The sequence below is a fragment of the Mixophyes fleayi genome, chromosome 9 (genome assembly GCF_038048845.1).
Source record: "Mixophyes fleayi isolate aMixFle1 chromosome 9, aMixFle1.hap1, whole genome shotgun sequence".
NCBI classification, from domain to species: Eukaryota; Metazoa; Chordata; class Amphibia; order Anura; family Limnodynastidae; genus Mixophyes; species Mixophyes fleayi.
In genome coordinates this window covers 26,847,386-26,983,377 of record NC_134410.1, presented here as the reverse complement: position 1 = coordinate 26,983,377, position 135,992 = coordinate 26,847,386, and the positions used below count along the sequence as shown (strand labels likewise).

General features: G+C 42.5%; 3 protein-coding genes and 2 long non-coding RNA genes across 8 annotated transcripts; 1 reads left to right on the top strand and 4 right to left on the bottom strand.

The window, feature by feature from the left end:
* Nucleotides 1-8,701: 8,701 nt before the first annotated feature.
* On the bottom strand, nt 8,702-15,008 carry LOC142101531 (C5a anaphylatoxin chemotactic receptor 1-like). Its single transcript, XM_075185985.1, has 2 exons — nt 14,943-15,008; nt 8,702-9,910 (listed from the first exon to the last, which is right to left on the bottom strand). The coding sequence occupies exon 2, from the start codon at nt 9,863-9,865 to the stop codon at nt 8,810-8,812; it is 1,056 nt and encodes a 351-aa protein (XP_075042086.1). The 5' UTR covers nt 9,866-9,910; nt 14,943-15,008; the 3' UTR covers nt 8,702-8,809.
* Nucleotides 15,009-18,975: 3,967 nt separating this feature from the next.
* LOC142102319 (C5a anaphylatoxin chemotactic receptor 1-like) lies at nt 18,976-30,046 on the bottom strand. The gene is made up of 2 exons (XM_075187122.1): nt 29,920-30,046; nt 18,976-21,656 (listed from the first exon to the last, which is right to left on the bottom strand). Exon 2 carries the CDS (start codon nt 21,633-21,635, stop codon nt 20,556-20,558), a length of 1,080 nt encoding a protein of 359 aa, XP_075043223.1. The 5' UTR covers nt 21,636-21,656; nt 29,920-30,046; the 3' UTR covers nt 18,976-20,555.
* A 40,431-nt stretch (nt 30,047-70,477) lies between these two features.
* On the bottom strand, nt 70,478-110,680 carry CCDC9 (coiled-coil domain containing 9). Of its 4 annotated transcripts, none has more exons than XM_075187118.1 (15): nt 110,549-110,680; nt 107,635-107,680; nt 106,399-106,503; nt 105,718-105,861; nt 104,481-104,909; nt 104,313-104,396; nt 103,521-103,691; nt 103,079-103,260; nt 102,903-102,955; nt 102,523-102,643; nt 101,615-101,717; nt 100,035-100,536; nt 86,119-86,307; nt 83,943-84,085; nt 70,478-73,778 (listed from the first exon to the last, which is right to left on the bottom strand). In XM_075187118.1, the coding sequence occupies exons 2-15, from the start codon at nt 107,635-107,637 to the stop codon at nt 73,749-73,751; spliced, it is 2,259 nt and encodes a 752-aa protein (XP_075043219.1). In that variant the 5' UTR covers nt 107,638-107,680; nt 110,549-110,680; the 3' UTR covers nt 70,478-73,748. The 4 variants fall into 4 exon arrangements, with proteins under 4 accessions (XP_075043219.1, XP_075043222.1, XP_075043221.1 ...); XM_075187121.1 differs by having other exon boundaries at nt 70,478-73,775; XM_075187120.1 differs by having other exon boundaries at nt 83,943-84,082.
* LOC142102318 (uncharacterized) lies at nt 80,225-83,936 on the bottom strand. Its single transcript, XR_012679245.1, has 2 exons — nt 82,593-83,936; nt 80,225-82,243 (listed from the first exon to the last, which is right to left on the bottom strand). It is a non-coding gene; the product is annotated as an uncharacterized LOC142102318 (long non-coding RNA).
* Nucleotides 110,681-110,691: 11 nt separating the features above from the next.
* LOC142102317 (uncharacterized) lies at nt 110,692-122,811 on the top strand. Its single transcript, XR_012679244.1, has 4 exons — nt 110,692-110,835; nt 110,971-111,032; nt 120,953-121,072; nt 122,634-122,811. It is a non-coding gene; the product is annotated as an uncharacterized LOC142102317 (long non-coding RNA).
* The last annotated feature ends 13,181 nt before the right edge of the window (nt 122,812-135,992 follow it).

The window sequence follows — 135,992 nt, the reverse complement described above, 5'->3', positions numbered from 1 at the left end:
GTGAAGTCACTGAACTGTGAGGTAGAATGGGTCACCTGGAAGATAAATTTGAGGAAGTGGTGGCCTCCCACAATGAGCTAATCACAGAACACGAAAAACTGAGAGCGGAATTGAACGCCTCTCAAGAAAAAGCGGATATGGAAGATCGGTCGAGATGTAACAATATCAAAATAAGAGGGATTCCGGAGACAGTCTCCTCGTCTGAGCTTCTGCCTTTTGTTACCAACCTATTCCACCAACTTTTACCCGCAGCAACTGATCTCGATTTAACTATTGACCGCATTCATCGTCTTCCAAGGCCGAGGTTTGGTCCTGAGTCCCTCCCTCGTGATACCCTTCTTAGAGTCCATTTCTTTCAGGTCAAGGATCGTTTACTACAGGCGGCTAGGCTGGATGAAAGTTTGTCAATCCTTAAAGAACTCCAATTCTTTCCTGACTTCTCGGCTGCCACTATAGCTAAACGCAGATCCTTTCAAGCAGTAACCAGTGCCTTAAGGGAACAAGAGATCCAGTACCGATGGGGTTTCCCAGTAAAGCTGCTGGTTCGTCGCCAAAATGTCTCTCATGTGATCTCATCGGTGGAAGATGGCATTGCTCTACTGAAATCTTGGGGCATTCCAGTGCGTGAGATGGCCCCTGTCCCTAAATCGAGAGTGAGAGGTGATTGGTCCAAAAGTGCTCCTTGAGAGGCCCAGTACCCTTTTCCGTCATCGGAGATGTCCCCGACCGTTTGGTAGCCTGTTCATCTCCAAGCGTTTGGAACTAGAGTAAACACTCTACCTTGTAAGGACTACCCTGTACAGGGTGATCTTTTGGAAGCCACGGTCGGGATTATGTGTGTTCGGTTTTGTAAATGCCACTTACATGTTTTATTTTCCAGGTACTCCATTTCTTGAGTCGCAACAGTTCGTATGTTATTATGATAATACTGATATGTAGTGGCAGCTCTCGTTCTACCTCTTTAAGGTATTGTTTATTATACTAGGTTGATGGGTGTTATCAGGGTCTGCATTTGTTATTGGGTTTTAGTGAGTGGTCTGTATGTGGGTGGGGACCCCGTTAGTCCATGCTCCCCCCGTTACTTATTTTGCTGGTTTTCTTGGTTTTCCCCTCCAGCAAATACACTAACCCAATGGTTTGGGTTATTTCAGTTAGTTTGCCCTATTTTTTCTCTTTTTCTTTTTTTTCCCTTTATTACCTTACATATCTCTACATATCTTTGCTACCACTCAAGTTCACAACTTAGTTCAGGATCTATTGTGGTTTGCTCCCCTCTCCGGCTCTCAGATAGGGTATACTGTGGTCTCACCGCACTTTCCCACTAAATTTAGATGGTTAAGCTACTTTCTCTTAATGTCCGGGGCTTAAATTCACCAAATAAACCCTGTATGGCGCTGTCCTCCTTTTAAAACATCGGGCAGATATTGCTGCACTACAGGAGACTCATTTTTCAGCTTCTGCCCCCCCTCCACTTTTAGAGACAATCACTATCCCACAATCTATATGGCGAACGGTCCACTAAAGCGTAATGGCGTTGCCATACTGTTTACCTCAAATACCTCCTTCACCCTTAAAAAACGGGTTGCGGACAAATCAGGTAGATATCTGATTTTAGTTGGCCTATTGGAGGACACTTTAGTCACTCTCAACTCCCTATATGCCCTAAATTCTCGCCAGGTACCATTCTTAAGGCCTCTGACAATACAAGGCGAGTCCTTAACATCATTGAAAGTGTGGATGGGCCCCACCTAGAACTAGTAATTCTCTCCCTCGACGCAGAAAAGGCCTTTGATAGGTTACATTGGGGGTTTATGCAGCAGGTTCTTCTTCGCTTTGGTTTGAAAGATAGGTTTTTGAATGAGATCATGGCCCTCTATAGTGACCCCACAGCTAGAGTACTCTGCAACGGTTTTCTGTCCGATCATTTTAATTTTTCTAATGGCACCAGACAAGGGTGCCCCCTTTCTCCGCTAATTTTCATTCTAGCAATAGAATCTCTAGCTCAAGCTATTAGACAGGCCGAATCCTTTCCTGGGGTTACAGTCAACCAGACGGTTCACATGCTATGTCTTTTTGCAGACGACATTTTACTATTTGTAACTGACCCAGAGACCTCGCTGCCGCCCCTTCATGTTATACTCGATAAATTTAGTGGAGCGTCCTACTATAAATTGAATACCACTAAATCCGACGCGTTGCCTATTAACCTACCGCCAGCTAAAATGTCGAGCCTTGCGGCTCTTTTTCCCTTACTGTTAGAAGTCTGAGGCGCTCCAATATTTGGGTATTCAGGTTACTCCCTCGATTAACAACATTGTAGACCTTAATTTTGCAGCTTTGATTCCCCTAATTTTCACCTTGACCAAGTCATGGATGTGCAGCTAGGTAGGCTGGCAGCCTTTAAGATGATGATTTTGCCAAAACTAATGTATCTGTTCCGTACGTTGCCCTTGTATTTACCAAAACCTATAATGGACAAACTACACTCTATCATGTGCTCATACATTTGGAAGAATAAAACCCCACAAATAGCTAGTGCTCGTATGTCCTTAACCAGACAAAGAGGTGGTCTAGCTCTTCCAGACCTGGCTAAGTATCATATGGCTTGCCTCCTGGCACAACTTAGAGACTGCTCTCCTCCCCCCAATGCGAAACCTTGGGTAGATTTGGAACGGGCTCGCAATCCCCATTTCCCTTTGCAAGATCTACTCTGGGTGCCCAGACGGTGGCACCCTCCTTGTGGGTCCATGTCCCGGCTAGCCAGTGACTCGCTGAGAGCCTGGGATAAGTTGGTTGAGACTTCCCCTACCATATCTCTTCCCGCTAATAACCTGTCACTGTGAACTTTGGCTAAATTGATCCCAGACATGAATCTGTCCATGTGGATAACGAATGGCATAGTAGACCTAAGGTCTTTATTCGATGATCAGGGGTTGATGTCTTTCACACAAATTCAGCACCAATTCCATATACCTATGAGAGATTTTTACAAATATCTACAAATCAGGCACTGGATATCTTCTCTCCCGAGATATAACTTGACCCTGCAGGCCCCTCCGGCCCCACTTCTTACGAAAGGAGACAATAGAGCTGGGATCACCTTCTGAAATGTTTATCAAACTAGTTAATAGACTATACCTGACAACCTCCAGAATTCATAAAATGTGGCCCTCCCAGTCTAAGTTGTGCTGGAGACAATGCTCGATGGTTGGGGATTTGCTCCATATTTTTTGGACATGCCCGGTTTTACGCTCTTTTTGGGCTCAGGTATTTGACTTCGCTAAGAGGGTGATCGGATTAGATCTTTCTCAGGCCCCTGAAATTGCCTTCTTCAAGTATACCCACCTCATGTCCCAAGACAGACCTGTTATGTGTTTAACCATATACTCATTGCTGCCAGAGCTGCCATAGCCCAGGCATGGAGGGCACCGCTACCCCCCACCCTGTCAAAGGTAATAACCAAAGTCCAATATGCATTTGAGATGGAAACACTAGATGTCCCCTACTCTATGAGATCATCCTCCCCACTGATGAAATGGTTTGAATGGCATGTCTATGTGACTGAGGGGGGTGGTGCCCTACTAATGGGGATCCTTTGTCAATAGATGCGCCTTGATGGAGTATTTAAACTGGGCCCCCGAAGACCTAGACCAAGTCTGGTGGGTTAGGTTAAATTGCCACAGTAGAATGTAGACTGTATACTGTATAATGTCTGAAACCTGCATACGCTGTATTGGTGTGTTCATATCCCCCCCCCCCCCCCTCCCTCCCCCTTCCCTTTTTTTTTTCTTTCTGTATTCCCTGTTAACCTAACAAATCTCAATAAAAACGATTAATGATCAAAAAAAAAAGAAGTAGAAGCTTTCTTTAAGGAATTGAAAGCTTGCAAATCCTGAGGGCACTAAGAGGATCTGCACCATTCTTTATGAGTGATGTGATTGGTGTTACTATAGATGAAAAGGCTGGTATGAATCTTCTATAGTAGTTAGCGAACCTCAGGAATCTTTGGAAGGCCTTGAGTTTAACAGGCACTGCCTAATCCAATATGGCTTGGACCTTGAGGGGTTCCACAGAGAAGACTTCAGCAGATGATGATGTAGCCCAAGTTGCAGTCCTGAGGCACTTCGAATTTACATTTCTCCCTTTTGGCAAACAACTTGTTAAATCTTAGGCTTTCAAGCATTTGGCATACATGTTCTGAGACTAGAAGAATAAATCAAGATAAACCACAACCAAATATCCTAAGAGATCACAGAGAGTATGGTTGATGAGGTCTTGGAACACTGCAGGAGCGTGCAAAGGTCAAATGGCATTACCAGGTACTTGAAATGTCCTGAATTGGTATTAAAGCCTCTTTTCCATTCATCACCAGCATTTATTATAATCAGATTGTAGACCCCTTGAGGAGAATCTTAGTAAAATGGTAGCTTTCCTAAGCTGATCAAAAAGTTCAGAAATTAATGGAAGTGGATATTGATTCTTTAAAGTTGATGTGTAGAAAAGTGATCTGTTCTGATAGAAACATCCCACTGTTCATACTCACTGGTGGAATAGAAAACTTGATGGGACTGCCAGGAAGAGGTGAACCATCCACCTCATTGAAATAAATACTGTTCTGAAGAGGTATGAGTGGCAATTGCAGGGTCTTAGCCAAATTAGAGCCCAGGAAAATACCTGTGGATCCACTATCAAGGTTGAGGTGTGGATCACAGTGGTAATAGTTTGCAGTTTTGTAGGAAGTTTTAGGGAGTTGTATAAAGTGTCAGGTTTGAGACAGAGGAAAACCACTTTCTCATTTCTTAGGTCCTTTAGTTTTCCGATATTTTTTTATTTGGACAAGAAGTGGAGTAATAACCATTAAGACCACAGTACAAGAATAATCTTTGTGTCCTGCAGCGGTGCTTCTCTTCAAGAGGGGGATGAGATACTCCTAATTTTATGGGTTCAGAAGAATCCCTGATTGTGAAATGAGGAAAAGGTATAGGAGGCATTTGTTGCCTCCTCTCTATGTCTCTTCCTGTGTCTGCAATCAATCTTGATGCACATTTCATGAGTACGTCTAACGTCTTGCATGGATGGTATTACAGAAGGACGTCCTTTATTACCTCAGATGATCCAACATAGAATTCAATGCAAATGGCAGGATATTTCCAAGAGGTGTCCACTGCCCACCTATGTAATTCTGAACAGCATACTTCAATGGAACAATTGGCTTGTCTTAGAGCATGTGATGAAGATTTTACAGAAGATCTGAGATAATGAGGCCCGCTCGTGATTCAGTACCGGAGGACACTGGTCGGAAATGTTCACAAAGTCGGATGACCCCTGGTCTTAACTCTAAGTAGTAGGAGCTTATATTTGGAGACCTTAGAGCAGGTGGTAGGAGGAGTTCCAGAAAACAGGTAGAACCTTGAATGGTCCAAGATACAAGCCGAGGTCCGAGGCAACCAGTGAACAGATAAAGTCTGGTAATTAGGCAGAGTTCAGGACAACAAGTGTACATGCAAAGTCCAGTATTCAGGCAGAGGTCAGGGCAACAAACAAGCAGACAGGGTTCAGTAATTCAGGCAGAGGTCACAACGGGAGTCAGTCAATTAGAGTTGGAATACACAGGAACAACCTGGGGCAGGTGAGCAACTAGGAAAACAGAGCTATAACTGGCAGGGAGGCTAAGCCCTCCCTACCTTAAATAGTGCTGTCAGCCGAAAGGATGGAGCCCACGGAGCATCAGAGCTGGCAAATAATTCGTTAATTATGCCCCCACGCAATCGCCCAGCATTCTGCCCTGATGAAGGGACGTGGCAAACTGACAGGACCGTCCCTGGCCGGATGTGATGTCCCGGCTGTCTGACAGGCATTCGGTATACGAAGAGAGACAGCAGCTGAGCCGTCGCGAGTAGTGCGGTAACTCATGAAACTGAGTACAAGAACATTGGATGTTGCAGTAATTAACAGAAGATAGGTTAAAACACATACTCTTAGATAATGCAAGAATGAGTCACAGCCAGAAGACCATGCTTCGAATATAGCACAATCTTTGAGGTAATGCAGGATTATACCACATACATTGTGGCAATGCAGGAATATAACATTTACTACAAATGCCCCACTGGTTGAGCAATGATAATTACTGCAGTCCATGCCTGAGAATACTGTGTTGAGCTATATAAATAGCATATGGATTCAAAGCCAGATATCAGGAATCAGGAGACAATAAGTTGCAAAGCCAGGCATCAATAACCAGGATCTACTGAATGCAGATCACTGACAATGAGTACAGGACAGATGAGAGCTTATAAAGGGCAGCCTTCCAATTAGCACTCAGAGGGAGACACACCTGAAATCCATAACAGATCTGAGTAACCAGCAGAATGCAAAGCAGATAAAAACGTAACAATTTATACCTACCCCACATATTATTAATAACACCGTCAGCTTTAACAATAACACCCACTCCTAACAATAGTACCGACCCTACATATTATAGTAGGTAACTTTGTCGCTACAGAGGTCAAGGTATAATGGACAGGGATCCCTAAAAGCCATGTCTATTATACCAAAAGAGTAAGAAAATAACACACACAATTTTAACATTTTTAAAAATTTTATTCAATAAAAGACTCCCCAAAGACCTTGTTCACCACTATATTAAGTGTAAACAAATCTTCTTTCTTCTTGATCCGATGGAAGAATTAAAACAAAAACCAAAAGACAGAAAAATACTCATAAAAAATAACTACCTACACACTATAACTAACACACCGTCCAACACTAAATAATTGTAGCTAGCAATCACCGTCCAGCCAATCACAAGCAGACAATGGTAAAATGATTTGGCTGGTTGGTGAAGGCCATTATAGTGGGACCACAGGACTATCATTCCAGTGGTCCCAGTCTTGTTAATTGACAAAAGCCCAGGGGGGTGGGGAAGAGCTATTGATCTCACTGTTATAGTGGAACCCAGCTCAGGCTGTCTAGCTCTGGAACTGGTTGTAGATTTGGGGAGGGGGCATGCTACATATTATTCATTGTTTATTTATTCTACTTAAAACAGTGCAGTGTGCATAGGGAATTAATAACATATGGCAGTTTTAGGTGTAATGTGTGTTACTACATTCCTCGGAGTGAGATATATGCAGTAGCAAGTAAATACTAGTTTATTAAATAATAATGTGATAAAACAGAAATACAGCTTATTATCGAGAAAACATTGATTGCAGTTAAGTATGATCAGTTAACATGCCTCCAATTGCGCATAACAGGTAAATTATTTGCACTATATGCATACCCATGCAAAGATGTCATTATCTCACCATCTTTATCCATACAAGGAATGGTGCTGACACGTGTGACACTGTAACCCTTTTAAACTATGGAGAGTGACAGTGTTATGGCTCTTTTGAGCACGATACTTCACAGTATATCAGCCCTCATGAAAGCATACAGGTCTATTCTGTCCATTTCAACTTATTGAAAATAGTGTTGACTATTCATGTTGAACAAGTTATCTAATTAGGATCAATTGGCTACCAAAACTAGCTATAAGTGCAGTCGGACGATGAGTGTGAGCTCATTGATGAAAATGGTAAATATATGCACTTGGGACAAGCAGACAGGTCAGCCTGTGTATGGTCAACACCAGAATTGTGCATGTATGTGCCACAAATACAATATGAAAAGAAAACCTATATTACACTGCAGATATCTATAATGATATTAACATTTGTAAATATTATTCGATTAAGGATACATTGTTAATAGTGTATTTGCACTAACTGTGCGGCTCCTGGACCACATATAGCCACTAAGCTGTCTCATGCAGCCTGAGATGTTGGTCATCCCTGCTGTGAAGTGACCAAGCTCTCTCTACTCTCACAGCAGCAAGTGGCTTCATTAGTTGAACCAACCCTACGTTTTCAATAAGAAACTGTGGCACATGGAGGTTTCATTCTCCAAACTATGTATGATTTTAACTGATAGAAGCCCCACAAGTAAGAATGGGAAACGTGACAGTAATTTTGGGTATGAAACTTTGATGAGTGGTCATGGGATAGCGGTGGGCATGAGGTTGTTAATCTGGGCACAGGGAAGTATGTGTTGGGCAAGAGACTTCAAGAGGCAAAAAGTTCTTATACAGTAGAGGGCACTAGGCTGTAGTGGGGGCACATAGGGCTGTAGTGATCATGGGAATGTCACTTTGGGCACAAGGACGTATGTAGTAGGTATGATACTATTGGGCTGGGCTGCATACAGCGTGCAATGGACTATAATAAACATGTCATGGACTTAAAGCTGTTACATTGGCTATAGGGATGTTTATGGGATGTATGTGAACTGCATGTGGTGGGAATTATGCTGGAAATGGGCTTTGTGTGTTGGATATGGGTCTACAAACAATGTTAACCTTTGCTATAATGCACATGCTGTTTTGGAGGGTGGGATTTGCTGTGCTGTAAAATTAGATGTTTTTCACTTCACCAAACAGGTTGAATTATTTTTTATTTCTTCTAGCAGAAACACTTGTTATAGCCATTTTCAATATGCTTTACCTGCTTCCATACAGATCCCCCTTGCCACCCATATTTCCAGCCTTCTAACATGTAGCTGTCCATACTTAGGAGGGTGAACAGCGCCGAAATATATACCACATTCCATATATCAGTTTTTATTTTCACCTCACAATGTATAATACTGGGTCTGTTCTACCCCAAACTGGCTTTTTTTGCACAGATGATTAATATGCCTGAATGCAATCTATATCACTAGGTGTTATCTGCAATGTACATAATTACACCATTTCTATCATACACTACACAATAGCTTCTGTGTTCATCATTTTAGTTGCTGACTTTGACCGTTTGGGGTCAGACGACTGGGTCATTTCATCTGCCAGGACATTCTGTAGAATAAAGCGGATCGATCTTTTAAATTTGCTCTTGAACTCTTGACCCATTAGCACATAAATTATTGGATTCATACAGCTATTGATGAAGGCTATGGCAACTAAAATTGGGTCCACTGTTCGCGTTGATCTGAATATTGGTGATTCGATCGAATCCAGAGCCAGAATGAGTCCTGCCACATTGTAAGGTAACCAACACACAAAGAACCCGCTGATCACCACCAGGACTATCTTCATTTTCTTATTGGACTGAGTGAATCGTCCGCTCACCTTTCTCATCAATACACCGTAGCAAGCACTGATGACCAATAACGGGATGATAAAGCCCAACATTACACGAAGAATGGCAACGAATGTCTCTACCTTCTCCTTGTGGGATCCAAGCATATTATAGCTGAATAAACAAATTTCATACCCACTGCTAGTCTTCCGTGTATATCGAAAGATGAACGATGGGCTGCTTAGGATGAGTGCCAGGATCCAGATAACCAGACATGCCACATAAGCCTTTCTCACAGTCCTCTTGTTCTGACACCACACAGGCATCATAACTAAGGCACATCGGTCGATACTGATCATAGTGAGGAGGAGGACACTGGCATACATATTGACCAACAGAATGGAAGGGAAAAACTTACAGGCAAAGAGGCGTAGCGGCCAGTATCCCAGGGCCATAGCCATGATGCTGAATGGCAGAGAGAGACAGCACAGGAGGTCGGCCACTGCCAGATTTAGGAACCACACAGTGTTTACTGTGGTTTTCATTTCAAAGGAAGTTATCCACACAACCAATACGTTGCCAGGAACACCAAGCACAAAAACTATGATGTTCAGAAACATAGCAATCCATTGAACAGGGGAAAGCAGGGCCAGAGACGGTGGACTGGTTGTGTTTGCTGTTGGAATGGTGTCAGTGCTATAGTCATAGTTACCTTGAGTGATATTATCAATAGTAAAATTCATATCAAATTGTTCAGATAAGTAGATTGTGGTGGTTTTTTTGAGGACCTGTAAAACATAAAGACCACATTATTCTCCTCCTGCCAAACATTATGAAATATTTACAGAAATGCTGTGTAATATATGGAGCGATCAGAGTGATTACCTGTCCTACCAAATCCCATCAAAACTCTCAAAAGTTGTAAATTTCCTGTATGTCAATAATACATCATCACATGAAATATTTTACTCCACATTCCACTGCCAGTGATAGGACTGACCCATTACACTTAGGCATGCACAGGGGGAATTATAGGTGAGTGACTTGTTGCTCCAAATGCTACAGTGCTCATGCTGTTTTAATTACCAAATGATCCCACAAATAGCTTCATGAAAGTTAAGGAGTTATCAGTTTCCTTTCAAAAACAAATGCTTATCTCTTGTGGTTGTGAATAAGGAATGTTTGTATAATTTTATTGATGTTTATATACTTCTCTTTGATATTTTCCTTTCTCCCTGGAAATCTGTAATCTATAATGTTTAGAGATAATTTACAAAGAAAAAAACTTCCACTACACAATGCAAAATCAGCTTTGTGTGCCTACATTTTCACTAGCACACCTAGACACATGGTTTTACAGAGCAAGATCAGGGGCAAATGCAGGATTTGTAGAGGGGGTTTCCACACCACGCTACCAGTGAGCGTGACCAGCATGCATGGGGGCGTGGCTATATTTTTGGACAGTGCTTGGCTGCTCTCCAACTCTTCCTGTCCCTATAATTACATGGGCAATGCTGCGTGCACTACCGTTACCCAGTGGCGGATCCAGGGGGGGGGGGGGGGGGGGCGATCGCCCCCCCCCTAGCAAGGGATAGCTGCCGGCGGCTGCACACTGTGCAGGTCCGTTCAGCAGTGACAGTGTGCTGCCCGGCTGCTCTGATTGTGTTTTAAACACAATCAGAGCAGCGGGGCAGCACACTGTCACTGCCGTGCGGACCTGCACTTACTGTGCAGCCGCCGTCAGCCTTAGAAGTCGGAAAGGGGGTGGGGCCTAAATCGCCCCCCCCCCCCCCTACATTGCCCCGGGTATAGCAATTTCCTAGATCCGCCCCTGCCGTTACCCCCTCTCCCCCCTCCCGGTTTGCCTATGAAGATGGTGGCATTCATTGAGGAGCAGACGTTTGGACAGACAGAGGGCTGGAGTTGGAAGCGTTCCTAGAAAAGTGTGCTTCAATGCACCTTGTTTTGTGGGGCAGTGCAGGCATAAGATTTCCTTTTGCAGAACAAGATTACTTTAGCGACATAAAGGGGTGGAGAGGGTGTATATTTAGCTTTTCTGTGTACGTGACCTTTTCCAGTCCAGCTTGAAGTTTGCACCAGGTCAGAACTGGTAGTTGTTATATGCTTTAAATGGGACCTATGGTGAGTCACCATTTCCAGGCGCACGACAAGCAGTGTAATAAAAAGTATCACGCATGGTTATAAAGGTCCTGTTGTGCACTTACTCTACTGATTAATAGCATGGCTGCCCACCTCTATAAACAACTAGGGATCATGCTGCGCTGGACATAAGTGCAAAGCGGAAGAACAAAATGTGCTTCTCCGCACTTTGCATGCTCAGTAGAATGACGTACACCTCTATGCAGACTGAGACGTCTCTGGCCGCTGCACCTCTCTACCTGTAGAGAGACGCAACAGGGATGGGAAGGAGCAGGCTAGAGTAGCCCAAGTACAGTAAGGGCATGTTAACAATCTTACTACCTATGTAGAGGTGGCATTAGGGGCAGATACACCTCTTGTGTTGTGCCAGCTGCCCCCACTTGTGCAGTATCCATGCTGATTATGATGATCATCAGACCTATTAAAAACGTAAAAAAACATTACTGAATGTTAGGAACCCCTCCAGCCAGTACAACAAAACCCGGAGTCTGCTCCGAAAGTCTGGTGTTCACTGTTGCCCCTAGTGGTGGGGACAGACTTGGCTGCAGACAAACGGAGGGTTGTGAGATGTGTACCGGCAGCAGAGAACCCAGGAATAGTGAGTTATGGCAGACAGCAGAGTGAAGTCCAGGCAAGGGTCGAGGCCCGGCAGCAGAGAACGTATCCAGAGAACAAGCCGAGGTCAGGGATCTTTTGCTTGGTAGAATAGTCAGAAAACACGCCAAGGGTCGGGGGTCACGAGCAAATCAGCAGTATCCAAGTTTCAGGCCAAAAGGTCAGGGGCACAGGCAATAAGGCAAAATCCAGTAAACAGGCAAAAGGGTCAAAACAGGAGTCCAACAGAATATCAGAGCAGGTCAGCACAAGAACACACTAGGACGCTATAACCGGCAGGGAGGCTAAGCCCTCCCTGCCTTAAATACAAGAGAAAGCCAATCAGTGCCTGTTCTGAAAGAGTCACCGCCCCTGGAATTGACCCTCCAGAAATATACATTTAATTAGCCCATAGGCTGGTGTAGGTATTGCGCGGCTTCCTGCCTTGCCGGGACGCGGCGCTGAAGAGAACCCAGCGTCCGACCGTTGCCTTGGCATTGGTCTGGTCTTACCTGGAAATGACGTCCGGGTCGTCAAGGTGACGGCCGGGACGCTAGGGGAGCCTGGAAACGAGTCGTGGCGGTTGTGAGTACCGCCGCGGCTCGTGACACTGAAATGCACAAAATTTGCCTATTATGCAGAGTCGCTCATATGTTAAGATAATTGACCAGTTTCCCCTTCTAACTCCGGGTCTGCAGCCAAAAGGCAGCTAGTTCCTGGTGAGATTTCATAACTATTGGTTCAGCCCATATATATCTGTGTTCACAATGTGTATGAGGCGTTTCCACTTTAAACTTTTGCTTCATACTGTTTCATTTCACCATTTTGTAAGAACAGTTTTACATATTCACTTAACTTGTACAGTGCTGCAATATTAATCTCTCCTAAACTGATATTGTTATTAACCTGGCTAATGTCAGAAACTGTTTTGCCTGTTCTAGATGGCTACATATATGTAATGGTTCAATGCATGACTGATATCCAACATTTTTTGAAACCACAAACCATAAAGAAATGAGGAGTTATATTTATTTAATAGTGATCTCCACACTGTGATTGGAAATAAAAGTGAAAATAATCTATTTTTGCAGCAGCAAAGTAACTGTTTCACATTGATTCCTGTGTAGTAATGTATGATAACAGTCTGATTCACTGCAAACAGTTCTGTCCTTATCACCTGCGGGTATCTCCTCTGATTTTAAGCAAGTTATATAAAAGTTCAAACTGCACATATGATACCATAGTAGAGAGGGATATCATACAATCTAATTAGATCTAATATTTTTAATGAGGTTTATTATTATGATAATTCCCTTTTAAATGTATGTATGTAGTTAAAATTAGTGATACATTCCATTTCCGAGATAATTGTGTAAATTTATAACCTGTTGTTGTTCGTGATTGTCCTAGTTATTCACTACACTTTCATTCAAGTATTCATCATCAGCAGTTATTTATATGGCGCCACTAATTCCGCATCGCTGTACAGAGAACTCATTCACATCAGTCCCTGCCCCATTGGTGCTTACACCCTAAATTCCCTAACATATACACACACACACACACACACACACAGACTATGGTCAGTTTGATAGCAGCCAATTAACCTACTAGTATGTTTTTTGAGTGTAGGACGAAACTGGAGCACCTGGAGGAAACCCACGCAAACACAGGGAGAACATACAAACTCCAGACAGATAAAGCCATGGATGGGAATCGAACTCATGGCCCCAGTGCTGTGAGACAGAAGTGCTAACCACTGAGCCACCAAGCTGCCCATACATACTGATACTATACATTCAATAAAATACTACTACGCTTTTAGCAAAATAATATTACTACACTTTAAAAAAAATGAATACTGCAAACTTTCAGCAAAATAATACTTCTATACTTCAGTAAAATAATACTAATATACATTTAGTAGACAAATACTACCCTTCCCATCCCTTTGATCACCTACCTAATCACTCCTGTCCACCTGTCCCTCTCCACCCCCTCTAAAAAAAATCTAAAACCCTGGCTGGCAATTCTGATATGTCTACTATTTTTTAGTAGCTATTGCTGCAAACTTTGCTTGTGATTTTTGGGAAATGCATATTTATGTTTCAGACAATTCTCCTTTTTGTTTCTGTATTTCCACTTGTTTGGACATGATTATCTACATACTCCTATGTGAACAAAGAACTGAAGTTAAATCTTTTAAAACATGGATAGTGTATACGCATGAATCGGCAGGCTGATCAGGACTTTTTTTTCAGTAGTTGGTTCAATAGTTGTAGATAACATATTGGTTGGAAAATTCTGTAGTATGTACACAGACTAAAGCTGGGTACACACTACAGAAATTTCGACCAACTTTTTATGCCGAGCGATTTTACATGCGCCCGATGTTCCGATCGCTCGGTCCATGGACTGCATACACACTAGCCTTGTTTAGGACGAGAAAGGAAAGAGCGGACGTCCCGTTAGCGACTTTTTACAGCCATGTTGTCGTGAGCAATGACTGTAATTTCGTACTCACTGTTGTGGATCGGTCGGAAGTTTATACACACTACACAGCGGAAACGAGATTGGAACAAAAATATTAAACGGTACGACCAACCAAATGAGGCGATAATCGTCCATTTGGGCAGACTTTCCACCATCGTGTAACTGCACACACTGACCCGACTTTTGAACGAGCGGTCGTATGTCGGCTGTTGGAGCCGATTATTGGATGAAAACAGTGTAGTGTGTACCCAGCTTTACCGCCCAGAAACGTCCAGTTTGGTCATTTACCACTTTGTAACCCCTGCCCCTTTTACATCCTTCGAATCAGGAGAGTTGGGAAGTAGGTATCTATGTTATTATAGATTTTGTGATATTCTATTATAGTCAAAAACTGTATTACATAAAGTGTATATAAAACAGAAGATTAATACTACTATAGTATCAGTAAAATAATACTTCTATAGTTACAGTAAAGTAATACTGCTATACTTTTAGCAAATGAATGTTACTATACATCAGGGAATTGTCACAATTACACTTTCAGTAAATTCATTACTTCAATATAATGCTTACCAGGAGCCAGGCGTGCTGGTGTCCACTGTCAGCTCTCTATTAACGAAAGACATCACTTCTTTCTTTTATTAAGATTGTGTGATAAATGTCATCACTTCTACAGCAAAGTTGTACAATCTCCTGCGATGGAGATAACAGAACAGTTATTGCGATGGTACAAGCGTAGCCTTTGCTGGCACAAACCGTCAATACCACCAGTAGGGTTTATCACTGATGATCGCAGTATTACCGCCAGCGGTTACCCTCTCAAGTAATCTCCCTTTGATAAATCAGCCCTATAACTTTGGCTGTGACAACACGTTGAGGATCACGGACAATGTGCAAAAACCCAAGTTTTCTAATGTGCATTTGCTTTACAATGTAAATATGATTGTTTTGTGATGGCAAATAAGAGGTCATTAGCGCACCCATGGATTTGCGCCTTTGCAGCTTGATGGTTTGCCCAGCTCACATCCTGGAGCATGCTTCCTGTGCTCACCCGGCAGCCGCCTCCGCAAGATAAAATTGCGCTTTGTGCAGGGAGGCCGAAAAGTCCTTTAGAGGGTGCACTGTAATAAAGGGATGAACATTACATCAAGGTCCAGCCTCCTATCTCTATAGTACAACACCTTTCCACTAAATAAACTTTTCCATTTTTTTCTGCTACAATACTGCTCATTTTAACTTTATTTATGGTTTAGATGAATCATGAGAATTATGGTGCATTGAGATTTAATTACATGTCACTTTGTGTATCCCTATAAACCTGCTTCTCTGTTGAAGTGGAACATAAATGGGCAAAATGGCTGTCAATGATTTGACTTGAATAAAATACACCACAAGGTTGTCACTCATCACTAAATGTATACAATTAAATGTATACAATCTTCTTTCTTTTGATCCAATGGAGAATAAAAGCAGAAAATACCTATAAAGAAAAAAACCTACAGATGAAGAGCCTTACACTACGACAGCCTAACAATAAATGATTATAGCCGGGAATCACCAGCTAGCCAATCACAAGCAGCCAGTTGGAAAATGCTGTCTATCACTGGGGCTGGTTGTAAGTTTGGGGAGGAGGGGAATGCTACCCAATTTTTTCATTACTTATTTTTTAACTTAAAGCAGAGTCGTGCTTTGGGACCTTGTAACATATGGCAATTTCAGGTGTAAAGTGTGTTACTGCATTACTTGGAGTGTGTCTGCAAATGTGTTTGTAAGTGCAACATGGAGACATAAAAAATGTCACATTAAATTTAAAGGATAAGACCGGATTTCAGCCAGCTTGGAGCCGGTGCAGAACTCAAGATGTTTTGCATTGTGTAAATGGCCATACACGTGAAGGAACTCCCCTGCAAATGTGCTTTCTCCACCCCATTACAAATATCATGTTAAATAAAATGAAATCTCATTTCTGCACCTGCTCAAATCAGGTGCAACTGTGCACCTTCTTCAGTACTCATGCCTTCACTCTGCCCAACTACCCTCTGCTTGTGCAAACTTATGGTCATGTGCAAATAGGGCCATCTTGGCTTCACAAACCTAGGCATCCAGGCATAAATCTAGGTGCATTTGCACAAATCCAGGCACATAGCTCCATAGAGCAGACCACCCAACTGTCCCAATTTCAGCAGAACAGTTTCGATTTTAGGGATCTGTCCCACAGTCCTGCCCAGAGACATGTTTGTCCTGCGGGTGGAAATATTGGGGGAAGATAGATTTCTAATGGGCAGCCTAGTGCTTTACAGTGCTAGGCAGCCCACTGGGGGCATGGCCACGCCCCACTGTTACATGGACTCCCCCATTGTGCCGTGGCCATGCCATCTGTCCTGCTGCCAGGGACTTACACTTTGGGAGGTATGATAGAGCTCACCTGGTCATTGAATAGATCATATCAGATTGGAACCATCCCAGTAAAAAGCTTGTAAAATCAATCTGCACCTGTTTTAGCCTCATTTATGGCTTTCTAGCTGAAGTACCCGGCATTGCCCAGGTTTAAATCTTCCAGTTATTAAGTTATCAATGAATTGGATGTAACAGTCAACCTTCTAAAAATAAATAGCAGCTTAGCAGCTCTTCCAACACACCCATGAGGTGGCTGAGATAATGAGACCCGCTCGTGATTCAGTACCAGAGGACACTGGTCGGAAATGTTCACAAAGTCGGATAACCCTAGGTCTTAACCCTAAGTAGTAGGAGCTTATATTTGGAGACTGTAGCGCGGGTGGTAGGAGGAGTTCCAGGAGACAGTTCGAACCTTGAATGGTCCAAGATACAAGCCGAGGTCTGAGGCAAACCAGTGAACAGGCAAGGTCTGGTTATCAGGCAGATGTCAGGGCAACAAGCGTGCAAGCAAAGTCTAGAATACAGGCAGAGGTCAGGACAACAAGTGTATAAGCAAAGTCCAGTATTGAGGCAGAGGTCAGGGCTACAGACAAGCAGACAAGGTCTAGTATTCAGGTAGAGGTCACAACGAGAGTCAGTCAATTAGAGCTGAAATACACAGGAACAACCTGGAGCAGGTGAGCAACTAGGTAAACAGAGCTATAACTGGCAGGGAGGCTAAGCCCTCCCTACCTTAAATAGTGCTGTCAGCCAATAGAATGGGGCCCAGGGAGCATCAGAGGTGGCAAATAATTCATTATGCCCCCATGCAAGCGCCCAGCATTCTGCCCTGATGCTGGGACGTGGCAAACTGACAGGATCGTCCAAGCTTTTGCCCAGGCAACTGGGACGCCCTGGCCGGATGTGATGTCCCGCAGCAGCTGAGCCGTCGCGTGTAATGTGGTAGCACAAGAACACTGGATATTGCAGTAATTAACAGAAGATAGGTGAAAACACATAATCTGAGATAATGCAAGGATAAGTGACAGACAGAAGACCATGCTGGAATATAGCACAATCTTTGAGGTAATGCAGGATTATACCACATACATTGTGGCAATGCAGGAATATAACATTTACTACAAATGCCCCACTGGTTGAGCAATGATAATTACTGCAGTCCGTGCCTGAGAATACTGTGTTGAGCTATATAAATAGCATACGGATTCAAAGCCAGATATCAGGAATCAGGAGACAATAAGTTGCAAAGCCAGGCATCGATAACCAGGATCTACTGAATGCAGATCACTGACAATGAGTACAGGACAGATGAGAGCTTATAAAGGGCAGCCTTCCAATCAGCACTCAGAGGGAGACACACCTGAAATCCATAGCAGATCTGAGTAACAAGCAGAATGCAAAGCAGATAAAAACGTAACAATTTATACCTACCCACATATTATAAATAACACCGTCATCTTTAGCAATAACACCCACTCCTAACAATAATACTTACCCTACATATTATAGTAGGCAACTTTGTTGCCACAGAGGTCAAAGTATAATGGACAGGGATCCCTAAAGGCCATGTCTATTATACCAAAAGAGTAAGAAAATAACATACACAATTTTAACATTTTTTCAATTTTTATTCAATAAAAGACTCCCCAAAGACCTTGTTCACCACTATATTAAGTGTAAACATATCTTCTTTCTTCTTGATCCGATGGAAGAATTAAAACAAAAACCAAAAGGCAGAAAAATAATCATAAAAAATAACTACCTACACACTATAACTACCACACCATCCAACACTAAATAAGTATAGCCAGCAATCACCGGCCAGCCAATCACAAGCAAACAGTGATAAAATGGTTTGGCTGGTTGGTGAAGGCCATTATTGTGGGACCACAGGACCATCATTCCAGTGGTCCCAGTCTTTTTAATTGCCAAAAGCCCAGGGGGGTGGGGAAGAGCTATTAATCTCACTATTATAGTGGAACCCAGCTCAGGCTGTCTAGCTATGGAACTGGTTGTAGATTTGGGGAGGGGACATGTAACATATTATTCATTGTTTATTTATTCTACTTAAAACAGTGCAGTGTGCATAGGGAATTAATAACATATGGCAGTTTTAGGTGTAATGTGTGTTACTACATTCCTCGGAGTGAGATATATGCAGTAGCAAGTAAATACTAGTTTATTAAATAATAATGTGATAAAACAGAAATACAGCTTATTATTGAGAAAACATTTATTGCAGTTAAGTATGATCAGTTAACATGCCTCCAATTGCGCATAACAGGTAAATTATTTGCACTATATGCATACCCATGCAAAGATGTCATTATCTCACCATCTTTATCCATACAAGGAATGGTGCTGACACTTGTGACACTGTAACCCTTTTAAACTATGGAGAGTGACAGTGTTATGGCTCTTTTGAGCACGATACTTCACAGTATATCAGCCCTCATGAAAGCATACAGGTCTATTCTGTCCATTTCAACTTATTAAAAATAGTGTTGACTATTCATGTTGAACAAGTTATCTAATTAGGATCAATTGGCTACCAAAACTAACTATAAGTGCAGTCGGACGATGAGTGTGAGCTCATTGATGAAAATGGTAAATATATGCACTTGGGACAAGCAGACAGGTCAGCCTGTGTATGGTCAACACCAGAATTGTGCATGTATGTGCCACAAATACAATATGAAAAGAAAACCTATATTACACTGCAGATATCTATAATGATATTAACATTTGTAAATATTATTCAATTAAGGATACCTTGTTAATAGTGTATTTGCACTAACTGTGTGGCTCCTGGACCACATAAAGCCACTAAGCTGTCTCATGCAGCCTGAGATGTTGGTCATCCCTGCTGTGAAGTGACCAAGCTCTCTCTACTCTCACAGCAGCAAGTGGCTTCATTAGTTGAACCAACCCTACGTTTTCAATAAGAAACTGTGGCACATGGAGGTTTCATTCTCCAAACTATGTATGATTTTAACTGATAGAAGCCCCACAAGTAAGAATGGGAAACGTGACAGTAATTTTGGGTATGAAACTTTGATGAGTGGTTATGGGATAGCGGTGGGCATGAGGTTGTTAATCTGGGCACAGGGAAGTATGTGTTGGGCAAGAGACTTCAAGAGGCAAAAAGTTCTTATACAGTATAGGGCACCAGGCTGTAGTGGGGGCACATGGGGCTGTAGTGATCATGGGGATGTCACTTTGGGCACAAGGACGAATGTGGTAGGTATGATACTATTGGGCTGGGCTGCATACAGCGTGCAATGGACTATAATAAACATGTCATGGACTTAAAGCTGTTACATTGGCTATAGGGATGTTTATGGGGTGCATGTGAACTGCATGTGGTGGGAATTATGCTGGAAATGGGCTTTGTGTGTTGGACATTGGTCTCCTACAAACAATGTTAACCTTTGCTATAATGCGCATGCTGTTATGGAGGGTGGGATTTGCTGTGTTTTTTTTCTTCTAGCAGAAACACTTGTTATAGCCATTTTCAATATGCTTTACCTGCTTCCATACAGTTTCCCCTTGCCACCCATATTTCCAGCCTTCTACCATGTACGTGTCCATACTAAGGAGGGTGGACAGCGCCAAAATATATACCACATTCCATATATCAATTTTTATTTTTACCTCACAATGTTTAATACTGGGTCTGTTCTACCCCAAACTGGCTTTTTCTTGCACAGGTGATTAATATGCCTGAATGTATTCTATATCACTAGGTGTTATCTGCAATGTACATAATTACACCATTTCTATCATACACTACAGGATAGCTTCTGTGTTCTTGGTTTCAGTTGTTGACTTTGACCGTTTGGGGTCAGACGACTGGCTCATTTCATCTGCCAGGACATTCTGTAGAATAAAGTGGATCGATCTCTTAAATTTGCTCTTGAACTCTTGACCCATTAGCACATAAATTATTGGATTAATACAGCTGTTGATAAAGGCTATGGCAATTAATATTGGGTCCCCTGTTAGCGTTGATCTGAATATTGGGGATTTGCTCGAATTCAGAGCCAGAATGAGTCCTGCCACATGGTAAGGTAACCAACACACAAAGAACCCGATGATCACTACCAGGACTATCTTCATTGTCTTATTGGACTGAGTGAATCGTCCGCTCACCTTTCTCATCAATACACCGTAGCATGCACTGATGACCAATAATGGGATGATAAAGCCCAACATTAGACGAAAAATGGCAATGAATGTCTCTACCTTTTCCTGGTGGGATCCAACCATATTATAGTTGTATGAACAAACTTCTTTCCCACTCCTAGTCTCCCGTGTATATCGAAAGATGAACGACGGGCTGCTTAGCATGAATGCCAGGATCCAGCAAACCAGACATGCCAAATAAGCCTTTCTCACAGACCTCTTGTTCTGACACCACACAGGCATCATAACTAAGGCACATCGGTCGATACTGATCATAGTGAGGAGGAGGACACTGGCATACATATTGACCAACAGAATGGAAGGGAAAAACTTACAGGCAAAGAGGCGTAGCGGCCAGTATCCCAGGGCCATAGCCATGATGCTGAATGGCAGAGAGAGACAGCACAGGAGGTCGGCCACTGCCAGATTTAGGAACCACACAGTGTTTACTGTGGTTTTCATTTCAAAGGAAGTTATCCACACAACCAACACGTTGCCAGGAACACCAAGCACAAAAACTATGATGTTCAGGAACATAGCAACCCATTGAACAGGGGAAAGCAGGACCAGGGACGGTGGACTGATTGTGTCTGCTGTTGGAATGCTGTCAGTGCTATAGTCATAGTCTTCCTGAGTGATATTATCAATAGGAATATACATGTCAAATTGATCAGATAAGTTCATTGTGGTGGTTTCTTTGAGGACCTGTAAAACATAATGGCCACATTATTCTCTTCCTGCCAAACATTATGAAATATTTACAGAAATGATGTGTAATATATGGAGCGATCAGAGTGATTACCTGTCTTACCAAATCCCATCAATACTCTCAAAAGTTGTAAATTTCCTGTATGTCAATAATACATCATCACATGAAATATTTTACTCCACATTCCACTGCCAGTGATAGGACTGGCCCATTACACTTAGGCATGCACAGGGGGATTATAGGTGAGTGACTTGTTACTCCAAATGCTACAGTGCTTATGCTGTTTTAATTACCAAATGATCCCACAAATAGCTTCATGAAAGTTAAGGAGTTATCAGTTTCCTTTCAAAAACACACGCTTATCGCTTAATGATGTGAATAAGGAATGTTTGTATCATTATATTGATGTTTATATACTTCTCTTTAATATTTTCCTTTATCCCTGGAAATCTGTAATCTAGAATGTTTGGAGATAATTTAAAAAGAATAAAACTTCTACTACACAATGCAAAATCAGCTTTGGACCCCATGTGTGCCTACATTTGCACTAGCACACCTAGACATATGGTTTTACGGAGCAAGATCAGGGGCAAACGCAGGATTTGTAGAAGGGGGTTTCCTCACCACCCCGCCAGTGGGGCGTGGGGTGACTGCATGGTGTGGAAACCCCCCTCTACAAATCCTGTGTTTGCCCCTGCAAAGCTTACTACCTATGTAGAGGTGGAATTAGGGGCAGATACATCTCTTGTGTTGTGCCAGCTGCCCCCACTTGTGCAGTATTCATGCTGATTATGATGATCATCAGACCTGTCTATTAAAAACGTAAAAAAAAAATCTTACTGAAATGCACAACATTTGCCTACTATGCAGAGTTGCTCATATGTTAAAATAATTGACCAGTTTCCCCTTCTAACTCCGGATCTGCAGCCAAGAGGCAGCTATTTCCTGGGGAGATTTCATAACTATTGGTTCAGCCCATATATATCTGTGTTCACAATGTGTAAGAGGCGTTTCCACTTTAAACTTGTGCTTCATACTGTTTTATTTCACCATTTTGTAAGAACAGTTTTACATATTCCCTTAACTTGTACAGTGCTGCAATATTAATCTCTCCTAAACTGATATTGTTATTAACCTGGCTAATGTCAGAAACTGTTTTGCTTGTTCTAGATGGCTACATATATGTAATGGTTCAATGCATGACTGATATCCAACATTTTTTTGGAAACCTCAAACCATAAAGACTGAAAAAAAAATGAGGAGTTATATTTATTTAATAGTGATCTCTACACTGTGATTGGAAATAAAAGTGAAAATAATCTATTTTTGCAGCAGCAAAGTAACTGTTTCATATTGTTTCCTGTGTAGTAATGTATGATAACAGATTCTCTACAAACAGGTCTGTCCTTACCACTTGCAGGTATCTCTTCTGATTTTATTCTCTATGCCTACGCAAGTTATATAAAAGTACAAAGGAAAGACGGTTGCGCTGCGGACAGACTTATTAATTGATGTGTACAAAATATCTAACACGGATTCTGCCAGGAAATGGTGAGACAGTGGCTGATAGTAATCACAACGTTCTTTAATATAAAATCAGATTAGATGAAGTTCAAACACAGTGCCCACAGATGGGTTATTCACCCTAAAGGCACCAGCATATCTTACATAAATAACATGAAAAACGCACCCCGACCTTCAATGCTGAGGTATCAGAAAACAAATGCAGATCTGAATATATACATAAAAGGCCACATTACTAAATAGTCGAGTGAAATAAAAACATAAAATCTAAAATGTCCAGATTAAGGGTTAACCCGTCCAAACAAGATTTGGTATAGCAGCATGTATATAACAACTAGAGATGGGCGGGTCCGGTTGCCCGAGAACCGAACCCACCCGAACTTTGCCTATCTGAGCACCGAGCTGAGTAGCTCGGTACTCTCCCGCCCGCTCCAAATCCAAATCAAGGCCGAACGTCATTGTGACGTCGTCGGATCTCGGGGCTCGGTTCTCGCGATACTTCAACATTATAAATACACGCCTCCACAGCAATCCATCGCCATTTGACAGAGGGAGAGAGCAGGGTGTAGTCACAGGCTGATTTGAGCAGGGACAGAGAATCCAATATTCTTCTTGCAATTGCTCTAACAAAAATCGCTAGAGAAGAGAGGAGGATAGAGGTTTATTATTTTTTTTCAATATTTGGCACTCCCCAGTGCTTTTGGGATGTCCCCCATAATTGTGCATAAATATTTCTGGCTGTCAAAAGTCATATCTGTCAGCAGTATCTACCAACTAATTTTTAGCACTCCTCAGTGTTTTTGGGGTGTACCCCATAATTGTGCATACATATTTCTGGCTGTCAAAAGTCATATCTGTCAGCAGTATCTACCAAATAATTTTTAGCACTCCTCAGTGCTTTTGGGGTGTCCCCCATAATTGTGCATAAATATTTCTGGCTGTCAAAAGTCATATCTGTCAGCAGTATCTACCAAATAATTTTTAGCACTCCTCAGTGCTTTTGGGGTGTCCCCCATAATTGTGCATAAATATTTCTGGCTGTCAAAAGTCATATCTGTCAGCAGTATCTACCAAATAATTTTTACCACTACAAGTGCTTTGCGCTCAGAATGGATTCAAAGCAGTCCACATATGATCAGAATGAGCAACCAGGTTCTGTCACCAGTCCTGATGTTAGTGTTCTCAGTACGTCATCTGGCCAAGGTGATGTCAAACAACAGAGTGTTTCCAAATCAGTGCAAAAAACAAAAACCCCAAAAAATTTTACTGTATTGAAGTGTTACTGAGCAAAAGTTAAGTGCCGATAAAAAAAAATTGCAAACATGCCATTCTACACATGCAGTGGCAAAGAGAGAATGAGGCCTTCACCTTTGGCTATTAGTGACAGATCCCAAAAAGTTACCCAGCCTACAATTGGTGCACAACTACTGTTACGAGTCAAAGCCGAGCTGCAAGATAACAGTAAGGCATTAGAGGAGAATGTTTGCTCTGATTCACAAATGACAACAATCCCTGTGGAGAGTCCATCCAACAGTGGGATGTCTAATGGTGAGCATTCTGCTGATGTGTGCCTTAATAGCCCGAGTATAGCCGGTGATACCCAAATTGAGGATGCCACTTTAAAATTAGAAGAGGATGAGGGGGAGATTTGTGTAGGTGACAAGGGCGCTAATGAGGATGTTGATGAGGATGAGGTTGTTTGTGTAAGTCCTGCACCAGTGGCAGCAGTTCTGGCACGTGACAAGAAAAAGGCCATTGTCATGCCTGGGCATAAAACAAAAAAATCCACTTCTTATGTGTGGCATTATTTCTACCCAAATCCAGACAACAATTGTATAGCCATTTGTAGTGTATGTCAAGCCACAGTCAGTCGAGGGAGGGACCTCAACCATCCTGGAACCTCGTCTATGTTACGCCATTTAACGAGAGTTCATGGCAAAGTGTTGGGAAAAGCTGAAAGTGCTTCCCAAAAAAATACAAGCACTCCATCATCAGCTAAGACCCTCCGCTCACCGACATCCTGACGGCTACAAAATACACCCACCACACCATCCTCATCAATATCCTCAGTAGCGCTCGGATTAAGCCCGGCATCCCACTTAAGGCTGGATGACTCCTGCACTATTATTGATTCCTCTGAAGAAAGCGTTAGTCCCACTGCTGCTGCTGCTGTTGCTGCTGCTGGGGGTGAATCGTCATCCCAGAGGCAGGTCAAGAAAATGAGCAGTCCTACATTTCAGCAATTAACTGTGAAACAATCATTTGCGAGGGGAAGCAAATATGACAGCAGTCACCCAGTCGCCAAGCGAATCACAGACACCATGGCTGCAATGTTAGTGTTAGATCTGCGTCCAATCTCCTCAATAAATGCAGCTGGTTTTTCACAGTTAATTGAGGTTTTGTGTCCGCGTTACAGAATTCCATCGCAACACCTTTTCTCCCGTAAAGCAATTCCACAACTATACCAAAAAGTGTGTAAAAATGTAGAGATTGCGCTGAAAAAAATGCCATACTGTCCACTTAACCACATATATGTGGACAAGTGAAAGTGGCCAAACCAAAGACTATATGACTGTGACAGCCCACTGGGTTGGTCATTCACCTTCACCAGCAGGAACAGCAGCAGCATGTACAACACTACGTAACATTTGTCACAGGCAGGCTACTCTTTGTATCACCGGCTTCACTAACAGGCATACGGCTGACAATTTGTTACGCAAACTGAGAGATGTGATTGATGCATGGCTTATACCACTCGGACTCTCCCCAGAGTATGTCATTTCTGATAACGCCAACAATATAGTGCGAGCATTACAGCTGGGTGATTTCCAACATATTCCCTGTTTTGCTTACACCATCAACTTGGTGGTGCAGAGCTTCCTACGAAATAACCGTGAGGTGCAGGAGATGCTTTCGGTGGCCCGTAAAATTTCAGCCCATTTCAGGCATTCAGCCACAGCATGTAGGAGATTACAGCAGCTCCAAGAGCAGTTTAACTTGCCCTGCCACCAACTTAAGCAAGAGGTGGAAACTAGGTGGAATTCCACCCTGTACATGCTTCAGAGGATGGTGGAACAGCGCAAAGCCATCCAAGCATATTGCACAAGCCATGACATTGGGAAAGGAGGGGGGATGTATTTCACTCTTGCACAATGGGGAATCCTTTCAGTCCTGTGCAAGGTGCTGAAACCATTTGAAGTTGTGACGTGTGAGGTGAGTGCAGACTCTGCTAGTTTGAGCCAAGTCATTCCTTTAATTAGACTATTGGAAAAGCAGCTTGAGAAAATGAAGGAGGAGCTGAAAGCAAGCAACTCAGCAAAGTATGTTGGCCTTGTCGATCAAGTACTTAATTCGCTTCACAATGATCCTCGAGTTATTAAGATCTTGAACTCTGAACAGTACATTTTGGCCACTGTGCTTGATCCAAGGTTTAAAACCTACATTGAGTCTTTACTTGTAAATGAGCGAGATGTGAACTTTTGCAAGGAGCTATTGCTCAGCAAGTTGGCCGCTGAACTGGGTCTCGGCTTGACAATGTGTCCTCCTTCACTTTCTCAAGCTGCTGCTGCTCGTAAAAAAATAAATTTCCCAAAAAGAAGCAGGGAAGACGCAGGGGGCAGACCAGAACAATTTAACATCTGGGCTGGTTTGAAGGATTTTTCAAAAAATGTGTCACTTTGCCCATAACTCCATCCAATACGAGTATAAACATGCAAAGGATGGTGGAGGATTACTTTCAAGAGGTAGTTGATATGGAAATGTCAGACAGTCCCTTTCCTTACTGGAAAGAAAAGCAGGCCATTTGGAAACCCATGTACAAACTTGCTTTGCAATACCTAAGCTGCCCACCCTCCAGTGTGTACTCTGAACGAGTGTTCAGCACAGCAGGGAACTTAGTCAGTGATCGCCGTAGAAGGTTACTTCCCAAAAATGTGGAGAAAATGATGTTTATAAAAATGAACTACATCTTCCATGAGGAAGGCCTTCACCATCCAAGACATCCAAGCACTGACTGTTCTCTAATGGCGGATTCAAGCGGCGATGAATTGATAGTCTGTGATGATGACGTACACACTGATGAGGGTGAGGATGAAGCTGAAGATGATGACGATAACATCTTTTTAAAACTTTCTATGTAAGTGTAGGGTGCAATCTACCCCCAAAGAGGAAAGGGACTTGTGGCATTTCCATATCACGTACCGTCTTGAAAGGCTGGGCAATTTATCCTTAAGGGTAGGGTGTCATAGACAGAGTGACCCCAAACTGCCTTTGTCCATTTCTCTTAATATTGTACAGTCTATAACGGCTGAATTTTTGGGTATTTTATATAAGTGGAGGGGGGCCTATAGAGGCAGAAACCAAACTGGCTTTCTCCATGTCAATTAATATTGTACAGTCTATAACGGCTGAATTTTTGGGTATTTTATACAAGTGGAGGGGGGCCTAGAGAGACAGAAGCCAAACTGGCTTTCTCCATGTCAATTAATATTGTACAGTCTATAACGGCTGAATTTTTTTGTATTTTATACAAGTTGAGGGGAGCCTAGAGAGGCAGAAACCAAACTGGCTTTCTCCATTTAAATTAATATTGTACAGTCTATAACGGCTGAATTTTTTGTTTTTTTTAAACAAGTGGAGGGGGCCTATAGAGGCAGAAACCAAACTGCATTTTTCCATTTCTTTACATATTTAACTATAAGTGTAGGGTGTAATATACATTCAAAGACAATGGCTGCATTGCCAATATGCATAGATGGAGAGGAAGACAATCTGTTTTGTGTGTAGAATAAATGAAGGTCTACCAACGAAGAATTAAACTGTTTTTTGGATGATTTATTACCTCAACAATTAGATTACTTATCTCTAAAACAGCTGGAGCACTAAATTGGGTTATTTTAGGCCCAAAAACATTGATTTTCCAACAAAATAGCAAAACAAAACCAACCAAAACCAAAACACGCAAGGGCGGTTTTGCAAAACCAAAACCAAAACACGACGGTAATCCAGATCCAAAACCGAATCCCAAACCAAAACACGGGGGTCAGTGACCATCTCTAATAACAACGATCCAAAACCTGGAGGCTCTAACGAAAATTCCAGGCGGATGATAAGAGTTAAGTCTCTCCGCAGCGCAACCGTCTTTCCTTTGTTGCTATATTACTGTTGGTGGTTGTATGCAATCAACCACAGGTTTGCTGCAGCCGAGAACTGAATCCTTCACTATTTTCGCTCTCTGACTGTTTAAGTTATTTTTTCCTCACACTCCCGTGTGCGCCAATAACCCCTAACCGGGTTTTTTTTCATATAAGAGTACAAACTGCACACGATACCATAGTAGAGAGGGATATCATACAATCTAATCAGATCTAATATTTGTAATGTGGTTTATTATTATGATAATTCCCTTTTAAATGTATGTATGTATGTATGTAGTTAACACTAGCGATACATTCCATTTCCCAGGTAATTGTGTAAATGTAGAACCTGTTGATGTTTGTGATTGTCCTAGTTATTCACTACACTTTCATTCAAGTATTCATCATCATCAGTTATTTATATGGCGCCACTAATTCCACAGCGCTGTACAGAGAACTCATTCACATCAGTCCCTGCCCCATTGGTGCTTACACCCTAAATTCCCTAACATATACACAGACACACAGACTATGGTCAGTTTGATAGCAGCCAATTAACCTACTAGTATGTTTTTGGAGTGTAGGAGGAAACCGGAGCACCTGGAGGAAACCCACGCAAACACGGGGAGAACATACAAACTCCACACAGATAAGGCCATGGTTGGGAACCGAATTCATGGCCCCAGTGCTGTGAGACAGAAGTGCTAACTACTGAGCCACCATGCTGCCCATGCATATTGATACTATACATTCAATAAAAAACTACTACTACACTTTTAGTAAAATAATATTACTACACTTTAAAAAAAATGAATACTGCAAACTTTCAGCAAAATAATACTTCTATACTTCAGTAAAATAATACTAATATACATTTAGTAGACTAATACTACCCTTTCCCTTCCCTTTGATCACCCACCTAATCACTCCTGTCTACCTGTCTCCCTCCACCCCCTCTAAAAAAATCTAAAACCCTGGTTGGCAATTCTGATATGTCTACTATTTCTTAGTAGCTATTGCTGCAAACTTTGCTTGTGATTTTTTGGGAAATGCATATTTATGTTTCAGACAATTCTCCTTTTTGTTTCTGTATTTCCACTTGTTTGGACATGATTATCTACATACCCCTATCTGAGCAAAAATCTGAGGTTAAATCTTTTAAAACATGGATAGTGTATACGCATGAATCGGCAGGCTGATCAGGACTTTTTTTTTTTCAGTCGTTGGTTTAATAGTTGTAGATAACATATTGGTTGGAAAATTCTGTAGTATGTACACAGTCTTACCACCCAGAAACGTCCAGTTTGGTCATTTACCACTTTGTAACCCTGCCCCTTTTACATCCCTTGAATCAGGAGAGTTGGGAAGTAGGTATCTATGTTATTATAGATGTTGTGATATTCTATTATAGTGAAATACTGTATTACATAAAGTTTATATAAAAAAGAAGATTAATACTACTATAGTATCAGTAAAAGAATACTTCTATAGTTACAGTAAAGTAATACTGCTATACTTTTAGCAAATTAATGTTACTATACTTCAGGGAATTGTTACAATTACACTTTCAGTAAATTCATTACTTCAATATAATGCTTACCAGGAGCCAGGCTGATGTCCACTGTCAGCTCTCTATTAAAGGAAGGCATCACTTCTCTTTTTTATTTAGATTGTGTGATAAACGTCATCACTTCTACAGCAAAGCAGAGTACAATCTCCTGTGATAGAGATAACAGAACAGTTATTGCGATGGTACAAGCGTAGCCTTTGCTGGCACAAACCGTCGATACCACCAGTAGGGTTTATCACCGATGATCGCAGTATTATCGCCAGCGTTTACCCTCTCAAGTAATCTCCCTTTGATAAATCAGCCCTTATAACTTTGGCTGTGACAACACGTTGAGGATCATTGACAATGTGCAAAAACCCAAGTTTTTTACTGTGCATTTGCTTTACAATATAAATATGATTGCTTTGTGATGGCAAATAAGAGGTCATTTGCGCACCCATGGATTTGCGCCTCTGCACCTTGATGGTTTGCCCAGGTCACATCCTGGTGCACGCTTCAGCCTCCGCAAGATAAAAGTGTGCTTTGTAAAGGCAGGCCGAAAAGTCTTTAGGGGGTGCACTCTTTAGCCAGCGGACCAGTGGAGGCAGATGAAGCGTAAGCTCTTTAGCCAGTGGCACAGTAGAGACAGGTGGAGCGTGAGCTCTTTAGCCAGTGGCACAGTAGAGACAGGTGGAGCGTGAGCTCTTTAGCCAGTGGCACAGTGGAGGCAGATGAAGCGTAAGCTCTTTAGCCAGTGGCACAGTAGAGACAGGTGGAGCGTGAGCTCTTTAGCCAGCGGCACAGTAGAGACAGGTGGAGCGTGAGCTCTTTAGCCAGCGGCACAGTAGAGACAGGTGGAGCGTGAGCTCTTTAGCCAGCGGCACAGTAGAGACAGGTGGAGCGTGAGCTCTTTAGCCAGCGGCACAGTAGAGACAGGTGGAGCGTGAGCTCTTTAGCCAGCGGCTCAGCGAAGACAGGTGGAGTGTGAGCTCTTAGCCAGCGGCTCAGCGAAGACAGGTGGAACGTGAGCTCTTGGCCAGCGGCACAGTAGAGACAGGTGGAGCGTGAGCTCTTTAGCCAGCGGCACAGCGAACTCAGGTGGAGTGTGAGCTCTTAGCCAGCGGCTCAGCGAAGACAGGTGGAACGTGAGCTCTTGGCCAGCGGCACAGCGGAGGCAGGTGGAGCGTGAGCTCTTGGCCAGCGGCACAGCGGAGGCAGGTGAGCGCTGAAGATCCAGAGTAGAACACACATGGAACAAGACAGTAAGTCTAACCAGGCAGGTAACTCGATCAACAGGCACTGAGGAGAAGGGGGAAGTGCCTTTTAAAGTTTGGAGCCAGACTGATTAGCCAATAGGAAACATGCAGAGGACATAAAAGATAGGGTCCGCGCATGCGCAGAACCAGAGTCAGGACGCCAGCAGCTGAAGCGTGAATCAGTGAGGAACAGGTGAGCGTGTCGGTCTTCGGTTATGGAAGCCGAACGACCGCCGTGTGACAGTGACATTTAGCAAGCAATTGTTATGCAAATTAAACAATAAAGGATAAATTTTATAGATATATTCTTATCTGTGAATGATTAGCCCAGCACCGGACTCCTTTTTTGGTATTTTTTCTAAAGCTTCTCATACCCAACATAAATGGATGGCTGTCAGATTACGCTGTCACACTGATGTTACCCATACTCTATCTATAGTGCTCACATGGTCCTTAGTAAACATTTAAGGCTGACAGTGACACTAAGCATTTTGCGTACATGAAAAAGGAACTACACTTGGTTTCTAGCGAAACTTGGTTTCAGTGAGAAATGCAGTAGATTTATTTAAAACCAAGCCATTTCTAAGCTTGCTGATAAATATACACCTAATGGGGATGGATTGACCTTTCCTGAGACTGTATGCCAACCTGAAGACTATATACTGATTGCTATTTGGGCAGCAAAGTGACGCAGTGGTAAGCATTGTTGCCTCATAGCACTGAGGTCATGAGTTTGATTACGACCAGGGAATAAAACTCACGACAGTCTATCCCTATCTGTGTAGAGTTTGTATGTTCTCCCTGTGTTTGTGTGGGTTTGCTCTGGGTGCTAATTTTAATTCCACAGTCCAAAAACATATTGATAGTTTCAATGGCTTCTGACAAAATGGTGTGTGTGGTAGAGAATTTAGACTGTAAGCTCTAATTGGGTACGGACTGATGTGAATGATTACATATTCTTTGTACAGTGCTTTGCAATATATATATAAACAATAATATTAATTAACATATTTTGTATAGACTATGGGTCTTGGGTCAGGGTACGGAGAAACTATGGTGGCCAGGTGCCTTTGTACAATCCCCAGAGCCATCTGGCAGTCCCAAAATATATGTTTCTTAATAACATTTTAAAGAATTTGTTAATTCTGGAGTCCAGGCATATTTGATAAACTCTTAGCAGAAATAACATAAACAATTCAAAAACAAATTCAAGTCACCCACATTTACATTTAGTGGACAGCTGATGGAATTCCCCTTGAAGTAACAATCCAGGTTGGAGATGTGGTAAATAAGCATTCTTATTAAGTGTGTGTCTTTTCTCTAGAGATTAAATACTTCCTCTTTCTCTTGAAACAACTTTAACCTCTCGATTTACCTAGTCAGCAAAAATAATGCAAGTTACTCATATATTTTTCAGGAAATTGTGCAGGGCAGCAAGTTTAACCCACAAGTTTGTTTTACTTCTGTGTGCTCCTGGTTTGGCATGTCATAGTGGCCATCGGGTAACTTTCCCCCAGGTACACCCTTGTTGTGTGTGTATTTATGGTCATGGTCTACTGTCTAAAGGACATAGCTAACCAGCTCAACTCAGGAGTTACATAATTAGACAATCCTTGTGTTAGGAGCCCAAGCGCCCGCGGGCACCACCGCGACTCACTACCTCTGGTCTCTGGTGTCCAGGCCGTCTCCATGATGACCAGGACGTCATTTCCGGCCTCCTCCACCCGTTTGACTAGGCAACAAACGGGATGCTTGCTGCTACCAGCCGCCACGCCTGGCCAGCTGTCAAACAGCTGGGCGCACGCGCAGCGCTGTTTAGACTCAGCCTTCTAGGGCTGATTGGATGTATACATTATTGCAGCCACCTGGCTGATTATTACAGCTGGGCACTCTGTGCACTGTGAGCATAACCAGTCTCTACAGGAAAGGCGGCTGCTATAGGTGAAGACCTCTTCTGCTAGTTCTACAAGTTTATGATGCATTGGTGGCCATAACACCTTGTATGAATTCATTTCTGTCTCTATAAAAGTATCGGTATTGCGCTGATGGGCCATTATGTATTTTATTCCACTGTTCTGTTCATTCTTGTATCCAGTGTGTAACCCCTCTAGTGCCTGTTTACTTGTTTTTTATTATATTATTATAAGCCTGACTCCCTTGAATATCAATGCACTTAACTTCATTCTGGATCTACTGTTTGCACATCCTCACCTGACATGACTGTCTTGTCTAATCTATGTTCAGTCATGCTATCCTAGTTTTGATCATGTTGGAATTCCCAGTGTGCCCTTGCCTTGCTACTCAGACTTTGCAGCTTTGACTGACCCTTGATCTTGTATTGCCTGTCTGTGTGGACTTAAAATCTGTAATCACTAATCTTGCTTCTGGCTGTGGCCATTCCCATTCTGGGACTTGCCCGCAGCCCACTAGGTCTTTATGCTTGTTGGTAGGCCAGCACCATGATGCAAACTGGTCATAAAAAGCATGCTATCGAAATGACAGTGACATTTTATATGACAATCATTATTCTTGTATTATTTCCTCGGTAAACAGCAGATGACTTGTGGTTAACCATGAAGAATAAAATTGCAAGCAATATTGTCGTCAACAATACCAACAATGCCACAATCTCACCAAAATTCAGAATCATGTTTAGTTCACATATTGTGGAAACAGACTGAAGCCTTTTAAGATATATGTCATGCTGCTGAACTGCCAAATGCCAACAGGGAAAGTGGAGGAAGCAAACGTGGGACCTGCTGCAGCACTGATCACACTGGCAACTACTGGCAATATTTAAATTACATTTCATACCACTGCTAGAATGGTCAGGGTTAGAAGGTCAAGATGTGGAGATTGTCTAGGATATAAGGCAAGTTTAACAGGATGGGGTCATGAGTTCAGTTCCCGGCCATGGCTTTATCTGTGAGGTGTTTGTATGTTCTCCCAGTGTTTGCGTGGGTTTCCTCCGGGTGCTCCGGTTTCCTCCCATACTCCAAAAACATACTGGTAGGTTAATTGGCTGCCAACAAATTGACCCTAATCTGTGTGTGTGTGTGTGTGTGTGTGTGTGTGTGTTAGGGAATTTAGACTGTAAGCCCCAATGGGGCAGGGACTGATGTGAGTGAGTTCTCTGTACAGCGTTGCGGAATTAGTGGCGCTATATAAATAAATGATGATGATGGGCTCAACAGAAAATGCGTCAATCCATCCACACTAAGATCACACATTGAAACTTTCATTAGGATGTGTTCTCTTAATTCTGCAAAATGTACAAATCCATTAAAGCAACCTCTGATCCTTTAAGATCATTTTTAATAGGTGAAATAAGGCCTCTGGACACTTCTACAATCCATGCGCTCAGGTGGACAGCAATTCCAGACACCATCCAAATCTGCCTGACCAGCTGCAGATAAAAGAAAAAAAAACGTTATATATGTTAGATCCGATATGTTTATACTATAGAATGAATAGCATGGTCACCAGAGGCTAAACCTATTAAGTGGTGGGTATTACCATTTATAACAGCCGGTAAGTCACTCTGTATCGTTACTTGGGTCTGCTCTCCCATAATGAGCTATCTATCCGTATGTCAGGCTGTTCCTATCCTGCAGCACCAGGAGTCCTGGAGGAAACAGAGTTTCAGAAAAGGACAATTCACTTTAAGGGAAAGAGGGTCCCTATATGTAAACAGCGATCTGGCCCAATCACTGGTGTTTCTCAACAGTCAATGGGCCCTGATATAACACAATACACTGTTTTACAATACTGTAGGTTATGAAAATGACCGGAAGAGCTTTGACTGTGATGCATTCTTATTCAACACTCCCTTGTTCTACATAATTTATATATTATGTGTTACAGTAGCACATCTTAACTTTTTCTAGTACATTGAGTTTACATATCAAAGGTGAGTAGTATTGAAATTGAACAATATATTCTAATAAATTGTAAGAATGGTTGACAGGCTTTCAGACATTTGAAGTAGGCAACAAAATATGTTGATGTATTTTTAAAATGTTTTATAATCCTGTAGAAGGTGCTAAAGGAGAATTGGACTTGTAATGTATCATTTGGACATACTCCCCTGAGCAGGTGTGAAACAGGTAGTGCACTACACCTTCATCTCTGAGGCAAACATGTAGTCCTTCTCGTCCCTAGAAGACTCTCTAGGACTCATCTAGAATATGGTAGAAAGCTGACACATGTTCTGGATCACAGAATCCACAGGTGAATTTTCAAATAGTGGAAACACTAGAAGATGTTCAACAGCTATCTGCCTCAATGAACCTTGGACCATTTCTCCATGTAGGTCAAGTATCTGACAAATGTATAGAAACATGGACCATAACTTAGCTAGTTAGATACATAACCACACCCAGCTGGTTACAAAGTCTATCCAAACTATCCCTGTGAAAACTAGTAGGCTCAGTGGCTTGATCACCTTCAGATGTGGGTCAGCCAGCCACCCTTTAGTGGCCTACCAGTTGGCTACTTGACCTTCCTCAGCAACAGTATTATCCAATACACTATCATCTATTCCCACCCAACGCCCACTACACCTTCTACCACCTATCTTGCTGGAGAAAATGAACCCTCTACATGCCACAAGAGGAGCCTCCAAAAAGCAGACTCTGTTGTACAGCGAGGCTCTCACTTGGGAGTCATGTTGTGCCAAGAGATACAGAAAATCCTGCAGATGAGGGAGTTGTCATAATCAAGTTATGGAATTCTTACCCTATGTAAACTTTCTATGCATTGTTATCCCTGTCCTCTGAACTGCAATGATTATATTGGAAACTACAAAAGAAATGAGCCAGAATTTGAATAGTCTTAATGTTACATAGTTTGCACATTGTCAGGTGGCATCTGGTTTTGCATGTGTAGAGTTCAACACCTCTGAATCATAGGATATGTTTTGTTTGTATCATGTAGCTGTGACAGAAGCAGTAAACCTCCATCTAGTCACAAATGAGGTATCATCTAGGGTCCAAGATATTCGAGATGAGATAAGTGACGTTAATACTGAAAATACTGAAAAATTGATTGGGCATACTCAAATTCCAATTAAATTGCCTTCCAATACAAGTATACTATCCCTGTGCTGTGTTGTGTACACTGTCTACAAGCACAGCAATGAAATCTGCAAACATCATTTTTTAAGGGGCACATTCATGTTGTGTATTTCATTGTTATCCATATAGACAACATACCCAGAATGGCATAGAGATCAATATATCTTTACATGCCTGCACAGAAGAGCCTTCAGCAATAGTTGTGTGGATGAGCTTTTTGTATGGATGTTTTTTGTGCATCTTATTTTGCCTCTGCATAGACATAATCATCATAATCTTTTTTAAAAGAAGAGAGGCTGAAGGATTGGGGTAGAGTGGTTTCTGAAGTGGAAGATTAATTATTTGCTTTCTGGCCAGCTGCAGAATTTGAAGATTGTGTGGCTATAGCTGTCCACGTGTAAAATATTCTCCTGTAGATTAATATACTAATAAATAAACAAGAGAAGGAGCGCATAAAATAGAGATGGTCACTGACCCCCGTGTTTTGGTTTTGGATCTGGATTACCTTCGTGTTTTGGTTTTGGTTTTAGCAAAACCGCCCTTGCGTGTTTTGGTTTTGGTTTTGTTTGGTTTTGCAATTTGTTAACAATGACATTTTGTCTCGTTTTCAATTCTGAATAGGCAGGAGAGTACCTAAAGTTTGGGCGGGTTCGGTTCTCGCGGAACCAAGCCCGCCCATCTCTAGTATAAAATGTTATAGCCACCCACCGATGCCCTCAGTGGCGGTCATAATTCCGACAGTGGAAATGTCGGCACTTAACCTGCCTACATGAACATGTCAGCATTCTAAATGCCGACACTTCCATTGTGCTGACAGGATGACAATGTTGATAGTGTAATTGTCGACATTCAGAATCTTATGACCTGAATGGTAGCTTCGAAGGTTATAACATGAATATTTTTATTGAAGTCGCTTTTAGGTTCTCCCTGGCAAATTGGCCATCCATATGAAGGTAGAAAAGCATTAGTGTTACTATTACCGTAGCTGACAGTGCACTTGCTATGAGGCACAAAAGTCAGGAACTGTGAATTGCAAATATTCTCTGTACAGCGCTGCGGAAATGGTGGCGCTATATGAATAAATGGTGTTGATGATGATCCTGGTGCCTCAGTGATCTGACAATATAATAGTATACCCAAATTATTATTGCAATAAACGTAGCGTGCCTTATGATGGCTGGGCATACAGGAGCGGGTATGATTTTGGCAATGAAACTGAGTTTGTTTCTTAGGGGCTTTCCTAATGTTTTGCTATGATCTTTCGTGTTACAAGAGGTTTATGTACTTCACTGTGTTCTTTTCATGATATATTAAAGGTGCTTGAGGCCAAGACTTTGTTTACATTTGAAGTGTGAGAAAAGATGATGCGTTTCACAGAACTGCTGTCAATTATGAATTGGAGGTTCTAGATATGCCTGTTGGTGGCAGAGGTTATTTGGAGTACGTAGGATGTGGTAACTGGCACAGAGAGTTTACAACAGTAATACATGGTCATATGATGGAACACCAGTAAGCATTGGTGGTTCAATCCACAGATATGTATCTATATTTTGATAAATTCAACTGAATAAAACATGGGTGAGAGATGGATGGAGTGAGGGAGGTCGTTCCAGTGAAGGGGGGCAGCACGGGAGAAGTCTTGGATTCTGGAGTGGGAAGAGGTGATCAGAGTGGAGGAGAGGCGGTGTCACACTTCTGGTATTACAAACGGAACCCAGTAGCCAGGTAGTACTGTAGTAAACAGGATTTATTTTGATACAGAAATAAATCTTAAATGTCCAGCAAGCAAGTCCAAAGTATCAACAGGATAAATATCCTGTAGAGGTACCAAGTAATTGTAGTCCAAATCACAAGGGAGCAAGGTTCTGTGGAAGCATCTGGTTCAGACACAAACACAATACTCGAGCAAAGGCTGCATAACAGGAAGTGCCTTTTCTAGGCCCAAACAGGAAATGAGATCCAAGATGGAATCTTCCTGAGACAGTTCTAGCCATCTTGGATAAGGGCTATTGTAAGGGCAAGTTCATATCAGAGATCCAAGATGGAAACTTCATGAGGCAATCACGGCCATCTTGAATGAGGGCAAATCTAAGGGCAAGAACATAACAGGCGGCGATCATTGGCCGAGCACAGGGAGCGGGCGGGAGTGTGAATGGAGAGGAGGTTGGAGATATAAGGGGCAGTAGACTGGGAGAGAGCCTTGTAGGTGGTGGTAAGGAGTTTGAAAAGGATTCTGTAGGGGAAGGGGAGGCAGAGGAGGAGCGGCGTGAGAGGAAGATGAGTCTCGAGTCTTAAATAAAAATTAATGATGTGAAGGACTGATTTCGGCCTCCCAGAAATTCCAGCCTTACTAGCCTCAGACATTGACCTTGCTCAAATTTCGATTACAGGGCCAGTGTCCACAGATTCTTTTTTTGATAAGTCACTTAGGAAGATCCAGTTCTAGATTACTGATGTGGCTGTTCCCTTATTCCTAATGCTCGACAAGGAGCAACAGGAGGGACAGGCTAATGGTTCTGGTCAAGTCCATAAGGTTGAAGCTCCTGACATAATATGTTGACTCTATCCAGTTGCCACAATTTCATTACTCCGGTTGTCATATACTTCTTTGATGTTGTACGCAGTTACCAGTTTACTTCCTAGTTCCATATGTTAACACACCATCATAGTGTTCCCCTTAACATTGTTAGCATTCATTGCGGAAAGTCCTCTTAATGTTGCTAGTATGCTACCACCTTTCCCTGCGGAAGCTCTTTGTGTGACTTAATGTTCAAGAAATTAAATGTCCACGTCCTCTTGACTGCATTTTATTTCTGTTCTAGGCAGATTGCTATCTTCAGTCTTCAGGAAAATCTGACAGGCTAAGCATGAGGGATCTTGGCAGTTGGTTCTACTGATCATTCGACCCTATGCTTAAAATAGAGGCAGGAGAGAAGTTCAAACAACTGTGAATTTATTTGGAATATATTAGAGCCCATCAGTGCAGTATCAGTGGGCAAAGGGATGAAAAATGATTTTCTTTCTATCCAGCAGAGAATTGTTTGATATAAGCAATTTTATGTACAATCTGTAGTACTCACAGAATAATTAAAAGTAAGATGGATGCCAAAAAGCTGAGTTGGAGTAGTAATGCTGTTTGCCAAGATACAGAGTCAGAGTTGAAGCAGAAACCAGTAACTGAAGAATCTCAGAGAGCAGGCTCTTCAGGAGTCCAGAGTAACTTCTATCACTGACAAAGTTTGCATAGAATAGGAGGGGATTTTAAACTCCAAAGGTCCAATCAGGTCAGGAGAGAAACACACCCTAAATTAATGAGACAGGTGTGTAATGGTTCATGCTCACCACAGCTGAAGAGGTAATGACAACATACATAGGCAGTGATCTATGCTCACCAGAGTTAAAGATACAGTCCGCGTCGGACTGGGCCGTCGGGGGCCGGGGAATCCACCGGTAGGCCCTAATGGCAGATAGCTCCGCCCTCTTCTGTGGTGGGCGGAGCTAAAAATGATTCTTGTGTCCTCGGGGGCCAGGTGCGCGCCAGGGGGGGGGGTGTCAGTGTGGCAGTGGGTGGCAGGCCCCTCCTCTGGAACCAGCCACTTTTGCTAAACAGGAAACAGGATTTATTTAATTTAATAATGGAACCTATTAAATTAAGATGGGGTGACAGGACCTTTAATGCTGGGGTGGTTTGGGGGCTATTAATTGAATGTGGGGCTGAGTTTGAGGAGCATGAGGTCTATTTATTAAATGTGAATATGAATTATTTAATGGCAGTGATGGTTGCAGGAAATAGGGATATTTATTATACGTAAATGCTATTCATTTATTGCTGGGGCTGTTTGGAGGAAGGGAAATAGGTTTATTTATTGATTATATTAATACTTTAATGTTGGGGCTGGAGGAAAGCCTAAATATTAATCGTGGGTTCTATTGATTTAACGCCAGGGCTGGTTGGCATTTTCTAAATGTACCCATTTTTTATTTCACAATAGGACCCCCAACATTCCAGGATCCAGACAAGCCGCAACTAAAGAAACCAGCAACCACAGGTGATGAAAGTGACAAAAACAGGTAGGACAGTCTGTGAAATGTTCTGATTCTAGTGGGACAATCCCGATTTTTGGTTTACTGTTCTGCCCAATCTAAGGGGTTGGTCAAGACTGTGTACTCTTTATATACACACTGCATTCTTTATATACTACACTATGGTCCTAGCTGTCCTTCATGGGCTGACCACTCCCCCTCTAGTGTCTGGTCTTGGCTCTATGATGGCTGGCCACACCCACTCTGGTGGGCCCCTAGCGTTGCAGTCCCCCAACAGCCATCCCTTAGGTCAGCGACTCCTCCACTCCATGTAGCCATGCTGACTGGGTACAGCAACCCACTTTTGCAGTCTGGGGGCACTTTTCATGGGGTCACTTCTCCTGCTGCTGCACTGATAATCAACCCACATACCAAGGGAAGTGTTACTTACATTAAATTATAGGGCTTTACATGTGGGGCTTTTCCAAATAGCGCCTTTGTAGCCATGCTGCCTCCGCAGTACTCAGGGGCTAATTATATGGGACCTTCTCCCTTCTTACCGCTCTCACTACTGTATCCTGTAAAACATTTCCCTCATTCAAAGTAATATGTATTAGACCTGAAGGCTTCTCTTGAATTAGCTCTCCTAGCTTAGTGGGAGCACTCAGGGGGCTCATTATATTAGGCCTTTTCTCCTCTTACTGCTCCTCATTACTGTGGCCTGTAAAACATTTCCTCCATTCAGAGTGATAATGTATTAGACCTGGAGGCTTCTCTCGATTGAGTTCTCCCAGCTTAGTGGGGGTCCTTGCTTGCTGGCAGATCTTCGCCGCTTAACAAAAATAAGTGTTACACATTACAAACCCAAAATTGTATTTGCATGGTTTGCTCCAGTGGATATTTGCACCCTTAGTCTGGATCTGCTCCTAACTCTTAATGAGGGGAAAACATAATAAAACAACACAGAAATTAAAGTAAACTATTAGAAATAGTGGGATAAAAACAGTAGCTTTCAGAATATACATCACAATACATAATAGAGATACGTCAAGCAGTCCCCTTATTATTATAATTATTATCATTTATTTAAATAGCGCCAGCATACTCTGTAGCTGTTAAATTGGTAACAAACAACTGGTGTACGCCCATTTGGTAGCATAAAATACACAAATTTGTACTGCGCATGCAGCATACAAAAAAGGTGTACAGACATCCAAATGCAGATCTAACGCTTCCTTACACTTGGTGAATTAGAACAGGAGAAGGAAGGGACGGTCTAACATAGGCCAAGGGTAGTAAGGGTATGTTCACATAAATGCGAGTACAGCAGATCTGCATGCAGACACTTATATGCTTGTCAGCAGGGGCGGGCTGGCCCGGGGGGCAGGGGGGCAACGCTGGGTCAGACGGCTATTAGGGCCGGGGGGTAGGATGCAAAAAACAATGTTTTCCCCCCCGCGGCCGCATCTGATAACATCAGATGCGGCCGTGTCAGCGCACAGGCTGCCGCATCACATGACCGCATCCCCTGTCATGTGATGCGGCCGCCTGTGTGCCCCCCGGCCATCCCTCTCCCAGCCCGCGCCTGCTTGTCAGTAACCGTATAAGTTGCGGAGGCTAGAAGAGAGGTGCAAATACATACTGATGATGATAACAATCGGCAGTACTAGCTAGTCACTTCTGATTGGATGATTGTGGATACACTTTCCCAGCTGATAATAGTTCCTTCATTACATTTGGTTACGTTATAGGATTGAGCAGCGGCTGGTTAGTGTGAGGATTTTTTGCTAGTAGTGATTACACCAACACAGCAATGGAGTTCTATAGATGCATGTTATTTATTTTATACTGTCATGAATAGTGAATGTGTGTCACACTATCAAAACAACGGTCAACAATTGTTTCTGCTTAGGACTTTTATAATACAATTATGTTTGGCTAGGGTTATGAGATTTGTATGGTTTGTGCACTGCGATTGCCAATTTTTGAATTAGTACTGTAAACACACTACTCTGTCTTGAAATGTTTTTAATATTTTTTCCCCTCTCATATATTTTGTGCTTTAGAAATCAAACCCCAGGATTCCTAACAATGTTTTCTATCTGATTATTATAACATACCTCTTTAATTTACTATTACATAGTTGCCTACTTTTCTTTTTTTTAACTCCGGGAGATCCTGGAAGGGAGGGCGTGGCTGGAGGGTGGAAGGGGGCTGGTCGCGGGCAATGGCATTACTTTAACCTCGCCCGCCGATTAAACTAACATTTTGTCGCGGGGGCAAGGCCAAAATAACGCAATTCCTCACTAACTGCGTCATTGAGGCTCCGATCCTGCGGTGAGAATTGCCTGCTTTCCCGGGAGTCTGGGAGACCTATCCAGAATTTGGGAGTCTCCCGGACATTTCGGGAGAGTTGACAAGTATGACATTTCCTGTTTAATGGTAAATGACCCTCCATATCTCTTGATGAATATGCGTACCATGATTTGCCATAATGTTTCATGATATCTTATTTATTTGGATGTGTCATAATTTAAATCCACTTTGTAATACCTTTTTGGTTTTATTGTTTATTATATTCCTTATTCATTGGATTGTTGGTGTTATTTAATTTTAATACAGCGGGGTAGATTCAATTGCCGGCAATGTGCGTGGCGCGATGTCCGAGTGCCACATCGCTGACAATTGTGGTAGAAATCTCCGCTCATTTTCACGTGGAAAAATGAGCAGAGATTTTTGTCAAATCTTTGCTGTGAGGTGTCTTGCGGAGACACTTCGCGGGTAATTGAATTCCCCCCTGAGAATATGATTATATTCAATGTTAAACCAACACAACATATCATTTTTTCTTTATTGTTGTATTGTAAACATTTATGTAACTCTAATAAAGAACAGAAAAAATTAAATAAAAATGTTTTATATCAAAAATAAAACATTTTAATTTTTAATGCTCATAAAGCAGTCCTAAGATACCATTGATTTGTTGATCCAGAAGTGAAAGTGTTGCCTACATGAAGTTCCTGTGTAGCTAGGTTACTATTTACTTACATACCAAAGCTATATTTCCAGTGTTTTTATTGTGTATGGGAGCTAGGGAGGGTGTTTGTTACCATTCTTTTTCAGCCTTTGTTGTTTTATTGTGGTGATTTTTGTTGCAAAAAAATCACAGATCTTGTTTATGATAAATTATGTCAGCCACATGTTGCAAGGCTGTGACAATTTATCTTGAGTCTCCTGAGTTTGTCTCCAATTTCCTGGATTTCAAGAGACTCGGAGGCACAGTTTTAAATAACTTTTACCATCCTCCTCTTTGGTTATGCCAAGCAACTACTTATTGCCTCCCAGCACTCAGATTGTGCCATCTACCTGTCAGAATGATAGGAGCCGTCTTGTGAGTACTACAACTTCCTATCAGAGTTATGGGAGCCTTCTCGTGAGTACTACAACTTCCTGTCAGAGTGATGGGAGCCGTCTCGTGAGTACTACAACTTCTTATCAGAGTGATGGGAGTCGTCTTGTGAGTACTACAACTTCCTGTCAGAGTGATGGGAGCAGTCCCGTGAGTACTACAACTTCCTGTCAGAGTGATGGGAGCCGTCTCGTGAGTACTACAACTTCTTATCAGAGTGATGGGAGTCGTCTTGTGAGTACTACAACTTCCTGTCAGAGTGATGGGAGCAGTCCCGTGAGTACTACAACTTCCTGTCAGAGTGATGGGAGCCGTCTCGTGAGTACTACAACTTCTTATCAGAGTGATGGGAGTCGTCTTGTGAGTACTACAACTTCCTGGCACAGTCGAAGAGTGACAGTACATTACGACAGGCGCCATAAGTAAAGTAGTGCCTCTTAAAAGAGATATAGGCTATCAGTGATCTTGGGTCTGCATTGAATTGCCACCAGAAATATTGAACAAATTACAAATTGAGCAAGTGTGGATCCAAAGTTTGGGATGTCAAATGTAATTTCTAGGTAGTCCCATGCTATTTTATCAAACGCCTTTTCCACGTCAAGGCTTAATATAATACTTTCTGTATATTTAAGTTTAAGATTTAATTATTTTACAGAGTGACGGTGTCACAACTATACTTTGTGTACCTGCTATCATTGGCACTACTCAGAGGAAGGTGCGGAATCTAACGTGCCCCTGGTATTCACCAGGGACCCCCGCAAGGAGGTATGTACTCCGCCCCAGGAGACACGCAGGTCGCGGTCCTCCCACAAGTCGGATATTGAAGCACGTGAGAAGAGTGGTCAGACAAGCCAAGTCGGTAACTGTGATGGCAATGGAGGTACACAAGGAGTATTCAGAGGGATGGTGAGTCAAGCCGGGTCGGTAACGTTCAGGAAGCGCAGTACAACAGGGAGATCCAAAGGGGTAGTCAAAAGGGTCGGGGTCAAAGGGTCACTGGCAGGCAGAAGAGTCAATACAAGCAAGGGTACAGGATACTGGAACGCTGGAGGCAGGTAAGTGGACCTGATACTCTGGCACAGAAAGTAGCCAATAAGTGCCTTAAATAGTAGGAGTAACCAATGGGGAGCTGGAGAGCGGCGGCGCTGTCATCAGCTACTGCTGAGACCTAAGAGTAGTGTCCCATTGCCTAGCAACAGGACGCGCGTGTGTACAGCGGGGCCGGGCTACCGGAAATGACTCGTCTGGTTGCTAAGCAACAAGACGCGCGTGGGGACAGTACAGGCGGCCGTCCCGGAGTGATCGCGGGATGGCGCCTGACAGACAGCCATGTGTGAAATCCAAATGATGTGGGGTCAAAATATGTGGCATCATTTCTTGGAATCTAAAGACTATAATTTGTACTAATAACTTAAAATCTTAATTTAAAAGGTGAATTGGTCTAAATGAAGAGACTAGTTCTAAATTTTTGCCTGGCTTTGGGATGAGGATAGTGAATGCCTCATTAAAATCAGGATTTGTTATGTGTTCCCTGTGTATTTTTTGGAATTGGTTTGTCAGAGTAGATACAATGTTTTCCCGTAAAATCTTATAGTAATCTCCATTCAAGCCACCTGGTCCAGGGGACTTATAGGAAGACATGGCCTCTAAGACTTCCTCCTTAGTGATGTCCGCATTCTGCCGTTCCCTCTCCTGGGCAGTGGTTGAGTCAATTTTGATTCTTTAAATAAAAGCTGGGACAGGCTAAGATCTGTTGATGGAGCCATATATGAAGATGTATAATAGTTATGGAATTGAGCAGAAAGTTCTGTTTGTGACATGGACATTACCCCATCTAGCGGGTTTGTTAGGTTTTTTTTGTTTCTTAATTACCATTTACAGGATGTTTCATATAAATAGTGTAGGAGTCCTGCATTCGATTATGAAGTGTTTGGAATTTGATCATAGATTCCTTCCTTATTTTAGCGAGATAAAAAAACTGCACCACTCCTCATTACCACCTTTAACGACCTCCCAAAACAGTCTTGGTGTATCCCGATGTTCAATATTATCATCTATGCCAGGCCTGTCCAACCTGCGGCCCTCCAGATGTTGTGAAACTACAAGTCCCAGCATGCCCTTCCAGCTATCAACAGGTTGTCTACTGGCAAAGCATGCTGGGGCTTGTAGTTTCACAACACCTGGAGGGCCGCAGGTTGGACAGGCCTGATCTATGCATTCTTCCAGAGAAGTTTTAAGATATGTTTAAAAATCTATATTTTGAGAGAGGTAAGATGGGAAGTGCCAAAAGCGGTTTGTTTGCGTAGTCCTAGTAGCCAGATCTATCAAAATGGGTGAGTGGTGTGAAATCAGAATGGGGTGAATTTGTGCATCCTTTAGTTGTGGGAATAAGTTAACAGCAGTCAAAATGTGGTCAGTACTGTGCACTTTTGAATGAAAGGTGTATAGCCGACTAGTTCCATTTGCCAACCTTTAGGTTTCGATTAGGTTATGAAGATTTTTCAGTAAATGTATCCGTCCCAATTTATGGGATAATCCTGGTGTATTTATATATTTATGTAATGCTGGATCGTCCACCACCTTAAACGCTCCACCAACAATGAGATTTGGTGTATCCGTTTCCGTAAGGACAGACCTGGCGCTCCCATTAGGCAGGTTAGGCACTTGCCTAGGGCGCCGGGCTCTGGAGGGCGCCACAAGAATGTAAATTACTTTAAAACTGTGCGGCGACCGCTGACCATACCTGTCACGGCTGCCGCACAGCATTCAGATGCACGGGGGAGGGGGGAGAGGCTATTGCTCACCACCGCCGCCTCTCTGCTCCGTCTCCTCCCCTCCACTCACTAGTGTCAGTGAGTGGAGGGGAGGAGACGGAGCAGAGAGGCAGCGGTGGTGTGACAAGGTAAGGAAAGACGGGGTGAGGGGGGAGGAGGGCGCCGATTTTTTAAAAATGCCTAGGGCGCCATGGACCCTAGCACCGGCCCTGCGTAAGGAGGTGAGAAATTGTCCTGTAGAAAGTATAATTAGGTATATTTGGTGGATGTAAATTAAATATTGTGAATTTTATACCTTAGATAGTGAGATGTAAAACTATATATCTTCCCTGTCAATCAATAATACTGTCTGTAATTGTGTATTGTAGATGTTTACTAAAGAGGACTGCCATCCCTCTTTTGTTTGTGTATGGGACATATACACATTCTTCTGCCACAGTTACTTTTCCAGTTACTGTTTAGTGTATTATTTTAGTGCACTAACCAGTGTATTCTCTTGTTATTAGGGTGACAAGTTTTCAAGTGTGTTAACACTCACTTTCGCTTTATTGGGAGACAATTAATAACTTGTTAGACAATGCTTTAATATTACTGATAGGATGGTGTATGTTTTGCATCATCCAATGCCTTTTTTTCATATTTTAGCAGATAATCAGACCTGTCAAAGGTTTCACCCTGTCCCAGTGAGCTGGGTAAACTTTCTGCTTGTTCTAAACCTATGTCAAACAATGCATTTGTTTGAAATAGGAGTGACACACTGTATGTGCTGCCAATGAAGACCTAGTAGGCAATTGCAAGTAATATTGCATAGCATAATACACGTATATCCGTCACGATAGTAAATGACAGTACTACGTTTGTGAGAGATATTCAGTTATTAGCCGCCAGCCCATATATACGTGTATGACCATGGGTGATGGTACTTAGCTGTTCCTTGTACTTCGCTGGATAAGAAAAATGTCCAAATTTGTATAATGTAAATTAAGCTAACAAATATATTACAAAGTCAAAGTTGACTACTGAGAAACTCAGTGAGCATAAAAAAGATCCCCTGTCATAGAACAAGGAAGACTGGTTATGAATCTAGTTACAGTACATGTTGCTTTAATAATGTTACTGGTATTAGATGGTAGCTGTTTTGTGATTGGCTCATTTTCTTTTACTTGACCGTGATCAGTGATATTCTGCTATTAGTCTCAACATCTTGCACAAATCAGGGTTGGTAGAGCCACATTTCCGATTCCAGTGGATCGATTTGCTCATCTTAATAGGCCGCGATGTGTTAAGTAAAGTGCACACGCAATTATTAGTATGTGTGTCCACAATAACATTTACAGGACCACACAACAGCCTGTTTTGTTCTGTCTTTCAAACCCACATCCTATTGCAACATTGAACACTGAACATTGAAAGTTCCTTGAAATATGAGTTTGTCATCCTGGGTGTTGAAACTATATTAATACTCATAAAAAAGAATTTAAAAAAAAGAAACTTCATTTAGAGATGTATGTAAGTGTATTTGTATATCCATCTTTGTAGGCAGATTTAAATAAAATGAAAAGCTCTACAAGGCTGCATATTTTGACTAAATCAGGACAGTTGGGAGGTAGTGTTATGATACTTAGTGATTTCAGGAAGCAGCAACAGAAGTATAATAAACAAAATGTCTTTATTCAGGCAAAATACATAAACAAGGATTCAGTTCATGGGAATTGCAGATTTCCAGGTAGCAGTATAAACAGGTATATCTCAAATCCACTGATATGAACAGGTGTGTTCAATGGCAGGAAAGTCCACAGAGCAACAGGTTCCAAGTAATGACAGATACAGTTAAATAGCAGGGACAAGTATAATGAGTTACCCCAGTCCAGGAGGCACGAGGCTGTCCAGGGAAGCAGACAAACTGAGTCCAGTGACCAAGCAGAGATCAGGGTAAGCAGAATCCAAGAGGTCAGGGTCACAAGCGAATAAGCATAGTCCAGTAATCAAGCCAAGGTCAGGGCAACAGGCAAACAAACAGGGTCCACTAATCAGGCAGAGGGTCACAACAGGAGGTCAAACAGCAGCTAAGCAAAACTGGAACAGGGATTAACAGGAGACCAGCAGCAGCCAGATAAAAACGATGAACTGCACAGAGCACAGACTGAGGCAGGTGTTAGAAGCTAGGAACTAGCAAGCCTGCATAATCATGCACTTAGGTGCTCCTGACGTTCGTACCTCACCGGTTGTCTGTATCCAATCGGAGTTTGTCAATGAAGTTCGAGATTAGAATGTGTGGTATGGTTCTAAATAGATAAAGGTTTATTTTGGGCAGTAGCTTAATTTTTATGTCAACAATGTGGTCCAGCCACAAAACCTTGGATTAACCCAGCATTTGGTAAAATCAAATAATTTAGCTGTTATATATTTGCAAGTGTGTGTAACTAAGACTTCTGCATTTTGGGCCCGATGTAGAGTTGAATTTATGCCAAAAACTTAGCATTGTTTTCACGGATGCAATTTACATCTATTTGCATAGTACACAGAGTCACAGGTATCTGAAAGACTGCATAGTACACAAATTGTGTATATTGGAGTAAGATATGCTGAAAGGGTAGGATATGCTAAAAGCCTTGATGTCTATCACTTGTGTAGGCCTGTTTAAATAAATAAAAACATTTTGGGTGAAAAAAATGCCCCCTCCCACACAAAAATAAAACCAGCCTTAGCTCTGCTAGCCTTGGCTGGTATATCAAAATCCGGGTAACGAAACACGTGGGGTCCTCCCTAAAATGCCAATACTATCACTAGGCTTTGTCAGCCAGGTAAAAACCCGCAGCATGGGGTCACCATACAATAGTGACAACCAGCCCTATGCCGGTCAGCCCTGTGCCGAAAACACTACGGTTCACACAAACCGCATTTGGACATGGTGCACTACTAGTCCCAGCAAGCTCTGGTCACCTTAAAGTGGTTAGGTATGCTGGCTCTTGTAGTACTGCAAGTATTAGTACCCAACACTGTGGGTTTCCCTGCTATAGTGACATCAGTCCTGGCTAGCACACCTTAGTGCAGGTACTGCAATCTTTCGAGGGGACCCCAAATTTTTTGTCCATTTGATTTTGTGTGGGGGTGGCACATTTTTTTACTCATTTATTTAATTTAGAAACATAGAATTTTTGACGACAGATAAGAACCGCTTGGCCCATCTAGTCTGCCCATTGTTTTATTAACCTATGGTAACCTCAAACCCTATTTATTATGTCTATCCCAAGCATGTTTAAACTGCTCTGTTATACCACCTCTGATGGGGGCTATTCCACTTATCCACTACCCTTTCTGTGAAGTAGTTTTTCCTCACATTTCCTCTGAACCTCCTTCTCTCCAGTCTCCGTGCATGTCCTCATGTTCTAATACTTCTCTTCCTGTGAAGAATGTTTCCCTCCTGTACCTTGTTAAAACCCTTGATATATTTGAAAGTTTCTATCATGTTCTCTGCTCCAAACTATACATATTAAAATATTTTAGTCTTTCCAGGTAAGTTTTGTGCTGTAGGCCATGCACCATTTTAGTTGCCCTTCTTTGTACAGTCTCTAATGTATTGATATCCTTTTGGAGATATGGCCTCCAGAACTGAACACGGTATTCTAGATGAGGCCGTACCAATGTCCTATACAGTGGCATTATTACTTCTTTCTTTCTGATACTGATTCCTCTTCCTGTGCAACCAAACATCTGACTTGCCTTCCTCATTGTGCATGATTTTGCATTTTTTTGGCATGACTATTCCTCTAGTCTACCTAGATCATCAATCATTTGTTTTACCCCACCTGGTATATCTACCCTGTTGCATATCATTGTGTCATCTGCAAAAAGGCATACTTTCCCTTCAATACCATTTGCAATGTCTCCAATAAAGATATTAAAAAGCACTGGTCCAAGTACAGATCCTTGGGGTACTCCACTGGTAATCTTTACATCCTGTGAATGTACTCCATGTACTATAACTCTCTGCTTTCTATCCTGCAATCAAGATCTTATCCATTCCACCATATTTGAATCCAATCCTAAGCTTTCAAGTTTATGTTATGAGCCACGGCGACCGCGGGCATCGCCGCGACTCACTCCAGTCTCCTCCTGGCGTCCCGGCCGTCTCTATGACAACCGAAACGTCACTTCCGATATTCGGCCAGGGCAACGGCTGGATGTCGAATTGACAGCTCTCGTGCCCTCGGTAACACAGGGCAGCCAGGCGTGCGCGCCATCAAGCCAGAGGAGAATTCACCTACTCAGATTATTGAAGTTTTAATAATAGATCACTGCATCTGGGAGCTGAACTGCGTTCTTCAAAGGTGGGTGCTGCCATTGGACTCAAATACTTATGAAGATCTTTCCACAGTGGTAGAGAGGTTTTGTGCTTTATTGCAAATGACCAAAGCACCTGCGTTCATGTCGAAACCGATGCCACGTCAAAAGCCAGGTTTGACAATCCTTGCTACAGGGCCCAATGGAAAAACTGCTACTTGCAGGGCTAGTTACAAAGGTGTCTAATCCAAAGTGCTTCACATGTGGTGAGCCAGGCCACTTCAGGGCCGAGTGTCCTAAACTACCAGAAACCATGGACTGTTCTGTTGAGCATGTTATCCAAGCTGTTATACTATGACTCCTACATCAGGAAGTCCTTGTTTGTTCTGGGTGACTGTGCTTATCAACCAAAATTTTGTGGTAGCTGGTTGACTCTGGGAGTGTTTGACTTTATTATTATTATTATTATTATTATTATTATTTTAGCAATTGAAAACATTGCTTTCCAGCTCTACCTTTCCTGAAAAACATAACTACTCGGTTGCCCAAGGTGAAAGTCCTGTGCCTACATGGGACAAGTGAGGAAAATGAGAGAAGACTTCTGCCAGTCACAATTAAAAAACAAACAGTTATGGTGATGTCTGCCATAGCGCCTAAATTGACGTATTTGCTTATATTGTGGAGAGACTTCTCACTGTTTAAAGAGGTCCTCGGTGAGCAAGTCCGGCCAAACTGATACAGCGGTCGGAAGATCGGCCTTAAAGTATCTGCCTAAAAAAATCACAACGTCTGGACATCGATGTTTGGGAATGGCCAAACCGGAATGCTATCTTGGGGGTCATGTCAGCACCTCCACAATGTCAGCCAGTGGGGCCGGTGTTTAGGGAGCTGGTCTCTGTTAGCATAAGGGTCACAAGAAAGTGTGTGCAGCTTTACTTTATGAATTACTGACAATAAAAGCAAGAAGCTGTTCATGTGTGCATTAACTGAAGTTCGCCCGTGTCGCAATATATATATATATATATATATATATATATATATATATATATATATATAATATAATGTTTTCTTCCGCTCCATACTCCAATCTACAGTGCAGTGGAGCCCATTTTAAAAATGAGTCCCTTTCCTTTGATTTATCGCTAGTTCTACAGTGTTTATTAACATTTTGATAGTTGTGAATTTGTGAATTTAGTTTTCCAGGTCCGTATGCTTCTTTCCCTATATATTATGCCAGTATTAGAACATAAATTTGCATTGTAAAACAGATATGCTAAAACATGATTATAGACTGTTCATCTCAAATGTGTCATGCTTCCCCATTTTTAATGTCACATTAAAATGTCTATTATTAGAATGTGTTGGTAATCTGGCCCGAATTATGAATGAAATCCCCAAATGTGTTTATATTTATAAGGATTGGGAATACACCTAAACATAAAGCAATATCTAATCAAATCAAACACTAGAATTCAACATTTTATGACGTACTCTTCAACTAAAGTGATATATATCTGTTTACTTGTTCCTGTTTCTACGTGAGGTGTACTACTCGTCCATTGAGAGGGAGGATTAACAAAGGCTAAAAAATTAAAATAGCTCTATTAGGGCCACGTTCAGAGACACAAAATTGCCCTATATACTCATTTTAAGATATATGCAGCTCAAAATACTGTGCGGTAATGTGACTGCATCAGGTACACTATAAGTATGTCTTGATGTGACCACATCAACTTGATGATGATGACTGACGATTAAAATGTTAATAAAAGTTAGTCATTTAAAAACAGCAAACAAACAATCCCGCCTTCCCCCCAAAAGAGAATTCCGCACCAGCGCTCACAGCCTGGTCTGGTTACACCTAATGCATGGGAATGAACGGCGGCAGAAGCCGCAAATCAGCACCAGGATGTGACAGGCTGGGTCCCCTGTAATCATACGTCTCAGCCCCAGGTTGGTCACTATAAAGGGAAAGCTAGCACTGTAGTATGCAGACAGCAGCAGGGTTCCTCTCAACCCGCTGGGCCACTGGGGCTTGGCTAATAAGTTAAAATGTTAAAAAAAATTGTAATTTAGTATGCAGTAAGCAATGGTACACTGGCAATGTAGAACTACAAGTGCCAGTATACCTATAGCCAGGTGCGCACTTGGGGGGGGGGGGGTTCCAGTTGCCTGGACACCCCCCCTCCTCTGGCTGGGATTGACAGACTGGTCCTTTATTCAGGACCAGCAACTTTACTGCTGCCTGTGGATTTAGAGATCCGCACTGCCCCTCCCCACTGTAAGTCTCATCCCTTCCCGTACCACCTCTCTCCTGCACCGACATCTAACACACGTGGGTCAGGAAACACGTGACATAATGCAGTCCCACATGTGAATGAAACAAAAGGCAGACAGAAGAGTCTGTCTCTGAAATCTACAGACCAGGATGGGAAAAGGTAAACGTGTATGGGGGGCACTTACTGTAAGGGGGGTGGAGGCTGGGGTTTTGCTTAATGATGAAAATCCCTTTTTCCCCCCCCAAACAGGACACCGACATTCCAGGATCCAGACAAGCAGCAATGGATCTTAAGACACAGGCAGCAGCAGTAGTGGAAGCCTCAAGAACAGGGAGAATAGAGCAGCCCAGTCTGCCAAAGGTCCAGGTTCTAGTGGGTTATTCCAGGTTTTGTGTGACTTTGTCCAGTCTGTAATGAGAGCTGGGATGTATGTCCTGCCTGGCACCGTACTGCTTGTTAAGGGCAAGCTGCATGCACTACAGTTAGAGGCAAGCAGCTCATCTTTACCTGTGTATTGGAAGGGGATGGGAAGCTTCACACAAAGCTATCAGCCGGTACATCGGTCTCTGATCACAGTGCAGGCCCATGTATTTTCATTCGTCTCCTGAGTTTGTTCGGTGTGTATTTCTGTTTGAGTTAGACATTGGAATTTTTTAGGAAACCAACAAAATTTAGACACAAAGGGGGAAATCTAGTAAAGACCGATTTTTTTTTTTCAGTAGTTTTAATCCAAGCAAAACCCCATAATAAAATTGTGAATTTATTTAAAATACTTTCTAATCTAGTAAACAGCTATTTTGTTCCTTAATCAAGCAAATTGTAGCGATTTTGTTCACTTTTTATGAAAGATGTTGCAGTTTTTCCAATTCATTTCAATGACCATTAATTGCAAATGGGTTTCCAGAATTTCCAGCACTACACACAGAAGCCCCATTGGAATGAATGGACACTGGAATATACAGAGAAGCACTTTGCATGAAAAAATAAAAATATGCAGCATAGATGCTCACAAAAAATTCTTAACAAGCCCCAGTCCCCAAGCCCTGGTCCGGTTTGCACTAAAATAGGGAGTTCACATGGGTGGGATCCTCTTCCTGCGTGGAAAGCAGTGCAGGCTACACAGTTCTCACCATTAACAGGGAGACCCCAAAACTCATCTTTTTTCACCAGTTGACAGCAGTGTGCTATGATAAAGCCCATTGGTAGGGGTACCTTGGCCAACGTAAAAAAAACATTCAAACACACAAAAGTGACACACAATAAAGACTGTCCCAATATCACCCCACTCCAGTGGCATATCCAGAGGGGGCGATCAGGGCTATCGTCCCCCAGCAGCACATCACATACCTTTTAATTGCGGATGAGAGAGATGATCAAAGTGAAGGAAGGGGTGGTGCAACCAGAGTGTAGGAGGGGTGTGGTTATGCTGAATCTCCCCCCCTAAGAAAAAGTCTAGCTGCGCCCCTGTCTCACTCTCATGTTTAACTGAAGACATGAATGAGCTGAATGGAGAAGTATTTTTGGGAAAAACTTTAGAACCACATTGTCCATTAATTACAAGTGGAAGAAGGTTGGACTGATTCCACCATGCACATTTCCCTCTGGGGGAGTGGCCACAGCCCTATCCTCATAGGCAAACCGAGGGGAGGGGGGGGGGGTTTTCTAGTGCCTGGAAACCCCCTTCCAAGCCTGGGGCACTGAATAATTGAGGTGGCTGGACCCTGCCCCCGCTTCCCACGGCCCTGCTTGAAAAGGGAGAGCTGCGTGCACCTAACAGTAGTGCATGCAGCATTGCCCATGTATATTATGAGGATAGGAAGAGTTGGAGAGCAGCCAGGCACTGTCTAATATTATAGCCACGCCCCCATACATGCTGGTCACGCCCACTGGGGGCGTGGGGTGGAATCCCCTCTACAAATCCTGCGTTTGCCCCTGATCCTATCATGGCCACACCCTCTAATGCTTTCTTGTTGCCTATATCCTATCTAACGATTTCCCAGGCTTTAATATCGAACAAAAAATAAACATGTTTTCTTGTTACATATGATTGCAGAGTTGATATCAAATGATAGAACAATTATTATAATGGCATTTCATGCTATGAATTTTACCCTGCAGCCTGACCTAGATTACAGACCTCAGCAAAGGCCACCAGGCAGGATTAGTTTCTATTGAATAGGTCATAGGGAATAGGGATGGGGTTTTAAGCCTCAATTCATTCCTACAACTGTAGAGAAGCAGAATAATACGACTTCTGGATGCGCATTGTGCAGCTCTAAATCCTCTGTCTGGATCTTATACTGAAGTCACACGTTAATCTGTATCGTTCTTCTTAACTGGAAAGATACTTTAGGATATGGATATTTTTAATTAATTGAAGGGTCACTTTTCTGTAGGAATAAAGTAATCTGATGACAGTGACATGTTCAAAGGGTTATATGATCTGGTCCATTAACTTGGATGATTAAATAAACTGCGATCAGAAGTTTAACATGGGCGGCAGGTTTTCCAAAAAAGGTTCGTTTGTGGGGTTTTTTAAACGGTTTTAATTTCTTATCGTTTAAAAGAAAAGACAACCAGAAAAAGCAGTTATCATCGTTTTCACTATAGAGAGAACATCAGTACCTACTTTAAGAATCATTTTCATAGCAGCTTCCAGTCAGCAAAAGCAGAGTTTTGTAGAACTAATGGCAGTCATAAAACAAAGAATAGGACACCAGAAAAGAAAAAAAAGACAGGTCTATTTACACTGCCCATTGCAGTGGCTGCATATTATACTGAAAACTTGCATGTTGGACCTAAATCTCCACAGCTACAGAAACAGCGCCACCATCTGGAAAAGGAAAGTATTACACCCATCCTCCACCAAACATGCTTTTTGAGCTGTAATCAATTGTAAACAGTGTCAGAACTACATTGAGTGCTTATGCTATGGGCCCGGCCATGGCAGCTCACCCCCCCCCCCCCTTCAAGAGCCCCAATCATTCCTGGGGCTCTCGCTCAGAGTGGATACAATGGGAGTTTAGAAGTGCTACCTGCTGTGCTCTTGAGAGTAGGAGGCCTAGGAGACCGCAGTCCCATAGCCGGGCCCCTACTCAAATTTTGCTTGGTTGCCTTGATGCATTTTTTGTGTCCTGGTTGTAAATGAGGCATTTCATGTTTATGAGACAGAGTCTCTTTTATTCAGCAAAATATTTGTATTTCTGCTTTTTAAACTTGTGTGGAATGTATTTTATTTCTGCCTGAGCTCATACATAAACGTGACTTCTTCTAGATACAAATCTCATAAGCACATTTGCCTATTTCTCATGGCTGCCCTCCAGGAGAGGAGGAGGACAGGTACGTAAAGAAGAGAGGAGTGTGACCCATTCACATCATCAAATGTGTGGGGAGATAATATGATGATGCTAATTTCTTCATCCCGTCCATACATATCATCATCATCATCACCATTTATTTATATAGCGCCACTGATTCCGCAGTGCTGTACAGAGAACTCACATCAGTCCCTGAACCATTGGAGCTTACAGTCTAAATTCCCTAACATACACATACACACACTAGGGTCAATTTTGATAGCAGCCAATTAACCTACTAGTATGTTTTTGGAGTGTGGGAGGAAACCGAAGCACCCGGAGGAAACCCACGCAAACACGGGGAGAACATACAAACTCCAGACAGTTAAGGCCATGGTCAGGAATTGAACTCATGACCCCAGTGCTGTAAGGCAGAAGTACTAACCACTGAGCCACCACTACATATTCTGTACACACCAAGGTGGGCATGGCTGGAAGACCCGGTTTGAGTTATCACAGCATGTCCTTGTCCACCTTCCAAACCGGCAAAGAGAATCATCTGCTGTCTCCGGAGTCTGGGAGGTCCCCCCCATAGTTCAGGTGCCCTTTTGACATTCCTAGGAGAGCAGGTCTTACCTTTCTGGGGAATAAATCACCCAGCTGAGAATCCTATGCAGTCACAATAAACACTTCTTTACGTTAATTCACATAAATCATGACAGCATAAGACAGACTACGCATAACTTGTGACTGTTACACTGAGGCTGGAATTCCTGCTGTGACCAATTGTCCTCTGCTCATATTACCCAATCATCATGCAGCAGCGTTATCATTACAAGGAAGGCTGTTGAATAATTTCCTATTTGACTAGTACAAGACATCTGCATGTAACCTTGATGTCAATGGAGACATAATCAGCTCAGCAATCAGAGTGCTTTTAATGTACAAGTATAAATTATGCAAACATACAAACACACAGATTGCAATTGCTATGCGTGAAGCATTTTAGTTGTGACACAAAATTTTTACATATGTGTATATTTGCATTATCATTGGTGTCATACATAGTAAAATATAAGGATATATTGTGTGCGTGTGCGTGTGTGTGTATAATTGTCTATGCACAAACATAAGCTATATTTATCTACCAATACATTTGCAAGCACATAAAAATATTACATTTATAAATGTACACACAGTTTACCTTACATACATATGTGAAATGTTATAATACATGTTACCATTGAGGAACCATGTAAATCTGTGGCTGAACACAAACATTTGTGTTTGTCCATCTCCCTTTAACTATCAGAAATCTATGAAAAGTTCCACATGTCCCAGGATGACAGCCAGAGCTTACATAATACAGTTGTCAACTAATCAACAACAAAGACCCATCTCTTCCAGCCACCAAGAAGCAAACCCCACCAATATTCACCAGCGGGCCATCAATATTCACACTCAGGTCTCATTCCACTCGCTTCTTCAGAGGCCAATCCAGGGTGCTCTGTATCCTTCATCCCTCTGGAGCCACACTTGGGTGCCAGAGCCTTGGTTTTTTTCTTGGTGTCCAGACCAAGTTTTAGCTCCAGTGGGACGTGCTTCGATGTTGGCTCCCTCATACGTACTAGTTGAAACGGAGGATCCTGCAAATCTGCTCCGGGATTCTGAACCTTCAATGTTTTAAATCCTCTTTTGGACCTGCCAGTCAAATCTGGATCTTTGATGTTCAGAGGAACGACAAGATTGGCTGGCTTGGTCTCTTCCAGGTTCTTAGCTGTAGACGTGTTGCTTTCTTTAGGAGTTGGAGTCCATATAAGACCATAGATAATGGCCAGGATAATGGCACCGAGGGAGACACATAGGAAATAGGCCACGACAGTTGCAAGTCTGACCCACTGCGTGTTGTTTAGTCCTGAAGTCTTTGCCTTTTTGTCCACTGTATAATTTGGCTCCTTATTTGGCATTGCAATACCATCCACATCCCTGTGAGTCATTGCCTGTCAGGTTCTGGGATATATTCTGTTAATACGGTTTATCTAATACGCATTCTAGAGAGCTATTTCCATTCAGTGGACGTCAGCATCCCTTTCCACACAGGAGCAAATGAAAGGATATCACTGCGTGCAGCAGCCTGGTTCAAAATGCACATACTGCTCTGTATTCCCGGGGAGAGGCTTGTTTCTCATCACAAGCATCCTCACACACACAAAACATGAGTGCTGTAAGCTTGCCACAGCCACCCCCCTGCTCTGGCTGCACATGGTCTATTCTAGATTTACCCTTGAACAGAAGAAGTGAGAAATATATTTACATCAGGAAGCTCTTTCCTACATTAAACTGTGTACAAGCAAAGTGAGAGGCATAGCTGGGAACGATCTAAACCAGCGAACCTAGAGATATATGAAGCATTCATTAGCTATATCATAAGTATGTTAACAGAAATCCATTTTTTCTTGAACCTAACATCATCATCTATTATATACTGGAAATAAAAATCTAAAAATGTCACCTAGATGAATTAAACAAAAAAATATATATAATATAAATAAAGTAATTATATATATATATATATATATATATATATATATATATATATATATATATATATATTTATATTCTCATGCAGCTGTCGCATACTCCTTGTTTCTGATTTTACACTATGTGGACAGAAGTATTCGGACGCTTGACCATTACACCAACAGGGCCTGCAATGCCATTGTGTTCAAATACATATACTTTAATATGAAGTTAGTCCCCCTTTTGCAGCGATAACAGCCTCCATTCTTATTGGAAGGCTTTCCACAAGATGGTGGAGTGTTTCTGTGGGAATTTATGCCATTCATTCTGTAGAGCATTTATGAGGTCAGGCACTGATGTTTGACGAGAAGGCCTGGCTCGCAATCTCCATTCTAGTTCATCCCAAAGATGCTCAGTGGGGTTGAGGTCAGGGCTCTGTGCGGGCCAGTCAAGTTCTTCCCCACCAATGTCATCAAACCATGTCTTTGTTGTCCTTGCTTTGTGCACTGGGGTACAGTCATGTTGGAATAGAAAAGGGCCATCAAACTGTTGCCACAAAGTTGGAAGCATAACATTGTCCAAAATGACTTGGTGTGCTGAAGCATTAAGATTGCCCTTCACTGGAGATAAGGGGCCTAGCCCAAATCCAGAAAAACAGCCCCGTACCATTATCCCTCCTTAACCAAACTTCACAGTTTGTATAATGCGGTCAGGTAGGTAATGTTCACCCAGCAGCCGCCAAACCCGAACTCGCCCATCTGACTGCCAAACAGAGAAGCACGATTCGTCACTCCACACGTTTCCACTGCTCCACAGTCCAGTGTTGGTGTGCTTTACACCACTCCATCCGATGCTTAGCATTGGTCTTGGTGATGTGAGGCTTTCATGCAGCTGCTCTGCCATGGAAACCCATTCCATTAACCTCCCGACTACCAGTTTTGTGCTTACATTAATGCCAGTGGTAGTTCTGAACGCTTCAGCTATGGAATCAGCAGAGCGTTGGCGACTTTTTTTACGCACCATGCGCCTTAGCAGTCGTTGACCCCGCTCTGTGGTCTTCCGTTTTGTGGTTGCTGTTGTTCCTAAACGCTTCCACTTTCTAAAAATATCACTTACAGTTGACCTTGGAATATCCAGCAGGTATGAGCTATCACGAACCATCATATTGGAAAGGTGACATCCTATCACAGTACCACGCATGAAGTCACTGAGCTCTTCATAACGACCCATTTTGTATCGCAAATGTTTTCAAATGGAGACTGCATAGCTAGGTGCTTGACTTTATACACCTTTGGCAATGGGTCTGATTGAAACACCTCAATTCAATAATTAACCAGTGTGGCCAAATACTTTTGCCCATATACTGTATATACAGTGGGTGAAGTGGAAGTAGAAGTAACAATATGAAACATGTAATGAGAATGTAAGTGAATGGAATTTGATAGTGTTACAATGAAGGCAGTAGGAGAAGTGGCGGTATGACATACCACGGTATACACTCCCACTTCCACCACTGTATATATATCACAAACAAGGAGTATTAAACAGCTGCATGAGAACCCAAGATGCATATAACCCCCAAGGCCAGACCCTAAATAGATTATCTCTGCTGTCTGCTAAGTGATGGGGCCACTCTGACTTTTCATTATTTTTGATTATACTGGGATTTTGACATCAGTATTATAAATTGTTGCATTAACATAAACCTGAAAATAGAGTTAGATTTACGCACTTTATTAGCTAACTGAGAAGATTTAGATAGTAAGCTTTTGAAACTAATTTAGATCACTACGGCTTGTGATCAATTACTGGATAAAATGTATCCCTTATACTTACTATTTATGTTTTGGTCAATGGTTAACAATGGAACAATTCTTCATGGTGTATGTAGTGAAATCAGCTTAGGGCCCTTCCTCTGCGAGGCCCCTGTACTGAAGATAAACTGTAGTGATTGCAGGAAAAACTGATGGTGTAGCATATGTAATTGGAATAAAGATCTACAGACTCCATATATTAGATGCCAGAGATAATTTGATTCTAGCAGTGAATGGATGACGCACCACACAAGACAACAGTACAGATCTAGAAGGTGCTGTAAATGTCCAGGAAACAAACACAGACCAAGAGGCTTACTAGACAATACAGTAACAATTAACATTGCACTTCATATAGATGGTGACAATGAGCAGTGGAGCATTTATAGGCTGTTCCACACCAGATAAACCTGAATCAACTCCAGTTCAAGGTACACATTTCAAAGGCCAATCCTTTTCATTAGCCTCTGGAACACGCATATGTATGATATATAGATATAGATATATATATATATATATATATATATATATATATATATATATATATATATATAAAGACCGGTTGTTCAGTGTAAATTTGCTTTATTATTTGAAAATATAAATATTAATTGACAAAGTGCAAAAAACCCCATAAAAGCATGTGTGTTAAAAGCAATACACCATAATAGATCTTGACAGTCCATTCCAGGTTGGATTCTCCTTAAGAATTCCAACCATGCTCCCAAATCTGGTGCTGATATGACATTATGGCACCCCCTCACTGCGGACCTACTTGTTGTGGTGTGACCAGTCCACCCTGGCATAGCCACTAAAGGAAATCTCAATTTTGCAATTCTTCACAAAAAAAACTGTGTACCAGTACTCAGAACCTAGAAAGTGCCCAACTCCTCTCTTTGGCTGGACTTTTGCTCTGCAATTCCTGCCACTTTATTTCACAAACCCATGCGCTTTGGTAGAGATATAGGTGCACAGCGTCACCATATGGGGATTTTGTGCTGCACCTCAACATTTTCTTTGCTTTGAGAGTCCCTCTTTGCTAGTCGTGACTTTGTCCAATCAGATTGGACACTATCCCAGCATGCATTGTATCTCCTCCTTTACTTGTTATCAATGAGGAGAGACGATGCTAAGAAACTCCGGTGCATACTGAAATCTCCCAAACTGCATTGGTCCCTGGCATGTTATCCTTTAATTACATTGTTTTACTAGCACTGTACTCCTTTTCAGACTCATCTATTGCCTCATATAGAGCAAATCCATCTAGAAGGTGCAATTTAACACCTTCGAAAAGCCATGTTGTGGTGCAAAGTGGCAAATTTAAAAATGTACAGACAAATGTGGTCAGGGGGCACATGTTAGCTCAATCGTGAATCTCAGTGTAAAAATACAGCTGACCATTATTTATGAGCTACACACAAAAAAATGGATTTTCCCTGCATGCAAAAAAAAAATACATGCATTTGCAGCTCTTCCATCACAGTGTGTCTTTCTCCATGTTCAAAATGTTTAGCGCAGTGGTTCCCAAACTTTTGCAGTTCGTGGCACCCTTAGAGTCTCCAAATTTTTTCAACGCACCCCTCCAAACTAATTACTGAGCAGTCCTGTTTTAGAAGTAGTTAGGTCAAAAAATTGTAATAAGTATTTAGGTCGTGACAGAAATACTTATTTAGTTGTATGCAAAAATGCCCCTCTGCATCCAGACACTCTGCATCCAGGCACACTGCCCCCTCTGCAACCAGGCACACTGCCCCCTCTGCATCCAGGCACACTGCCCTCTCTCACATTGCCCCCTCTGCCCTCTGTCCCCTCCTCTGCCTTCTGTCACGCTGTCCCCCTCCTCTGCCCTCTGTCACCCTCCTCTGCCCTCTCTCACGCTGTCACCCTCCTCTGCCCTCTCTCACGCTGTCACCCTCCTCTGCCATCTGCCCTCCTCCTCTGCCATCTGTCCCCCTCCTCTGCCATCTGTCCCCCTCCTCTGCTCTCTGTCCCCCTCCTCTGCCATCTGTCCCCCTCCTCTGCCCGCTGCCCTCTGTCACCTCCTCTGCCCTCTGTCACGCTGTCACCCTCCTCTGCCCTCTCTCACGCTGTCACCCTCCTCTGCCCTCTCTCACGCTGTCCCCCTCCTCTGCCCTCTGTCCCCCTCCTCTGCCCTCTGTCCCCCTCCTCTGCCATATATCCCCCTCCTCTGACATCTGTCCCCCTCCTCTGACATCTGTCCCCCTCCTCTGACATCTGTCCCCCTCCTCTGCCCTCTGTCCCCTTCCTCTGCCATCTGTCCCCCTCCTCTGCTCTCTGTCCCCCCCTCTGCCATCTCCTCTGCCATCTGTCCCCCTCCTCTGCCATCTGTCCCCCTCCTCTGCTCTCTGTCCCCCTCCTCTGCCATCTGTCCCCCTCCTCTGCCATCTGCCCTCCTCTGCCATCTGTCCCCCTCCTCTGCCATCTGCCCTCCTCTGCTCTCTGTCCTCCTCCTTTGTCCCGCGCCAGGCGCAGCTATAGAAAAAAAGAAAGCAAACAGAAACTTACCAATCCGCGCGGCGCTAGGACCCTGCAGCCTCCTCTCTCGCGCAGCTGTCACTGACGTCGAGAGCCACGGCTCACACTTTGGGAACCGCCGGTTTAGCGGGATTTCCTCTATATGAAGTCCACTATGCACTCAAATCATCAGTCATTACGAACCCCATTGAACGTTGTGATTAAAGTCACCTGCCAGTTTGCATTAAAAACAACACCTTTAGCCTTGTGTAAGTAGCTGTACTTCCATGTGCAATAAGGAATCGCTTTTAAGTGCAATGGCGAATAGTTGCACCAAGAGTTATTCTGCATGCAAAACTCCACCAATCCACCCATTACCCAAAACAATCATGTGCATTTACACAAAAACTACCACGGCTCACATAGACTTAGGACTAGATTTACTAAACTGCGGGTTTGAAAAAGTGGAGATGTTGCCTAAAGCAACCAATCAGATTCTAGCTGTCATTTATTTAGTGCACTCAACAAAATGACAGCTGGAATCTGATTGGTTGCTATAGACAGCATCTCTACTTTGTCAAACCCGCAGTTTAGTAAATATACCCCTTAGAGTCATCCTGTGCAGAGACTACTCTTCCTCTATTGTGGCTCCACATCTGCAGCATCACTCTGCAAATCCCTAAGCTAGTATCTTCCAGAATCCAATTACATCAACACTCACCTACAAAGCCCTCAACACCACCACCCCTTCCTATATCTCAAATCGCAGGGTATATTTACTAAACTGCTGGTTTGAAAAACTGGAAATGTTGCCTATAACAACCAATCAGATTCTAGTTATTTATTTGGTACATTCTACAAAATCTGGTTAGAATCTGGTTGCTATAGGCAACTTCTATACTTTTTCAAACCTGCAGCTTTATAAGTTTACCCCCTCACCTCAAAATACTCTTCGTCACACCCACTTAATATTCTTAGACTACGTAAACTATCATGTCAAAATAATTGTGGAATGAATTTACTTAGTTTCAAGTGCAGAGTGAGGTACCTACTATGGTGCTGTGCGAGAGGTTTACTACAGTGTTGAGTGAGAGACTGACTGAAGCGTTTACCAAGTACAGAATTACTGAGTGAACTGCATAATATGGTGCATTCCCAGATGCTTATTAAGGTATGAAGTGAAGTCCTGTTTCTCATTTTCCCATCTTCTGCTGTTCTACCTATTCCTTCTTTTCTGCTCCTCTCCTCCAGTCTCCTCTTTGTAGGCCAGCCCTCCAGCACATGCAGGAGGAACACCAAAGATTCTCTCGCTGCATTCAAGCCCTGCAGAGTAAGTTAGAGTGGTGGGTTATTATTGTAATGTGTTGGTGGTATTAATGTAATGTGGGGGCTATTCATTAATTTGGAAGGTATGCCCTCCTTCATGCTTGTGAAGGGGGTGCCGCGTGTATCTAACCGTGGTGCACACACTGCTGCTCTATGATGTGGGCTGTCTGTGCATAGGAATGTTGATGTAATCAGAGTATCTTGACTCATGAAGTATTGGTAATGAGAACTACTATGGACAAAACCATTGCAGTCATCCACAGTGCACCTTTGCAGCTTGGAACCTTGGGGTATGGCTGTTGAGGAATGAGTCACACATGATAAGGGGAGAGTGGGGAGGGCATACATCACATATGCCCCCTCCCATTATCTCCTGTCTCATGTATGCTTGTTCACCATTCTCCCATTAACGTGTGCCCCAAGCCCTCTTTCTGTTTATAAAATATGGTAAGGGGTAGGAGAGTGGGGTTATATGTGACTAAGGGAAGGAGGATGAGGGGCATATGTGACAAGAAGACAATGGGACGGCATATGTGATAGAGGAGAATGGAGGAAGCATAATGTTACCTAGGACCAGGAGAGAAGTGCGTGCGACAGGCCATGTGGGCAGCATTGTGGCTTAGTACTTAGCACTTCTGCCTCAGAGCACTGGGGTCATGAGTACGATTGCCGTTAAATGGCCTTATCTGTGTGGAGTTTGTATGTTCTCTCCATGCTTGTGTGGGTTTGCTCCGGTTTCCTCCCACACGCCAAAATCATACTAGTAGGTTAATTGGTTGCTATTAAATTGACATTAGTCTGTCTTGGTGTGTGTGTGTGTGTAGTTTAGCAAATTTAGACTGTAAGCTCCAATGGAACAGGGACTGGTGTGAGCGAGTTCTCTGCACAGTGCTGCGGAACTAATGGCGCTATATAAATAGCTGATTATGAACTACATGTGATATATACAATATGCAGAGAGCCACACGTGCCCCATTATGCATGTAGCACATGTAGCCAAGGCTTTTGTATTGGGTGGTGACACATGGTGTACATACAGCCATGGCCCTTTTGTTAGATGTGTTTTATATATTATTTTCCCAATTTTTGCTATTGTCCATGTTCTTTCTTTTGATGATTAAAAAACACCTAAAACCCTTAAGGGTTACAGCTACTGCAGCATGGCTCAGTGCTTTGTTTGCTCTGCAGGCTGCAAACTGTCAATCAACCCTTGATAGCACTTTTTTTGAAAAAAACAATAAACACAAGTTACTAGTACAGATGTTTTAAGTCAAATGCAAGTTCAGCTAGATGGGTCAGAAACCAAGACTTAGCAATAAGGTTATATTGCTGTAAGGAAAGGATCAACAGAACAGTGTATATTGGATTACGATTAGATAATTAAGTTACAGAAGGAAGTCGTTAAGAAAGAACTGCCCCCAACTTTAGCTTGTTGACTTTTAATGAAAGGGTGAAGTTAAAAGGAGGAGTGGACCAAATATAAGAGCTTTAGAAAATATAAAAGTACTCAAAAACTCTCCTCAATGGGATTCAAGGAAAGAGATGTTTCAGAATGTTTGCGTAAGGAATTGTGAAGCTGCTGATAACTGGCCCTGGAGATATAGCTCAATATCTAGTTCAATTTGTTTGCCATATCATTGAAGTGTATTTGCACAAAAGGAACACGAAGTGTGGACAATATTTGCAACACGGCAATTAAATAAATTGAAGGTGACAGATAAGGAAAGTACAGGAGTGGAGAAATGATGTCCTAAAAGGATGATGATTTTTGGGCATAAGTACATAGGTGGCAGAGAGCATAGTGTATGATAAAAATCTGAGCGTTTGAGTAACGAGGATTAGGAGGCATTGATTGAACAGAAAGTGACAGAATTAGATACAGCTGTGAAGTTAGGTGTTAAAAATAGCTCTACTGATCTGAGCAAGCTGTAGAGAAGATAGCAGTGTAACGTTCAGGATACCAGGATTTTACAGCCTAAATTCATAGAGTAATCCCGATATCTAGAGGTTTCGTGGATCACACAGGCAAGGAGAGCAGAATGATACAATGGTATTTTTTTATCACAGAATAAGATATAAACTGTAAAACAATAGCAAAAACGGTGTACAAAACAGAAATTATCAATAGCCAAAACAATCACCAATTCCTCAAAACCCCCACAGCATCTCAAAATCCATATACTCTTAACCGCTATAAGATTTGCTATAATAACTTGGGAAGGCCAAACTGTTTAATACCAGACAAAGTTGGAGCTAAAAATGTGTTTCTGAGGCAGTTGCAGGGGTAATGCTAATACGTACAAGTCCACTGTGGTACTACACTATTTCCAAATCCCTTCCAAGCTGTAGGTGAATATCTGGCACGGTGGTTACTGGAACTTTGCCCCAAGCTGTTCAGCAAAAGTGGTCCTGATGTAGTTGCTATGGGGATTCCAACGATGGTACACCAGCACCATGAGAGTGTCCACTGTCCTGGTCTCTGGCGAAGCTGTACACCCGATTCTTGAAGATCCCGGATGCTCAGCCAATAGGCTTAGTTTCATATTTAGAGTCCCTGTGAATTGTCCTTATAGCTGGCATTTTGCTCTCCATAGGAATACACGAAGTAGGGTACTGGAAAACCAACAAGCTGGTGTTACAAGCCGCGGCGGTGCTTAGCCACCTCGACTCTCTATTCACCTGCGTCACGGCCGCCTCCATGATGACCGGGATGTCACTTGCCGTTTTCTCCCCGGCCGTTGCAGTCGAGACGCTGTAATAGCTAGCGCCGCGTCCTGGCATTAGGGGCAGCCGGAAGTGTGCGCAAACCTGCCAATTGAATTATATTTATTAAGTAGCTCCTGAGGCTGATTACTCCTGCTGGCCTCCTCTGCAGCCATTGGCCAGTCTCTGTATTTAAGGCAGGGAGGGCTTAGCCTCCCTGCCGGTTATAGCGTTCAGTATCCTGTCTGCTTGCCTGCTCCTGTGCTGTTTGCTAACTTTTGGATTGACTACCGTGTTTGACCTTCTGCCTGGAACGTGGACCTTGATTGTTTGCTCGTTGCCCTGACCTTTGCTTTGTGACCCAGACCTCTTTTGATCGCTGCCAGCCCTGACTATCTGACTGTACCTGACAAGTATCCTGCTTCAGACCCTAGACCTTTGGCTTGTCCCTTACTCCGCTTGTACCATCTCCCACTACCTTGGGCGGCAGTACGTTCATAAGCTTGTACTACTTGAGTGTAAGTCCTGGGGGCATCTGAGTACCTGTGAGCATAACCAGCTCTACCGGAAAGGTGGCTGCTATAGGTGAAGACCTCTTCTACCGGTTCTAGAAGCTCATGATAATACTGTTAGCCATAACAGCTGGTTTAATGGTTGTTTACTCATGTTGTGGAGGTCGGCATAGGAGCAAAATCTGCCTACCCGAGCTATTCCATATACTGAATATGGATAGAAATGTTGATGCTCATAAATGTATTTTATGAAAGGGATGTTCAAAATGGGGAATAATCCAGTGACACAGTACTTTTGAGGATGCAAACTCTACAAGTATGACCTTAACTAACAAGTACCAGTACACTTAGGTTAATGTCCATCTCGTCACACAGTAATAGATTACTGCAGCCTGAGATCACCTCTGTTTATGAATTGTTTTGAAGTTAGTAACCCGAGGATCTAGTGGTAAATCTGGAGATTGCAGAACATGAATCCTGTGTTTAAATACCCATTTACTCCTGTTGATCTATATATAGCTCTGCATGAAATTCGCTCTCCACAGAAACATACAGAGAGTTTGGGATTCATTAAGACCCACAAAATTAACGTAATGTGTAGTTTGTTTTTTAAAACAAAAGCTGGTAACTCTGTTATACATACGTCCGTATTCAACTACAAGGAGGTCTGAAGAAACATCTCTTGTTGAATACGGGTCTAGGTATGCTCTGCATATACGCCACTTGCTGTATTGACCGGCAGTCACTACACATGTGTATGCCAGCTCCCCAAAGCATTTCTTGAGCACTCCCTGTGATTACATCATTGCAGGGGAGGTGGTTGTGGGGAAGGCAGGTCCACTCCTTCAAATTCACACTGATAAGACACGATACTTGTATTACAGGCCTTATGAGGAGTTCTGAGGTTCTCAAATCCTAAAAGGTCTATAATCTAGGAAAATCCATGCGATCTGGAGAACACAAGAATGTCCAAATGACATTCTATCCTTTTTGACTTCCGTTACATTGTACCCAGATTCTTCTCCGCAAAGAAGAGACTTGTGATAATGTGGTTATTTATAGGATGACAAGGGAAAGATAATAAGAACGTGAACAAGCAGGCCAAATATAGGTGTAGTGACAGATCATGTTAACCAACAGTGTCCACCACAGTGGCCATGGTATAAATCAATAAATTGTAATGCACTGCGATTCAGACATAGGGGTATAGTTACTAAAATGCAGGTTTGAAAAAGTGAAGCAACAAGTCAGATTCTCGCTGTCATTTTGCAGAATGTACTAAATAAATAACTAGAATCTGATTAATTGCTATAGGCAACATCTCCACTTTTTCAAACCAGCAGGTAAATATACCCCATAGTCATTTCAAGCCAAGAGTAAATCTAACAGAACGTATTATAGTCAGGTAGTAGTAAACCAAGGTTTGCTTTCAAAGAACAGAAACTAGAATAGTGTTGGGGGTAAGAAGTAGTGGAGAATGGGGAGAGAATAGAAGGGGACATAGATTACGGAACACAACTTAGGCAGAGTTGTGAAGAGAATGGGTGCATTCGGGTAGTTCCACTTTCTCTTTTAGGTGTTCACTTTTTCTTTTTAAGATTTGCAGTACTAAAGCAATTATAAATATTTTATAGTGAGCAAGGTAAACAATTATTAGTGGCTATTGCTCACTATAAAAAAAATTCTAGGTATAATGCGGTGGAAGAAAATTGTTTATATGAAGGAAATCATTCTCCATTGAGTTCTGTATATGTACATTATGCTACGTATCCTATTCTTTGGCATTTGTATTTTTATATATGGATGCCTTGCAAGGTTCAAAAGAAGACCTTCTTTAGAGGGTGACATGAAATTGCAGAAGTGTAGACAATAATTTCTTCTTTCTCTCCCTTATTTTGTTTAATCAGAACGTAATAGTCTGTTCATTGTCCTCTCCCTGGTTACTAACAATAATATTACCGTGCCCTCTTTCCAGGGAAGAAGACCATTTTAATCTTAGTAATATACTAGAGAAGTTTGATTTATTATTGTATCTTTGATTAGAGACAAGAGGGGAAAATGCGAAATAGCAATAGTCTGGTTAGCCTCCATTTTGTCAATGTTCATCCATATTTAACCAAGATGTGAACTTTCGTAAAAATATCAAAACTTGTTTACTGCATATTTGTTATTCTTCTCTAATGAGATATGGATGTATTCCCAGACTTGCTGGAACACCTTCAAAACCACATCCTTCAGTTTTAGGGATACAAATGATAATTGTTTCATGCTGGAGAGAACATCTAGTTATCTACAGGTTTGGATGTCAACTAATTAGCATGGATTTGGATTTTACATAGAAATACACTGTATTAAGGATATATGTTTGGGATCATTTGGCAATTTGCTGTGAATAATCTGCCTGTATACATGATCTGCGGTGCGGTCTTGGAAAATAATGTTATTGTAATCAAGGATACCCGACTTAGATTACCTGATTTTCTAACAATGTCTGTCCTATGCATTCCCCAAGGTACAATTAAGCAAAGACTATTTTTTATTTAAATTTCCACATTTCCCATTTGGCATGCAGGTAAATTGCTTCATTGTGTTTGTTCCATTCCAGTTATACAAAAAACAAACCTCATACTTCACCAAATCACTACGTTGACTCGGAGCCAACCATATTCACTCCCAATGTGTTCTGTGACTGTCATTGATGCTGTTACTGTGTATGGAGAGTTACTATTGTTCAGGTTCTTAGAACGGTGATTTACAATTCTCTGTAGTGCAGGACTCATGTGTATGTCAACATTAGCCAGGGCCTACACTAAGTGGGTACCACACGCCCTTCAGAGATATGCAAACAAATTACACATCACAATGGTTCAGTGTTTGACCAATGGCTTATATTGCAATTAAATAAAGATTGTATGCAGCTGAAGATTCCAAATAAAATACAAGAAGAAAGTGCAAACCCAACAAAATGCAGCATGAGAGACACAAATGTATAGTTCTATATAAGGTCAGTATATGCAGAGACACAGTCAGGGGGGTTTCTGGCAGCCAATACATCTCCATAAATCAAAAAAATCTCACAGCACATTTTTCATATCAGACATAATATAACAAATGGTAAAAAGCTCAGAGCACAAACATATAAATCACAACTTTTATGCCTTTGCAAATAGCATCTGTCACTATGTCATACTTCATCATCATCTATTTATTTATATAGTGCCACCATGTCCGCAGCGCTGCACAGAGAACTGATTCACATCAGTCCTTAATACTGAATGCTGACATTAGCCAGACATACTTGAAATGAGGTCTGCAATGGTGCTGGGTGTCTGTCATCACAATGGGGTTAATTATTTTTTGTCCGCAGAGGCCGGTTTAGTCTAATGTCAGCATGATCCATTAAACATGGATGGATAATTTAGATGGTTACAGGCTCTTATTCTTTTATTTAAGTGTCAACCTCCATGATTACATGATAGCCTCCCAATCAGATGCATCAATCAGCTTTGACAATGAAATAAGACTGTCCCGTGAACATTCAATGGTTTCCCTCAATAAGGCTGAATTGCATTAGATAAATATATAATTAAAAATGTGTTTTCTGGGAGATTCCCCCAGTAATAATACAATAAATTGTGCGCTGTGTTCTCTTCCTGTCCTGAAATATATGAATACATGTCAAGGAAGAGACTCCCATTGTTATTATAATCATTGAAAGATTATCAAAGACACAGTGGTTAGATACAAGCGGTTGCAAGAGTTTTCATGCTTTGCGGTGTGTAATTGTAATGTACAGTGGCTATAAAAAGTATTCAGTCCTTTGTCATTTCTTTTACCTCATGCAATCAACAATAATTTGTTTGGGAATTCTTACCACCGATCAATACAAAATACTTAATGTGATGGCAAATAAAATTAAAAAAAGAACAATTCTAAGGGGTAAATGTATCAAGCTGAGAGTTTGATGGGTTTGAAAAGTGGAGATGTTGCCTATAGCAACCAATCAAATTCTAGCTTTCATTTTGTAGAATTTACTAAATAAATGATAACTAGAATCTGGTCGCTATAGGCAACATCTCCACTTTTCTAACCCGCTGGAAACTCGCAGCTTGATACATTTACCCCTAAAGCTTTTTCTTAAACAGACAATTATTCATTGCAGAAATTTTGCTAAGATACACCGAAATGAACCTTGATGCAATCAGTCATCTTCGGATTACGTATAAATGTTTGGAGTCCACCTGTGTACAATTAACATGAAATAGACTTGTCTATGAGCGGTTCAACAGTTTGGTTTCTGTATTTCCAAACAAAAGCTTCATCATGAACAATAAAAAAGTATAGCAAATCCAAGAAAAAGGGAAGGATTTGAAAGAAGCTTTCAAATAATTGTTATATCATTGAGTGAATGTGGTACAAATGTGAATCTGTCTAGGACAGGCCGTTATCTAAATCGGAGCATCCATGAGAGAAACTAACTTGATAAAGAGGCCGTCAAGAGGGATATGACAACTCTGACAGAGTCTTCCATGGCAGAGATGGGAGACGCTGTCCATTTTACAACAGTAGCCTGGACACGTCACATATCTGTGCTTTATAGGAATAGCAAATAGCAAAGCATCGCTGAAGAAGTCACATGTGGGAGACCCACATACGAAGTGAAGGAAGACTCAGGACTAGGTGCAAGCCTATGGCGCAAGCCTAGAACCAGGCACCATCCTATCACTACACTTAATGTGAAGCATGGTGGTTGGAGCATTATAGCATGGGGACCCTTCTCTACTTCACCGCCTGGAACATTTGTCAAAGTAAGAGGGTAAAACGGATAGAGCAATATCTAGACAAATCTTAGATAAGAGCTGCCATGTCCAGATGGGTAAAGCTGGTAAATCTTTAGAAGAGTATTTTGTGTTGATCCGTGCTAAGAACTCATGAATAAATCCATGCCGATTCCATGATATAATAAAATCACATGTGAAACATACCAGAGAGGGTGAATGGCACCTATACTAAGTATCAGCTATGGACCACGTTCTGCCAGAATAAATAGCGCCATAGAAAGAGCATTTAGCTCCAACCACAGACTAAATACAAAACAATGAAAAGGAGGGATTTTGTTATACACCAGGTAATAAAAGTATACCTCGTTCTCCAATAAAATGAAGTGCAGTGATCAATTATTGAAGTTTACACAATATTAACAAAGCGTTTTGGTTACACATTTCATAAAAGCTTTTTGGTGTGCCTGTCTAGAAAAGGGGTGTGAAATATATGGGCCCGAGTCATTAAGGAAAGCAAAACATAAAAAAGGAGTAATTTTGCACCTTGGCAAAACCATGCTGCATTGGAGGAAGGGGAGGTAAATTTACAATGCGATGGCAGATTTATAGTTGGGGTAGAGCATGACCTAGATCAACTTTACGTTTCAGTGTAAAAATAAAGTTATCAAGTATTTGTGTGTTAGATGAAAAAAACAGCCAATATTTATCTTATGTGCAAAATAATAAACTAATTTGCACCCCTTGTATTGTAACATGGTTTGTCCAGGATCAAATGTACTCCTTCTTTTGCCTTGCTCTCCGTAATGACTATGCCACGATAGGTCGATATAAATCACAACCCGTGGGTAAGAAGTATGGTAAGTGATGGACAGGAAGCAGGAATACATAATACTGTCTGAACCAGAGCAGATTACACCACGATTACCCCTGTACAGCAAATATTCCTTCTACAAAAGTTGTCCTGTCCTCACAGACTGCTTTGTCCGAAAATGAATGTCTTGCAATATCACGTGACATTTGGTTCAATAGTCTATAGTGCACAACAGTAGCAGTATCTGAGGCGGCCCACGATCACTCAAAAGCAGATGCTCCATAGATGCAGACACTGAACCCTCACAGAACTGTCCTCCTTCACTCATGTGAAATGACATGAGAGAAGAACCCTTCTCCAAACGTTACCACAGGCCAAACGAACACCCGGCATGATCCCATGCAAATAATACTGTAGTGAGCTGGAACACAAATGATCTTGTGCAAACCCCGAGAAAGCTTGTTGTACGCAAGTGCAGTAGCCCATGAACACCCTGACAGGATAGATTCCTCAAATACGACAACGGATGTTGGTAAGGAGACTGATCAGGATGATGTCGGCACCTCCGCACCCTGCTGTAGAAGAGAGAAACAAGAAAAGATACACCGTTACAATAACACCGACCAACCATGCCCTGCCTATCCGCTTTACCTTGTTAATGGCAAAAGGCTTTTTCCAAGTCTATATAACTCTTTACACTGACTGGTTGAAAACAGTAATACTTTAGTGCCATACACTGAAGCTGCTAACAGGCAATCAGCACATCCTGGATACACACAGCTTTAGAAGTTGGGAACTTTTGTGCAGTCTGTAATGGAACCACTGAGGAGGAAGATGTGAGGGAGCCGAACTGCTCCAACAACCAAGGAAAGTGGGGAGATTTATCCAGGTACCATAACAAATTAAAATAATTTTAGGTTGGACTCTTGGGGGTATATTTACTAAACTGTGGGTTTGAAAAAGTAGAGATGTTGCCTATAGCAACCAATCAGATTCTAGTTATCATTTATTTAGTACATTCTACAAAATGACAGCTAGAATCTGATTGGTTGCTATAGGCAACATCTCCACTTTTTCAAACCTGCAGCTTGATAAGTATATAACTATTTCTCAGAACAATGACATTACAATTTAAGGTTAACCATCATCAACATTGTTCATATTCAGGTTAAAAACACAGCTTTCGTTATTTATTTGATGTAGGTTCATTTTTGCACAAACATTATTCTATATTTAAGAACGCAGAAAATGGAAAGAAGAGATTTGTTTGTTTTTAAAACAGTAAACTCATTTACGCAATTCCAAAACGCATCTCCAATGCGCAGTGATGTTTTTCTGACATAATGCACTTATTGTCGACTGTCATGGTGGCAGTGACTGCAGGGGTGCAAAAGTTTGCTCGCCATATTGTGCGCACTGGTAAAGATGACATCAGGGGTAGGGCTTTACTTTAGATGGGACACTGTTTACATCCACCCCACGCGTTTTATGTAGGTAAGCTCATTTTTATGCACTTAAATCCAAATGTGATAAAACATTATTAATATAATTATGTGACCCATGGCATGAACATTCTTCCATATTCCCTTACACTGACACAACACATGCATGTGTCCGGAATTACCTGTATTGAAGCAGACAAATGAAAGATAAGACACCAATGAAGGGCAGGGGTCCTAACAAGCCAGCAGGCAGGACTGTGATTTCTCTTCTGTCGGCCTGCGCAGTCCCATTTGGGCCCTAATCACAAAAATGATCCTGCAGATGGATTGCACGTGATCACCTCTCAAGCATGGAAGTAGATGTGCATCATGCATTGCACTCAACGGACAAATAAACGTGTTTACGCAAAATTAAATGTGTTACAGCACATCTGCATATTCTGCCATATGAACCTTAATGTCCCTGTAAATGTAATAGGACAGTCGATAAGAGAAGTGCCCCCCGTAAATAGTACTCTGCTAATGTTGCACTGCAATAATGATATAATGTATTCCTTATGTGTCACATTTTCTGAGCACAGATGACTAAATCTCAGAGGGCAGAAACTCTCCTGCACTCCATGAAAATGTAGCAGTGAACCATTGCCTGTTAGCATGAGTCATTGGGAGAGGTCTATCCATTGTACCGCTAAGCATCCAGAACACTGTGTTTATACCAAAAGGCCGTAACTACCCTCCCCCAACCACACATTAGACGGCAATAACATAAGTAGATCATAGTACCAGTAAGTCTGACTTAATGGACAATAAAACACTGAACGCTGCAGTACTGGTCATATATTATTAACGGATCTCTCACTCTTTGCAGCTTTTAAGAAACCGGAGAAAAAGACAGAAATTATGTGTAATGTGGAAATGTCACCTGACGTCCACTCAATAACCCTTCACGTGCTAGGCCAATTTTTTACCTCCCAAATGCATCAATGTAAGCATGACAGTCCAAATATGAGAGGACTGTCCCGACATTTGTCCTGCCTGCCGGCAAAGTTGGGAAACTGCCACTGATGTTGGCAGCAATGTAAAGGTTTTTAGGAGCGGCGTTGGGGGTAGTCTAGCGCTTCGGGAGCTCCAGACACGGCCCCTGTTTGCACCAAGACACCGTTGGGAGGTATACAATTTGTATGATGTTTCAGTTAGCGAGGTCATGTCTGCTTAATGCTAGGTCATTAAAGCAGCTTACAATCAGATTCCTTACAATCTGGTATAACCGATCACATCAGAGTTTACCTACGTCCTGCACAGTGTAGGCAATCATTATGTGGGCCAGACTAATATTCACGAGTATGAAACCTATCAATCGCATACCTGCCAAGTAGTGCCATGGAGTATTACTTGGCAGGTATCTCGTGTATCTGACTGCCTCTCTTCAATCTCCTCCTGCATGTCCTCGCACTCACTCAAAATTAACATCTCTAAAACTGAACTCATTGACTTTACTTCCCCCAGACTCTCCTCCCACCATGACCTCTCTATCGTTGTTAACCACACCACCATCTCCTCTCTTACCCAACTCCGCTGCCTGGGTGTCACCCTCGTCTCCTCTCTCTCTTTTGCCCCCCACATTCAATCCCTTGCCCAAGTCTGTCGCTTCCAACTACGCAACATTGCCCGCATCCGGCCTTTCCTCTCTCAGGATGCCACCAAAACTATCATCCACGCACTCATCATCTCCTTCAAACGTGCATTTAAAACTCACCTGTTCCTCAAAGCCTACCAACAATCCACTTAATCCCCTCATCTCCTCCACTCGTTCTCCCCTCTCTCCTCCCAGACCCCTTTTCTCTCCCCCATGCTTCAACTGGCTCCCTTTGTGCCCGATTTGTTTACCCTCCCTTAGGATGCAAGTTCGTATGAGCAGGGCCATCTTACCCCCTGTCTCCATACCTGTTCTTCTGCGCCGTCTTTACTGCATTAGCCTGCCTGGAGTTTCTGAAGTATTGATATTTTTTGTTTATTGTCCTATACTGTTTCACCCTGTATAGTCTGTTTGTACTGTGTACGGCGCCGCAGAAATCTTGTGGCGCCTAACGAATAAATGATAATAATAAATAATAATAATAGCAAGTGCAAAACAAACAGGAGTACCCAGCCTGCATGTGCACGCCCCTTCCTTCACCCGTACTGCTTCTCCAACCATTCTTCCCTACACAAACCTGTTTGGACAGGAAGGCATCATGAGATTGTACCACACGAACTTCAAGTTATGCATCAGTAAACTGCACTGTGCAAATGTTTGGGCAAAGCAATTTCATTGTTTCCTATGGAACAAGTTTACTTTGATGCATATGGAGTAAACGTGTCCAGTTACTTACTTTGATAAATTGCCATGTTAAATGTCCACTATGTTAATCCAAAGTGAAAGAGCATCTTGCGACATTAATAAAAAATATGTCTCAGCCCTGTGGACTGGGGTCCCAAATACACGCAGGGGTTTCTTAAAGCTCCATTTGTACACAATTCACCGAAAATTTAAACTTCTTGTCCGATGGTACCCAGAACCAGCGAGGATTGGTGCCTTTTACCGCAATATTTCAACTTCCCATTGGTGTGAATATGGAGCAGAGGAGACCCTGTCCCATATATGGTGGAATGGTCACAAAATTGTACAGTGCTGGAGAGAGGTCCGCCACCTGATCATGCATGTACACCTCCCACGCCCAATCCCCGAAACACACACAACAAAAACGGATTGGACATATCCTCTTAGCAGCAAGATGTCTCACCACCACCCCCTCCCCCCCCCCCCCTACTCGAGCACTTATCCGTAAAGTTTGACAAACACACAAAATGGAACACATTACCAGTATTATACATGACCTCCCCCTCCAATACCTGAGGGATGTTCCCTATAGCAATATGTTTCTAGTTATCATTTATTTAGTGCATTCTACAGAATGAGAACTAGAATCTGGTTGCTGTAGGCAACATTTTCAATCTTTGCAAACCTCACTCTAACGTAATTCTGTTTCCTCTCCTCTATTCCCTTTCAATTGCTCTCATAGGATAGAATTATATATGTCCTGTGAAATGATTCCCCTTTGTGTATTGCTACGTTCAACTCACTTCTCTGCCCACCTGCACCTCCTTCCCCTTCCTCCCTCAAAGCCCATAATACTTGCTACCTACTTCAAATACGACATCATTTCACAAGACATTTCCTCATGCCAAATTCCCCCACTCTACCCACCTTCGCTTACACTCCCGAATCCACCCTTAATTCATTCTCTCCAGTAACTTAAGACGGTCTATGCACTCATTTCATCATCTCCCCCTACAACCTGTCCTCTCGACCCTATTCTCTCCAAAATCTCCGCTCTTCCAATGCATGTCCACCTCTAGCTCACCTCTTCAACCTGTCTCTCTCTACTGGCACATTTCTATCCTCCTTTAAACATGCACTCATCTCACCAATTCTAAAAGAAAACTTCTCTGGATCCAGCCTCTCTTTCCAACTACCGCCCTATTTATCTCTTCCCCTTTGACTTCAAACTACTTGAGCGATTAGTGTACAAACGCCTGTCTCACTTTCTCTCCTCTCACTCCATCCTCGACTTTCTGCCCCAATCATTTCACTGAACTGCTCTCACAAAAGTGATCAATGATCCACTTATAGCAAACTCTAAGAGTCACTTCTCTATACTCTTTCTCCTGGACCCTCTGCTGCTTTTGACGCTGTTGATCACCCTTTTCTCCTACACACCCTTCACTCCACTGGCCTTCATGACACAGTCCTTTCCTGGTTTACTTTCTACTTATCAAACCGCTTGTTTAGTGTTTCTACTTCTGGCACATCCTCCCCGCCACTCCCACTATCTGTTGGGGTCCCACAACGCTCTGTTCTTGGCCCTTTACTTTTTCACTGTACACCTCTTCTCTTGATGAACTTAGGACTCATTCGGACTCCAGTACCACCTCTATGCAGATGACACCTAAATCTATGTCTCCTCCCCTGACCTCTCCCCTTCTGTACTATTTTGCGTAAGCAACTGTATTTCTGCTATCTCCACATGGATGTCCCAACACTACCTAAAGCTCAACATGTCCAAAACCGAGCTTATTATCTTCCCTACTCCCAGAGTCACCACCTCCCCTCAAATCTACCTCTATGTCAATACCACCACAATTTCCTCAGTTTCCAAAGCCCACTACCTTGGTGTCACACTTGACTATGCCCTCTGCTTTAGTCCTCACATCCAGACTCTCTCCCAGTCCTGTCGACTCCACCTTAGATACACTGGCAGGATTTGCCCTTTTCTTACCAAACATGGTACCAAAACTCAACCATTATCTCATCTCCAGTCTTGACTACCTCCTGCTATCTGGCATTTCCAACACCCATGTATCCCCACTTCAATCCATCCTAAATGCTGCTGCAAGACTAATCTTCTTCTTTCACCGCTCCACATCTGCAGCAAAATTTTGCAAATCCCTACACTGGCTCCCTGTGTCCTCCATAATCCAATTCAAGTTGCTCACCATTACCTATAAAGCCCTCAATAACATCAACCCTTTATACATCTCAAATCAAAATACACTCCCTCCCCCCCTCTTAGATCTACCTCTGACCTGCACCTTGTCTTTGGTAACCACCTCTCACTCCCGCCTACAAGACCTCTCCTGTGCTGCTCCGCACTTATGGTATTCCCTGCCACGCCCAATCAGACTTTCCCACAGCCTTCAAATCTTTAGACACATTCTGAAAACCGATCTCTTTTTTAGAGCTTACCTTTTCCCCAATGATACTATTCACACTAATACAACTTCACAACCATCCCAACGTCTACTCTAAACCACACTCGCTCCTCTTGTTTCAGCTGCGCCCTCTTCCGCTTAGAATGTAAGCTCTCTAATGAGCAGGGTCCTCCATACCCTTTGTTTTCATGTCTGCATTTATTTTGTCTACCTTGTATCTTCACGTTTCATGTATGTCCTGTGTTCCAATTGTATGATGCTGCGGTGCACTGTGACACATTCCAAGTTTATGATAATAATATTGTTAATAATGCCAGAGATATAAAATCTATATATATATATATATATATATATATATATAATCTATCTATATAAAATCTATATCTCTATATGTATATATATCTATCTCTTTCTCTCTCTCTGTGTATATATATATATATATATATATATATATATATATATATATATATACACATATACACACACACACACACACACACACACACACACACACACACCCGCACACACGTGTATACATACACATGTACACACACGTATATACATACACATGTACACACACACTTCATACTCAGATTGACCAGTTTATTGGGCACACAACTGCCTGCTCAGTGGTAGCATCATATGTGCAGGGAATGCTATTTTAAACAGCTGGCAGATACCAATAGATCATGTGTGTATTGAATGCAGAGGAAGGACGAGCAAGACGAGCGAGTGTTAGGGATTTGGTAAACATTCCTCACTAGATTTGCCATATACATTAGTTTACACCCTATTTGTGTGAACACACTCACCTTTACACACAAGGACAATGTCAGGACAAGATTTTAATTCATATCTCACTGGATTCCATATCTAGTCCACAGTTATGATGTCATCAATACAGAAATAAAAACAGACCGTTTCTCATTATTTTGTTTTGTAGAACAAATTAAGTCACAATTTAACCTAGCTTAAGTTTTGACAGTTTTATTCTTGAAAAAGAACCAACTGAGTAAGCCACAAAGCGAAATGCGTTCGGTTACTCTCTACAGTTCACAGAAAACTCCCGAGACCATTTGACCAATTTTTTTTTTTCCTAATTATTATTCTTGCAATTTCTATTTAAATTCTATTGTTATTTTCATTTTCCAATATTATTTGATCCAATATCTGTTTTGTTTTTCACTACCATTATTTTATATCCATTATAACAGTTTGTCACTAATCTCGGTATTTATTTTTCCTCTATCACTACCTTCATCCACAAGCTGCACTGATACCAAATGTTGTGCTATTAATGACCCACTTTCATATGTATTACCACCCACCACCCCATAACCAACATCATTAAAGCCAACCTGGCCTGAACCACCCCCCCAGCAGCTTCTCTCTGACTTACTTACTATACATTTGTGCCAACCCTTTTGTCTACCATTTACCAATATATACTCACTACTAACACTACCATTGTGCTATACATCCTGACCCACATCTGTCCAGTCTAAGGGGTATATTTACTAAACTGTGGGTTTGAAAAAGTGGGGATGTTGCCTATAGCAACCAATCAGATTCTAGCTTTCATTTATTTAGTACTTTCTACAAAATGACAGCTAGAATCTGATTGGTTGCTATAGGCAACATCTCCACTTTTTGAAACCCGCAGTTTAGTAAATCTAGCCCTAAGTCTTCTCACTATTTACACTACCAGCATTCCCATTTCTTTCTGGATATATCATTTTATTTAATTCCCATTTGTTTGTCTCTTCTATACTTATAGCATAAGTTGTCCTTTATATTCCACTCCACTATAATAGATCCAATATATTATTTTCCATCTTTCATTTCTCCTACCACTTACCTTTTCTGTCCACCCAACTCTCCACTGTAATTCTTCCTCGACTCTCCCTCTTCAATTGCCCCATCCTTCCCTCTCCAAATCCTTGTCTTTATATTATACCTATCCCTAAAGAGCCCATTTGTACTGCATGTAACACTGATACGTTTTCCCACAGCCCTCCCAATTATCGTATTCATAATTTTTCTACGTCCCTCAACAACATCCATATGGACCACAGCTCCGGTTGAACATTACCACATAAATCTATCTACAAGACATGAAGGCTGCACACACAGCTCTCCACAGCGACGTCATTGTTTCTCTAGTTTGACTAGGTGGAGGACAGCGTGTTGTTAGCACACACAAACTATCCCCTACTACACCTAAGCGCATTAGTACTTGTGTAACCCTACGCTTTGAGGCTAGACTTTCACGACTACGATGACACCATGTATGTGTAGAATGTATAATATGTGTAACCACCATAGCCCCTCATTCATAAAAAAAATACCAACAGAAGATCAGAAAAATGCCATATAAAACTGCCCTGTTGCCCCCAAAACACATTTTCTGAACCCAGGCAATCAGGAGATTATTGTGGCTGTGTCCACCTCCCGCCATCACGGCAGGAAATATTTTATTTGAAATACTGGTGTAATGCGCCTGAGTAAAATATGTTTTATATTCGCAGATTAAATGAGTAAAAACATATCTATACCCTGGTGGTCCAGTGAGATTTGGGAGAATACAGAATCAATATGCTGCCACTGCTCCCGTTCACGTGAACTGGTAGGAGGTGGGACCGGAGAAAATTCCCATAATGGGGGTATTATATTATATTGGTCTTATATTGTTGCATTATTAATATGTACAATCAGTAGCTACTGCCACCACTTGGAGGGCACTAATAGCACTGGGCAGGCCTCTCCTGCCACCTCAGCACTTTGCAGTAACCTTGAACCCCCCTGCCCAGCCTCCTCTAGCTCATCGCTTCAACTCACAGCGGGAGCTTATGGATGCCCCGGGTTACTCCCCATGCTGTCAAATCATTGCTACCGACAAACACCAGACGCTGATGCACGTCTCTCACATAGGAGCAGCACATCCAATGTCCTGGTGAGTTACAGGTGGTGAGGAACCAGCACTTAATCTGCTTGATTGGTAGCAGTAGGCACAGACTGTGCATATTAATGATGGGCACTCTAAGGTTTAAGTGACTTTGAACGCAGCATGGTATCGGGCATCATATGCGCCATCAGGAATATATCGCAAACATCAACACCGGTATTCACGTACTAATGTCACCGATGTGTCAAGACTTTCACCCAAAGAACAAAGGGAGTGCTGAGATCAGAGACAGCCCATTGATGAATGGAACCAAAGAATGCCGACAAAATAGAGACGGGACAGCACTTTCAACACCTTGTTAAGTCACGATCCAACTAATACAGGTGACATGTGGGTGGAGAAACCTGCTATTGAGCAGATGTATGTAATGAAGTGGGCACTTGGTGCATATAGAGTAATATCTGGGGCAGCACGGTGGCTTAGTGGTTTGTACTTCTGCCTCACAGCACTGAGGTCATGAGTTCAATTACCAACCATGGCCTTAACTGTGAGGAGTTTGTATGTTCTCCCCGTATTTGCGTGGGTATCCTCCGGGGGCTCCTGTTTCCTCCACACTCAAAAAACCTACTGGTAGGTTAATTGGCTGCTACCAAAATTGACCCTAGTCTGTCTCTGTCTGTGTGTGTGTGTATGTTAGGGAATTTAGACTGTAAGCTCCAATGGGGCAGGGACTGATGTGAGTGAGTTTCTCTGTACATCGCTGCGGAATCAGTGGCGCTAGATATGCTATATAAATAAATGGTGATGATGATATCCCACTTGTGGTTATAAAAAGCAATATACTGTAAATTCCAATCTATTGTGTTATAAAATACACTAGCCTCTCCTCCGCCAACATTTTAAGTTGGTTTACCAGTAGTTCCCTGGGGGAATACGGTTGCATGTAGCAGCCACCGGGAACCCCTTTGGGGCAGCGGGCATTGCCCTGCCATCTTTTACTAGGCGGTAATGCAGCTTTAAACATGTCACTGGCATTAGTACATTCTGGTCCTAGAGGGACTGATCCAATAAGCATGATCTGTCAATCAGTCTGGTCCTAGGGAAGGCTAAACCATTAGAGGAATCACTCTCATTATTACACTATGGTCCTAGAGGGACTGACTCACTAACCATGACACAGTCATTACTACACTCTGGTCCTAGGAAGGACTAGGCCATTAAACATGGCCTAGTCACACCTTGTCATTAGTACAACGTAGCCCTGTAGGTAACGGATATATTAAACATGTCACTGTCATAACATCTCTCTGGCCCTAGAAGTATAAAAACCACTAAAACATGTCTATAATTAACACTCTATGGTTAAAAGCTGGTGGCATTATTGTAGCGTTAATAACATAAAGCATTAGCGTAATCTGCATATTTCGATCAATGACCTCCATCCACATCATCATCAGTACAAAGCAGCGCATGCAGAGAGGTAGCTGAAGAAGAGTGTTAATGTAATACTGCCAGCCGTCCACCACCTCAGGGAGTGACACTTGCAGGATGAGAACATGCCAGACAGGAGACAGACGTTAGAAGGGAAGCGGGAGACAAGCCAGTCCCTGTGTTCAGAGAGAGATCTTTCTGAAACAAACCGTCTCATAGTCAGCAATGTGCACAGATTGTGCCGCTCCGTCCGGCTCCTCTGTGACCGGCGAAGACTCTTCTGTGATTTGTGGGGTCTCTTCCGATACTGCTGAGGTCGTCTCTCCCATTGGCTCCTCTGCGATCCTCTCTGCTTTAGAAAACAAAAGGTCAGTCCAGTGTAATTATTCCTGTATCAATGTACACTGCATCATATAGGTCGGTGTGAACATCGCTCAGACCAAAACTATTGTTTCCAGTGTATCAGTGACTTGTAGATCTCTCCAGTCAAAACAAACATGCATTAATAGTTCTGCATAATCGTAAGGAGGATGAATATGGTAACTTTATAGATAAAATTGTGCGTTCCATTTTATTATTTTAATCTCTAACTAAATGTCTCCATATGTTGGAGATATAATTACTGTTTCTGTTACTCTTCACTGCTGGAAAACAATTACTGCCTCTATTATCACTAATTAGCTGGGAGTGTTGTGTCTATGGCTCAGAAAGTCTGCGCAGACCTAATAGATGTGAAAAGCAGTAAGTTACACCAGGTGAGCCCTGACAGCTGTGTGAGGCCTTGGTGTAGACTCAGTCGTCTGTGCACAGTGATCTCACATTCATATGACAGAAAAAAAATAAAAATGGACTTGACAGTGTTTTTAGAACATTAAAAAACCTTGTGTTCTTCTTCTACTACTGCATCACCCTCTGTACTTCAAGGTCTGCTTCCCTAACCCTGGTTTATGGAGCCCAGGCCTACTTCACGATGGGCATTACCATCAGTCTCACTCACTGCTCCATAAATAACTATCGGCATTACCAAATTATCTGTGTGTAATCTGTTAATTAGTAGATGTCTGGTCTTTGTATTCTGTATTTTTATGTATTACGTAATGTGGATCATTGGTGTCTGTATATTGTATACTACTGTGAATTTCATGTACAGCGCTGCAGACCTTTTGTGGCACCTTATAAATAATAGAGAATAACAATTTTATAGTGAAAGTCACAGGGCACAACTTGCTTTTATAATAGTGCTACTTCAATGTAGGGAGTATGTAGAGATTAAAAGAAACACTAATCTCCCCCCACCCCACGCGAGTACCCAAACAATCCCAATCCCACTGGGGGGTCGTCTCATGATAAAGCGGATGAATACCTATGTACAATGCCTGCTAATTATTTTCACCACCATGTATGCCTTTGCTGGAGGTGTATTTGTTTGTGATGTAGAGTAGCTGCAGTTGATTTTGAAAGTACAAAGTACCACAAGGCCCACAGATATCCACATTCACAGCGGAATCTTTATACAAACCAGCGCTTATGCCGTGTTCTAACCAATGTCAATGCTCGGGCGCAATCCCAAGTACTCAAACAATTTGTGTAAACATCACCCACCTGATCTGACCAGATTCTGTTCTATTTTAAGTGTGCTTGACAAAGAGATCATTAAACCCCATGAAAAAAAAACATGTTCAAAAGACAATGGGCCTGATTAAGGAAAGTAAAACCAAAAAAATGAGTAACTTTGAACCTTGGCAAAACCATCTTACAATGCAAGGGGTGCAAATGAGTTTCTTATTAAGATAAATACTGGCTGTTTTTTCATGTAGGACGCAAATACTTAATAGCTTTCTTTTTACACTGACATTAAAAGTTGATCTAGGACATACCCTACCCCAACTATAAATCTGTCCTCACATTTTAAATTTACCTCCCCCCTCCAGAGCAACATGGTTTCGCCAAGGTTAAAAGTTATTATTTATTTTTTTGCCTTACTTTCCTTAATGAATCAGGCCCAATGTTTCCATGCCTAACAGACATAAGAATATTTTAAATTAGGCGGTGTAGACCAGCAATTTGAATCTGATATACACAAGAGAGATGTCCCAGTGAAATAGGTAACTTTGATCCCAATGAGAAACAGAGCACACAGCCATCTATTACATTCTATTTTTTGTGGTTATATCAGTTCTGCATGATAAAAGACACCTGTGTGCTTGGACAGTCTGGTCTCTCAACGGGATCAAAGGTCAATACTCACCAGCGTCAACCCCTGCTTGTCTCTTTCGTCTACCGACGAAAAGACGAAACGAAACACGGGCAAGGTTTAACCACCAGTGTTCACTCAACTTATTGAATACAAAAAAAAGCACAAATGCGAGATAAAGTCTTGGTTACCATAATTTGCCCCACTCTCCTGGTCTTCCTCTACAGGAAGTAATGGGGCATCTGGTGACTCCACTTCTTCTGGGAAGATCTCAGGTGACTGTGTCTGGTCCGTCTTAGTGTCAGGGGACTGCAGAGACTCAGATTCCAAATTAGATGTTAAATTCTGCACGGGATCCAAGGTGGGGTTCTGGGAAGAGCCTAAGCAGACACAAGAACACCATTTATTACTTAGCTCTGTGTTACATGTAGGAGGCGTCAACATTTAACACTATTAAAATATGTTACAGATACAACATATTCGCTGATCTCTTTTAAAAGGTAATACACTTTTTTTTGAGTGAATTGAAAATATGATACGACATTCAGATAAACCAACTCGTGTTACTAAATGTCATCATTACGGAAGCACAATTTTATGTGTCCTTAATTAGCGTGAATTACACTGTATTAAACTATCTAAATGCTTAATTATGGCAACTTGCATAGTCATTTCCCTGGGTTAGAGTTCTGCATTCGGATATTTATTAGCATTTCCCAGTCTGTATACACACAATATCATCATGATGCACAAAACTACCATCAATTGATACGGTTCCATAAAATTAAGATTTAATAATCCCCGTTCGTTCCAACAGGATCTCAAGATCGTTCAGCATGACATTGATTTACAATGTCAGGACAGCTCTAAGACATTAGTGGGCCTTATACCAAGAGCGTTACTTTCTAGAGTAAGTTCAGATTGAGGTCTTAGGCTAAAGTTACGGTTATGTTCATCTTGAGATTAGTATTATTTCTTTATTTGACCAAGGGGATTTTGGGACGTCCTGATAGAGCAACTCAAACGGTAGATTCCCCCACTCTGAGACCAGCTTCTTCTCATAATCCCATTATGTAAAGAGTCTTAGATAGGAGCTTCCATGTTCTTCTCAATCCAGATACCAGTATCAGAAAGTGTAATAGGTTGGGGTCTCCTGCCCTGGTGAATCCATGGCAAATGCCCCATTTATTTCAACAGCCCTGGATAATTGAAATTGATTTCAGTATCCAAATGTATTTCATCCTGCTGCAGTAGATGGGGACCAGAGAAGAGCTAGCACTTGGGTGTTGTATAGTGTTCAAGTGTAAAATATTAGTATAGAGGGTGTGGTGAGGAGAGATGTGACCCATCACTCCCTATGCTGTGTGTACTGTATCATTACATTTACCAGAGGACCACTACGCTACGCAAAACACAATGTTCCAACTCTTCAGGGAATGTTAATGTTCAACCAACATTCCGAAGTTTTATAACAAAAAACATCATAACTGTTGATCTGTATTTCTCAGGCATGATTGTAGCATTACACATCATTATTATTCCCCAGCTCTATCTGACAATTTATATATTATTGTTCAACAATAATCCCACCTTCAGAAGTATCTGCCCTAATTGTTTAGCCGGTTAGATACTCTCTACATGTAGCCTCAATATATAGCACACAGGGACACATCCTATGTCAGAGCTGACATAACATTTTGATTCAGCCAGGAAGTAATTTCATAACATTGCAGAGTCATAACAAATCACTTCTCATTTTGACTGCGGATATGGTTTCAAAGCCAAATATGTGTCCAAGGGACTAGCCGATGTCAAAGACTCCTGATTCAGTGTTGTCACTAGATCCTAGGGCATGGATAGGACATAATCTCCTGAATATTGGTTCACGGTGTTTAGGTGACAAGCAGGAAAAAACTTTCATGATTTCATTTATTTAAGGCTGCGTGGATCTCAAACACCTTTAGAAATATATTTGTAGGTCACAAGTCTTGTCAGAACAGAATATACTATGAATGTAGAGGAAGAATCAGGTCTCGATTGTATAAAAGAACAAAGAACTAATCGAACTATAAAAGGATAAGCACACTGACAAGTACAGAGTACATACTATCTTAAGGGGTTCGGTACATCATTCCGACCCTTTAAGTGTCAGCACTTAAGCTGCAGATATGAAAATGTCGGCAGGCTAAATGCCGACACTTGCAGTATGTAGACAGGGGGAGAATGTCGCCAATCACAATGATGACAGTAAAAGATCAATGCCGCCAGACCCGGAAACATTGGTCTTTTAATGTCGGCATTGAGATTGGCAACATTCACAATTTCGACAATCACACTGACGACATCCTCTCCCTATCTACACACTGCAAGTGCCGACATTTACAGAGTCGGAATAATGACTGTCACCGATCATAAGTATCTTAAAGCCTGCCACGGTTTAGGTGCGTTTACAAACAGACCTGTGAATGTTACAAGATATTACAGCTGAAAGTTGCAGTTTGGATGTAGGGTTCTTTAAAAGTAAAACAGTTCTGTCTCCTGTGCAAAATAGGATTAGCAGCTCACGATTTTCTAGATCTGCAAGACTCCATAGTACTCCACAACACCCCATAGAAGGGATATCAATGGGACATGACGGGGGTGGGGGGTAATGGACTATCCCAACTCCTCCTCCCTACCTTATTTCAAATAGTTTGCTAGGTACGGTGTGACATAGTCACCTGCAGTACCTTCACCTCGTGCAGTGTCTACAGCTGACCCCCAACTAGCAGACAGCAGTGGTCTAAACCAATTCACGCAAAATGCTATACACACTGCTCAGTCCAAAACGTGAGAGGGGGCACAGGGTGATGAAAAGGTGCCAGGAGAAGGGGAAGCAAAAGCAGCATGGAGGGCGCAGTGTGATCATAAGGAGGCACGGCATGGTGATGAAGGGGCACAGTAATGTGTGTGTGATGGCACAGCGGGCTTGTGGCAATGTAATGTGTGTGTGGTAGGTGGTGGCTAACTAATGGTGCTATTTTGTTTGTGGGATGATGGAGGGACAATTTAATTTTATATTGGGGACTATTCATTTAAGATGAGGTGGTTTGGGCGCTATTAATTGAATGCGGAGTTGAGTTTGAGGAGCATGAGGTCTATTTATTAAATATGAATATAAATTTTTAAATGGCAGGGACGGTTGTGGGAAATAGTTATATTTATTATACGTAAATGCCATTAATTTATTGCTGGAGCTGTCTGGAGGCAAGGAAATAGGTTTATTTATTAAATGGAAATACTATTACTTTAATGTTGGGGCTGGAGGAAAGCCTAAGTATTAATTGTGGGTCCTATTGATTTAACGCCGGGTCTGGTTGGAACTTTCTAAATGTGCCCAATTTTTTTTCCAAATAGGGCCCCCAACCTTCCAGGATCCAGACAAGCCGCAGCTAAAGTAACCAGCATCCACAGGTGGTGAAAGTGACAAGAACAGGTAGGACAGTTTGTCAAATGTTCTGAGTCTAGTGGGACAATCCCGATTTTTGGTGACTGTTCTGCCCAATCTAAAGGGGCAGGTCAAAACTGTGTATTCTTTATATACTACACTATGGTGATAGTTGTCCTTCGTGGGCTGACCACTCCCCCTCTAGTGTCTGGTCTCGCCTCTTTGATGGCTGGCCACACCCCCTATGGTGGGCCCCTAGTGTTGCAGTCCCCTGGTGGGCCTTTTATGCCCCAGTCCGACACAGATAGTGAGCACTACGAGCTGTGATATTACAGTAATGCTGTGGTCCAGGTAAGGATCCCCACCTATGTGCTAATGCAGTGATGGGCAAACTACGGCCCGCGGGCCAGATCAGGCCCACTTAGAGGTTCTATCCGGCCCGCCAATATTTTAAAAAATTTAATTAAAATATGCATAAAATTATTAGGGCCAACCCTGTGTGTCAGAACCTTCATTTTTATGCCTTCCCAGCTATTTCCTCCATTACACTTCATCCTCCTTCCTAAAAGGACACTTCGCATGTCAATCACTCAAACACCTGCCCGCCCCCTAATGGCTGAAAGTCATGTGAGAAGAGATGGGCTGGGCCATATACTAAGGCGGATTTCGATTGGCTGCTGTGTTGTCAGTTAGTGGCTCACCAGAAAGACGGATCTGCAACAAACTGCTGAAATAAGTGCTGTGTCTGTACGATCGCTGCACTTATAGAGGTAACACTGCTATATAACACCCTCCCGTCCCATTCAAAACATTTGTATTATATATTTTGATATTTGAGTTTTTTAATAAATTATATTGGCCCGCCTAAAGTTTTTCTTTTTTATTTGGCCCCGGAAAATAATAGCGGCCAACGTGTGCAGCCAAATATCAGTGATTTCCGTACGGCCCATCTCCCCCATTGATAAGAACATACATACATTGAACATCATAGTGTATAAAGTGATCTGTTTTGATTTTTTTCCTACTATTGGAAGATGGGTAACACTTGGAAGTTTCATATGCTGTACTCCAACAACAAATTTATTGGCACTATATAAGAAGATGGGTCGCAGCCTTTGCTAATTGGAAGCATACATCATGTTGTCTCGCATTATGTGGTACACTGTAGTATCTGCAGACATTAGGAGCATTCTACCATCATGGAAACACTTCACACTGTTCTTAATGTGATTTAGGAAACGCTGAAAAGGGATCAAGGACAGAGAGGAAGAAAGGGGATCCATTGTACTTCTGAACGATTTAAACAGAGCTGTTCTTACATTAAAGGGCAAAAAGTAATATATGCTCTTCTCTACAGCCTCTGTTCTAGACCTGTGGAACATGGACTCCAAGCTTTACCAAGGGGCCAATTAGTTTGTTGACTACAACAAAGTAACACAACATTTACAAGTAAAGAACAAAACAATCAGAATGGGTGTTTTAAAATAAACAAACACATATGGATTAGCTTGGAGTTATGTAACAAGTGTATGCATTGGGGTGTTTATATGAAAGGACCAACTTTATGAATAGTTGGTAAAGAGAATCTCTTATGTTTCCTGATTTAAGTTATAGCAACAGTGACACCTATTGGTTATAAATAGGTACAATTCAAGTACAACACAAAATATTGTATAAAGTGTTTACCTTTCATTTTACATTAAAATGTATTTGGAAATAATTCCTGTTTAAAGCTAGCTGCCCATCTAACCACGTTGTATTGAAATGAGGATAAAGGCTCCCGCCTTAGATCAAATAAAATGCTGTGAAAGTTTCCAGTTCAAATCCACTTCCTTACACTTACAAATATGAAGTTGTAGAATGAGACACTGTATTTGAGAGTCACACACTCATCTCAGTGCTCCCATTGCTCAGATTGGTTCAGGAGCTGCAGAGAACAGCAACTTTGAAGTCACGCCACCGCTTTTTCGATGCGCTTGTAGACTCCCAAACGGGGCTACACCACAAGATTCTTTCCTTTATTTTAAATGATTCCAGTGTTGCTCTTGCAGTGTGCTTTGGGTCATTATCCTGGTGCCAGGTAAACTGGGCAGACCATTAAACAGTTTTGGCAAAGCACAGCAAGTTTTTGTCCAGGATTTCAACATAATGTGCACAGCTGATCTTCATATCAATCCTGACATCCACATAACATAATCCCCCCACTCTTCATAGGGGGAGTAGAGGTACTTGGCTCCGATGCAGTGTTTGATTTGCACCAAACACAACACTTAGACCTGAAATTTCTACTTTAGTCTTATCAACCCACAAACTCTTCACAAGCATGTGTTTCTTATAAGCCAGGACTTCTAACCTGCTATGAAATGCCTGGTAATTGTTAACTGCCACACTGTCTTCCATCACAGCTACTGACTAATGTAGTTTGGTCAACATCCCAGGTGGCTGCTCAGCAGATTCTACTATAAATTCCTTTCTTGTCTGACGAATAAGGTCAGGGTGGTAGCCTGGTCTAGGGCATGCAGCTGTAGTTGTCTGCTTTAACTTTTGTGCAATAATCTGCACTGAGGGCTGTTTAATGCCTTTGTAATGGTCTTGGCTCTTTTCCCACATTCTCTATAAGAAGCACCAACAGGCCATGCACTTACTATTTCTGTCTGTGCGACCGCCGAGGTAACAAACTGCAACTGTGCAAACCGGACCATGCAATTCAAAAGTGTTTAAATATTTTCTAAATGTAATCATTTCTAGAAAAAAATACTGCAGTCAATACTTCGCAAAAAAAAAATAAAAAAATACTCCTTGAAGTCTATTACACATTCAGAATCTTTAGCAACAAATCATGTTAGGGGCAAAATACTTTTTCTTCTCAAAGGCTGTAGAAGACCTAGATCGATATATGTACTGTGCCCAATCATCTAGCCAGTCTTTCATGTATTCCCCCCCGAGTGTCAGCATAGGACACAAACTTGAGTTATTTAAAAGTCTGTACACATACATACACACAGTCCTCCAGGGCAGTGAGTGATGGGAATGATTCTTAATAAGAATAAAAGGTCAATAAGATTAATTATGATGATCATTAAAAAAATTAAATAAAAAAAAAAAATGTTAAGATTGTTGTACACAGTAAACTCTCTAATTTTCTGAAATGAGGCCACAAACAGCTCTCATCTACGGTTGACCACAAGGGCTGGTTGTTATTTTTGCATAAAATACATGTTTTTATACTCTCCATGGACAATGCATACGTCTGTATCAAGATTTTTTGCGTATCCCCTACTGGCGCCTCTTTATACCCAGAGAGATGGAACAGGGGAGGGAAGGTGCATAATACATGAAGAAGGTTTAATTGCAGTTAAATTAGAGCTCACTTCAGCAACAGCTATGACTGTTCTGTGATGGGCGCTCAAAGATCCGTGGTGATGAACATACTAAGCACATACCTTTGCAGTGTTGCATGTTTCTCATCACAATGGGCCCAGCCTATCATGAACTGGTGCTTATCGCTATGGGAGCCAATGTGGCTCAGTCCCCATTATCAGAAACCACACCAGGGGATGCGCACTGGTGCTCAAATTTATTAATTTCTGTGTGAAGCCTGTGGTCCCCGCTACCATCATACAGTAACGGATAATAGTACATAGGTTGGTCAGAAGTGCAGATCTTAATGCCGAGAGACTTTCATTTGAGGGAGGAACACATGGTTAGGGGTCATGCAAAACAGGCCCTGGTATACCATAGGGTCAGGGTTATTTAAAATGTGTAATCCAGGTATATGACTCCAGGATCTTGACAGTAAGCTGAAAGTTATGAAATGCCAGCTTCACGGATCATCCTTGCACCAGTTATCACCCAGATATGCTACAATCCTGCCACCACAACAATGTAAGAGGTACAACAGAGGCATTGACGCTGGAGAAACACCATAGAGCTGACAACAGGCCAAAAAATGGAGCACCAGGGAGAGCCAAGTATTCATGTTCTTCCCACTTAGGGATATGAAGGTAGGCATCTGAAAAGCAGCTACACCCGATACCTAAGCCACGGTGGAAGGGGACTTTCTGAAAAAAAATTGTTGATGTCCTTCAAATCATACACCAGTCAAAGGGAACCACCCTATTTGGGTACCAGGAAGAGACTGAAATAAAAACTCTGACCCTTGAAGATTCAGGACAGGGTAGGCGACCGCAGCAGCCCTTAAATGGTCAAGTAAAACTACTTTATCTGCTCCTGGTCTCTTGAAGTACATGAATAAAGAAATGGTTTGCAGGGAGCTCCATAAAGCATAATTGAGATCATTGAAATCTGACCGAGAACCAAGGGGTTTGACATGTGGCCAGGAATCCCTGAATGAGGAAGAGACAAGCCCCAACTGCTTCAGTTGTCATTTAGAAGCTGCACTGCTCTGAGGCAGCCTAGTCACGAGGAATGGTCCCAAGATATCTGCACCCAGGGAACAAAAGAAGCTTGTGCAGTAGAAGATGGAATAAAGTCTTCCTACCAAGAGCCTTAATCATCATTGGTTACTCCGGTTGCAGCGAGAGGGGCTATCCAGAAAAAGGTACCATAAACTGGGATTATTTATTATTGCCTTGTGGCCAAGACTGGAGACAGAACTCTCAGCACCAAATTGGCCGAGTACATGAGCCCTAGTCTGCAGAATTAAGGATAGCATCCTAGATGTAGGATGCTACAGCAAAGACCTTATAAGAGAACCTGCATGAGCTTTGCCCTGGGAAAGCAGTTCTGCAACTACTTGTTGCCTGCAAAGGCTAGTGTATTTGCCAAAGCAGAGGTAGACAATAGGCTTTCAGAAGTCCATTTATCCAAAGAGCCCTAGAAGGTCACCGCATCTGGTAAAGGAATCATGGTTCTCCCCAATACATGTGAAAGCAAAGTGTCAACAGCTGGAGAGCATTCCCACAGATCCAAATCTTCCTGGGAAGAAAGGTAGATTCATACAGCTTGGAGCCTATTTCCATGACAATTAAATGGCTTGTCTACAGCAGAAGACCAAAAAAAATAAAAAATTATATATTTTGGAGAGAAAAGTTTCCCAGTTTGACAGTGGGAAGTTGACCTTAGTCTTGCAACTTGAGTGTTCAAAGGCAGAAAGTAACCCCCAAATACTAGTCAACAGAATTCAACACAGAAAGTGACTGACAATTCCTAAGCTCTGTTGGAATCCGATAAGACATAATATTCACTGTCTTTATTATTACTTGCTCATCAGGCAAGAACGGGCCCAACAACAATTTGTTTAACAACAAATACCAGATATGTAACAGGACTCGTTTTTGGGACATATCCCAAGCTGGTTACAAGACAGAAACTAGAGGGCCCTTCCTTACATCTCCGGACAATAAAATACAGAACACAGACTGCGTTAGCGGAGAGGGCCACTCTGCTTCAGGCAGTGCTGAAGTGTTTCAGCCCCTAGTGGTGCAATGTGGTACTGCAGTACTACCTGCAATGGAACCTTACAGCTCAAGTGAACTCGTTAGCCCTGTAATGACTTATGGCCCAGTATTAACAACTCAAAGGCAAAAGAGCACTGTACCAGTTTCTAACCCTGCCTATCTCAGAAGGCAATCAGGCATCAAATGTCAGGGAGCAGTTGTCTCCTAGTGATAGCCTTTCTAACTTTAATAGCAATCCTAGAAATTTCTATTGAGTTTTAACCATGTCAAAATTATTACAATTTGAAAGGCTGCTCGTCCTTGCATTAGCTTCAGCAATTCTAGATACTCATATACCACCTGACCCCAAGCACATCTTACTTCCGCTGCCCCTTCCAGACCTCACCAAATCTGAACACAAGCTTCTTAGACACATCATCAGCGCTGCCACATGTCAGATAGCGGCCTCCTGGAAGAACTCTACACCGCCAACACTTCAGATGGTTTGTGGCCGTATTTGGCACACTTACCAGATGGAACACATTACTAGTGTGCTGAGGGGCTCCTCCGTCTCCTTTTACAAGGTCTGGTCCTCATGGGCTTTGTACTATAATCAAACTCAACTCCAGTTTTAGTGATATCCATATATGGAATGGTATTTCTAAGCAAGTATATTTCACTTTCATTTGATGCGTGAATCCTTAATTTCCCACCTCTCCCTACATGTCCCCCTCTCACACATCGCGCACCCCCCGCCCCTCTATACCCCACAATTCTAAGATATTAAAAACAACATCTTTACAATACTAGATGAATATACAATTGTTTTCCGTATACAAAAGTTATGAGCGTTCCTGCATGTAAACACGTGTTATCTATTTTTTATTAACCTCTCGATATGCTGTAATGCCCTCTTTTTACTGAAAAAAAGATGTTTCTAATAAAAAGTATAAAAAAAAAAAAAAATTTTTTTTTTTGAAAGGCTGCTCTACTGCAGCACCAATAATTGTGGGCCTCCCAACACTTATTCAAGCCATGCTGCCGTTATAGACAGTTGGATGACAAACTGTTAAATTGCTGACTGTTCTGCTAATTTAGGCTGGATTTAGTCTTGAGATTTACTGTAACAGTTTTTAAATAAACTTAAATCAATAGACAGATTCTATCCTCCATTTGGCTGGTGCATATTACAGACACTACGATTTTTTGGCATTAAAGAATTTGACAAATAAGCACCATTTAACTGCGATTTGTAAAACGCCAGTAGCATAACCTAGGTCTTGGTCTTCTGTTGCACCAACCTTATCTTTGCCAACTGACAGCCCAGCTTGGTAATATACCCATGTTAAAAAAATTATATAACCTCTTCTACTATGTAAGGTCTTGTGAGTAAAGCCCAAAACACCACATCACTGTTTAGCCACAAACATTTATTTTAAATCCCCATTATACAGTTCAGTGCAAGGCACTGGCCCTATATTTCAAAAAAATAAAAAAGTACTTTATGCTTACAAATTCATGTTTGTCCCAGAGTCCCATTAAATTGAAAACAGTACAACAGTGTTTTATTTGTTTTTATACTACAAATAAAATAAAAATAAATACTGAACAATTAGCAACATTTGTTTTAATCAAAATTTGGCTCATGATAAGGTTTCATCAATCAATACAATCTTAAAAATAAATCACAAGAAACATCGGTTGTAGAGAAATACACAATACACATTTTGGAGTCGTACAGCGATTAATAGCAGCCAGAAAGGTTTGTGTCATATGTATGGATTAAGAACTCATCAGAAATGAAATTTTACTGCAATCCCCACCAACCCTTTGGTCCAACTAGCACATCCACTGTGGAAACCACACAGGTATGCCTTTTTTTTTGTGGAGGGGGAATTTGTTAAAATTGTATTTCTAGGTGGAGACCTCCTTTAACATGACAGCTGCATTTACGAATCAATCACCACATGAGAACACGATCCGATACATACACAATACAATAGGTTTCAAAACAGATCAAGACAGTATCATAGAACTTATGTATTTAATATGGTTTTGTTTATCCCCCCCCCCCCCCCCTTAGTATTTAATTTCTATGATGCTGTAACTCTTACAGGCGCCATTATGGTACATTAAAACCTTTGGTCAGTGATTAAGTGCTCGCCATAGCAAGCAATATACTATAAAGGACATTAGATCATTAAAATATCAGAAAGGATGTATATTTTCCATATTATTTTAAAGTTGAAGACTTTAAAATTAAAAAAAAAAAAAAAAAAATACAAAAAACTAAATCTAAAACCAGTTTGTATTTTCAGTTTTCTGTAGTACATCCAGAGTTGCAATATTTGGATATGTTTTGACATTACCGAACATAGTGGTGCAGAAAGCAGCCAGACTGCTGCATGTAGTCTTAAATTAATATAGCTCAGTCTTACAGAGGACCGGTCATGTCCAGGTCTACAAACAAGGTCATGATTTATCCATTTAGAATAATGCATATACTCTGGTCTTACTGTTGAAAGCAACATGTCGATCTGTTTTCCCTTACCTAAAGGGAGCCGATGCCAGCTTCAGCTATCTAAGAGTATGGCGGGTATATTGAATTCCTACTCAGATGATACCTGCACCGTCTCTCGCACTGAAGTCCAGGCTTCAGCACCGATAGAGCCCGTCACTATATAATCTACTGACACAGGAGAGCAGTGTCCAGAAGTGTCATTCAGCATGACACTGCTGGATTACATGTCAGTTTATCAATGGGGTTAAACTATTTTATGCCCCCCCCCCTGCGTTGTACACATTTTTACAGTAAAATTACCTCATGTGACAGATACTCTACATAAGGCAATGCTTTATATATTCATGGATTAGTATGCACCAATAACTGAAAGCAGCTAACTGCCAAGTAGGTTTCCTCATTTTAATAAACACTTTACAGCCTTCAAAGCAAATTAGCTGTAATCATGGCTGCCCCAAACAACTTCTTACAAAGAAAATTAGCAGCAGCAAACAGCGAGTGCTGTTCTATCACAGTGAATGGATTTATAAGCAAACACAAAAGAACAAAAACACACAAGGACGGAATTAGAGCACCGGGCATGTGATTCTTTGCTCAGTGACATAAAAGATAAAAAAGTTACATTCTGGGCATAATCCACGCAGGTTAAGAGACACACAACGCCTATCATTCACTATCCATCATAAGAGCTGCGGCGGACACCCAGCACGAAGCGGACGGGCTAATAGCTGACTTTGCGCTGCCTCCTCTTATTGCCTGCATGATTGGGAAGAACAAAAGCTTCAGTCCTTGTTAATAGCATAAAAAAAACAAAAAAAAACAAACCAACACATGTGAACCTTGTATATTTTAGAGTAACAACTCCAACCATGGGAAGCCTAGTACCAAGCCCCGTACCCACTGCCTACACATACTGGAGACCACCGTGTTGTGTGGCGAAGCAAACAAAGACGGTAAAATAATTCTATAGCTTCTGACTTCAGAGGTACAGCGTGTCTAGTAATACCAGGGAATGACTCCATTCTCATGAATATTGGTACAGCCCAAAGGAACGCTGCCACCACTGTGTGATGTCACCAATAATGATTATTTGCACACCAGTGGGTTTGTTTTTTTAAGTCTTCAAAACGCATCAACACTGGTTCTCGATGCACTAGCCCCCCACATATAATGGTTAAACCATTGTCACCCGAATACTGCATTGCTGTGGTAAGTCTCATAGCAGACAACAGGTAAAAAGGATGCTGCAACCCATAGCAACCAGATGTTTTTTGTTCCATCTAGATAACAGATTGGTTGTTATGGGTTCTAGAATATTTAGCTTGCACCAGTTTTCATGAATGGTCCCTGCTAATGGTCCGTGCCAATAGTGTCCACCCAGGAGTAATGTGCCACTTAACCACAGGACACATGAACAGTTACACAGCACCTGGGTGTCTGGGCATGCACGGACTCACCTATGACATAGGACACATGAGGATACATAACGCAGGAGACCTTTCCCCTCGCTTTCACTTCACTCACATCCAATTCACAGATGTGGCAGAAATGACATTTCTAATTGTAGTATTAACAGGTTTATAACAGATTTATAGCGGTTTTAACAATATGAATGTAAAGAAAGCGGAACCCAAAAAAACTTCTCGCTGGGTGGTGGTTATAGTAACATTAATACAAAAATTACCAATATTAAAAAAGCGCCACTAAACCAAAGACACATGTCACACACTGTATAGACTTATACGTATCCTCCTGCAGCTGTTACCAAGTACTCTGCTTCTCTATTGGTTTCCATCTGTTGCTATAATGAGGGAGAGTGGACTATTTTCAATGCACTGAATATAACAAGCGTATGCTTCAAAGATACAGCAATCTACTTACAACTTAAACGTTATAGGAAGGCATGTACAGGCCAATTCATGCAACAGAAGGTGGTCTGCACATCTTGTGTGAAGTGCTGCAGCCTGGTGTTCTGTGGGGGTGAATTCCATTAGCCACCGGACATCACCGCAATGTCTAGCTGCGCACATTGACGCCTAATACGGTACAGAATCTAAGTCTCTATGGAACTTAATGGAAAATGAACGGAGATGAGTAAAAAACGCTGCCGTGATGTGTTTTTCCGCGGACTGTTAAGGAGACATCGCGGCACATTGAGTTCCCCCCTACACGTTTGTGGGGACGGCCACAAATATGGTTGGACCACTGCTATCATTTGTTTGTAATGTGATCTTGAAATGCCCATCTTAAAATATATTCAGAGATAAATTGAATGCAATTTGTGTGAATTTGGCAGATACTAGTTACAAATGTCTTCAGCTAACAAAAAAAAAAAAAAAAAGTATCCTTTGATTCAAAAACCTGTCCAAGGATTTTCTTTTTGTAACACAGCAGTCACTCATTCAACAAATTGTTCCCCCAACACAGAACTCCATTCACACTGCCACCTGCTGGCCACTTATTCTCAGCGAAGTAATCCACTGCTGTTCGCCCATTCCCTAATGCATGACACTTGTCCTCCATACAATCCTCTATAATAAATTTAATATACCATATGCTATAAAGTATTAATTTTGAATAATTAGGAAATGTCATAATTGTCTGTCCTTTGGCAAATGCCTTCACAATCACCTTGTCACTACATGAAAACCATTTTCACTGTGACGCAGGAATATTACAGCGATACCAGGTAATACCAGCCGGGAGAAATGTGTGTGCATTGGTTCTTGTCAGTGTATTGCTCTTTAAACTTTCACTGACCTGAAGGAGAAAAATTCTCTTGAGACCTTGTGTCCATGCTGAACACCCTCATATTAATGGCTTGAGGAGGACTGTCCTCATTGCTGCTTCCTGGGGGTGACAGCAGTTCCATCTCTTCCCCCCAATCAGTCACTGGACAGTGTCCATCGGGGGAGAATGGACTAGTTGGTTTGGACTGCATGACTCGCTCATCAGGGATATCATCGGGTGAAGGCATAGTTAGCTTTAGGGCCTCCACTTGTTGAGGTAGCCTTTCCTCTTGCGGAGGTTGCCTTTCCTCTTGTGGGGTGGCTGGAGAAGCTTTGGTGAGCTCTTTATTGGGTGGGTCTTCCTCAACTTCTGAAGAGTCATCGTCTTCACCACCACTAGCATCTGTCCATTCACCGTCTTCATCTTCACAATCATCTTCAGCATCATTTTTTGCTTCACCTCTCTTTTTGGCCACCACTGCTGCCGATACCACTGAGATCTTTTTCTGGGTTTCCTCAACCTTTTGTTTCTCCTGTACAAGGATAATCAAATTAAGATATTTGAACTTTCACCTAATTGCGTAATCTGAAGACTTCCAAGACTTTATTGAAAACCAAATCTTATTTGAAGCACTAGGTTGAGACACAGACCAATCAATGCACAAGAGACAGGGAACGTCTAAAGATGTTTCAGACCTTAGGACCTCCACCCCCCTTGCCAAGTAAGACAGACCCACTACAGAAAGTACCCAGTCAGCTGGATTTTCCTTCCTAGGGATGTGTATCTACATTTAGAGTGAAGTTAGTGTTTAAGGTGGGTATGACTAGGATCTGAGAACCTAATTTGTATTCAAAGTTCAACTCCTGGTCATCTGTAATGTTCCTAGTTTTTTAGTGGGCAGGGAGGGATAAAACAACCTGAAGGCAATTAAACCAGAATTTTCACTGTAGCAGAATAGGACAGCGCTGACCTCAGAGGAGGCAGTGACATGCCCACTAGTGTGAGAACATTGAGGATAGGGCTGCATATGACTGGGCCATTGACATAGTGCGAGTGGTGGGAACCCTGAAGCAAGGAAGAGGCCACACACTGAGTTCATGAAAGGAGCAGAGTTATAATTATAGCATAAAACAGTGAAGTGAGGAAGCCATCAAAAGACTGCAGAAAAGCGAATGTCAAACAGCCCTATATGAAATAAAGTTTATAAATCCAGCTCACTTGGAGATAAGTTCTGGGGTCATCACCTTACGAATGAGCGTTCTACGAGCGATATGCCCAAATGGACATTACTTTAGAAAAACATTATAATACAGCTCAGTTAATCCTAGGGGGCCAGAAGATTTAGCTTGTACCTGCTGTCTGACACCGTAAGCCATGTAGAGATAGGGGGCCTCTCATATCTTCCCTCCCAATATTCTCTATGGTTGTTCATCATGCCCATCAATGGCTGACCGGATACTACTGGGCTCCTGGAGAGGCTTAAACCACCTTCCCCAGCAGTCATGTGCTATGAAATGCCCACTTCCCCAATTGTTTATTTTTTTGCCCCCCACGCAGCACCAATGAAGAAAAAAAAAACAAAAAAAAAAAACCCCAAAACAAACACATACCACTTTCTCCACGCAAGTCTCCTTCTCCTCAGCTGGTGAAGGTTTTTCCTTTCTATCTACCTCCTCTTCCTCTTCATCCTCTTCCCAGCGGCTGTCATGCATGCTGTAAGAGAACATGATCTATGTAATCAACCTCTGCTCTAGCAATTGTGTATGTTCTATACTAGTGTGTACAACACTGAAGAACTTGTGTGTTGACTTATATAAAAAAAATAAAAAGATAACAGCCTTAATTCACTGCATAAACAGCAATCACAATGTACTTGGAGCCAGTAATATCAGTGTGTGGTTAGTACCCTGTTTTCTTTAGGTAAATTTACAGTGGCCAACACGTCTGACAGACCTGGGGTCACGAGTTGGATTCCAACAAGGGACCTATTTAAGTGGAATTTGTGTGGGTTTCCCCAGATTTTCCTCCTGCAGTCCAAATACATACCACCAGATCAACGATCTAATGCATAGAACCCAGAGAACAAAGTCGATCATTGATAACACAAGATATACAGAGGAAGCACATTTTATGGACAACGCCTGTCTCAGTATATTATGATCATTTACAACCTCACTGCCCCAGCACAGTAATATCATGCATTGGGTGGGATCACTGTGGCATTAGTCTGTACATCCTCCACAGTACAGGTGCCATAGGCGTTCACCATTTGCCCCAAATAAATATGCTCCATCTCTTCCCAGTAGCTCCATATCCAGCCTGACATGCAGAAATCACCAGTGAGTGATGAAATAAGATTATATGACAGGTCAAAGAGGTAATAGTCTATTATATGACATTTTATGTAATCAAAATGACCATTAAGGATCAATGTAAAGATCTTGAAAAGAAGTGGTCTGGGATCAAATTGGAAACAGGGAGGGTCTCTGCATTTGTCAGTCATCCCCTGCACACGCACCTGTATGGTTTGTTCCGGCCCCGGCCTCTCTTCTGATCACTCCTTTGTGAGGGTCTCTTAAGGCCGTCTACAACAAACTCTGCCATGGTGGGCGGCCTAGGAGCCCCTCGTCTCCCCTGGTCTGTGATAGAGCAGACAAGATTCATTACATGCCCCTAGCCAGCACAATGACAGACAGGAAGGTATCAAAGGGACATTTAGTTGAAGAGTCAGCACTATCCAATCATACAAGATCCAGCAAGCACAGCCCAAGGTGCACTATATCATTAACAGAAGGTTTCCCCAACGGAGGCTAGTCATGGGGAACAATGACTTATATAAAGGTTTAGTCCAATGCAGGAACAGCAAGATGTAAAGACAGACATGTAATGTGCAGTCACCTCGTCTGCTGGTTGGTTCATCATCTATATGGGGAGCTGCTCCTTCCTTAAACCTGTCAAGAAGAATTAGCCATAATTAAGAGCATGGTTATTATAGCAGGCGAGGCACTGATAAAGACAGCACACTAGGGTTATAAATGTCATTAAAGTCTACAGAGGCCACCGTTGCTAATTACATTGAGTCAGTTTTCTCTGCATCCCACTCTCGCTTCCATTGCCCTGTGGCCTTTCGGTGACGCGCCAGTCTCTCCTGATCAATCTGTTCTCGCTCTTGTTTCCAACGCACGTATTCCGCACGTTCCTTGCCAGTCATGGATATGGTCATGTCCACCTGATTTTTCACTCCCGGTCTCCTCACCTTGCAAACAAAAGTCACTATTAGGCATGAGATGTAAGACCTTTCACCAAGTATACAAGTCTCAAGAGTATGGTGGTCCCAGAAGGGGACTGACCCCTTAAATGGCAGTCTGTAATAGACACTAGTTCTTGAAAAAAAACTAACATTAACAAATTCTCTTGCTTTCGTATTTTGGGATTCGGATAGAATAAATACACTGAATGAGCCCAAGTTACATACATGTCTGGAAAACACACACATGTACTTTTTCAAACACTTACATGACTCTCCTTTTCCCGGTCCATGCCAGTTTTAACCCTCTCAAAATCAGGGCCTCCCCAATTCCTAATATGTCTGCGGCTCCCTTCCTTCCTATCAACTTCCATCATGGGTCCTGTCCGCCTGGGGTCATCGAGAAAGTTGCGGATTGGATTTTTGTCCCTTACTCCATCCTGGAAGACAGACCACCAGATTGTTTAATATTTACATCTCTGGATCAATGCCCACTTAAGGGGTTAAAATGTGCAAACCGTTATCCTCTCAGCAACAGTTTGCTAGATACACTCTCTAAGAGAGTATCTGCCAATTAGCTAGCATACGCATTCCACTGACCTCTGCCCAACACATCCTCAACATCCTACACATGCTTAGCCCCCTGAAGCGGCAGTACAGTTACATACTAGTCAAACTTGATTAAGAGTATCTAGCAAAGGGCAGGACATAAAAAAAAACAAACACATGCCCAAAATAAATTTAATGTCTTTAAACATCTATCTTTAAATTGCAATTCTCCACATTAAATGTGGGAGATAATTAAGTCATCCTTCTGTTTAAGAGTCACTATGCAAGTATGAGGTCACTAGTGCAAATAACCATTTCTATAATTCTGCTACTTCCGGTCTATTTTTTGCCTCAATGTGTTCACCATCAGGCTGGATCCAAACCTGGATGTTCTTAGCTGTACTGACTACAAGTGACGCGAGCATGCATGTAGCCCCAGAACAGCCAGGTAGTAATGGTCCGTTATAAAGGGAAGCAGCCAACAGGTGGAGGGCACACAGGACAGTACTTACCCTCCGGCTCCGCTCATACTCTGCAATCTGTTCCATCTCCTCGTTCATCTTTTCTATATTCTGCTTCCTCTTCTCTTCCCATTCCTGGTCAAAGAAAAGAATGTACCTGAAGTCAGATGACAGCAGGATAACGTAAGGTGGGTACCAGCTTTAATTCCAATACAGTACCTTGACTTTTCTGTCCGGTCCTGAAACACCATCTCCAACAGCAGCGAGGCTGCCACCTCTGCCAGGCGTACCACCGCCCCTGCCCGGCGTGCCACCACCCCTGCCTGGACCTCTTCCGCCTCTTTCTGCTCCTCTTGGAGAGGACGACCATCGCTCACCAGGAAAGCCATCTTTAGATGCCTGCGGACTTCTTTTTGATGCATCAAAAACTTGTCCCCTTCTCCCTCTTGCTGGCCTTTCTGGAGGGTGGGCGTCATCAACCTCCCCTATAAAAGGCTCTCCCTCTCTGTCCATATGGGAGTTTCGCCCAGCTGAGAAAGCTGCTATCCGGCCACTGGTCCTGTGGGTGGGACTTCTTGGAGAGGTTTCGGTGTGAGGAGGGGTGTGCGAGGCTTTGGGGGATTTCCCATCATTTACTACTCTCTTCTCCTACAGAGAAGATAAGACATAATATGTTAAAGTCATGTCATCTGTTTATCAGGACTGTACACGTGAATGAAATGAACGTGCAAGATCCTGCTTTGTAGGTTGTGGGTAATCTTGTGAGCACAAATAGAAAACAAAATGACAGAAGCTATACAGACAACAGGTATACAGCAGAAAAGAAGTCTGGTAAAGGGCAAGTCTCACAAGAAAAAATAAAAAAAACATTTCCCCGAGCTGCAAGTCAAGAGTTAGTGGAAATAAACCAGTTAGACACAGATTTAAAATTTATATCCCTCCTAGGGGTAAAACTGATCAAGCTGCGAGTTTCCGGTGGGTTTGAAAGTGGAGATATTGTCTATAGCAACCAATCAGATTCTAGTAATTTAGTACATTCTACAAAATGAGAAATCTGATTGGTTATTATAGGCAACATCTCCACGTGATACATTTACCCCCTAGACCAGGGGTAGGGAACCTGTGGCTCTCCAGGTGTTGTGAAACTACAAATCCCAGCATGCCTTGCCACCTATCTGCTGGTTATCTACTGGCAAAGCATGCTGGGACTTGTAGTTTCACAACACCTGGAGAGCCACAGGTTCCCTACCCCTGCCCTAGACTGTTATTGCTATGCTGGCTGCTACACAGCCCCAAAAACAGAAAGTGTATTTTATCAGTAAGCAAAATGAACATTGCTTTGGTTTTGTGTGCAGTCAGACATACTGACAAATTAAATATGTCAAGATAAAAATGAAAGCCTGCGTTCTTAGCCCAAGCTATAACACCCAAATACAGGGCCAAGAACTGCTCTCACCCCAGCAGAAACATCCAACGTGATGGAGAAATTCTCCTTCTCTTTCCGAGCTTTCTCCGGCTCGCCGTCAAGGTGTCTGGCCTTTCTTGGAGTGGTCACTGCGATTCCCTCCTGCTCAGCCCTCTTCCGGTCCTCCTCGATCATCTGGGAGCGAGATAGATACATAAGATACATGCTTGAGAAGATTGACAGCAGACAATGTAGAATAGCAACGTATATAAAAAAAATAAAAAATATGTATCTTGTGTTCAAACTGCTACTATGCACTTGGTCACCAAAACCATTTGGCCTGGTCTGCTTCAAAACAACAAATATGGGTTATCCTCCTTAAGCCTAGTACACTACTGCTGTCAATATTTTTTTTAAACTAAACGTAGTAGACAAACTCAATAGCAAACCCCATCAACATGCCAATAGTGTAAAGACTAATGTTATCAATGGGCTTATTCCTCAGAATATTGGCAAGACCACAAAATGACTACATCCACTGTGTGCCGGCAACAGGCCCACACACAAAATTAATACATATATTAGACATTTTAATAACGTCAGTGTAGTTCTGTGTGGTACTGACAAACACTAACATGTAATTATATGTCACACCCAACTTTACCACCCATATATGCTTATTAAACAGTAGAAGTGTGCACACCCTGCTGAGATTAGAGAGTACTCGTCTACCTGATGTCTCTTGACCAGTGCTTGATTCTTCTTGCGCAAGGCTTCAATCTTCCTGTCCAGCTCTGCATCCTTCTCTTCTTTAGACTTCAGGTCTAGCACAGAATCCTACAACATCAGAATAACCCCTTTCATTACACACCGCCAACCAGTCTCTAGTAACTTTTGGTCCTATGATGATCTCACAAACTAAACAGGACATCTGTGCAGCAAAATAACCAGACTGCTGCTTTCTCCAGCTGGTATGAATAGACTGTTCTACTTATAGTCAAAATTTTATGTCTTTTTCCCCCCCGGTGAACATAACAAAAGTAGAGAACCACCAGCTTAAACAGATTCTTCTGCATTCCATTTTTACGACAGGTGAACAAGGATGGAAAAAGGTATCACTAATCTCTATGTAGAGAAGCAGGAACGGTGCACATAGCTGCTTTACAAAAGCAAATTACATACAGGGATTGGTGGAAAGGTGGTGGGCACCACAGTGGCTTAGTGGTTAGCACTTCTGCCTCAGCACTGGGGTCATGAGTTTGATTCCCGACTATGGGCTTATCTGTGTGGAGTTTGTATGTTCTCCCCATGTTTGCAGCACCCGGGGGAAACCCACTTAGTTTCCTCCCACCCCAAAAACATACTAGGTTAATTGGATGTTCTCAAATTGACCCTAGATTTGTGTGTGTATGTTAGGGAATTTAGACTAAGCTCCAATGGTGCAGGAACTGATGTGTTCTCTCTATAGCGCCGCGGAATTAGTGGCGCTATATAAATAAATGATGATTAAGATATGTCCTACTTGCTCTGCCTTGGGTAAAGCACACATGTACACCGTTTCTGCATCGGTCTACGTGGATCAATGATTTCTCAGAGCTTCAGTCTCTCCTTTGCAACACGGAGAAACATGTTTATGTGTACATGGCCTAAATCTATACATTACACAATAAGTCTAGTAATGACTTCATGGCCTCTAAGGGATCCCGCTGAGAACTCACTGCGTCAAACCCAAGAGTAAAGGCTTTCTCGTGACTACACAGCACTGGGAATACACTGCACTGGATGAGATTACAGAGCAGTCATCCTCTAAATGCAGGTTCATATGCTCATTATTCCCAAGTGGATCATAATAGGCTGACGAGATGGGATCATAACCCTCCTTCATTATTTTATACACTTAAGTAACAAAATGTGAAGGCTATACACAACCACTGCTAGATGTTAACGCACAAGCATACAATACTTTACCATAATTCAGAGAAGTGTTGTCCAGGGCCCTAATGGCGGCTTCTTCCTGCAAAAATGATGGAGGTTTTCCATGAACTACAGATTCATAATTGACTATTATGATGTGACAAATACATATTACCCCAGACTTCGTACACATGAGACTGATCTATTGGACAATCAGGGAAAAGAAAAACCAACAACCTTGGCAAAGCACTGAAAAACTATAGAAGCTTGCAGCATGTCCGCAGTTATGGGCTGGAACAGACATTTCTGAGCACACTAGCAGAGAGCCTGGAGCGTCTTATGTTTAGTGTTATCCAAGTATCCTGTCACCAACGAGTTTTTGTTGGATAATGAAGCATTAGAAGATCTTGTGAGACACTCCATTCTGGACAGACAAAATGAACCAGTCACGCTTTTAAAAAAAAAAAACTTATTTTCATTGATGGTGGTTTCATCAAGGCCTGCATTTCATTCAATGCACATTTCTTTAGGGTATAATGTACAGGTTTAGCTTAAATCACACAAGGGTATACAAATGAGCAGATGTAAGATTTTTCTCAATAGGTTATTACGGCTCCCAAGTCTCTATAGTTCTCTCTCCTTACAGAGAGATTCAGACAGAGAAAAAAAAAAAAACATGCTTGGTTATGAAGGTTAATGGCAACTTTGGCCTATCAGTCAGGCCGAGACAAGGATTTGTATAATTCCAGCTGAAGAGGCTGGTGATCTGCAAGTACTTAGTTTACTAGGGGTGTGGGTAAATGCAAACATCATATTAAATGCATTGAAAAATCCGGAAACAGAAAAGGTTTTGAAAATCCACACATAAGCCAGATACGCATATATACACACACACCTTACCATATACACATTGAATTCACACAAAACACCCAGATCTACAATAGATTTGCACAAAAGGCAAGGAGTTAGGAGGAGGACTAAGACTTGAATACCCATGCCTCAACATTAATACTGAATTATTGGGGACACCAAGAGCACAGGGTGGACAAGCTCACCACACCTCTGAATTTCAATACAAAATCTACCATAGAATGACACTACCTCATTTATACTCATCACTGTACCTCCACATACTCTCCTTGTGGCTCCCTGCCACTATACCTCCACATACTCTCCTTGTGGCTCCCTGCCACTGTACCTCCACATACTCTCCTTGTGGCTCCCTGCCACTGTACCTCCACATACTCTCCTTGTGGCTCCCTGCCACTGTACCTCCACATACTCTCCTTGTGGCTCCCTGTCACTGTACCTCCACATACTCTCCTTGTGGCTCCCTGTCACTGTACCTCCACATACTCTCCTTGTGGCTCCCTGTCACTGTACCTTCACATACTCTCCTTGTGGCTCCCTGCCACTGTACCTTCACATACTCTCCTTGTGGCTCCCTGCCACTGTACCTTCACATACTCTCCTTGTGGCTCCCTGCCACTGTACCTCCACATACTCTCCTTGTGGCTCCCTGCCACTGTACCTCCACATACTCTCCTTGTGGCTCCCTGTCACTGTACCTCCACATACTCTCCTTGTGGCTCCCTGCCACTGTACCTCCACATACTCTCCTTGTGGCTCCCTGTCACTGTACCTCCACATACTCTCCTTGTGGCTCCCTGCCACTGTACCTTCACATACTCTCCTTGTGGCTCCCTGCCACTGTACCTCCACATACTCTCCTTGTGGCTCCCTGCCACTGTACCTTCACATACTCTCCTTGTGGCTCCCTGCCACTGTACCTCCACATACTCTCCTTGTGGCTCCCTGCCACTGTACCTCCACATACTCTCCTTGTGGCTCCCTGCCACTGTACCTCCACATACTGTCCTTGTGGCTCCCTGCCACTGTACCTCCACATACTGTCCTTGTGGCTCCCTGCCACTGTACCTCCACATACTCTCCTTGTGGCTCCCTGCCACTGTACCTCCACATACTCTCCTTGTGGCTCCCTGCCACTGTACCTCCACATACTCTCCTTGTGGCTCCCTGCCACTGTACCTCCACATACTCTCCTTGTGGCTCCCTGCCACTGTACCTCCACATACTCTCCTTGTGGCTCCCTGCCACTGTACCTCCACATACTCTCCTTGTGGCTCCCTGCCACTGTACCTCCACATACTCTCCTTGTGGCTCCCTGCCACTGTACCTCCACATACTCTCCTTGTGGCTCCCTGTCACTGTACCTCCACATACTCTCCTTGTGGCTCCCTGCCACTGTACCTCCACATACTCTCCTTGTGGCTCCCTGTCACTGTACCTCCACATACTCTCCTTGTGGCTCCCTGTCACTGTACCTCCACATACTCTCCTTGTGGCTCCCTGCCACTGTACCTCCACATACTCTCCTTGTGGCTCCCTGCCACTGTACCTCCACATACTCTCCTTGTGGCTCCCTGTCACTGTACCTCCACATACTCTCCTTGTGGCTCCCTGCCACTGTACCTCCACATACTCTCCTTGTGGCTCCCTGTCACTGTACCTCCACATACTCTCCTTGTGGCTCCCTGTCACTGTACCTCCACATACTCTCCTTGTGGCTCCCTGCCACTGTACCTCCACATACTCTCCTTGTGGCTCCCTGCCACTGTACCTCCACATACTCTCCTTGTGGCTCCCTGCCACTGTACCTCCACATACTCTCCTTGTGGCTCCCTGCACCCCTCTATCTCAATAAATGCATTTCTACATCTAGATGACGTTTAGCTGCCCATATACCCCCCCCCCATATGATGTCACACTCATTATAGACCGGTCTCCAAAGCTGCACCCGGGGTAAGCAGCAGAACTTACCGCAGAACTTACCTTTGCACCGTTCTGCAGCTGTGCACAGATGCTGGAACCACCATTCACCCCGTTTATAACATAAACCCCTGTACTCCCATCCCCGTGCAGTGTACGCAGCGCCCTCCATACTCACCGGCAGCTCCGGCTTCCGTCTCCTATACACACGCGTCTTCCGGTGACCAGCACGTTCCTCCTGACGTCACACCGTGCCGGGGCGGGGTTTCTGCTCTCAGACCGCTCTAAGGAAGCTGTCGAATGCCGTCTGGCCTTGCCCACCCGATGACGGGCAGGAGACGACGTGTAAGAGCTCCCCCTGCTGGCGGCTAGACGAGTCATATATATATATATATGTGTGAGTATAGCAGAGCTGTAACTAATTACATGTCAGACACCCTTCATCGGCCAGGAAAGGCGAACCAGGTACATTCCAGCTCTGCTCCATTTTCGTTCTACAGTTTATATGAATGAAACTAGGAGAAACATGGTTGTCAGTCACTGAGTGCAGAGGGGTGGTTGTATCGCAGTGAAATCATATTTTACTTTTGCTTTTCACAGTTGTTCTCCATCAGCATCTGACCTGAGCTGGGTTAATTATCTGGAGCTGTTCTTAATATCAGGTATTCTTAAAATCTATGTGGGATTGTTGTTTCAACCTATCAAACACATGGACAGCACACACACTCCATCTGTTCACACAGCAGGGCCTGTGTTCTACCTACACTTTGCACTTTGATGTGGGGAAGTATGGCTGCCATCAGAAGTTGTGGGGCCCAGTACAAATGAAACAGGCAGGGCCCCACCTCCTCCTCCTCCCTGACCCTTCCCAGGCCCTTTGGATATAGCAGTCTACAGCAAACGCCCCCCTCCACCACCACCTAGTACTGAAGTGCACTACATGTCCCTTAGCCCTCCCCACATGCCCCTTACAAGCTGTTCAAACCTCTCTCGTGCCCATTACGTACACCTCAGACCCCCTGACGCACCATTTTCAGATCTCCCCAGATGCCTCCCAGAACTCCACACATGCCCCTTACAAGCTGTTTAAACCACCCGCATGCCCATTACATACCCCACCATCTCAGATGCCCCCCAGAACTCCACACATGCCCCTTACATGCTGCTCAGACCTCCTGACTCAACATCACCATCCACTGTCACTGACTATCCTGGTGAGATGATGGTGGGAAGATGTGAGTGTGACATCACGACAAACTATATGTAAATCAGAAGTAGTTCATGGCTGGGACCATCCGCACCTGCAGCCCCCCTTGTCAGTCCGGGCCTATTACATATGTACCCTCTGTACTCCACTGATGGCGGCCCTGTGCGGGAGAACTACAAGTTGTTGGCATACCCCATCATTACACTGCTCGGAGAGTAGTCCAAAGTATGTGAAGAGTGTATTTCTCACTACAAAAAAAAAGAAGGAAAAGATAATGGTGATCAGGAGGTGTGGTTATAGTTAAAAGGATGTATGTACCAAAATGAATTGGTCTCAATACCATAATAAATAAGATAATACAGTACCAATTTAAATCACTCCGTGTCAGTGATTCACTACATCCATCACATGTTCAGAAAATCAAGACAGTTGGGAGGTTTGTCATCTTGATAACAAAAGGGGGGCAGCATGGCAGGAACGGAGTTGAGGTTTCAGTGCCATAATTAAACATAACAAATTAATTTAGCATGCCCTGTTACTATAGTGTGATAATGTCATACTTGCCAACTCTCCCGGAATGTCTGGGAGACTCCCAAAATTCGGGTAGGTCTCCCGGGAGAGCAAGCAAGTATCCCGCAAACGGCAACTTGCGGTCAAAATGACGCAATTTGAGGTGAATCGCGTAATTTTGGCCCCGCCCCTGAAACAAAATGCCTTTTTTTGTTGCGGTGGCGGGGCCAAAATGCCACAATTCACCGCGCCGCGCCCCTCCCGCCCTCCAACCGCGCCTCCCTCCCCGGGATCTCCCGGAATGAAGTTTTAAAAGGTTGGCAAGTATGGATAATGTTTCATACTTACTCTATTGCTTTCCTGTTAGAATAAATGTCCACTAATGGTGGAGCTGCATTGATTGCCCATTATTCAGAGAGTTTGCGGAAAACCCCTTTAGTGGATTGGGCAACAGTGTTTTTGTTTTGTTTTTTATAGAAAACTTAATAATCTACATGTGTGGATGACTATCCAATATCATGAAATGTATATGGCCAAATCAATCAATAATCATAATGCATGTGCCTCAATTGTATATTGATGCTATTGTGTAGACGGAATTGTCTGTTTTAAAACAAACATTGACGCAATCGTGGCCATGTTTACATAGACTGCCTGGTTTCAACAGCCGCAGTGTCTACAAGACGCCACAAGGTGTCGCTAGTAAATAAAGCATGGCAGCAGCTCTGATTCCTGGCTGCTCAGCAGACCCTTTTATGCTGGTAACAGACTATTTTCTGGAAATCGATCACAGATGTGACAGTCACAGTGCTGCAATGGCTGACACACTTTATATTTATTGTGGAAATCCCAAATTGGCCAGCCGCTGATCTCTGCTACCTGATGCTCTGCGACAAATGTTCAGTGGTGGTAGATCCATGGCACAATTAGTCAGAACTGGTGCATTGAGCTGCAGAGATCATCATCATCATCATTTATTTATATAGCGCCACTAATTCCGCAGCGCTGTACAGAGAACTCATTCACATCAGAGATAAGAGCAAAAACTAGAGAATAGAATATGAAACGTATAGTTACTGATAAAGATAAAAAAAAAAAAAAAGCTGAATATCAAACCCGATTGTCCAGCACATTTTATATTCCCATGTCCTTCACAGTTCCTCGGTCAGCACAACAACCCCTGCTCACCACAGCCCTATTATGGCTTTGTATTATTATTACTACCTTTTATTTATATAGCGCAACTAATTCCGCAGCGCTGTACAGAGAACTCATTCACATCAGTCCCTGCCCCATTGCAGTCTTAATTCCCTAACATACACACACAGACTAATAGCAGCCAATTAACCTACTAGTACGTTTTTGGAGTGTGGGAGGAAACGGGACAATAGGAAACCCACGCAAACACGGGGAGAACATACAAACTCCACACAGATAAGGCCATGGTCAGGAATTGAACTCATGACCCCAGTGCTGTGAGGCAGAAGTGCTAACCACTGAGCCACAGTGCTGCCCCACAATTCTTACCAAACAATGGTCAGAAGGGGTAGTAAGTGGTGTGTACTATTCTCATGCCTACCAGCTCACATTGTTCACCTGTGCACGGAGCTCCACACTGCTGGGACAAACACTGCACAGATAGATTCTACTAGCAGAAAACAACCCTAGCGCTGTCATTTGTGACATCTGTATGGTTGCATGTTCTATAGTGAACTCTGATTTGATATTATACAGGAGATGCATCCTTAGGGCTAGATTTACTAAGCTGCGGGTTTGAAAAAGTGGGGCTGTTGCCTATAGCAACCAATCAGTTGCTAGCTTTCATTTATTTAGTGCTTTCTACAAAATGACAGCTAGAATCTGATTGGTTGCTATAGGCAACATCCCCACTTTTTCAAACCCGCAGCTTAGTAAATCTAGACCTTAGTCTTGTTACCAATTAAAGCGCATAGTTGCTGCTCCCTAGAATGTCTATCAGCACCTGAGGGAGGCAGCAGCTTTGTGGAGTCTGGGATTTAGTACTGTCTGATCATTGGGTTATAATATAATGGCATCATAGGGCTGTGGTGGGATGGGGTTGTTATGCTGAACGTGGAACTGTATATGAAAGACGGGAGCATACAGTATGCTGGACAATTGTGTTTTATTTTCACAATACATTTAACCTTTCATTTTTTCGTCATACAACAAATGCTAATTAGTCACTTTTATGGTACAATGTCAAGTATTAACTTTTTAACAGCACGGTGTGCTAAATATATCCTTTTGGCTGTAGTGCGCTGCGTAGACTACACAAACAAACACATTGCTTTTAAAGTGTCATTGCAGAATGGCTTTGTGCCGTAAACAAGATGCAAGATCACTGTGGTTGATTTAATTATTCCCACTTTGAGAGTATACCGCCTTCCAGTACTGTTGCTGAGAAGCCGCGTAGGACCACATATCATAGGAATCATCACACACATCATAGGTAGTTTGATTTTTCTGCTGAGTGGCTGCAGTTTTGTGAGACTGGGATGGGCAGGATCCATGTAGGACAGTTTTAGGGAACTCAACAAAAAAAAAATGTAAAAACAGCTGCAAGCAGCAATCCTGTATTGTGCCGGGCCCTGGGAATGAAAGGGCCGACTCCTTTCTCACGATCCACCCTTGATGGCCATTCTGTCTCTGATAGTAAACAAAGTTTTGTGGTCTACAGAAGACGCCAAACTTTCGTCCTAACCACCGAAAGGAGTTAGAAATAAGCTACAGACTGACACTTCCTCATTTACCAGGATGAGAACCTGTGATGTGGAAAATCATGTGCTGGGTGGAATCATTATGAGGAGAATAAGGAGTTAAACCGCAGCAAAGTTGTCGGCTGCTGTCTTTAGCAAAACCACTTACAACATCACTGACAACTGTCATGATTATGGACTAATCAGGAATTAGGAGAACAATATATTCATGTGGTCAGGAATCCTGCCAAAGATATGAGCTGTTATATACATAATCTGTCAAATGACGGTGTTCCAGTAAACAAATTGACCCTAGTCTCTCTGTGTGTGTGTGAATTTAGACTGTAAGCCCCAATGGGGCAGGGACTGATGTGAGTGAGTTCTCTGTACAGCGCTGCAGAATTAGTTGCGCTATATAAATAAATGGTGATGATGATGATGATTGTTTCTGCTGTATTAAAGATGGGACAGTCTGACTTTATTGTACCCTTAGCGTGCTGTACATTTGTTTCTTCTAGTTGTTATCCTTTTTATTTGTTTACTCCCTTTTATCTAAAGTTTGCCCTAGTGCCTCTGGAATTAGAGAATCAGCAGCATCATAATGGTATATAAAAGAAAGATGAACGTTGTCCGTGTAGGAACAAACACTCTAGAATCGGCCAGTGTAAGAACTATGTGAGCTAATGACAGTAACATGTTTAAATGGTTAAAGGGTCAGTGAAAGGTAGGATTAATATGATATAATGAAAGTGACATGTTTAATGGGTTAAAGGATCAGTTCATTGAAAGAATAAAATGGTCTAGTCACAGTGACATGTTTAATGAGTTAAAGGATCACGCTCGTAGGAACTCAGTGATTTAATGACAGAGACATGTTTAATGGGTTAATAATTAGCCTCATGTAGGAACACAGAAATCTAATCACAGAGACATGTTTAATGGGTTAAAGGGACATATCGTATAGGAATAAAGTGATCAAATGAAAGTGACATGTTTAATGAGTTAAAGGGTCAGTACCGTCTGGGAAAAGAGCAATCTAATGACCGTGGCATGTTTCATGTTTAATAGATCAAAGAGTCATACAATACAGACACACCCGCTCCCTACAACACCCTGCAGTCGCGCTGAGCTACCCCTACTGCTGGCAGGTCCCTGTGTTTTGCAGCATCAGGCGAGGAAGGTAAATTTGTGCTGTGGTCTAGGAGATGTTGAGCTGCAGTAATGGGATTATCCTAATTAGCTCTGATTCCTGAACAGGCTAATCTGCTGCAGAGACACAGACCTTGGTTGCGAGGCAGGGTAAACCCTGATTGGCTACAGAGGACCCCTTGGTATCCAATCACAATCCAGTAATCAGCCACACGTACACCTGGAGGGATGTACACTGGCCAATTACAGCACGACTACAGTGAGAAAAGAGATGTGATTGGATGCAGAATTTCTGTAGTGATAGAGATAAGTTCAGTGGGAGAACTCTCAACAAACACATACAAATACTATATACATTATATATGTAAACACGCAATATAGGAAAGGAATAACAAGGCATCATCTTCAACAAACAGCTATTAATCAAATTAACATGTATTCCCAGAGCAGAAAATATTGCCATTAAGGCACAATTCCTTCCCAGCAATGTTTGTTTTCCCCAGTTGCTGATACTTGTGACCACAGTGCCTGGTAGTGAAGGGGTTACTGCCAGCTCTGTATCGGCAGAGGCACTGCGCCCGGCTCTGTCTGCCGAGTCCCAGAAGGATACAGCCAGGTCACTGGTATACATAATAAATACACAGGCATTTCTGTTCCATAAAGGAGACCATTAAATGTGTCACTGTCATTTGGTTACATTGTTTTTTCATGGAACGAAGGTTTTAACCCAAAACACATGTCACTGTTTATATCCTGAAGTTCCTACACGAGACTGGCTTTTTAAACATGTCACTTTCATCCGATCATATAGTTCTGGGACTGACGCATTTATTTCTGCATGGGACTGAACCTTTAGCCTATGTCAATGTCACAGCCAGTAGATCAAACCAACATTTGCAGGTTGATGGATACTATAGAAAATGTGCATGATGGAATCAGTAAAAACATCACATCAAAGTCCAACCACCTACTACTTTATCACAGTCCCTTCATCATATTTGCCAACTCTCCCGGAATGTCCAGGAGACTCCCAAATTCTGGGTAGGTCTCCTGGGAGACTAGGGCAACTTCCCGCATCTGCCCACTTCCTAGTGAAGTGAGCAGGATTTGAGGCGCCATGATGCTATTCTCAGGGAATGGCGTTATTACGTCACGGAGTGGGACAAAAATGATGTGATTTACCAAGCCCTGTCCCTTCACTCCCGGTGGAGAACATCAAAAAGGTGATAAATACGCCCTTCAATTTTTAAAACTTTTCTATTTTTTTCCTCAAATGCTCCATGATGTAGCCTCACTTATATCTTAAATTAATCCTGAGAGTGAGCGGATGTCGGCATTATACTTATTACATATGTCACCGTGACCAGTGTATTTAGGCACAATATCACAAAAAGAGGATTTTTTTAGTCACCATAAAATCCATTATTCTTAGTCCAGTGAAGGACACTGCGACACTGCGACAATGGGGTATAGTAGCTTGTCCTGTAGTAAGGGGCACTTCAATATGAAAGTGTTGAGAGGACAGTTCCACCGCTACTATGCCCCTCTGAGTTTTTTTGATAACAAAGCCCAAAAGAGAAGGGCTAACAAGGTAAAAAAAATTGTAAAAGGTGTAGACAGACGACCACTTACTGGCACTACAGATCGGCTGAAGCACCATGACATGCCACCCACGAAGCACTAACAGCCCTTTTCGAATGAGTTTCAAACCCACCGGCACTGGCCTAGCTGATTGAACTTAAACCAACCAAATAGTCAAAATGATCCAATGAGCAAGAGACAGCCAGAGGCTGGTCAACCCCGCTTTTGCGCACCATACAGAACAAGCAAACCGTGATCTTGCAAACCAAAGTGGTATGGTCCACAAAGCACTGAAGAGCCTGGACCACATCCAGAAGCAGCAAAGACGCACCAGATGACTAAGACCGAGGAGAAAAGGTGGGAATGACAACTTGAAAATGCAACACCATTTTAGGTACAAAAGAGAGCTTAGAAAAACTGCCCACTCAGAATGAAACACCATGAAGGGGGGGATTACAGCGCCCCCAACTCAGACACTTGACAAACAGAAGAGATAGCAAGTAAGAATACTACCTTTCAGGTGACATAACGGAGATTCACTGACTCCAATGGCTAAAAAGGCTCTCCGCTAAGAGCCCGGAGCATCAAATTAAGATACCATTGCTCCATAGGGTGCACAGAGGGGGGCTGCGCATGTAGAACCTGCATCTTCAAGGAAGATAGACAAAGACCTTTGTTGAGACCCGTCTGAAGGAAGGAGAGCAAATGAGAAAGGTTAAAAAGGGGAAATGTGAAAACTCTGACACTCGCAACATAGAATATATGCCTTCCACACCTGGCAGTAATTTGCAGAAGAAGACTGTTTTCTACCTTTATCATGGTCTGAAAAACCTTCTGTTAGAACCCACAGACCCGAAGAATCAGGGTCTCTGTTGTCCTGCCATCAAGGCCAGTTGACCTAAAGAGTGGCAACGAAAGGGCCTTGGACAAGAAGATCAAGACAAAGAGGCAGCTGGAAGGGTGGGACTAGGGCTACCCCAAGGATGTCGGAGTACCACATCCGGTGCTCAATCCAGAGCCAACAGAATGGGGTCACCCCTTCCCATTTCAGTTTGAATCATGTGAACATGTCGTTCTGGCCAGGACATGACCTGCGCCATCTCCTTCGCGGCCATGCCCCATGGCGCTGTGGGTTGTCCATACAAGCGCCCTGTAGATTGCACATTGATTGGCTGCAGTGCCTCCCAGGAATCACAGAGGCTATGGAACCAAATAGCACCCTTTGACCACACTTCACCCAGACAGTCTGGTGTCCGTAGTGACTGAGGTCCACTCCCACGACTGGAAGGAAAGATGCTTGGTGAGATGCAACCTTGTCAACCACCACATGAGGGACTGGTAAACATTCGTCAACAACTGAATGAAGTGCTTGTCCAGATGAAGGGAGGATTTGGACCACTTGCAGAGAAGCTCCCTCTGAAGTGGCTAGGAATGAAACTGATCGAAAGTTACCACCTTGAAGATGGATACTGTAGTCCCAAACAGCTTCATGTAACAGAGGAGGGACACCTCCCGCCTGGCCAGGAGGGACCTGGTCTTGGATAGAACCAAGAGAACCTTGTCCTCTGGAAGGAACATCCGCTTACACACTGTGTTGAGGATGAGGCCAAGAAACGCATCCTATGTGCTGGACTTAAGGAAGACTTGGGCAGGCTGAGGATCCAGCCATGTGCTTCAAGAAATGTCTTCGTCAGCTGAATGTGTTGTATAAGGACAGAATGCGATGAAGCCCTCAACAACAGATCATCTAGATAAGGCTCAATAGTGACATCCTGAGAATGCAGGAGACCTGCCATTAGGGCCATAACCTTTGAAAAAACCCATGGGGCAATAGCTAGGCTAAAATGCAAAGGTGGGAACTGGTAATGTGCCTTGCGGACCACAAAGCGAAGAAGACATTGATGCCCCTCGCAGATGGGAATGTGGAGGTAAGCATCGTTTATGTCTAGAGAAGCGAGGAAGTCTCCTAGTTCCATGCCCGTGAAAATGAACCACAGTGATTCCATCCTGAAGTCTAGAACCCAAACCTCTTTGTTTAGGGGTTTGAGATACAAGATTGGACAAACGACTTGAACTGACTTCGAAACTAAAAAGAGGTTGGAGTAAAACCCCAAACTTTTTTCAAGAGGTGGAAATGTAATAATCACACCCAAAACCTGACGTTTTTGGATATTATTATTATTATTATCATTTATTTGTTAGGCGCCACAAGATTTCCGCAGCGCCGTACACCGTACAAACAATAGACTATACAGGGTGAAACAGTACAGAACAATAAACAAAATTGCCAATACTTCAGAAACTCCAGGCAGGCTAATGCAATAAAGACGGAGCAGAAGAACAGGTATGGAGACAGGAGGGAAGAGGGCCCTGCTCATGCGAGCTTACATCCTAAGGGAGGATAGCCTCTCGGAGCGCCCTGAACCTGAGATTGCAGGACAGCAGACCCATGGGGAAAAATCTGAGAAGATAGAAATGCACAAGATCGATAACTTAACCCCAAGTGACAACCCCTTGAACCCAGGCATCCGAAGATGAGGCCCATCATTGATCCTGTGCCCTACCACAATACCATGGGAATATGTCTCGTCATGCAGAAACCGTCTCCGCAGGCTTGGGATTCCACAGGCTGGCAGACCTCCGGCCCCAACGGAAACCTCCGCTGGAGAAAGTGGACTACCCCCTTGTGGGGGCCGCGCTTGAACTACCTTAAGAGACAAAAGGTCCGAAACCTGGGTTGTTTAGGTTTAGTATGGCTGACAGACAGAAAAGAGCTCTCACCACTCTGGTCACCTGAAAGATCTGATCTAGCTGTGGACCGATAAACCTGTATCCCATCAAAAGGTAAAGACTCTAGTGTACGTTTAGAGTCAGCATCTGCCGAACAAGAGTGGAGCCACAAGTAACGCCTGGCCACTATAATGAGCAAAGAAAACTTGGACGCAACGCAAAGATGCTTGACCTAAAAAGTCTGACGCCTCTCGAATGTGTTCAACTAACAGAAGCAAGTCAGCCTGCGGACGATTTTCTTGCAAACTCTTAGCCAAATGTTTTGCCCATGCCTGAATAGCCTTGTTCACCCAGACAGTAGACATACCCGATCTAAACAGGCTGCCAGCCACCACATTAGCTGAACAAAGCAGAAAATCACATTTTGTATAAATAGCGTCCCGGAGTGAAGCGCTACCTCGCACAGGGATAGCGGTGATTCTGGTTCGGGCAACCGTTGATCTTGGAACTCACGCATTTCACACAGGACATCTGATTGTCTGTTTTACAGAGAGGAGGTCAGGTGAGAGGTCCCTAAATCTCCTATACTATATATTTTCTATCTCTCTCATTTCTACATTCCCTGATGTAACATTTCCCTTGACTGACAAGTACATGTGTGATCTTCCCCATATACATCTCTTTCCAGGAACACGGGAATGTAGTCCAGGACATTGTAGCAAAAATAGAGGGACGTGAAACCACCAACTCCTCCACATTCCCATGGATCCGAGGTGCGGCTGGGTCTCTGTTTATGGGGCCATCAGCTGTGAGTGATAGAACAACTTAGTGAATATGAATCCCAATGTCTGCCAGTTGTGAGCTCTCTCAAATTTAATGACAGTGGGTAGTTATCTATTTTATCTTCTAATTATAACATATCATCCTCCTGTTTTCTCTCCAGATTAGTATTGTAAAGCCTACGCTCCTGTCTGTGTCAGTGTCAGCCTCTACGACTGACAATTCTACTCCTTAAATAAACTCAAAAGAATGACTTTATTTCATATAAAAGCGTCTAGCTGGTCTTTAAAATATTTATTTGTTTATTTGTTTTTCTTCCACGTATGCTGAGAGGTGATTCTGTATTCTAAATCCCATGTCACTGTCCAGGCTTATATATTGTCATCTATCTGCATAGACTATGCACAGACAGTTCTCAGAAGGGCTATGCAGGCTGTCAGACCCTGACTATAGCCAGGAAGTAAGGGGAGAAGGAGAGAGGAATGCAGCTGCTCAATCCACACATACTTCTGTACTAAGCAGTACAGCGGATATACTGTAGGGTGTACACTGGTGGTGGGCGATTGATACCATAGCTTGTCACGGGACCCACCTACATATATGGAGCCATCTGGTGGGTTTCTAAGATCATTTACTTTCATTCCTAAAGTTAACAACTGTCTAAATTTGTTGCCAGAAAAGGTTAATCTCTGGAAGCATCCCTATATATATATATATATATATATATATATATATATATATATATATATATTTATTTTTAACAAAACTAAGTGTGCATTATGATATCTCCTATTCATTATAATAGATGCAATGAAATTATATTCAGACGTCGGCAAGTATGCATTTCAAACGCGTACAATATAATATACAGTACCAGATTCATCTGGGTGTCATTGACACGTTCGATAGAAATACTGGGTATATGTTATACAAACGGAGGTGATTAATTGGAGGTCACACAGATCTGACACTTGCTTGTCATTTCTTTTTGTAAAAAAAAAAAAAAGTTTCTGAGATTTCAACGCCAGCTTTCATTGTCAATTAGCTGAGAAATAACCTTGTAAGCATCCAACAGTGCCTACACTGGGTTCTAGTTCTGTTACAGCTGTGTAACGCTAAGAAATTGGTTCTGTGATGTAATATGAAGTGTCACCTCACAACATAACAATACTGTCTGCTGTGCTACTGGCATAAACCTCTACCAGGAGCTGTGTGCTTCAATAGCCTCCTGTCTGTAGCATCTTGCTATGATTTATATAGAGAAATCCCTTTCTCATTCAACACAGCCTCAATTATCTATAGTTCTGACAAGTTCCATATACTGAGTAGATATGTAGCACATAGAATATTACTGCACTCTCAGTATGCATACACCATGCTACACGCATGTTATGTTCATACTGGAACTAAGAGGGGAGGGGCATTTCAGCCCAAATAATTGGGGGTATGCGCTATGACGAATAAATATAGGCCTGCCTAGAAATTCTATTCAAATGTTTGCAACGATATAACTGGCTAATGTAATAGTCACTTCCTTTTTTGTGCTTCGTAAGAGATTTAATCCGCTTTACTCCCCTCTCACTCATCAGATCAGTATGCAGTAATCTCTGCCAGTGATTGCCCAGATTATCCCCATTGATGCCAAAGACTGCTAGTTGATACTCTCCTAGTATCCCAGCTAACACCAGCTTGAAGACAGCTTGTCAAAAGGGAAATGGGTGCATTAGATGTTCTATAAATCTTCCTTAAAGGAGAGCTATGAAATGAGTGTGCTGTGTGTGGTTTTCATTGAAAATGATGTAGATGGCCCTACTGTACATTTTATTGGTTATCAGAAGATTGCGGTCGCTAATACCCAGCAAAGCAAGTTCAGTGTATGGAACTGGTTTGTAACTCCTATTTGTTGTTTAATCATCTGTTGATGGGCAAGCATTCTGTTGGCATGGAAACACTTTCTGTCTGTGGCGGATTACAACGGGGATGGCTAGGGAAGCTACCTGAGACAAAGGGCTCTGTGCATGCTGTGAGGTGTCTCACATGTCAAAAGAAACAGCACAATCAGAGGCAGAGATGATCGGAGACCAGCAAGTTCAACAGTAACCATCATACAAGTAAAACACCCCGCTTTGCAGCCCTATATACACCATTTTTTACAACATGGGCCTGAGTCATAAAGGAAAGTAAGGCAAAAAAAAGGAGTAAATGTTCTCAGGGACAAACTGCAAGTCCCAGCATACCTTTCCAGCAATAAGCTGCTATATATTGGCAAAGCATGCTGGGACTTGTAGTTTCACAACACCTGGAGTGTCACAGGTTAGCCAACACTGTCCTAGATCAGCTTTAAATTTCAGTGTAACAATAAAGCCATCAAGTATTTGTGTTTTACATGAAAAAACAGCCAGTATTTATCTTATGTGCAAAATAATAAACTAATTTGCACCCCTTGCATTGTAATATGGTTTGTCCCTGAGAACATTTACTCCTTTTTTTTGCCTTACTTTCCTTTATGACTCAGGCCCATGTTGTAAAAAATGTCTATACTCATCTATTTGCATTTAGTTTGAGCTGTTAGTACATTACACAGTGCCTGGAAATGAAGAGCTCTCCCCACTGACCTGTTCTCTGACTGACACCAAACTCTTCCCACGTCTGACCTGGTGTGGAATCCACGGGGAGGTGTGTGAGCTCTCAGACAGCTACTTTCTCATAGCTCCGTCAGCCAGGGACAGTTCTATCCTCTCTCTCTTCATCAGTAGGTTTGCAGCTATGGCGCACAATGTAATGGCCACTGTGGGACTTATCAGCCGCAAAGCGAAAGATCTCCCAGTTATATCTTATAATAAAGCATCCCTGTATTTGCCGTGAATCCATCCATATAATATTTCCTTTGGCCATGTTTGGTACTCAGAGCCACAGTACTTAGTTTCTGTCGCAGAATTGCAACATATATAATGTTTTATTACATACACCACAGCTCTGCTCACAATCAGAGCAGTGTGCTGATACGCTCCGCACTTTGGCGGTCGAGGAGGACTTTGGCGCACAGAGGCTGAGAGAGCGCCGTGCACATGCTACTTGGTAATGATTAATCTCCTTACCAGGCAAGCCAGCCTTTGTTCCTCCTCCGGACACATTCCCACCGGACGACCGTGCAATAGACAGGATTCAAATATGGAAGAAAAAGTGTGCTCCGTTTTTTCCTCCATATTTCGACATTGTAAAGCGCTACTGAGTATGATGGCGCTATATAAATAAATGTTGATGATGATGGTAGGGAAGTGTCTACTTACCAAGAATATGTCCAGGATAAACCAGTGTATACAGCAATTCCAGCCAGTACCGCGTGATTGGCTTTAAAAGTCCCGCCACTGATTTATTGTACAGTCTGAGTATACCTGTATTCCTGTAATATAACAGAAAAGGTTCATTCATCATCCATTTATTTCCAAATCGTGACCTGAGGCAGAGAAACGCCCAGGTCTAGGTAATAGCACGTCACTCACTACTAGTACAACATATTCAATGCGCTACTGCAACTAGACCCAGGATTGTCACACAATAGAAAATGTGTATGCTATGTGTTCATGACTGACTGACAGTGATAGTGATTGTACAATGTATACATATGTTAGTAGTTACCATCCCTCTACAGGGGGTCTTCCACTTTTGGACAATCCTTTCTTTTTTTAGTAGCGCCCCCCCCCCCCCCCCCCCCTGCATGTACCCATGATGCTACCTGTTTGCAGTGCTCTCCTCCAGACAACTAATGACTGAACAGGACCCGCAGCCGGTCCAATTCGATGGCTCCTTAGTTATTTATCTTGTGTACATAGCACTGTACTATGATGCTCCAGCGCTAGTAGCCAAAAAATAAAAAAAGTAAAAGATAGATAAAAAAATAGAAAACGTTTTTTTGGTGCCCCGTAAACGGCATCGGCCTAATTTTCAACCAATTTGCAACCAGTCAGATTCTAGCTGTCATTTAAATAGTGCATTCTACAAAATGACAGCTAGAATCTGCAACATCTTAACTTTTTCAAACCCGCAGCTTAGTAAATATACCCCCGTCTTTTGCCCCTAAATTTAATTGAAGAGGAAGAAAAACATAAAGCATTAAAAAATGTCACACAAGTGGGACTGTTATGCATTCCCCATAATGTGTTTTCGTAACCACTGAAAAGTAAGACTGTATGACACATGTGCCGATTAAAGTTAAAGCACTGAATAAACATCACATGTTGTGTAGCCCCTTGTATAATTGGGAGGTGGGGTGTAGGTGGTTTAGAACAGGCCCCTAGTTCTCACCCTGGTTTTCTCCAGTTAGCTCAGACCTCAGGCTCTGTGAAGTTGAAATGTAAAAGGTCCCTCGCAGATGAAAGTTTAATAACCAGTCTGCACCTACACGGTCTTCTCTATTCCCTGTTCCCTCTCTCTCTCTCTCCAGGTGGACATCATTCTCTACAGGTACCTGGTCTTTGTGCTTTGACACGGCTGTCCAGGCACTTACTGAAAGTACTCTGCTCATGTCACATGCAGCCCTGACTTCCCCAACGTAATAACACCATCGCCTCCCACTATATCAGCACACTCATCTCCTGAAATAATCTGTACCGCTGAAATTATTCTTATAATCTGATTGGCTACAGGCTAAACTAGCCCAGTCCGGACATCCAGTAGATGAAGATTGATAACAAAAAGGTGCTTTAAACCTAGTCAAATATACTTTTAAAAACACATGAAAATTGTTTTAAAATTGCATAGATGTGAATTCAAGTTTAGGACAAGAATCGTATGGTTTAGGAGTAGTGCTGGTTATATAACTAGGTGGGTATTGAGGTTAATGTCTTTTTAAAAAACAAATCGAAACAATAATTTAATTTTGATCTTAATATCACTTGATCATGCCATTTTTTAAACAAGGAGTGAAAGTCAATTTCTTTGATATTTAGAAAGCTGAAATCAGGCCTTTGCAACTTTTCCATTCACGCTCCATTAAAAGGGAGCCTAATGGAGGAATCCTTGTTGTGATAGACACTGGACCGATGTCACGTATGCCAGTTTAATAAAATGACCGTAAGTGGAACCAACAATATAATCATACACCAGGGGCAAACACAGGATTTGTAGAGGGGGGTTTCCACACCACGCCGCCAGTGGGCGTGACCAGCATGCATGGGGGCGTGGCTATAATTTTAGACAGTGCTTGGCTGCTCTCCAACTCTTCCTATCCTCATAATATAGATGGGCAATGCTGCGTGCACTACTGTTAGGTGAACGCAGCTCTCCCTTTTCAAGCAGAGCCGTGTGAAGCGGGAGCAGGGTCCAGCCACCTCAATTATACAGTGTCCCAGGCTTGGAGGGGGTTTTCCAGGCACTAGGAATGCCCCCCCCCTCCTTAGTTTGCCTATTTACACAGTGGATGAAGTGGGGTGTATACATTAGTACCACCACTTCTCCTGCTGCCTATCTTGTAAAACTATCACGTTCCTTTCCCATTACATTTTCCATACCGCCAATTCTACATTTCCATTTCAACCACTGATCATACGTATCTATTCACATAATGTATTTTATTTAATACCAAACGAAAACCTGTGATGTATTATATATATCCATCTATAATGGAAACACACACAGTAGCTTTCTGCGCAGTACTGTACTAGGTCTATTACATGAATGAACGCTGAGAGCATCTTGTTGTCTTGTGGTTACTGGATCTTTATCGTACCGATGCCCGGTGCATCTGCTGCACAGAAAGGGGATTTTTCATGATGCTAAAAAAAATCTAAAAAAAACACGAGGCACATGGTGTAAAAGGGCTATGATGCCACCGCATAACATTCTCACCCAAACCTCAAGTGTGAGTCAATTTCCTTCTGACAGCATGATGTAATGATCAGTATGAGAGAGGTGAGTGCAGAGGGGTAACAGTCAAATAGCAGAGCGAGAGGCCTATTTATAAAGCGTCTTCCTGTTGCAGCGAGAAGTGTCAATTTTAAACAGCGGTGCTCAAAAAATACTCATTTGACTGCATTTATCAAAAAATATAAAAGCACATAAGCACCATTATATATAATATATAACTTGTATAATGTTATTTTCTAAAATGAATAAACATTGTTTTGCTCTTTTTTTCGAAGTAATTAAAAAAAATATATTAATACTGTATTATAAAAAAGGCAACCTGCAATACAAGCTCTCCCATGCACACTTAGCGCTAGTGGGGTGGTCACCTCATTAATATACTGACAAATAGGCTCCCTAGTCATTAACTGGAATCAGGATCAAACTCTAGGTTATACATACTTGCCTACTTTCTCCTTGCTTTTTCAGGGAGACGGGGCGGGAGGGAGCAGGGCGCGGCAAATCACGTCATTTAGGCCCCGCCCCGTGACAGAAATGCCGTTTTGTCGCAAAATTCACTGCGAATCGCGTCGTTTTGGGGTGCGGGATGCAGAAGATTTGCCAGCTCTCCCGGGAGTCCGTGAGACTGACCCGAATTTCGGGAGTCTCCTGGACATTCCGGGAGAGTTGGCAATTATGAGGTTATAGCCTCAGCGTTGCAGACCCACAGGAGGATCTAGCTTATAACCTCAGCAAGGCAGGATCTCTGGATCCAGAACCTCAACACAGCAGAACTAATTATAATTAGGAACCCCTGAATGAGAACCTTCACCAAGCAGACATAAACAGAACCCCTGACAGACAGTACTAGTCACTGACAGGTGGGAACCTCCACCCTACATGGACAAGGTGCCCTGCACATGGAGGGGTAGTGATAAGTATGTTATATCCATGCGCAGTGAAGAGCTGAACACGGGAACGTCAAACAACCGAGCATCAGCTATGAGTGCGCCCCAGAGGAGGGTCCATTCACCCCATCACTCAGGGAGGACCCTCAGACATATACAAGCAAAATGAGATGTTACAGGTAAAACCCCTTTAATGTGGGACGTGATTGAAAATCGGGGGGGGGGGGGGGGGGTGGTATTGTTATATTTCTGATTGATTTTAATGTATGTGTTTGAAGTATTTATTATTATTATTTTAAGCTGCAATTTTTAAAAAAAATATTTCCATTAGAAATGGAAATCCCAGCGCTGTCTGATCCTGTCCTGATAATAATGTCCAGTCAGGAGATCTCTCTATATTAGATATAGAGGCCCAGCGCTGTCTGATCCTGTCCTGATAATAATGACCAGTCAGGAGATCTCTCTATATTAGATATAGAAACCCAGCACTGTCTGATCCTGTCCTGATAATAATGTCATGTTGGATACTCTCTATATTAGTCTTGCTGTATATAATTTAGTGAATTACAGGTGTGTACGAGGGACCCAGCCCACTGTAAAATGCACCTTTGGTTAAACTATGACTCATGCGGTATAAGAAAGCAGATTACATCAGGGTCAGTTAGCAGCATGGGAACTGTATCAGCAGAAGTATGATGTCATCGTCCTTGCTTACATGGTGACTAAGCCATTCTGTGTCTGTGGGAGGGAATCTGAATAGATGCTTCAGCCAGTAGCAGCTGAATTTTCATTGACAATGACTTCGGAGACCAATCCCTTGCAAGCATTGGGCTCTTTTTCAGCTGAAACCTTGACAACACATGGGTGGGCTGGACTTGTGAGGGAGCTGGCTGTACCTCCTGTAATGAATGAAGGGTTAATAGAGGCTGTAGGCTCCCACGCGCCTGTGTTCTGCCTTAGAATTCCTTCCTGTTATGGTTCTACCTTAGCAACACGCAGGGTGGACGCTGGCCAGGCAGGTGCACCTAGTACTGATGTGCCAGCACGTGACTGGGAGCCCTGTGAGAGCCTGGCACACTCTAGAGAATGTCACTGATTCACAAACTCTCACTTTCCCTAGAAACGTAGCTGCTAATATAGGAACACATGAGGTCATTTACAAAAGTGCAAAACGTGCGGAGCTCAGAGCTTTTTTTATTAGCTTTTCTATTTGGCAATTGCACCTATTTCTCCTGCGCCTTCATAGGTTAATGCACGGCCAGCTTTGGCACTACGTGGGTGCCAGGGTGTAGGGGGCACCCAAAAAATACTGAATGGATGATATAATGTCACTTAATGTCTTGTGATTGTCACCTGTCTGCCTTCCACAATGGCCACTGACATGGAGCTGGTAGGTTCTTACCTGTGATGCTGTAGATGCTGTTTGTAAAGGTGCCGGTGGGCATTGCGCAAGGCTATGGTGTCACAGCCCAGTACCACATTCCCAATGTAAGATGCCAACCCAGACCCCACTACACACTATGTAAGGGGGAGTTGGATGTTCCAGGTGGACCCGAAGGGAGGATGCACGCCTAGTGCACCCACAACCCACGCACCTGTCTTGGATTAATCCCACATCCTGGGGCAGCACGGTGGCTCAGTGGTTATCACTTCTGCCTCACAGCACTGGGGTCATGAGTTCAATTTCCGACCATGGCCTTATCTGTGTGGAGTTTGTATGTTCTCCCTGTGTTTGCGTGGGTTTCCTATGGGTGCTCCGGTTTCCTCCCACACTCCAAAAACATACCAATAGGTTAATTGGCTGCTATCAAAATTGACCTTAGTCTCTCTCGGTCTGTGTGTATGTTAGGGAATTTAGACATTTAGACTGTAAGCTCCAATGGGGCAGGGACTGATGTGAGTGAGTCCTCTGTACAGCGCTACGGAGTTAGTGGCGCTATATAAATAAATGATGATGACGATGATCCTGGATTTCAGAGCTGCCCTATAAAGTCAATCTATGGACATTTTTGTGGGTCCAGATGGAAATGTTCATGATGGAAACTATAAACAAGTCCATCCTTCTTACTCTTTAGGTAAAATAATTCTCAGTTTAGCTTCATTTATGCCTTAATTAGTTACATGTCACTTTTCTGTAAAGATTTGTTTGACCTTGGACAAAGTGTGCTTAGAACTGCACTTCTTGGCTTATGTGTAACCGTAAGACGTAATTTTACAGACAAAAGCAAAAGATACAAATATAGGATAAGACCTGGTGTCCGGTATTTCAAAACTGGTGCAAAAATGAAGTCCTGTTGTGTATTGTAAACGTAAAGTGGGTTATTTTTATTACATTGGTGGAAATGCGCCTTAAAATGTGTTTTCCTATATAAAACGCAGGTGCACTAAAGGTCCAGATGAAACCTGGTTTCCACCATTCCTGAGGGATGTGGAAAGAACAAGTCTTTATACCGGGAAAAAAGTGCTCTGCTGATTCTGCTATACAGTCTCATTTAAATAATTACATCATCATCATCATCACCATTTATTTATACAGCGCCACTGATTCCGCAGCGCTGCACAGAGAACTCATTCACATCAGTCCCCGCACCATTGGAGCTTACAGTCTAAATTCCCTAACACACACACACACAGACAGAGAGAGACTAAGGTCAATTTTGATAGCAGCCAATTAATCTACTGGTATGTTTTTTGGAGTGTGGGAGGAAACCAGAGCACCCGGAGAAAACCCACGCAAACACGGGGAGAACATACAAACTCCACACAGATAAGGCCATGGTCGAGAATTCAACTCATGACCCCAGCGCTGTGAGGCAGAAGTGCTAACCACTTAGTCACCATGCTGCCACTAGCGCTTAAATTAAAAATATACAGTAACATTATCCACATTCAGTGAAAACTGCAATTGGGTGTATTATTATTATTGTGTGATTCTGTTTTTCTGAGCAGTTAGTTATTACATGTTCAGTTATGGAACCTGAATATCATGTCTAGCAGATCACCCCCACCCCTCCAACAACATTACATGACCACTGGATATGGACATAGTACTGTACATTATTATTTGCTATGTTTAAGTGTATACTCACATGCAGTGAATCTTAAGGTAAGCACAAGTACGCAGACCTGGTGCTGAGATGTATTGAGGGATGCAAACATTTGTCAGCTAATCTTGGATTTGGTAACAACCATATAAGGAAGTTTCTGGAGAGGCAGGGGAGAAGGTGAGCACTTGCCTGCAGAGTGTTTTATATTGATGTAATGGCCGGGAAGCTCTTGTTATACAGTCTAGTCGTTACATAGGGATTAGCAGTTGTCACCCACACTACACCTGGACGTGACTGTGCACCACAGTGAGCGGAGGCACAATGCCTCAGGGTGCACATTTAGTTCCCAGAGTGCCAATTGGTTAAGCAGATGTTATTTTTTTTTCTTTTAAACTATACATACCTCCTAGCTGTCCCGATTTAGGTGGGACAGTCCTGATTTGACGTCTCTGTCCCGCCATCCCGATTGAGACAGCTTTGTCCCGATTGGTGGGAACGTTGGGAAGTATTGTCTTGTCAGTGTTGCTCTGCATAGCAGAACAGCAGTGAGCGGATGCTGGGCAGAGTAATAAAGGTGTTTGGATGGGAGGAGAGAACGAGGCAGCCTAGCACTTAAAAAATGCTCCTGTAAGGTGAGAGCAGTCGCAGGGGAAATTATGGTTTGCCCAGTCGCTGATGGCCCAGATTTATGGCTGGTTCTGACAGATAGATCTTTATAGGCTCACGGATGACCTCACTTCATCTAGCCAAAAGAAACTTACTGAATATACGGCAATGTGGCTCCACTGGCTTGAATTTAAGGAATCTCTGTTTTACCGTTCCCTGCATAGGCAAACTGGGGGGGTTGTTCCTAGTACCTGGAAACCCCCTCCCAGTCTGGGGTACTGTATGCTTGAGGTGGCTGGACCCTGCCCCGGGACGAGCCACTTTGCAGATTGTGTGCAGATCATTTCTGTCTTCACTGTTCACAGCCATCTCTCCCCAACAAGTATTGAAAGCAGCAAGAACAGGTAGGAGAGAGCAGGACAGTCTGTCAACTGTTCTGACATACTCAATCAGGACTTTGTCCTGATTGTAGGGACAGTTGGAAGGTATGTCCCGCTTCACACGGCTCTGCTAATAAAGGGAGAGCTGTGTGCCCCTAGCAGTAGCGCAGGTAGCATTGTCCGTGTATATGATGGGGATAGGAAGAGTTGGGAAGCAGCCAAGCACTTGGCTTGTCTTGTGGTGTGACATGGAAACCCCTCTCTACAAATCCTGCACTTGCCTGTGCCCTCATGGACTGTGGATAGGCACCTGTTGCCAGGGGACGGTCTGGGTGGGCACTCTGGAGTATGGGCATATACTGTAGTCATATTATAGTCCCAGTATGAAGTATAATTCCGGACCACCACAGTGTTCCTTATACCCACAAGTATTTGTTCCTCCATTTCTGCTGCTCCTCTTCCTAGACCACCTCAGCAGTGTCATTGCTCTGCCTCCACTTAGCAATTGTGCTTCCATATGCAAACACTGGCCCCCACGTGCCATCACTGTGTCCACCAGCAGAGTAAACAGTTACCGCTGCTACTGGCTGGTTATAACCCTCAGAGCCAGCAGGCCGGAATCTGACTCTCTATTCCTTCACTTACTCGGATTGTTGAATCTCTTGGTCCATTAGTAGACTTATGACCATGACTACCTCACAGTGCACACAACGTACTCCTATTTGAAAGAGGGAAGGTTTATGGATCTAGTACCTTTCCTGTTACAGTAACACATTGGACTATTCCTTTTTGGCTACATATACACCCACCCTTCTAGGATCTAACCTAGGAACTCTTTTGTTCCTAAAGCTGGGTACACACTACACAGTTTTCATCCAACAATCGACTAAATCAGCCGACATATGACCGCTCGTTCAAAAGTCGGGTCAGTGTGTGCAGTGACACGATGGTCGAAAGTCTACCCAAATGGACGATTATCACCTCATTTGGTTGGTCGTACCATTTAATATTTTCATTCCAATCTCGTTTCCGTTGTGTAGTGTGTATAAACTTCCGACTGATCCACAACAGTGAGTACGAAATTACAGTCATTGCTCACGACAACATGGCTGTAAAAAGTCGCTAAAGGGACGTCCGCTCTTCCCTTTATCGTCCTAAACAAGGCTAGTGTGTATGCAGTCCATGGACCGAGCGATCAGAACATCGATCGCATGTAAAATCGCTCGGCATAAAAAGTTGGTTGAAATTTCTGTAGTGTGTACCCAGCTTAAGTATTAGGTATTTTCTTTCCATTGTTGTGTTAATGTATCTAACAGCAGGGGAGATTAACATACTGAATTGTGTCTTCTTGGTGATTGATGGCCTACGGATGGAGATCATTTCCCATCTTGTACGTTGTATCTTTAGCTATTGTGCAACTTATTGCATTAGATGCAGTTTTCCCAGTCACCACAATTGTACCCGGCATTCCTAGTAACTAAAGAAGTGTCATAGTCTAATAGGAGTGTAGAAGGTCACCTCTTCTGTATCCCCACACCAAGGCTGGTCATACAAGCTGTGATATTGCAGCTGATCCGATATTGGGCAATTCTCATATCTGTGCCTGAAACAAATGTAATGATACTATAAAGTTGATAGGTTTATATATATATATTTATATAACACATCACAAGAAAGCCACTCACGTTTGTAGATGTTTCTCAAGCCTGGGTGCAGGAACTCCAAAAACATGGATATATGAAATAATATACTCAGGAGGCACTCATAGGACTTCTCAAATGATAGTCAGACTTTTCTTTTATGGCATAAAGACTTTTTAATTTGGAAAAGTCCTGTGAGTGCCTCCTAATAATATAATATATTGTTTTTTTTCATATGTGTGTTTCTGTGTTTATTTGTATGCACTATGAGTGACTATGATGTGTCCTTGTTTCTTCTTGTTGGGTATCTGAAATATTGAACATTTATATTACTAGAATTCAGTTGTTCTTGTGAAATACCTGATTATGCTTTTTCTCCTTTCGTTTTTGCAAGACTTTGATTTTATACTTTTTAGACTTATCAAAAAAGTTTTGGGGTTGATGATTTGAGATGATCACTCTGCCTGCTTACAGACTGGCATCAATAGTCACTTTTAGCTGAGCAATCTGCATATAATAGTATTAAAAAAAATATTGAGGGTTATATTAACAGCAGAATCTCAGGGCAGCCCTTTGGCTGGAGTGTGTAATAGATAAAGGCATTTAGCTTTTTCAGGTGTAGTTTAGAGGGAACATTCGTTGACACTACTATACTTATTACTTACTAATATAATCGTTTATTTCTAAGGTGCCTTTAAGGAGAGTCTGAAGACCATGAACTGAATGGACGAAAACACCCGCAAAGCAGCCAAGGAGAAGGCTGAATCCATCTACGACAGTGGTTCCCAAACTTTTGCAGTTCGCGGCACCCTTAGAGTCTCCATAATTTATTCAAGGCACCCTCCAAAATAATTACAGAGCAGTCCCATTTTATAAGTAGCTGGGTCAAGAAACGTAATAAGTATTTAGGTCAGGACAGAAATACTTATTTAGTTGTATGCAAATATACACATAAATCCAAGGGAAAATAATATTTTTATATATTTTTTCAATTATATTTATGTAAAAGAATAATTTACAGCTAACTCACTCTGTGCCCCTGCATCATCTCCACACACTCCACCCCCTCTGCATCCTCGCTCTGCCCCCTCTGCATCCTCGCTCTGCCCCCTCTGCATCTTTACTCTGCCCCCTCTGCATCTTTACTCTGCCCCCTCTGCATCTTTTCTCTGCCCCCTCTGCATCTTTTCTCTGCCCCCTCTGCATCTTTTCTCTGCCCCCTCTGCATCTTCGCTCTGCCCCCTCTGCATCTTCGCTCTGCATCCTCGCTCTGCCCCCTCTGCATCCTCGATCTACCCCTCTGCATCTTCGCTCTGCATCCTGCCATGGCCAGGAAGAGAGAAAAAAATAAACTTACCTATCCGGCGGCGCCTGGGACCCAGCATCCTCCTCCCTCCTCACTGAATGTTAGGCGTGACAAAGCGAGGAGGGAGGAGGATGCTGGGTCCTGGGCGCCTCCAGATTGGTAAATTGGTAAGTTGTTTTTTTTTTTGTTTTTGTTTTTTTGCTTTTGTTTTTTTTATTGTTTTTTTTTCCCTCTTCCTCTTCCTGTCCACGGAACCCCTGTCCACGGCGCACAGTTTGGGAACCTAGGATCTACGATATGATTGGGTACACCAACTTTATCAAGGAACCCAAAGAGCCGGACAAAGTATTTAATGAGTGGGGAAATACAGGATAGAATGTAGAAGTGTAGAGAACAAACAAGTATAATATATAACAAACAAATACAAATTGCTTGACATATATGCATATAAGATGTTTTAGACTATATACAGGACAAGCATAAGTACAGAACATGCAAGAGGCAAATTACAAGGACATACAGGTTAATGATGATGATGTTGAGGTGTTTTATGTTCCTATCTTTTTTCCAAATAGGGCTCCAAAATGCTAGGATCCAGACAATCGGCAGCTGAACTTCAGACACCAGCAGCGGTAGTGAAAGCTGCAAGAACAGTTAGGAGAGAGCAGAACAGTCTGCCAACTACGCAAAGCATCACAACGGTACACGCAGCGCTGCAATATTTGTTCTGTTGTCGCCATATCCGTATGAATAAAGCATTTTTTTTTATGTCTAAAGATTTTAAAATATTTTTACATATTTTTTTATATTTTCATCTACTTTTTACTATTTTATTTATTTTTTTCCATCAAGTGAAACAGGGCTTTCAGTCTCACTGTACATGTACGAGACAGCTAGACTGCTCGCCCCTGCACGTGTTGGCAGAGCCTGGCTCAGCGAACCTATAAGCTAACCCTTTCATCTCTGGCCCAGTATCGCTCAGTTGCCTTCTGAGATTTTATTGATAAGCTGCAGGGATAACATATTATATACCCCTCTGTGCTTTGGAAAAAGATAAAGTACAGGTACTGGTACGAGCCATGCTGATGTTTGATACTATTACGCATGTATCATTACCATGTTTGCCTCTTCTACATAACAGTTCCGTGATGACTAGTGGTGTTTTGGCAAATACGATCTATCCACCTCTGAGACAGTTTCAGGTGTGGTTTTGTCTG

Coding starts and splice junctions, on each gene's coding strand:
- LOC142102319 (XM_075187122.1), bottom strand. CDS start 21,635: ATGAACTTATCTGATCAATTTGACATGTATATTCCTATTGATAATATC.
- CCDC9 (XM_075187118.1), bottom strand. Junction 102,956..103,078: donor GCAGAGAAAACTGACTCAAT/GTAATTAGCAAC, acceptor TCTTCTTGACAG/GTTTAAGGAAGGAGCAGCTC. Junction 100,537..101,614: donor AGACTTGCGTGGAGAAAGTG/GTATGTGTTTGT, acceptor ATCCTTGTACAG/GAGAAACAAAAGGTTGAGGA.
- LOC142101531 (XM_075185985.1), bottom strand. CDS start 9,865: ATGAATTTTACTATTGATAATATCACTCAAGGTAACTATGACTATAGC.